Source organism: Podarcis muralis, chromosome 2, assembly GCF_964188315.1.
Source record: "Podarcis muralis chromosome 2, rPodMur119.hap1.1, whole genome shotgun sequence".
Lineage (NCBI taxonomy): Eukaryota > Metazoa > Chordata > Lepidosauria > Squamata > Lacertidae > Podarcis > Podarcis muralis.
This window is the reverse complement of record NC_135656.1, coordinates 70,086,993-70,204,193: the sequence shown is the minus strand read 5'-3', so window position 1 is coordinate 70,204,193 and position 117,201 is coordinate 70,086,993. Positions and strand designations below refer to the sequence as shown.

At 45.3% G+C, this 117,201-nt stretch overlaps 2 protein-coding genes across 4 annotated transcripts; both read left to right on the top strand.

Annotated features, from left to right (window-relative positions):
• The first annotated feature begins 5,435 nt into the window (after window positions 1-5,435).
• MON1A (MON1 vesicular trafficking associated A) lies at window positions 5,436-21,252 on the top strand. Of its 2 annotated transcripts, none has more exons than XM_028718628.2 (6): window positions 5,436-5,699; window positions 10,954-11,098; window positions 13,374-13,841; window positions 15,711-16,476; window positions 17,428-17,575; window positions 18,324-21,252. In XM_028718628.2, exons 2-6 carry the CDS (start codon window positions 10,975-10,977, stop codon window positions 18,462-18,464), a joined length of 1,647 nt encoding a protein of 548 aa, XP_028574461.2. In that variant the 5' UTR covers window positions 5,436-5,699; window positions 10,954-10,974; the 3' UTR covers window positions 18,465-21,252. The 2 variants fall into 2 exon arrangements, with proteins under 2 accessions (XP_028574461.2, XP_028574463.2); XM_028718630.2 differs by having other exon boundaries at window positions 10,928-11,098.
• Window positions 21,253-24,966: 3,714 nt separating this feature from the next.
• MST1R (macrophage stimulating 1 receptor) lies at window positions 24,967-80,576 on the top strand. 2 transcript variants are annotated; one of them, XM_028718626.2, is made up of 21 exons: window positions 24,967-26,100; window positions 29,656-30,972; window positions 51,325-51,513; window positions 52,210-52,332; window positions 54,194-54,364; window positions 57,019-57,197; window positions 61,661-61,835; window positions 62,731-62,876; window positions 64,527-64,688; window positions 65,322-65,415; window positions 67,123-67,350; window positions 67,996-68,142; window positions 70,012-70,174; window positions 70,423-70,515; window positions 70,962-71,156; window positions 71,842-71,922; window positions 73,016-73,197; window positions 76,105-76,214; window positions 76,938-77,103; window positions 78,310-78,446; window positions 79,904-80,576. In XM_028718626.2, exons 2-21 carry the CDS (start codon window positions 29,767-29,769, stop codon window positions 80,136-80,138), a joined length of 4,182 nt encoding a protein of 1,393 aa, XP_028574459.2. In that variant the 5' UTR covers window positions 24,967-26,100; window positions 29,656-29,766; the 3' UTR covers window positions 80,139-80,576. The 2 variants fall into 2 exon arrangements, with proteins under 2 accessions (XP_028574459.2, XP_028574460.2); XM_028718627.2 differs by having other exon boundaries at window positions 24,968-26,100; window positions 70,965-71,156.
• The last annotated feature ends 36,625 nt before the right edge of the window (window positions 80,577-117,201 follow it).

Below are 117,201 nucleotides of genomic sequence, written 5' to 3'. Positions count from 1 at the left end.
AGCCCTTTGTTGCAAGAAAGCTAGAGCAACGTCAGCCTGTCTTTCACTGAAAATATTAGTAGGGAGCTGCACTAAAACTGGTATAAGTTGCACGCTCTTCAATTTGGAAACAATGCACTGGCATAGGAACCGCTTTAAAGGTTTTTCTTACTGTCAGTGGTATATAAATTTCATCAACAAAAAGAAACGAACTTTTAACTGTCTTAAAACATAATAATAATAATAATAATAATAATAATAATAATAATAATAATAATTGCTCTGAGTTAGAAAAGACGTGATTTGCTGTCGGGTGCTGGAGGTGGAGAAAGTGCTGCTGCTGCTACCAAAGCACAGCTAAGCCAAAATCCTGGATTTCTTTATTCTATACTCCAGTTTCGTTATCTGCGTGCTGCTACCAGACAGCAGCCACGTACAAGAGGGAACTCGGAGTAATTCCCTGGGGGAAATAAGAAGTCAACCTAGTGAGGACTGAGTATCAGTAGCTGCAGGACGCTGATCGATTGTTACAGGGGTGGGGAAATGCAATGGAGTTTCGTGGACGAAGGCTGGGTTGAACCGCGAACAAGATCACTCTGAACTAGCATATGGTGAAGAGCAAGTAAATGTAAATCCATAAATTAATAAACATTTTGTTGCAGGTCCGGTCCCACTTGTTTTGTGTGGACAGCTCTCACTTATGCCCCATGGAATAAGAAAAAGATAGCTACAGAAGGACTCGGGGAATCAATCATCAGACAACTGAATTGTAATTCTAATATTTGTATTTTTATAATGCTCCTATACGCCCTAAATGCTCTGCTTGGAAAGAGGAAATAAAGAAAAAGAACTCACTTGCTCAATGCGGAGGAGTGTATGTCTTATAACTACATTTCCCAGGATGCTCCGCAACCCACTTCCTCCTTTTCTCTAGCGTCGCTGTGTAATGCTGGGACTTGCAGCTTTTATATTCATGGTTTGAGCCTGTAAGAACGATGACGGCAACGACAAGATTTGTGCTGTTGATGAAGTTGGTCAGTCCCGCTGTTGTATAAACATTCCAGTCGTATAGAAGAAGGGCTGAAGCAGATTTATTTTGAAGAATAGCAGAATTTTATGTGAAGCTCTCTGAGAAAGTTATCATAACATATCGAAGTTTGGGCGGGCATTCTACACATGATCTGAAACACTTTTGTTGTTATTCCACGTGTTGTTTGGACAAGGTTTCTCATTGAATACATTTGGAGGCTGACCTCAAGACTCTTCTTTCACCTTTTGTTTTTTCAATAAAATTGATAAACAAAGGCATGCTTAATGAGTTGCAGTCAGTATTTGGTTCTTTAATTGTTGCAGTGCTACCTTACATTTTATATAATTTATTTGTTTAAGTACCTTGGAAGAAGGGCGTGGAGAGTAACAAAATAACACTTGTGGAGGGTTTGTGTATTAGTCACACACTATCATGACTTGGAGATGGGTCTGGGTTGGGCAAGTAAGCATAGCAGAATGAAGTTAGGTTTGCAAACCAGAAGGGGAGGCGGCACTAAGACACAGGAAGTGGAGGAGGCCTTCAGCCTCATCAAGCATTGGGCAGGAGAAGGCCCAGTAAACCTGTCCCTGTCCTTTGGTTTCATTGTGCTGATGGAGGCTTGAATGTGTAAAGTTGTGGGGTGGAATGCACACACATCTCCCCCAGAAACCAGTAGGGCAAGCCCTGCCCTTTCATCACAGAGGTGATGGAAATGGCTATAACAGTAGAACTATGTTTCCTTTTCCCTCCACTTTAGGCTCCTCAATAAGCATTTCACACCTTACCTGTCTCTCTCGAAAGGCGTACACCTAGTCTTTCTTAAATGTGGGTTTGACACGACATTCATATTATCAATGTAATTAACTATTCTGAACTATTTTGTCAAGCAGAGGTAAGGAAGCATTGTCACCAGTTTCCAAGTTCGAGAATGAGATACTAGTGGCATGTTCATAAAATGTTACGTTCATCCTTTTAAACCACTTAATGGCAGCAGACCTCCAAATGCCAGTTTCTGGGAGAGAAACAGAGAGAGACCTATTGGCTGCTTTTGTGCTTCCCAGGGGCATGTTGGCCACTGTAGGGAAAGGGATTCTAAACTAAATGGGCCTTTGGTCTGATCCTTAAGTTCTTAAGCATTTTCACACCAGATGTTGCAATTCTGCATCTTCAATTGATAGAATCTTGCCCACCTCCACCAGTTTTTCTGTACCAGCCCTAAAGTGCCCTAAAGCAGTGTTTCCCAACCTTTTTTGGGCAAAGGCACACTTGTTTCATGAAAAAAATCTTGAGGCACACCACAGCCCCGTGACGTCAGCGCGCAGCATCACGCCGGGAGGGACGCACGAAAGTGTAAGTTTCAATCCCCCCCCCCCTTGCCTTCCTTCTGTGCCAACCGCCAAAAAGCCAAGAATCGCGGGACCGCCAGCGGAGGGGGGGAGGGCGAGCGGAGGCAGCGGCGAGCCCCGTTCCTCCCCATCCGCCCCATTCCGTGCAAGGAGCGCGAACAGGTGTGAGAAGGGGGTCAAACCTGCGGGCCGGCGCCGGGGAACCTCCAAGCTTTGGGGGTGGGGGGGGAGGAGGCAGCAAAGTGAGGCAGGAAGGAGAGCGCGGCTTGGCTGGGTGAGCTTTGGCAGGGGCAGGGAATGAGAGCCGCGAGGCGGGCGCTGCGGACGGAGGCGCTGCCCGCCAAGCTCGCAGGCAGCCAGGCAGGCAGACGGCGAGAGCCCCGCGCTGGGCGGCCTCTCCTGGGAAGTTTCAAAGCTGTAGTTAACTTTTTTTATTATTATAAAAAAAAATTGAATGCTGGAGCACGATTTCTGTTCTCATCCTGAAGCAAAGTTCTTAACCCAAGGTAATATTTCTGGGTTAGTGGAGTCTGTAACCTGAAGCCTCAGTTACCCGAGGTACCGCTGTCCCATGTAATGTAGTTTTGTGTTTTTGTGTTGTCAGCCTTGGATGTTAAAAAGCCACCACCACCGCAGGTCCTTAAAAACAAGGTACTTTCATATTCATCTTTACTTGGAGGCAAGCCTCCCTCTTCCCAAGGGGGCCACTTCCCAATTCAGAGTGCTTGGCATCCTAAGGAGGGGAGCAGCGCTGGATTTGGGACGCTGCTGGCGGCAGAGGGGCGCAAATAACAACACTGAACAGATCCGTTGGAAAAAGCAGCTGTACCAAAATGAATTATTGCGAAAATGAGGGATATTTGAGGGAGGGGCCGTCAAATGTTGTCCTCGCCCAGGATGCCACTTGAAGGAAGCAGCGGGGGCGGAGGCGGGTTGGAATCCTCTCAGCCCGGCCTCCCTCACAGGGTTGTTGTGGGGGGTAAATGGCGGGGAGTCCCGCCCGCCCCCCCCACCGGAGCTCCTGGGAGGGAGAAAAAGGAATGCGAAAGCGCTAATAATAAAAGCCAATTTATATATGTGGAGAGAGGGAGGGAACCCTGAGGCCGCGTCAGGCCCACAAAGGCGGGAAGGGGCCCCTCAGCCGCGCAGGAGGCGCCTGTCCCGCAAGAGGCCGGCAAAGGTCACCTCTGACGCCCTTGCGCCTCCCTCCCTCCATTGCGCGCGCAGCGGGGGGGGGCGTCGCTCACCATCCTCCGTGGCTGCGCGTGGCGGCTGCAGGTCGGCGGGCCCCTCTGGCGCGCGTGGACGGCGGCGCCCCTGGCGCAACTCAGGCGCTGGAGGGAGCGGAGCGAGCGGTACATGGCGGAGGCTGAGGAGCGAGGCGCCGCGGGCGGGCGAGGGGGAGGAGGACGGAGTGGGCGGAGTCGCAGCCAATGGGGTGGAAGAAACCCACGTTTCCTTTTTGAAAGAGAAACTTTTAAACGAGCGCGTGGTTGAAGAAGGCGCTTGCCCAGCTCCCCTCTGCGCCTCGGAGGGCGGGTTTGAGCACGCGCAATGCGCCGCCCTCCCGCCCTGCGCCGCCGCCGTTTCGCGCTCCTCCCTTTTGTGCGCGCTGCCCCGCCGCCGCCCCATTGGCCGGGTCCTGTCAGCTGATCCTGTGTTATTTCCTGTGTGTGTGTGTGTGTGTGAGGGGAGAATGGAGAGAGAAACCTCGGCACCATCACCGCGGAGCCGCCCCCGGCTCGACGCGGATCCTCGCCGCCGCCGCCCCGCCTCTCGCCGCCCGACTCACCCGCCTCCCTCCCACGGCACACCAGGCAATGTCTCGCGGCACACTAGTGTGCCGCGGAACACCGGTTGGGAAACACTGCCCTAAAGTGCCTAATTACTGTGATTTCCAAAATAGTGCTATAAGGACAAACACAATAGGTTTTTTGGGGGGTGGGGATCATTCAAGAGCAACATGCTGCTCCTTCAAGAGCTTTGTACCTGTGGAGGTTATTTCACAGATCATAATTTGGAACTGGTGCAAGGAAATAGCTATGACTGCCATTCCACACATACTTACTTGGGGGTAAGTCCCATTGTATTGGATGTGGTTTACCTCTGTATAAACCTGCAACAGATTGAACTGAAAAGTTGGGTGAACTGTGATTATGGAAGTTGTAAGGACTACCAAGGTTGAGTTAACTGAGCTAAATTTATTTATTTATTGCATTTATATCACACCTTTCCCCCCAAGGAGCTTAAGATGCTATACATGGTTCTTCTCATTTAATCACAACAGCCCTGTGAGGTAGGTTAGGCTGAGAGTCAGTGACTGGTCCAAGGTCGGCCAGTGAACGTCATGACTGAGTGGAGTTTTGAACCATGGTCTTCCAGGTCCTTGTCCAGAACTCAAACCACTACAGTACACTGGCTGAATGTGAACATTCTGATTTACAGATCTTAATGCATACAGCTCAAAGCCCTTCAACTTATTTTTGTAGCAGACTCGATCATACATGCTTCTCTAGGAGTAAATCTGAATGAACACAGGAGAATTCAGTTCTAAGTAATGTGGCAGCATGGCTGTAATCACAAACATATTTATTTGGGAATAAAACCCAGCGAGACTTCTGAAAAAACATGCCACATGTTTGTTACGGCTTTTTTTCCTCCTTAACATTTAAAAATGTGATGTGACTTAATAAAAACATTACAACAGAACATTTTACAGGATTTAATAGTTTGAAACAGGACTTCCTCTCCATTTCGCCATCTTCATCATGAGATTAATAGTGTCAGCTGACCTTACGAGGCTGTCATAAGGATTCAAGATAGAATGCATGTAGAGTGCTTTGAACTAAGTGATACTTAAATCACTCCTATTTTTATCATCAAACACAGACACCAAGGTTTCCTATGTTGAGAGAAAGCTTAAATCTTCACAGATTTTCACATCTAGGCAGATGTGCATGAACCAGAAGTCTCTTCCATTTTCTGTGGAGATCGTATTTTGTCCACTGAAACACCGTAACTGCAGAGTTTGGAACTACATTCCCCAAGATGCACTGGGACTTGTGGCCCAGAAAGTGACCTTTGAAAGGAAAAGTAGGTAGTGCACTGTACCTTCCTAGCTATAGCTGGCGAGGGCAGACTCAGCTGGCTAGACTGGGAAGCATGCCTGTGACTGTGCAGCATCAGAGTCTCCAGAGGAGATAGCAGCATGCAGAACCCCCTCTCCTCTTTCCCTGGAGGCTCACGCTCTTCCCTTTCTGCTTAGACATCACCGGCAAGGCAGCTGCAGAAGCAGACACTCACTGGCGCTTTCCACTCCTCCGCAGGCTGTTCCTGTCAAAGCTGTAAGTATCCTTTGTGTGCTGCTAGACCAAACAGGAAGGCACATACAGGGGCTGGGCCTGTGGATTTCTTTCTTCAGCCTTGCATATGTTCCACATTATTTGAGCAACATAAATGGCCCGCTGTGGAATCGGGGAAACTGAAATTCTTCCAAACTGGATTTTGTACAAATCCGTCTGCTGTACTACCAAAGCCAACGACGATAAGGTTCCTCAGGAAACCAGAAGCAAAGGAACCAGAGTGGTTTGGGATCACACTGTGCTCCCTAGGAGATTCTTCTCCGAAAGAGAGAGACAGCCCAGGAGGAAATGTAGCAAAAGTAAAAGTCAGGGACATTTCCTGAGAAGGGCTGGCTATGTCCCCATACTTAAATTGTGTGCTGGTGCTCTCAGTGTGGCTTAGAAGTTGTACAAAAGCATAAATAATTATTTGATTTAGAGCAATGTGCTAGGCTGAATGTCTGTCCGCAAAACAATTAACTCTACCAAGTAGCAGCAGATCAAACCTGTGGCCCTGTGTGCCTCCTCATCCTAGAGCCAAAGGCTGTAATACTGATATCAAAATGCCTATGTTACACTCTACAGCTGCAAAAGCACTTTATAACCATTATCATGCTGATACCTTTTATTGTTATAAATGGCCATTATTGTCATTGTATAGGGAAACGACTGAGCCTGAAAGAAGAGTAGCTTGTCCAAGTCCACACACTCAGTCTGTACTCTGTAGCAGTGTGAGAAACTCCAATATATATGCTCAGCACCAAATGGCTCCTTAAACCAGGGTTACAGTTGCCAAAACGGAATGCCTAGTTGCCATTTTGGGGCCAGGCGGCTCAAAAGTTGCATTTTTCAATACAATGGTACCTCAGGTTACATACACTTCAGGTTACATACGCTTCAGGTTACAGACTCCGCTAACCCAGAAATAGTGCTTCAAGTTAAGAACTTTGCTTCAGGATAAGAACAGAAATCGGGCTCCGGCGGCGCAGCAGCAGTCCCCATTAGCTAAAGTGGTGCTTCAGGTTAAGAAGTTTCAGGTTAAGAACGGACCTCTGGAACGAATTAAGTACTTAACCTGAGGTACCACTGTGTGACTTTTTGGTTCCTGTAATTCATTCTGATTGTGCAGATAAAATATCATGGATCGAATTCTACAGGATGTGTTGCCAGTGTGTGAAAACAGACCAGGTCCAAGGATCCCCAGGCATGCACCTCCAGATGGTGGAGACATCAGGTGCCATCCTGGCACCCGGGCATCTTCACTTGATCGCAAGTGACCGATAGCCAGGTGCAAAATGCACCTGGCAGATTCGAATGCTGCTCTGTAGCAATGGTAAGAACAGAACTCAGGTCTCCCAGGTCTTTGTGGGTGAATGGCAGCTCACCCAGGAGAAAGTAAAGCCAGTGTTGTGTAGTTGGAGTGTCAGACTAGAGCCAGGGAGGTCCAGTTTAAACCACAAACTCACTGGGTTTGTGAGTTTAGTCACAGTCAACCACAAACTCACTGGGTGACCTTGGGCCAGTCACTATCTCTCAGCTTATCCAACCTCCCAGGGTTGTGATGAGGATTAAAGAGGAGAGAATATCATGTGTGTTGCACTGAGAACCTTGGGAGGCAAAATGGAATAAAATTGGGTGTGTGTCTTAGCTTGCCCATGTGGATAACAAAATCTGGATGGATGGGCAGGTTCTCACCACCACCCCAAGTCTGGCCAGTTGGGGACCATTTACTTTGTGCTACATAAGACAGTGAGTTTCTTTTATGTAAAGAAAAAAAGTTTGATGCAACTGGGGATACAATTTGGGGTGATCCAAACGTCTTGGAATAGAGACAGGGATTGTTTCCTCCCATCTCTGTCCTGTTGAAATAAACATTTTGGTAATTTCTAAATAAGGAGTTAGTTGGCCTGATAAAATGTTAGGGCTTGATTAATTACAGTTTATAGAATCTCAAACTTGCAAGCTCTTCAAGGTTGTTAGGGAATAATCATAAGCTACAATTATCTTAATTAGTGGTCTCCTGAAGATACTTCAGCTCATCAGTAAATTTTATTGTTTGGTTGTATGTTTTTATATTGTTGTAAATTGCTGTAATCTTTATGTGTATCAGTGGTATATAAATATTTTTATAAATAAATAAATTAAGCTGCAGGCCGTCCAAAACCACCCTCTGAAAGGTGTGTCATGGGACCTAATTGCAGAATGTAGGTAAAACACACCTCCTCAGGAATTCCTCAGGGCGTTGGAGGACTTCCTAGCTCCTGGTATCTCTTCACTATGCTTCTCGCACATCACCCAGAGTTATTGTATGGAATAATACTTCCTCTCTAAAAAGAGGCAAACATCTGTCATATGATTCATCTGATAGACCAGAGAGGAACCTCTGACCTCTAGATGATGTTGAACTCCAGCTCCCAGCAGCCATCGCTAGCATGGTTAATAGCCAGGATTGATGGGAGTCCCTGGTTCTGCTTTTTCTTTTCTTTTTTTGTAAGAATGGAATTCTCTTGTCTAATATAGGAATAGGGAACCAGATGTTGCTAACCTATATGTTGTTCCCTATTCCTGGGTTAAACCACAAAAGCCCAATTTCTAACAAAAAATGCAGAACCTGTGACTTTCCCACCGTACTAATACATGCAGATGAAGTATGTATTCTGAACCAAACACCTATTAAATAGTTGCTCTTTTCATTTGCTGAATTTTGTGTTGCTCTGTTTTGCCAATAATTTTTTTAATGTAGCTACAGTGGTACCTCGGGTTACATACGCTTCAGGTTACATACGCTTCAGGTTACACACTCTGCTAACCCAGAAATAGTGCTTCAGGTTAAGAACTTTGCTTCAGGATAAGAACAGAAATTGGGCTCTGGCGGCGCGGCAGCAGCAGGAGGCCCCATTAGCTAAAGTGGTGCTTCAGGTTAAGAACAGTTTCAGGTTAAGAACGGACCTCCGGAACGAATTAAGTGTGTAACCAGAGGTACCACTGTATTTGTTTTTAATATATATTGTGTATATTATTTTATCTTTCTCTGCATGTCATTTAATATATTAAACCTTGATAGATTTTAGTAAAATTCATGCTTAAATTTTCATTGTATTTTACTCAAATTCTTTAATATGTTATCTTTCATTAAAGCCTATTAGTATTTAAGCTAGTTGTATTTTGGTTTTTGTTGTTTAGCAGTGTTTCCTCGGGCCAAGCATCACTTCAAAGCGTACAGCTGGCTATGCGCCATTGGTTTGCAGACCTAGAATTCTGAAACAGCATGCAGTCCAAACCTTTGCATGTTTATTCAGAAGTAAATTCTACTGAAATCGCTGGGTCTTACTTCCAAATATATGCATAGGATTGCACAAATTTGTGCTGAAAATTTACATTGCTGCACAAGGGGGAAAAGCAAACCAGTCACAAAAGCAGGTGGGGTAAAGGCTCAAGTCAGTTAACCATTGTTCCAGGAAGATGGATGAGAGAGCAGGAGAAAGGGACAAGGTGGTAAGGAAACAGATCAGCTTAACTCATACCAACAGTCAAGTACAAAGTTAGTTCTGGATTTCCATTTCTACCTGTTTTTTAATCTTGTTTAGTGGGAATTTCCCCCCTCTTTTAAAAGCAATGCAGTTGAAATTAAATTCAGTTCAGCACTGATCTATAATAACTTTATTTATTTTGTTAACCACTTGCAGACCCTGTGCACCTTGACTCAGAAATAATTTCCACTGTGTTCATTGGGATGAACACCCAGAAAAAGTGTGTCAGATGGTAGCATGAGTTCATTCAAGCTGTAATCCTATAATAATAATAATAATAATAATAATTTATTATTTATACCCCGTCCATCTGGCTGGGTTTCCCCAGCCAATCCTATACTTGCTTACCTAGGAGTAAGAACCATTGAACTCTGTATCACTTATCTCAGAGTACATAGGTTTAGGTTGCACTGTAACAAGTTAGCTCAGCACATTCCAAAGTCTTGTGGTAGATGACAGAGATTAAAAATAAGTAACTACAAAGGACGTATGTTAAAATAAAATAAACACCCTGCTGCCAACCAACTTAACATAAACACTCATCTTCATACATGGCACTTTTTTTTTACATCATCAGGAGGTGAAAATTCCCCAGTGTGTAGAATTCTTCAACATGCTATGGATAGCAAGGTATCAGGGACGGAACGAAAAAGGGTGTTCAGTGCTACCAGCTCTTACCATTTAATTTATTTCATTATGTGCCTAGATGTTTGAAGACTAAAAGCATGCAGCTTGTAACCAATTCCGCTTTAACTGAAATAATCAGAATGTCTTTCCCATCCTGTATGTTCCGTCAAAAGTTTGAAAATATGGAAGTTGTGTGCTTTAATAGCTGTGAAACCTAAAGGCAAATGAAAGAACCCACTTTCATTTGCTTTTGAGTCTTTTTGTGATTTGTCTACCTAATCTCATAAGGATTTGACTGCTCTGTTATCATTTGATTTTAACAACCACAGGCAAACACCGATGGGACATGGTTGACATTTAACCAATCAATATGAAAAAGACACATTTTTATTGAGCCGGTGTTAACATGAGGAGTCTCTTGCAGAAGCAGACTGTTCATCAGTAAGGAGAGATATATAACTGAGTACATTACCAAACCCTCCTGCGCTTCATGGTTTCAAATAAAAACATTATTCTGTACATATGATACTTTAATTGTCCTGTGAATAAAGACCACTGCCCCTGCTTCCTGTTCGATTGTTACACATTGCAGGAAAAGACTGACCATTTTACTGTGGGATCAACAGATCTAGCCATCCCTACCAAACACTTGAATCGTGTGGTTTTAGTGCCGTTGCTGTTGAAACATCTGTCCCCATTGCTTGCTGGCCAGAGCCATACTTCCAGGTCTTGAGAGCATTGTTGAGTTCAAATATCTCCTTAGCCATGGATTCAGAGGGTGGTTTTTGGGCAAGCCGCTGTATCTTAGCCTCCCTTCTCCATTTGTAAAGTGAAAATGATAGTAACTTTTCTCATGGGGAGGTGTTGAGAAGAAACAATCGCTGCACTACGCAGTTAGAAAATGCTCACTCTGTATGGGAAAACTATGGCGTAATTAAACCTGAAGTATTTCCAGGCTGACTTCCTGCTTCATATAAATCTGATGCTATGGAGGTGCTCCAATGCACTTGTTTTGTCGCTCAGGTTAGGTAACTGCATAAGATTTGCACTGCTTTGGGGAATAAAAGCTAGCAGGTCTTTTTTTGTTTGCTTGTTTGCAGGTCCCCACAAGCTTCCAAGGGATGGCTGCTGATGTTCACAAGAAGGATGGAGATGTGCCCAATGGCTCATTGGTCCCATGCGACAGAAAGCAGGCTGAGAGGTCACAGAGTCCTACCCCAGGTCTCATGCAGGGAACAGAACCAGGTAGGTGTGGGCAGAACAATTCAGAGGGGGCTGGGGAGGGCGAAGCAAAGGAAGAGGGACCACCCAATCCAAAGCTTTGCCAGGCAGGTGGGGCTGTTCTCTGTCCCACTCCCCTTTATTTGGGGCCAGTGTTTTAGCGCTTTCCCCTCCCACAACACCTGTTTTTGTCAGTTCCACAGTTGGCACGCTTACAGCGGAGTGGCAATGCAAAAGGGTGCTGTGTTTAATCTACAATTTTCTTTGTGCACCGCTTATACTGTGTTCCCCCTGCTATTTCCTATGCACTCACTGCCTTTTCAGTACTGGGTTTTTAATCTGCGTTCACATGAAATTATCCAAATGCATGTTATCCTGTACTTGGTTATAAAATACTACTCTTCAATGCATTGTTTCCCAAGCTTCACACCTCTTGCGAATACCTATTCCGCTCCCTGGTGTGAACAGAAACAAATTGACACTAAGGAAGCTGTGCTGATGTGAACAGCTAGGGAGGCAAGAGGTGTGAAATGCACCAGGGGGAAAATCAACATCACTATGCTCTAATCTAAGGGATGGGTAGGCAGACTAAGACCTGGGGGCTGGATCAGGCCCAATCGCCTTCTAAATCCGGCCTGCAGATGGTCCGGGAATCAGCATGTTTTTACATGAGTAGAATGTGTCCTTTTATTTAAAATGTACATCTGGGATATTTGTGGGGCATAGGAATTTGTTCATTTCCCCCCACCCCAGAAAAAAATAGTCTGCCCCCCCCACAAGGTCTGAGGGACAGTGGACCGGCCCACGGCTGAAAAGGTTTGCTGACCCCTGTAGTCTAAGGGGGTAATGGGAACACACCCTTAGAGACCTCTTTGATTAAGTGGTTTATAAGTCTCCTACTTTTTAAGCTGAGCCGGAATTTGGTTTAAAATTGGAAATTCGTATTCAAATCTATTTTCAATCAAGTATACATCATATACACAAAAACATTTTTTTCTGTGATTTGGGCTCTTCACTGCCTGCTGATCTCTCCACCCCACTTCCCAAAATTGTTAGGCACCATTATCTGATCAACTCTGTGGACTGGCAAAAAAAAATCTCCAGTCAACAGCGCTCATCTGAGGCTGGCATAAACACAGACTGGGTCATAATGACAAAACCAGAAGCTGTTGACCTGTTCCTTAGGCAGCATTTCCTGACCGCCCACATCTTATGCCAGCAATAATAAATGTCATATTCCCTTGATCAAAACAAGGAGAGGACACAAAACAGAGCTAACTAAATTCTGCACTGCTGGAAAGCAAGAGGTAATCCAGAACAGTTGTTGTCATTCGTCTGTCTCGAGAGAAGAGGCACCACTGGGGGTAAAGTGAAACCGTTGTTGAGTTACAGTGCCTACAGTGACTGTGGAGACCGATATGGGAGAGACATGTTTTGTTGCAGCTGGGACAGATGAAAGCATCTGGTTTTGCTGTTACAGATGCACCAAGGTGTTTCTTCTGTCTGCACAGAACAGGATATAGACCAATAGACCTGTTGCAGGTTCAACATGGCTGTATGGTGAGAATAAATCTGTCTGAGGTCAGCTTTGTAATCAACAAGTAGCCAATCCCAAACATGCTTACTTCGTAATGTAAATTCCACTTATTGATGGGACTTACTCCAAGAAAGTGCTCCTAGGAGTACATCTTTAACCTGCATGTACTGTTCAGCTGCTTGTGGAGAATTGTTTTCTCATTTCTTTCTTTGCAAAACTACTACAAAAGGCTCAGTGAAGCAGTTCCTTTGTGATAGATAGTGAATGTACCTAAAGAATGCACATGCTCTGCTTTAGTATGGAAGATAATGAATATCAGATACTTAGATGGGAGTCAAAGGGTTTCGGGTACAAGGACCTCAATTTCCTGCTATCCCGCAGTGCAGTTACCACATCAAAATGTTAAAATGAAAGGCCCTGTGTGTTCTAAAGAAAGCTATAGAATTGGAGTGCTTTCTAAGGAGGAGCATTCATTATGGATTAGGAAGCCTGCATGCTATTTAACCAAAGGATATTTCCTTACAGCATGGCACAACCATTGCAATCTGCGGTTTTCATCTTGTAACCCACTAGATAAGGAGCACAGGAACAAAAACTCTGGCATAAGGTTAAGTAAAATGTTGGGAGATTTTTGCCACCGTATGTGTCTTGTGGGCATTTATGAGTTTTCCTACTCACTCTTTGATGATGCCATTGTTGTAGCTTTTTATCTGCTCCTTCCAGGGAGTAACTCAGTATTTGTTCTGGCATGTTGTTTACAAGGGGCAGGCCAGGAGGGAGCCATGTTTGTTCATGCCAAGTCCTATGAAGACCTGACCAGCACCGAGAATCAGGATGCGACTCCCCAGAGCCCGGAGGAAAGCGAAGAGCGCCAAGGTGAGCAGGCAAAGATGGAGGAGATCAGCAAGGACTTCAGCGAACTGAGCACCCAGCTCACTGGCATAGCCCTGGATTTGGAGGAAGAGATAAGGCACAGCAAAGAAGACAAGTTGGAGCTCTCGCCGCAGGCCTTGCGCCGAGACTCTGTGCTGTCTGGGAAGGAGGAAGAAGATGTGACCATGGATGCCTGGCGCATGCACCAGAAGCATGTCTTTGTTCTGAGTGAGGCAGGCAAGCCGGTGTATTCCCGCTATGGGTCTGAAGAGGCACTGTCCAGCACCATGGGTGTGATGATGGCTCTGGTGTCCTTCCTTGAAGCACAGAAGAATTCCATCAGGTCTATTCATGCAGGTACTTAGGAGTCACACTGACAGGGTTTCTTCCCAAGAGACCGCTATCTTACCATTTTGAAAAGAACCTGAGAAACAGGAGCAAGGAGTGTGAATGATCCTTCCCCAGGATACCCCCCTGCCAGAGTGGCATGGGGACATGTTTTTATTATGCTCCTTTCTAACCCAGCAGCTTTAGGAAATATGAGATGTCATCGAATATCCGATTGCCAGTCCCAACTTGTACACAGAATAATCAGAAGAGAACAATATGCCGTTTTCACATTCCGTTTAGAAAATGCTTCAAAACTAAGCCAGAGAAGGAAGCTATAGATTTATTTGAAAGGCAAGTCTCAAGCCAAAGTGTAGTAAAAATGATTATCTAAATCAATGTTTGGTCAAGAGAGCCTTTCCATACTGCTAGCTATGGATGTTGATAACCATGTTGACAGTGCTGCAGTCTCTGGGATGGGGAATCTACATGTAGATGCCAGTCAAAGGCAATATTCTATAAGTAAAGGTAAAGGGACCCCTGACCATTAGCTCCAGTTGCGGACGACTCTGGGGTTGCGCCGCTCATCTCGCTTTACTGGCCAGCGTTTGTCCACAGACAGCTTCCGGGTCATGTGGCCAGCATGGCTAAGCCGCTTCTGGTGAACCAGAGCAGCACACAGAAACGCTGTTTACCTTCCCGCTGGAGCGCTACCTATTTATCTACTTGCATTTGACGTGCTCTCGGACTGCTAGGTTGGCAGGAACAGGTACTGAGCAACGAGAGCTCACCCTGTCGCAGGGATTCAAACCGCCGACCTTCTGATCGGCAAGTCCTAGGCTCAGTGGTTTAGACCACAGTGCCACCCGCGTCCCTATTCTATAAGTATGCGTCCTTAAATCCTGACAATCACTGCCCTAACCATTAGCAATTACCTTAGATGCTCTCCCTGCCTTCTTTTATTGTTTTCTTACCCCTAATTCTCATTGAGCAGGGAAACTCAAGCTTGGACCATATCATTTTAAATTGCTGATGGGGATCACAAAAAATCCATGCATGTTAAATACACATGCACATGTGCGCGCGCGCACACACACACACACACACACATACCAGGGAGAAGGCTAGGTTAGAACCCTTCTCCATGACGTCTAGGGTTTTTCTTTTATGTATAGGAACTTTTTTTAGTAGAGTAGCTGTCAGTCACACGAACCCTCACCTGCAATCTGAAGTAGTAGAGCTCAGATGCAAATTGACCAACCTGGTGAGAAGTAGATATTTAAGAATGGGAAGTCACTCTATGAAGTTAAAATATGATCCCCTGGTAAAGATGGTTTCCTTATGCCATAGCAAGGCAACCTTGCTAACTGCATACGCGATAGAGTTCTGTATTTCCTATTCTTTGTTAGGTTTTAAACACTGGGTTTCCAGGAGAGTGTAGGCTTTTTATCACAATGTTTCAAGGAAATTTGCTTTTTAAGGAAATTGATTTTCTTCCCTCCATCTATAATAAGGTTAGGGAACTAAGTCTGGCCAATGGGCTGGAGTCTTCCTTGCCCCACTTGACATGGGCCAACTTTGATAGGCGGGTGGGACTTCTCACCTGTCAATCATCTGACATCATTATGGCATCAGGTGACAACGTGAAAGGGGCTTGCTGCAGACTGTGGGATAGGTGGGAGTGGCTTGTGGAAAACAGACTCCAAGACCAAATTAGGACCCCTGCCAAGCCTAGTTAGGCCTGCAGGCCAGAGATTCCCCCACAAGTGATCTATGGATTCGGAGAAGTTGCCTCAAAAGAACCATAGCTGCTTTGTGTTCAGGACTTCCCACTGTGTTCTAAAGAAACTGATGTGCTTCTTCTCGCTTTCTCCCTCCCCATCCTTGCCTTCTTGGCAGATGGGTACAAGGTGGTGTTTGTGCGCAGGAGCCCCCTGGTGCTGGTTGCTGTGGCTCAGACACGGCAGTCAGAACAAGAAATTGCTCAGGAGCTTCTTTATATCTACTACCAGATCCTTAGTCTCTTGACGTGGACCCAGCTCAGCCGTATCTTCCAGCAGAAGCAGAACTATGACCTGAGGAGATTGCTGGCAGGCTCCGAGCGCATCACGGACAACTTGCTAGACCTGATGGCGAGGGACCCGAGCTTTCTGATGGGGGCTGTACGTTGCCTCCCTATGGCTGCTGGAGTCAGGGACGCCGTGAGCTCCTGCCTCCAGCAAGCCAAAGCTAAAAGCCTGGTCTTCTCCATCCTCTTATCCAAGAACCAGCTGGTATCTCTGGTGAGAAAAAAGGACCAGTTCCTGCATCCAATTGACCTTCACCTACTCTTCAACCTCATCAGTTCATCCTCCTCATTTAGAGAAGGAGAAGCCTGGACTCCCATCTGCCTGCCCAAATTCAACTCCAGCGGTTTCTTCCATGCTCACATTTCCTACTTGGAGCAGGACACGGACTTGTGTCTCCTTCTGATCTCCACTGACCGTGAGGACTTCTTCACAGCGTCTGACTGCAAGCGCAGGTTCCAGGAACGGCTGAAGAAGCGCGGTGTTCATCATGCCCTCGTGGAGGCGCTGTGCACTCCTTTCTACACTGTCTCCCAGGTGGGAATCCCAGACCTCCGACACTTCATCTACAAATCGAAGAGCTCAGGACTCTTCACCAGGTGAGAAGCTGTTCTGGGCTGCATCTTTCTTTCAGCTCATAAATATTAGCTGATGCTTTGCTAAGTGGCAAGGGTGGGTGGGATTTATCTATTTATTTAAAAGCATTTCTAAATGATTTAAGTGTTAAAAGATATCTAAATAATATATGAAATGCAACATAAAAACAATAGGACAGAATCGTAAAAACAGAGAGTTGTAGGCAATGTTAGTCGTTCACAGAGTGGACCCATTGAAATTAATGGGCAGAGTAACTCTGAGTAAAAGTTGCTTGGATGCAACCCAGAGATACAGAATTAAAAACCCCCAGTATTATAAAAACAGGAATTCAGTACAGGGCCCAATTTTATGGGTCAGGGAAAGGGCCTATTTTGTAATGTTTTAATTTTGCTTTAAATATATTTGCTGTTTGGGAGGGTTTGCTGGTTTTGTGCCTTAAAGACGATTGTGTAGAAGGCGATCAAACAATATAATAATAATAATAATAATAATAATAATAATAATAATAATAATAATAATATTCAAGGGCAGGTGGTCTTTCAGGTAACCTTGTTCTGACTGGTCTACACTTCTCTGTGGCACAATAGTCAATACGAGTCAGGATGGCCTCCATGTTTAGCTTTGGGGCGTCAAGCTACTACAGAGCTCATAGGATGCATAACATATCGCTGCGACGCTGCATGGTGCACTGGTTTTACCTCTAGAATCAAAAGTGAGTCCAGACTTTGAACTGCAAGAATTCTGTTTCGGTGACAGCTCATCTGATAACCAGGAATACATTTAGCTATTTCCTTAGCTCTGTCTTCTGCCCCAGATCTTTTTCTTTCTGAACTTGTTTCTGAATTTCTGAATAGTTTTCCTTTTGTCCTATGAAAAGAAGCTATTCTGCTGTAGTCCATTTTCATTTCCATTCATGACGAGAGGTTTAACTAAGGGGAAATTTCTTTTTCTAGCCCAGAGATTGATGCTCCTTACATCACTGAGGAGGAAAAAGAGAGACTTCTGGGATTGTATCAGTACTTACACAGCCGGGCCCATAATTCTTCCCGTCCTCTGAGCTACATCTATTACACTGGATCTAATGAAAATCTCCTGGCTTGGGTAAGTTACACCTCAGTGGCAGTTGCTAGAAAAATCACAGTAAAAGCAAAACCTGGGGCTGTAACTGGATGCACTAGCTTATTATCTGGGTTCATCAATTTAGAATTACAAGGTCAGAAATGGATGCTAGCTTGTATTGCAACAAATGCTTTGTTTTTTGTACATTTGCTCTTTGCGGGTGTGTCCTCTGGGTACATTTCCCAATGTCCATTAACTTAATCTTTAAAAATTGCATGGTAAGTGTGATGGTTAAAAGAGCATGCAAGGTTTAAAGCAGCAAATACAGTGGTGCCTCGCAAGACGAACTTAATCCGTTCCGCGAGTCTCTTCGTCTTGCGGTTTTTTCGTCTTGCGAAGCACGGCTATTAGCGGCTTAGCGGCTATTAGTGGCTTAACGGCTTTAAGAAAAAGGAAACAAACTCGCAAGAACTCTCAAGACGTTTCGTCTTGCGAAGCAAGCCCATAGGGAAATTCGTCTTGCGGAACGATTCAAAAAACGGAAAACCCTTTCGTCTAGCGAGTTTTTCGTCTTGCGAGGCATTCGTCTTGTGGGGCACCACTGTAATTCTTCATCAGATTTCTTCTCATTTCTTCTTATTAACTTCCTCTCTCACCAACAACATCTGAACCAGTGAAAAATACCAAAACCTCAATCTTGGCAACCACCATGGCAACAATTCTTCTTCTAGAGGAGTGGGCTTGCACTGTTGGCATGTTGTAATGGAGCTTTAACATTTCCTTTCTTCAGGTAACTAGTGCCTTTGAGCTCTACGTATGCTTCAGCCCCCTGGGAACCAAAGCAGCAGCTGTCAGCGCTGTCAACAAACTTATGAGGTGGATCCGCAAGGAAGAAGACCGGCTCTTTATATTAACACCCCAGACTTACTGACTGCTGCGGCTTGTGTCGTCTGCTTGGGGTTCCTCAGTGCCGGTGAATGCCCGAAGGGACGTCCTCTTGCCTCTGGGGAGACTAGACCCTCTCTCAGAGATTCCCTCCCCAACCAGAAATGGGAGGAGGAGGAGAAAAGGTGGGTCTGAGGAGAACAGAGTTTTGTGCCTACAGGGAGCATCTGGGAAGGAGACTTGCATTTCAGTTTGTACTACATTTTAAACATTAACCCTACTGCGTCTGGAACTGAAACATGGATCCTCCTGGCCTTCATCCATGTGATTGCTACCCAAGATGCTCTTCATCCCAAACACAGAATGTAATTTCTTCCACTTTTTTTTTTTTTTAGATTGTCTTAAACCAAATCTTGTCCACATCTCCAGAGTGTGTTTTCCCCTCCTCTCCTAACAAGCTTCTGTTGGGAGAAGTTCTGGCAATTGTTTTCCTGTATTGTTGCCCAAGCCAATGCATCAAGGAGTCCAGTGTACTTCATTGCCCATGGCTTCCCTAATCTTTAATGACTTCCCAAATGTCCTCTGTGTCCAACCTGTGCCAGGCTGCCTTGCACCTCAAGCAGTGGGTCATCAAAGGAGCACATACTGGGGAGCAGAGAGAGCATTTTATGAACAGTCTAGCTCCCTGCTGCACAGTTCCCTTTGGAACTGGCTTAGGTCACTGATTCCTTCTAGTTTTTATGCAAGTTCGTAGTTTGCAAAGCTCTGATGTATCTACATCTCTGCTATTATACTCCACATGCTGCCCACACAGACAGGGGTGTAGGAAGGGGGGGGCAGTGGGGGTGGACTACCCCAGGTGTCATCCCGGGGGTGTGCGACAAAATCCTCCCAGGGTGGATCGCCACCGCGCCGATCACCCCCTCGGGCAGATCGCACCACCCCCAGATCCATGGCATGTGCGCCGCTCTGGATGCCCGATAGACTTTTCTTTATTAGATTACTCATCATTTCAACCACAAAGGAAAGCTGCAGGTTCAAGGATAGGTGTGGATAATGCAAGACTCTTTTAATTGTTTAACAATTGTTTAGACTGATCACTTTCAGACTGAGGACATACCAGAAAAAATCAAAAGCTCAGATTTTATCCATCCCAAGGACAGAATGATTTACACTGTTAAGATGACAAAAAGGCAAAGGTGTTTTCCACATCAAGCTTAAACCACCTTTTTCTTACATCTGTCTGCAATTATATTTTGCATTCTATCCTTTCGTTAATAACATTCCTACAAAGTGCAAATAGGAAGAGGAAAGACATAGATGCTTTTTTGGCCTCGTGTTATAGGAATGCTCGGAGGCGATGCAGTCTACTCAGGAGGCAGACTTGCAAATTTCACGGGCGACAAAGGAGCTAAGTTCTACTCCCCATACCCAACACATCTGTGATGTAACAGGAGATTATTCCCATCCATGGTGAAGCAATCACATTCCACGTACCGTATACACATAATTAAAGAATGCCATGTGCTCCAGGAATAACAAATAGTCTAGTGAAAAACATACATATGGAAGTGGCGATTGTGCCTGCAGTCCACTCTGTAATTGCCTCATTATAAGAAATGTAGAGACAGATCTGGAGGGAGGCACATGTATAGCTGATATTCTACGCAGCGAGAAACATAGCAAACAACAAAATCAGCTCAGGTGGAAAGAAGGTGCGGACTACATTTGAGAGGTTTGGGAGAATACAAAGGACTTCCTTAGGTCTTCCAAGTTCCAAAGTAGATCAGCAAAGAGAATTCTCTCTCTCGGGTTGACCTCTGTAATATACACACAGAGAAGACCATACAGTTATTCTAAAGTCTCATTTACCTCAACCAAATACTGGGCATTATTTATCTTTGGCCATGATCTCAGACAGATAGTAAACCTTTACCTGGGTTGTACCACCTCAGATTGCAGGCGGGGGGGGGGGGCGTTGCTCATGTGACCAAACATTCATTTGTACAAAAGGAATATAACATTTTTGGGCACATGGAGAAATAGCATGTCGGGGAGAAGGCTAGGCTGGACCTCTTCTCCCTGACATCCAGTTTTCCATGTGAATTATATTTTTTGGAATGATAGGCATTCGGTTTTTGCATGCATGCTGCAGTTGTACAGCCCTTGACCCAAGTTTGCTGTCTCCTTGTGTCCCCAGGCTTAGATGTGAGACTTTGTAGGAACTCAGTACTCTAAGCTTGTTTAAGCTTGTGTGAGAGAGGGGGGAAGATGGGGGGAGAGAAGGGTAACGTGACATACCAATGGCAATGTAATTCATTAAAGCAAATGAGCAAAAGCATTGTGTCAACTCCTGTCTCTAAAAGGCTGGGAACATGACAGCCACAGGGTGGCAGCAAAGGGTCAGAAGTGTGAAAGCTTTCTTGCTGATCAGGGCAGTGACAACACAAACAAGAAATCGATCCAAATGGAATTTTAAAAATGAACAAATTTCCTGTGCTTACAGTGTGCGAGTCCAAGGTCACATCTTTTGCTACACATGTGAATTAGAAAGTCATATACTTGCTTTAGATTTCTACAGTTACAATATTCGCGATCAATTCCTTAATAACTTTTAACTTTCATTTTCAGTATATTGGAACCTCCGTTGAGAAAACCTCAATGACCCAACTAAAAAGCCTACTTAATCCACACTCATTTTTGTCCTTCACATATGTCAAATCTCTCTAAATAGTACTTTCATTAATCCAAAGTACATCATTTGAGTTTTCTGGATAACATCTCCCCTAACCTTACCTAACCTTTTGCTAATTAAACCATTTGGTTTCAGGAAATTTGCAGTAAAATTGTTACTTTCTTTGTTGGGTTGTGCAACTTGCAGTTGGTACATGTCGTATCAAGGGTGAGCCCAGATAGGGCTTGCTTTAGGATTAGGCAAAGATCTCAATTCCAAAAGAGTGTAAGAGAAGTTTTGTTGTTCATCCCTTATGAGCATCCCTGCTTGCAGTTTTTTATGATTACGATATCTTTATTGTCATTGTCCCTTGCGGAACAATGAAGGGACAATGACAATAAAGATATCGTAATCGTAAAATCGTTCTTTTGCCAAAGTTTGTGTTCCTTTTTGTTCTTCTCATTTGGACAAGACTTCCAGTTTATGAAGGAAGACTTCTGTCTCTAATAGCTCATTTGACTACTTGTTAACCCCACTGGCATCCTCTTACTCCTTTTCTGACCTGTAGTATGCATTCCAGTTGAGCTTCTAATATTGTGTTTTTCAACAACACCCTGCCATTTTGGAGTGACAAAACCTTATTGACTTTGACTTTCAGCTTCCTTTTTATTAATCCCCTCATTTTTGCGAAGTTTTCTCTTTTGACAAATGTTACCATGTTGAATTTTCTTGGCAATTTCCCATTTACAGGTGTGTTCACTTTAATAGCGCTATTGTCACTGTTCCAAATTGGTTCAGCAACACTTATAGCCTGCAGCATGTTCTGGGCACCACCAAATATTAAGCCCGGGGTGCTGCCCTCTGGGCGGCTCCATGACTATATGTACTATAAAAAGGTAAAGGGACCCCTGACCGCTAAGTCCAGTTGCGGATGACTCTGGGGTTGCGGCGCTCGTCTCGCTTTGCTGGCTGAGGGAGCCGGCATTTGTCCGCAGACAGCTTCCGGGTCATGTTGCCAGCATGTCTAAGCTGCTTCTGGCGAACCAGAGCAGCGCATGGAAATGCCGTTTACCTTCCTGCCGGAGCAGTACCTATTTATCTATTTGCACTTTGACGTGCTTTCGAACTGCTAGGTTGGCAAGAGCAGGGACTGAGCAATGGGAGCGGGGATTCGAACCACTGACCTTCTGATCGGCAAGTCCTAGGCTCTGTGGTTTAGACCACAGCACCACCTGCGTCCCATATGTACTGTACTAGAGCAATTATTAGGGTTTCAATAAATTTCACCCATTTGTCATGACTGGAACACATATGTGATGGTAGTTGAAGTCACCCTTTTCTGGATGCTTCCTTGATTTTATTCTTCATCTCAAGATCTCCCTGATCATTCTGAACGTGGATGATCACACATCCCCAGTATTAAATTACTCTTGGGGTCCTGTATTACTACCCACAACCAACTTGTGGGGGAATCTGCCCCTTTGGGGATTTCTAGCTTGCTTAACTTAATCTCCTGTTTGCATTGCTTGTTCTGTCTTTCGAGGGAGGGCACAGCAACTACTATGCTACCCCACTAAAGAGGGATTCCCAGAGAATATTTCACAAGGGCATTTAAAATGCCTGGAGAAAAGCCGGAAGGAGCCCTACAAAGAAACTGGAAATAATAGTATGAATGCCAGAGATGGATGATATAATCATGGTTTTGATTTTGCAACTTTAATTCAGTGGAAGCAATTCCTATGTAGAAAGGAGCTCTTGATGCCTTTTGTAAAATAGTTGTCAGCTTTAACAACCCTTACATTGCCTTATTTAAATATTCTCAACACAAATCACATTTTAATAAGCTTTGTTAAGAAAAATGTAGGGCAAGATTGTGAAACTCTTTGCAGATCAGTTGATAACTAAAACGTTTATACCTTTTGGGATACAGTCACTGTTATGGTAAAATGATGGGAATTAGTGTCTGCCGCGTGTGGGAGAAAGCAATCCCAGATCTGTAAGGTTTCTTTATTTATTTAGAGCATGTCTACCTTGCAGCCTCTCAGTCCTCACCACAAAAACCTTTCAATGCAGCTTATGTGGAATAAAGGAAGACAGCCCCTTCCTGTGGGCTTACAAAAATACACAACACTAAAGGAAGAGGGAAAGCAAACTCAGGCACCAATTCTTAAATAGCAGTTCTTATAAGTACTAGCTCAGGAATGGAGAATTCAGAAATGGGTTGGGGGAAGGGGAACCTAGTGGAGCTGGCCTTCCAGCAAAGCCAATGGAATGGGGCCTGCTCCCATCTTGCCCACAAAGGCAGGCAGCTGCCTATTGGAATGGCTGCTGTCACATGACATTTGTGGGAGATGCAAATAATTCATTTACAAACGCACAATAGAGATAATAAAAATATATACTGTATGTGGAAAGGCCACGGGGTAAAGAAGCCAAGAAGGAAATGGGTCAGAAATAATCAGGAAAACAGAGAAATAAAGACTGATAAGATGCAATTTGATTTATGGGTCATAAGATGCAGTCATGTTGCATTAATACTAGTTATTTAAAAATCTACTACCATATAGGAAAAGAAAATTGCTAAAAATACTGTAATGGTTTGAGATGCCTGGGTGAGAACTCTTTGATAGTTCTCTTCTTTCATAAAATGTGTTAGATTTTTAGAGCCCAGTACAGTGGTACCTCGGGTTACAGATGCCTCAGGTTACAGACTCCGCTAACCCAGACGGACATCCAGAACGAATTAAGTTCTTAACCTGAGGTAATACTGTAAATAAAAAGTGTTCCCGCAAGCCATCTTAAAGTTAGAACTGTTTCCTTCTGTTCGCTGAAAGCAACTCTGCTCCCTATGCACAAAGACAGTAGGTTGTAGACGGACACCTCTCATGATTTCAAAACACAGAATAATCCTCCCCTCGTGCTTGTACCCTCTCCCCCCATGATGCTGCTGTTGTTGAATCTAGCATTATGTAGTCCACCAGGCCATTGAGAGCATGTGTGCTTGTGAGCATACAGATGCATGTCAACCTGCCAGGTGTTTTTCTCTTGTGAACATTACGGTAATATGGTATTCACCTGGAGATATTACTTGCTGCACAGACAGAGTGCAACTCTCAGGTTCTGGCTCTGCCTTGTCTGTGGCAGATACTGCCCGGGTGGGAGGAAGTGTGCAAGGGAGGGAATAACACTGACCGACTTTAGGATCCATGTGTGGGTCTTTACCTTACCCATATTACACAGTAGCAGCCCACCTACCCGTCCATTCTGCATATTTCAAAAACAAGAACCGCTTTGCCTTCTGTTGGGCAGCATGAGACAGCTGCCCAAGGCTGCTGATTTGGGGTGTAGTAAAAGTGCAGCGAAAGGATGCGGGTGGCGCTGTGGGTAAAAGCCTCAGCGCCTAGGGCTTGCCGATCGAAAGGTCGGCGGTTCGAATCCCCGCGGCGGGGTGCGCTCCCACTGCTCGGTCCCAGCGCCTGCCAACCTAGCAGTTCGAAAGCACCCGCGGGTGCAAGTAGATAAATAGGGACCGCTTACTGGCGGGAAGGTAAACGGCGTTCCGTGTGCTGCGCTGGCTCACCAGATGCAGCTTGTCACGCTGGCCACGTGACCCGGAAGTGTCTGCGGACAGCGCTGGCCCCCGTACAACCCTAGAGTCTGGCAAGACTGGCCCGTACGGGCAGGGGTACCTTTACCTTTTACCTAAAAGTGCAGCGAATTGTTCCTTATTTATATTAATGCCTTTTGTTCCTCTCAGCGAGAGGCTGCTTGTAAAGTTTTCAGGAGCCAAATAGCAAAGTTGGCCTTGAATGGCTACTATGCTTCTTGACTGGGGATGGGGAGGGGTAAGGGGGAGACACTGCTATTTCTCCTCAGGCAGCAAAATGTTTTAGGAGTGTCCCTTTTCTCCCTCACCTGTGAGAAAACCAATGGGAGAAGGCGATTTTGAGCTGCAAGGTGGCAGGAGTGGAAGGTATTAATCAGGATGTATACACATCATACATTTAAAGCACCCCCCAAAATGAATCTTAGTTCACCCCTCAGAGCTATAATTCCCAGCACCCTTAAGTAATCGTCAGAGGGCGTGTGCTGCGTACTCTCCCGGGCAGCTTCCAGTTACGACATACTGTAGCCCTTCCCCAGGATCCTTTAAGGTGTTTTTTTTTAAGCAATAAATTTCATGCAACTCCTCGTAACCATCCACCCACATACTCCGCATGCCAGACAAGTGCCGATGCCGCTGTATTATTTCGTAATGTCTGAAATCAAAACGAGCCTACAAACAGAAGAAAGGCTACTGTGGAAAACATTAAAAGCAACAACTTTATTACAGCATAATAAAACGTTTAAAGTCTTTAAGAGTCCTCTCACTCTTTTTCTTTTTGCTACTCCAAACCCAACACAACACGAAACTAAACCCAAGGGATACACGCCGCGGAACGGAGGCAATCACGGCTTCCGGTCAGGCACCGCGGTGATTACAGACACGCGTCTTTCCCTTACAGACGTTAGAAAGGTACTCCGCGCGAGCCACAGGCGGTCAAAGTCCTCTGGCCGCAGCGGAAATCGCGGGGTGAGAGCCGGGACGGGTTGCGCCCTGTTCCGCCGAGAAGTGGCCCCGAAGAAGTAGCCACAGTCGCCAGCGCCGGCTATCAGGACACAGCCCGAGGGGACAAGCGCTTTCTCTGTCCCTGCCTCTCTCTTGCCAGACAGGGCGACTTCTGAGCGCGCCAACCCGGGCTGCGCCTCCCTCCCTAGGAAGTCATTTGTCCTACAAGGGCGTCCGCTCCGCTCCACTCCTCGACGACGGCGCTGGGACGCGACCCAAAGGCGGGAACGGGCTGCTGCGGAAGCGGCCCGGCAGAAGGAGGAGGCGGAGGCGGGCTGAGTGCCGCCCTCGGCGCGCTGTCCCCGCCCGGTCCCGTCCTGTCCTCCGCCTGGGAGCCTCCCCGGCCAGGTGTGTAGTCGGCGCCGAGTTCAGAGAGTCCGAGACGGCGGCTGCGGCGGGGTGAGTCCTTGGCCATGGGGAAGTCGCGCTGTATGGGGTCGGGAAGGAGCTCAGAGGGGCTAGGTGGGCGGTGCTGCCGGCCTTACCTTTCGCCTAGGCTTGCCCCTGCTCGGTTTCTTTTCCAGTCCACGAGCGCGTAGCGGAATCTGAGCGCATGGAAGGGGCGAAACTTCTCGCTCTCCCACCGCGCCTGCCCCGAGGGGGATTTGCGCGGGGCGCTCGCCCGCCCTCCGCGGGGAGAGGGCTTTTCCCGCCTGGGTCACCTGTTGCCCAGGGCGCTTGGGAGAAGGAGAAGTCGAGCGCGGGCAATGCCGCCAGCCTGGCTTTCGCTTCTGCTCCGGAGTTGGCCTCAGCTCGCAGCAGGGCACACTAGTAGACACCCATTGCCCACAACTATCACACGGCTTTTCTTTTCTTTTAATGCACCCTTTTATATGCGCGCCCACTAAAAATGCAGTGTGCGAAAACAACAAGGAGGTTCGTTTGGCATCCTCACTTGCTGCGCTTTAGCCAGCAAACAAGAAGCTATTAAAATAGTCGATGACTGTACCTCCTTCCTGATATTCTCTTGATAGATGGGTGTGTCAAGGGCACTTGCTTTTTTTCTGATTTAGTCCTGGTAGTGTTTTGCTGTGCTTTTGGAGCTGTACTTATTATTATTTTTAACGGTGCGTGTGTGTGTATATATATATATATAATTGATATTTATTCAAGCTGCTTTAAGGTTGAAAGGTGAGGCAAAAATGTTTCACCCCGAAACAGTGCTTGTTGGTGTGTGTTATGCAGGTAGGGTTGCCAGGGACTTTTGCCTTGCTGGGGCTTCCCAGTGAGTGTACACTCCTGGTGCCAAATGTGGTTTTGCTGTTGTGTAATGTTTGAAGTCATAACCCCCTTAAACCCCTCCATCTTTTCAGTTGTGCACTGGGGAAATAAACTTACTGGGTGATTCATGTTATTGCACTTGTTTGGGAGTAAACTCAGTTGAACTTCATGGCATTCCTGAATAAGCATGCATAGGATCAGAGTTAATGGATGGAGATACTTCTACAGGAGAGTAGGCACTTAAAATAAAGTATCTGGGTGTTCCATTATTATGTGTCAGCCACACCCAAGAGCGCACCTTTGCACTGTGTGCGCATTTCCTCCCGTATATGTAGGATTGTGTGTGTGCTGCACCCAGTGATAATGAGATTTGATTATCCAGATCACTTAATGTTTGCTTCATTTGTTAATTCAAAGAGAGAGCGCCATTTTTTTTATTCTTTGGGGATTTCAGGAATATCGAAAGCTGCATTATAGAAAATCAGACCATTGGTCTATCTAGCTCAGTGCTGCCTACACTGACTGGCAGCAGTTCAGCCAGGGATTATTACCAGGCCTACCTGGTGATGATGGAGATTGAACCAGGGATGTGAATGAAAGCAGATGCCCTACCACTGAGAAACGAAAAGATGTCACATAAATTCAGAGGCATAGCTGGGGGGGGGCTGGGGGCACTGGGCGCCACGCTGCAGGGGGTGACACTTACCATGGGGCCTGCAGCTCGCCCGAGCCATGCGTCTCTCCTGGAAGTGATGCGGTGGCTCAGGCGCCTGCAGGTTCTGCGCTGCCTGAAACGGCAGCGTGGGGCTTGCACCCGCTCTCCCTCAGCTACCCTACAACTGAGGGGGAGGCAGCAATGAGGCTCCAGGCAATGCGCCCTGCCCCAACTTGCCCCGCCCAATGTAAAACTGACTGTAAATATTAAATATTATGCTGCTGCATAAATTAAAAGTGGCAAGAGGTCACTCAAAACATACCATATTTTTCCATGTATAAGACGCCCCCATGTATTTTTGGGGACTCCAAATTAAGAAAACACCCCTCAGCACTATCCGTGTATAAGACAAGCCCCAATTTTAAACCTAATTTTTTGGTAAAAAACAAACAAGCCTAGTCTTATACACGGAAAAATACAGTGTGTATATATAAATTTATGCAATCTGGTATGATTTTATTTCCTTTTCAAACTCTGAGGCCTTTGGCAGGGGGGTTGTCCCAGCATCCAGTATAGAATGGTGGGGGTAACCATGTTTCTTGATTCCAGAAGTAGAAAGGTTTATATGGCAGACTTTATTAGAAATGAAATAAGGCTCACGAAGAAGTCAGTCCCAAATTGCCAAAAGCATCTGGCAGTTTTATCATCCAGATTATGTAAAAATCAGAAATAAAAGGAAAGGGAATTATTATATTGGTTCAATTACTGAAGAATGTAGTAAAAATAAATGTATTGTCAAACTTTAATTAATAATAGATGTACCAGTCATCTGTTGTTATGTTTTACTTTTTTATATTCTATTGTTTGTATTGTCATATTCAATTCAATTAAAATGATTAATATGAATAATTTTAATTCAATTTTTAACATTACTAAAACCTTTTTAAAATAAACCCACTGTGCAATGAACCCATTCAGTGTAAAACTGCCTGTAAATATTAACTGATGTAGACCAATTACATATATAGGAAATAATACTTACGAAGTTGTTATTATTACATACTCCACCTACCTTTAGGTATAATTTTTACTGAGAAAAGAAAGGAATTCTGGTGTTTTTTTAATCCATGAGATTTTGACACCCTAGATCCTTTACTGTCTGGTGAAAACATCAGATCAAAAGCAACAACACTTAGGACACAGATGTGATGATGGGCACCAGCTAAAAGTTGTTGAGTTTTCTTGGCAAAATCACAGTTTATTTGCCAAAAATGACACTGCCAACATGGGTTGCCATGCATCCGGATTTTCACAAACATTGTACAGTACGGCTGGATTTTCACGGACAGTATAGCTTCTGTAGAGGATTCCTTTTCACAAGGAGATCCAACTCCCTTTTATTGTGCGACCCACAAAAACTTATGCTGTAAGAAGGGAACTTCTGTTTCAACTTTTAAACACCTGCTGAAAACTTTTCTATTCCACCAGGCCTGTCCAGGCAGTTAAGAATACATCTTCCCACAATTGTTAATTGATTTCTGCTTTTAACTGGTTTTTACAATATGCTTTTATGCAGGGCTTTTTTTTGAGCCAGAACTTGCCGGAACCCAGTTCTGGCACTTCTCAGGTGAGCCATTGCCATTATAAGAGAACAAGGGAGGTGTTCATGGTGAGCTCCAGCACCTCTTTTTCTAGAAAAAGAGCATTGGTTTTATGTATTTTATTTATTTTTGTTGTAAACCTGTAGAATGCTCTTCCATCAGATCTCAAACAGATAAATAACTATACAACTCTCTGAAGGCAGGTCTGTATCGGGAAATTTTTAATTGTGTGATGTTTTGCTGTGTTTTTATTAAGTTGGAAGCTTCCCAGAATATAAATATTTTTATAAATAAAATAGAAAAATATAAGGAATCTGTTCATCTTTTAGGTGCCACAGAACTGTTGTTTTTGCTGCAGCAGACTTAACACAGCTTCCAAATATCTTCCTCTTCTATCGGATGCTCCGTAATACTTAAATGCAAGCTTGTTTTCTTTTTTCTTCAATGCCAGTCATTCATATTTTCTCTCCTTTTCAGCTGCAATGCGATGGTAGACTATTCTGGATGGATTTCAGCTCCACACAGAACTGAAAAGCTGAGGTAGTCTCTGAGGTCTCTGGGACTCTGCATTACTGTTACCTCCCAAGTATGGGTGTATCATTGTTATTTTGCCTCACATTGGGGTTATTGCCCACAATAATCATTGGGAAGGCATGGCAATGCCCACCTCGATGGTCTGACTCAACCAGAGATTTCACAGTGAAGTACAGCTTCCCTACATTCGATGCTGGGAGTTCCATTCAGAGCATTGTCACTTCTGAGTACGATGGTGCGATCTTTGTTGCAGTTCGGAACAAGATCTTCATGTTGAACTCAAAGATGGAGATTCTGTCCACGATAGTGACTGGTCCCTGGGGTAACGCCGCGTGTGAGATCTGTGCCAAGTGCCCCGTGAAAGGGCCAATGAACCCCGAAGATACAGATAACATAGTTCTGGTGTTGGATCCTCAAGAATTTTGGCTTTATAGTTGTGGGACTTCCCATCATGGAGTCTGCTTCCAGCATGAGATTGAAAAAAAGGGCAATGTGTCAGTTGACACCAAATGCCTGTTCTCTGCTAAATTTAACAGGCCTTCTGAGTGTCCAGACTGTGTGGCCAGTCCTTTAGGCACTAGAGTTGTAGTTGCTGATATGGCACACACGGCATACTTTTACGTTGCCTCTACCATTAACAGAAACATTGCGGAGACATATAGCCCCAAATCCGTGTCTATACGGAGACTCAAGAGTAACGCGGAAGGGTTTGACCATCATTTCCACTCCTTAACGGTGCTACCTGCATTTCAAGACACATACCCAATTAACTATGTGTATTCCTTTGAATACCGGAACTTTGTATATTTTCTAACAGTCCAAAAAGAAAACCCTGAGTCCAGCGTGTACCACACTAGGATCGTACGGCTCAGTACTGATGAAACGGAAGTGCAAACGTACCGTGAACTGAACTTGGACTGCCGCTTCAACACCAAGCGGAAGAGGAGTCTTGGGGCAACCCCCAGGGATGTCGTTTTTAATGTTTTGCAAGCAGCTCATGCTACTCAGCCTGGCCCGAAACTGGCTCCTGAGATCACTGTCAGTGATGCTGACAGGGAACTGGTTCTCTTTGGGGTGTTTGCTGAAAGCCTGCCAGGCAGCAAAGTGCCCCGGAATTACTCGGCAGTTTGCGCTTTCCCCGTGAACAAGATAAATGAGGCTATCGATGAAGGGATGAAGGAGTGCTGCAATGTGGATGTCCACAACCGTGTGCCTCGAGGACTGAAGTTTTATCAAGGTTTGGAGTACTGTCCACATAATGTGAGTTCCCAGCAATCATTTCCCGTCTTCTTACATGAAATTATTGTATGTGATATCAGAGGTGATTCTTAGGCCTGGTTGGAGGAAATTATCATTAGTCACTTATATACAGTATTTTTTACAGGCTTTAAAAAATATATTCAAAACAGTTATTTGAGTTATTTGCACTAAGGCCCATTTTAAAGACAGGAAATTAAGAAACTGTGAAGCAAGGTTACATGAGCATTGTATATTTACGTCAGAACAGACAGAAACAAGTGGTAGAGAGGTTGCCTGGGTGTTAGTAGGGGAGCCCAGCGCTTTGGGACTCCACCTTTTGGGGCGGTTTGGGACTCTGCAGTCTGCCAGCAAGGTACAGACTGCCCATCAAGTGTAGGGAACCAAAAAACAACAACCACCCACCTGGGTAAGGGCAAGGTTAATGAAACAAAGCACAGGCCAGAGGAGAGTTTCTGCACTGACTTTTAGACAAAAGGGAGACCTAGCTTCCTTCAGGCAACAGAAGGGTCTTAACAAGAGAGAATCTGAATAAGACTGGTGAAGACTGAATAAGACTGGTGAGACTTTATAAGGCTGCTATTTCTGCCAGAGTGGGGAAGCACTGCTTCAGATGTAGGTGGAGCCAGAAGAGTTGAAAAGACACACCACTCTTCCTCATTGGACTCAGTTCTGCTATCATCCCTGGTAGGGTGGCTTCCTGAGTTGGTGTCTGAGTGTCTTTTCTGTGCCTCTCCACCTAGCTGAAAGAACTGCTTGGAGCTTTTTTCTATTACCCTTTCCATTAGTTCCCCTTTGTTCCCATTGTCTGCCTTTTCTGCAAAGCAGGATCGTTCCTTGTATCCACAACCTGGTTTTGCTACCTTTATCAGAAATGCCTTGGCTGTCCAAGGGCGGAATCTGGTGGGGGTGGAATGGAGCTGGCCAGCTGTAAACATGGCAGATGTGGGCTTTTAACCTGAGTACAAATCCCAGCACTGTAGCCACCAGACCATATTTGTTAACTGAGGTGAACTGACATGACACAAAACCCCAAGAGACCTCTGCTGCGTCCTCTCTCTCTCTCTCTTTTGAAAAAACATTTCTTCAGACCTTGATACTAGTACTGTTTTTCATGAAACATGAGGGTTCTGTCAAACGTTTGCAAACTTTATTTCTTTCTTTATTACATTTCCAGGCAGTTAGTAAAGTGGTAAAAAATACAATACAAATACAGTCAAACATCGGTTGTCGAACGTTATCTCTTCCGGAAGCCCGTTCAGCTTCCGAAATGTTCGACAACTGAGGCGCTGCTTCTGATTGGTTGCAGGAGCTTCCTGCACACACGTGAAAGCTGTGTTGGATGTTCGGCTTCCGAGAAACATTTGAAAACTGGAGCATTTTTGGCGTTTGGGAGCTGAAACATTCCAAAACGGAGGCGTTTGGGAGCCAAGGTTTGACTGTAAAACAAAACCATAATTTAAAAATGTAAAAACATAACAGACTGCAAACATTAATCTTACATATCCTCACAGTTAATAATTTCAGGGTTGCTGGGAACAGTATCTTTCAGCCATCAAATATTTCTTCTTTATTAACATGTTGGAACACTTACCCAGTTTCATGATATCATTCTGTTGTACATTCTCCACCCAGGCTAATGACCTCCAACAATATGTTGGGTTGGAGAAAACACACAGTTTGGTGATATTATGGTACTGAAAGGGTTTCTGCACATACAGGATGGCTGGTTAACCTTTGGTCCTCCAGATGTTGCTGGACTACAGCTCCTATAATCCCTGACCACTGGTCATGGCAGCCAGGGCTGATGGAAGGTGGAGTCCAGCAACATTATCTTGAGGTCCACAGATTGGCCTACCCCTATGACCCCTACATTACAGGGATGATGGAGAGAACCAGACTCTGGGTTGCCATTTTTAGCAGCAGCTCCATGCTATGAGCAAAGCATAGTTCCTTTCTCATTCATCTTGGTGTGGAAGAACTGATCAAAATCCTGTATGCTTGGTTTGTGGATGCCAGTGCAAATCCCCTAAAGATCCAGGATAAGGTTTTTTTTACCTTTAATAATAACCTTAATTAATTTGCTGATTTTTCATTAAACTCAAAGCAAGGTACAGTAGTAGTAGTAGTATTTATTTATTTATTTATTTATACATACATACATACATACATACATACATACCCTGCCCATCTGGCTGGGTTTCTCCAGCTACTCTGGGCGGTTCCCAACAGAATATTAAAAATAAAATCAAACATTAAAAACTTCCCTAAACTTCCCTAAATAATAATAATAATAATAATAATAATAATAATAATAATAAGTGGATACTAATCCATGAAAGTGTGTGCTACAATAAATCTGTTCTTCTGTAAGATTCCACAAGGCTCTTTGTTGTTTTAGCTTCAACAGACTAGCATGGTTACGCATCTGGAAGTTGTTAGATATATTGATAACTTCTCTGTGAATTCTTCATAGGTTTGTTTCCAGACCAGCATTTTAATCTTTATAGTCCAAGATTCTCTAGAACCTACCCATTGATTAAAAGTATTGCTGATCTTCATTTATTTATCAGAATGGCTATAATACGTTCAAATACTAGGAAAAGAAGATACTTTGAATAATGGAGGGTGGGGTGCTACTAGAATAACAAGCATCATGTTTCAAGCCAATGTGGTTTCTGGAATTGCATGTTTTAAGGCTTCTGGCATGCTGGGGATTTTTTTTCAAAAAAAGTTTTAAAACAGAATCAGTCAAAGCATACTTATCTTCCATCTTTGAGTCCCCTCCCCACACCAACACACGTGCTCTCCCGAATCCTTTTCACATTCTGTGCCTCTGGCTTTCTTTGGTGTTTTTTTTTAATCTATCCATTTCATTAATATTGAAGCTGTGAAACAGTCTCCATCTCAGTCTATGTTCATCAGCTTCACTACCATCATTTAGCACATGCAGCTGTTTCATGGCTACTTGCTGCAACATGTACTTCCGCTTCTTTAAAAGGGAGTGGGGAGGCTTTTGTGTTGGTGGGTGTTTACAGAGTCTCCCATGGCGATGATGTTATTGCATCACTTTCGTTAAAGCTGGAATATAATAAGATAAAACGATTAGTCCAACGAGTTTACGCCGGATGGGGGCAAAACCAGAATTCAGTTGTGGTGGCTGGAATCCAAGTGCACACCCTTTCTGCAGCGTAGGCAGTCGGAAAATCAAGTATTTCTCCTTTGAAATCTTTTTCGTAATCTCCCTGCTGGGATGGGTTGGGAATGTGCATTTGGTTTGGGCTCTTATGATTGAACAGAGGTGGGAAAGGGTAATTTAAGAAGCACCACTGCCCTTAGGCAGACATTGGCATTTCTATGTGCCGCAGCATGCTTGCTACAGTTTGCTTTGGTACCTGATATCCCAGGCATGCTTACAAACATGGAAGAAATACGTAGCAGCTCCAGTGTGTGCGAAATTTGCTCCAAGTGTTCCTTATGGTCCCATTTCTTTACTCAAGGGAGCAATCTGCTTGTGCAGGCAGCGTAGGGTATAAGAATGTAAGAAGAGACTTGCTGGATCAGGCCAAAGTCCCACATAATGTTGCCTTTGGTTCTCACAGTGGCCAACCAGATGCCTATGGAAAGCATGCCAGCAGAAGTGCAACAGTGCTCCCCACAGGTGGAATTCCCAGCAAGTAGTACTGCCTCCTCTAGCACTGAAAACAGAGCACAGCCGTGGTAGCTGTTTTAAAGCCATTGAAGTTGGTGGCCATCGCTGCTTCCCCGGGGGACCAAATTCCATTACAGTGGTACCTCGGGTTACAGACGCTTCAAGTTACAGGTGCTTCAGGTTACAGACTCTGCTAACCCAGAAATAGTACCTCGGGTTAAGAACTTTGCTTCAGGATGAGAACAGAAATTGCGTGGCGGCAGCAGGAGGCCCCATTAGCTAAAGTGGTACCTCAGGTTAAAAACAGTTTCAGGTTAAGAACAGACCTCCAGAATGAATTAAGTTCTTAACCCAGGGTACCACTGTATTTAATTAAGTTGCAGACGAAGAAGTTACTTCTTTTGTCTGCCCTGAACCCTCCAACATTCAGTGTAACTGGACGTCCCCCAAGTTACAGTATTGTCTGAGAGGAAGAAAAACTTTTCCCTGTCCACTTTCTCCACACCATACATAGTTTTATTTATTTATTATTACATTTATATCCTGCCTTTTCTCCAATGAGTTTGTTATAAGGGAAAAACTGCTCCATGTCCATTATAGGGTACCCAAGAGCCAGTATAGAGTCCTTATGTAGGTTCTCTATCAGTAGGAGAAATTAACAGAGGCCAACCACAGAACATTGAGAAGCAAAGCAGCTAGTAAGCCTGATCTTTATTAACTGTTGCAACAGGGTGCTTCACAACTACACGCAGGAGGCAGGAGGGACCCCGAACAATGGCGCGCAAGCCCTTATATTGACATTTGAAATTGCCCACCCTGGAGCCCAAGACCACCCCCCAATACATCATGCATAAATCACAGAAGGGTTGGTCTACAACAGAATCCTGTCTGGCAGGAAACCTGTTGATGGGTTTACCTGGCTGTTGATGGGTTTACCTGGGCAGCCTGGCTATTCTTTTGTGATGATAAATACTTAATTCCTGAGTCCAGATCACAGGTGCGCCCTATTCATAGCTTAAATGTGCCCTTAGGGCAGAATTTGTGAGCAAATGGGGAGATTTTTCCCATTTCTTCCCTCCTTGTAGAGAAACATTTGAGGTCAATTTGGGAGAGACAAAATGGTTTCAGGACTTTTTTTCCTGTACCGTTTCAGACATACGGTTTATCTTAGACCTTATAATTCTCATAACACATTCAAGCTGGCATAAATGGTTCTTCCCTTTCCCATTACATTATGGGAGGTAGGTTAGGCTGAGCGGAAGTGGGCACCCAATGAGCTTCATGACTGAATGGGGACCCGAACCCTGGTCTCCCTGGTCCCAGACCAACACTAAATACTGTACTGCACTGATTTCTATTTATTTTATGTATTAAATTTGTATATCGCCCTTCAGAGCCAGTGTGGTGTAGTGGTTAAGAGCGGTAGTCTTGTAATCTGGGGAACCGGGTTCGCGTCTCCGCTCCTCCACAGGCAGCTGCTGGGTGGCCTTGGGCTAGGCACACTTCTCTGAAGTCTCTCAGCCCCACTTACCTCACAGAGTGTTTGTTGTGGGGGAGGAAGGGAAAGGAGAATGTTAGCCGCTTTGAGACTCCTTAAAGGGAGTGAAAGGCAGGATATCAAATCCAAACTCTTCTTCTTCTTCTTCTTCATTCGTAAATCTCAAGGTGGTTTCTGTATGATACAACAGGAGGGAAAATAAACTGTTCATTGCAACCAGGACTGAAGTGTAAAATTCCAGATATTTAAACCAGTTAGTTTTTTAAAGACAATAGGCCAGAGGGGCATGGCTATTAATTTTATTTATAGAAGGCAATTGGAAGGTATGCAGAAAGTCTCAGCCAGCCATTTGCAGCTGCTTGGTTTTCTCGACTTAGTTACTGGGGAATGCACTTCAAACGTTCAGCATTTCTCCCCCTTTCCGGAGCCAGATCATATTCCTCTCATGTTCCTTATCTCTGTTAGGATGTAGCTGCTAATAGTCCCATTATTACATCTTGTATTCCCAGGTGGCACTGAAATAAAGCTGATTCAAACACTGAGAAAAGGCACATCGCACAGTCCCTCCTGGGACAATGCTTCTTAAAAGTACATTATCGCTTGGTGTATTCGAGGACTGAAAATGTTGTTTTCCAGCCATTGAGCAAGGATTTTGAAGCTGAGTCTTGATTTTGTGCCCTTTAATCTGTGGCTGCGAGATGTTTAGTTACAGTGTACACCGATATTGACACAAGACAGAGGTAGAAGTAAGAATTGGAAAGAGGTGTGTGAGCAGATGAAAGAGTAAATACATTTTCAATACGAGGGCAGTGGAGAGGCAAGACAGAGCAAAACTAAGATTAAAGCAAAAATCAGGTCATATAGAAAGAGGGATGGGAAAGAGAATGCAAGCAAGCTTCTTTGTTAGCATTGGGTATAATCTAATATACAGGTTTGCCTGGGAGCAAGCCCCGTCTGCTCCCTATTCATCAAAATTGTCATAATTATTTCCCATCTTTCCCCTCCTGCTTGATGTATGGTTTACATTGTGGCTAGCCCCATTCTCAGACTGACATGCCTCGGTTCTTCCAGTAGCCACTATGATAAACATGGCCAGAAGTGGTAGCTTGGTCTGTTTATCAAATATTTCCTAACACTTTAATAAACAAAAGCAATGGACTTATGTAACATTTCTAAGTGGGATCTGGGCTAGCTGAGACCTGATGGCTGCACACCCCTTCCTATATATTTGCCCACGCAAACAAAAACATTGGCAGGATGAATAGATAAATGTCACTGGCTCCGCAATTCTGTGATTAAAGTCTATGGATTATTATGCAATAAAGCTTAGTCACCCCCTTTTCTCGATCCTCCTGCATCCTTACATAGATGTCTGACTGAAGCACAGATTTCTTCAAAAAGAGGAACAGGGAGTAGGCGATAGTGAAATCCCCATGCAATGTAACCAGAAAACAAGGCCAACGACACTTGAGGCCTGCTTCTCATGACATAGTAAGCAAAACTATGGCTTACTGGGACTGTTGTGAATGTGTGGGCTCCCAGAGAAGAGCTTAAAGCTACTTTGCTTTTCCCTGGTCCTTTTTGCTCCTGTGCCATGCTGAGCTAAGCTAAGATTTAGATTAGTGTGTTGTCCAAAGGTGGGCTCAGCTTTCTTCTCACCACCCATGAGCTGCAGCCAAGAACAAGTATTCATGTGGACTCCAGGTAAACTATAACTTGGCTTACCAAGTCATGCAGACTTAGCAGCCAACGTGTATTTTCGCAAGTTGGGTCCCCCAGCCCCCAACACACAGCAAAATGTTTCTCATATGTGACACAAGAGTCCAACACCTTCTCTTTAGGCTACACTATTGTTGTGGAGGGGACGCGGGTGGCGCTGTGGGTAAAGCCTCAGCGCCTAGGGCTTGCCAATCGAAAGGTCGGCGGTTCGAATCCCCGCGGCGGGGTGCGCTCCCGCTGCTCGGTCCCAGCGCCTGCCAACCTAGCAGTTCGAAAGCACCCCCGGGTGCAAGTAGATAAATAGGGACCGCTTACCAGCGGGAAGGTAAACGGCGTTCCGTGTGCTGCGCTGGCTCGCCAGATGCAGCTTTGTCACGCTGGCCATGTGACCCGGAAGTGTCTTCGGACAGCGCTGGCCCCCGGCCTCTTGAGTGAGATGGGCGCACAACCCCAGAGTCTGTCAAGACTGGCCCGTACGGGCAGGGGTACCTTTACCTTTACCTTTTATTGTTGTGGAGATACTGCATTTGTCCAGCATGCAAACTGTTGCTGGTGAAAATGCAGTTCGTACCTAAGGTGTGCATCTACAGCTATTAGGGCTGTTGCATGAAATAAGAGTTCCATGAATGTCATAGGCATGTGATCACAACTGCTTATTCACTTCATTAATGGTTTTGAGAGATGACAGGGACCATGCAGGAAGTGCTGTTGTTATACTCTTGTCTTATTTTACGCTCATGCCCCCCAAACCAAGCCTGGAATCTTGGGCAGCAGAAAGAAACTAGGAAGGTGGCTTTGCTTTAAGGCACTTAGGCAGCTGTTCCACCTAAGTTGCCAATCTTTGACAGGTAAGGTTTAATTTGCCTTTGAGTAGCTCTTGTACCATGAAGATGCTGTTGTTGAAGATAATGCAGAATAGAGAGCAGAAGAACTGCATTTGGAATCTGCCTATGCGTTCTGACTCTTGGTTAATAATATTCACATTACAAACAAGTTTATACAAAAATTTGTTTACGTTGCACTTGTGAAAAGCCTCCATGTCTTCTCCTTCCCCAGATTCCCAAGTTTGATTCAAGATGGGAGACCCAAATTGTGGGTGCAAATCTGCCACCCTTCCCTGAGTGCTTCTTGAGGCAACTGCTTCAGAAAGGCTTGTGGTGGCACCAGCCCTGCACTTGCCTTCAGAGCACCTTTAAATCTCTTGGCTTTGTTTTTATTATGAGTCACAGCAATGGAGGGGAGGATTTCATCTCCTTTGGCCAGGTGTAGTAAAGTCATTGGTTTAGTTGTCTATTTGGCATTTACTTTTCTTGAGTAAGTTTCTCCTTTGAGCCTTGAAGTATCAGAATGAAATTTGGCATGCACAGCCAGGAGGAGACAATTCTACATTGTAAGTCTGAAAACCAACATGAACCCCACATTTATTTGTGTGTGTTTGTGTGTGTGTACAAAATATATTATAATGCAATATCATCCTAGAAGACTGAAATATTGGAATGGATGTTGGTGGACAGCATTCTATATTTGACATTTGAACCCTAGCATAACCATTGCACATCTTAGCCTAGACTCTCCAAGTATCTCTATTTTCCAGGGACATCCCTGGTTTAGAGAAGCCGTCCAAGTTTCTGATGTGATCCCAGAATGTCCCACTTTTCCTTAGGATGTCACTATTTTCATTGGAGAAATGTTGGAGGGTATGGAGTTATCCGACCCCTGAGCTGTCTTGTCTGAAGGCAATCCAGTATAGGGAAGTTGGGGGGGGTGGAGTTTAATGTTTTTATATATGTTGGAAGGTGCCCAGAGTGGCTGGGGCAACCCAGTAAGATGTGTAGGGCATAAATAGTAAAACTATCATTATGGAATGGGATGTCTCTATTTTCACTGAATAAATGTTGGAGGGTATGTTAGCCCTCCAAGGCCCAGGGCAAGTGTACCCAACTGCCCACCCCCTTGGCATGGACCTGCATATTTGGGTCCCAGAGTTTGTGGGTGCAAAATCATCCATAACTCCTTGAGTGAGTAAGTTTCAGGAATTACTAAATAATTGGAATTACTAAATGCTGGGAGCCTTCCCCTGGGTGCCAGACAATTTAACAGTGTAAGAATACAAGTTGAGCTTGTTTTTCCGGACTAGGGCATCGCCTGGCAGATAGGCTATTAAGACAGAGTTGGGAGGGGGACGTTTTCAGGGTTACAGTGGGCGATGATGTAGGAAAAATTGTGGGTTTCTGCAAGAGGCTTGACAAGTGGGGGAGAAGCGGAGCCGGGAGAACTCCTGGCAGGCTGGTTGAGACAAGCTGGGGCACAATTTTCTCCTTATGGGCTCATCCACACTTCCACTTGTCCCGTGCCTAGAAAGCACGGATCCAAGTGGTTTTTCATTTGCCCTTCTCCTTTCCCAGGGAAAACCTACTCTTCAATGCTAAATTGGATCAGACAGCAATCCAGAGAAAACCCAAAGTGCTCTTTGTTCCGATTGAGTGCGAAAGAGCAGTTTTCCCTACAGGGGAAAGCAGTGAGACAAGAGGAAGTGTGGGTAAGCCCATGTCTGCTGTTGACTGCAAAGAGGGCCACCCACAATATTTTGATGATGTTTTTAATTTCAGTTTGTATTGATAAATTTTAGTGTTATGTATTAGCGCTGTGTTTTGTTCCTGCTTCCCTGGTGCTTGTCCTAGCAGGAGATTAGATTTGCAGTTGTGGGAACTGTACTATTCACATGTTTTGCAGTGCCCATTGTGCCACAGACAAATAAAATTGCTCACAGCCTTAAAAAAACACCCACCTGTTCCATCAATTCAGCTGCAGAACCCTAAAAAAAAAAGGGGGATTTTTTTCATGCTTAGTAACACACCATGTGGTGCTATACTTTCATTTTTAAGAGTGTGACACTTCTTTGTTGACAAAGGAGGCTTCAGGCTGTAATATCAGTCTAGGTTTTTGGACTTCCTGAAACTGAAACAATTCTGGCATTATAAGGGTACTGTGAGCTGTGACCTTTAGGCTAGAAAGTGAGTGAAGTTTACCTGAAAGCTTAGCGGTTAGAAATGTAATTTCAACCCCTTGCAGAATACAAAGGGCACGTGATTATCAAAGTCCTTTCCAGCTTAGCTGCTGTTTTCCTTGAGCTTATTACCTGGAAGTTATAGATACACAAAGGAACTCAAACAAATAAACTCACCTATGCTTCCTTTGTGTCTGGTGCATTCGGCACCTGTTTTTGCAAGCTGCTCAAATTAGCTATTGTATTCTCTGCATCTGTGTTATAACATCTGTGTTATAATATCCTGCAGTTATGCAGTGTTGTGTTTCCTCGGCTGTTGTAGCCCAACCTTTACCAACTGGGTGCCGTCCAACGGCTTTGGGTTGCAACACCCATCGGCCAAGCCAGCACAGGAGATCCCTCATCTATATACTGTAATGATACCATGAGTTGACAAGGCTAATTCCTGGCATTGGGTCTCAGTCCTACTGAGTCCTGATTCACTCCCACCCTAGGTGTAACTGGGAGGAAGAATGCCTTGTGCTGGGCAGATGAGGTATTAGAGATGCCGCAAGGAAATCAAGAATAACAGGTAGCTTTCCTGACTTTGAAAAGTGTTACTCACTTCATGATTGGGGTAAGGGTCCTCAAAGCATCAGCTGGTGCTCAAATGGCTATGTTGAATGCTTTCTTTATGTAGAATCCTTTGAAGTGGCAATTTCAGTTGACAACATGATTTAGGAACATCAATCAAACCCCAAGCTCTTCTTTGAGCCATGCTGAGAGATGCTCCAATCAGGCCCTACAGCTGTGTGTAAAGGGATCAGTGCAGTTCATTCACACAAAATGACCATGGAGATTCATATAATGCTTGGCTATCTCTGGGGCAAAAATGTTCCTGAATTATGAAGTCTCTTTCTGTAGGGATCAACACTGTGAAAATTCCTTTGGCATATCAGCTTTATCTTCACTCTATTCACTTTCAGAGGACAGAGAGCCCATCGCATAACAACATTAACAACAGCAGCATATTTTAGGGGAGGACATCTGTTTGTACCAGCTGTATAGGTGTGAATGCTCCATAAGTTCTACATGCTTCATATATATTCCTCTTAAAGATCGTCAGTAAAGAGTTGCACAGAGTTGAATCAGGCAGTGCATAGTAAAATAAATGTGGAATTTATGGAATCCTGGTTATCATGCCTGTGAAGATAACCAAAGGTGGATCTAGGGGAGCACGACCAGTTTGGTCATACTGGGCACAGAGATTCTGGGGCGCTGCAGCAGGAGTCACAACTATGAAGTCCAACGGAAGGCAAGAGGTGAAGGGGGCACCAGATTCTGGTGTCGCAGAGGGCGCCATTGAAATTTGAAACACCAAGATACCAAGTTGTGCAAGAGTTTTGTGGAAGACATTTTAGACTGCAGCATTTTCCAGTTCTTGTTTGGTGGTTTGAACCTGTTGCTAATGCTCAGGAAATAAGATGAGAATGACAAAAGAAGTCTAGATTGCTCCAAACCTATTAAGAGCATGACTCAGCCCATAATTGCTCTTCTTGCTGCTTTCCTTGTACGGAAGAACCACAAAATGGCACTTTTAGGTCAAAATAACTGTCCCACAGGCCCTCAGCTCACTTCTCTGCAGATTCATTCTGTGTTTTAGAGAGAGTGTGCGAGAGAGAGATTCATTGTCCATTTCCTCACACTCATGTGAGCTTTGCACAACTTTCTATTTCATACATTACTGTGCGTATGCTCTCTTTCGTGGCTTTGAGGTTTGTTGCTCAAGTTAAAGCAGACCAAAACTAAGACTTGTCCCAACTATCTTAGTTTGCTGCCATGCACTACATGTGTTGTCTCAGTGACAGCCCAAATCTGCCTGAATATCTCCCACAATGTAAATCCACGCTATAAGAAAAACATTAGCAAATGTCTTTAATAGCTCTGCTTTTTCTCCCTGTTCTCTTAATACGTGGCTGGAAGTGCATGTTGGCATCTGTCCTCCAAGCTAATGAAAACGGTGGCTTTCTCAGGACGCTGCTATGAGTCCCAGACCTGTGCTTGGGACATACGCCTGAGGTTTCTTCACCTACCCCACCCCTTCCCTAGCCACAGTCTTGCCAAACCAACTTTCCACAAACCATCACTGTTAGAACGGACAGACTGACTCAGGTTATGATGAAATGGTGATGAAGATTTCCTCTTCACCGCCTTCCTCTCAGAAGGTAGGAAGGAAGCACGTGGAGAAGAGTGCAAGCTCATTTTTATTACTTCATTCATCTTCCTCTTGCAGTGCTAACTTGTTAAAGAACAGCAGTGATGGGAATTTTTGTCTTCACGGCACGTGGCAGCATAGTGGTGGGTCATCTGATTCGGCAGATGCGTGGCATCTTGAGCCCCAGCAGTCTTCAAGGATGGGTGTGTCAAAGCACCATAGAACAACCGAAGCTTGACTCTGTATCAGTGGCAGCCTTGTGGTTGCTGTGCAGCACAGACAACTTACCGTATTTTTCGCTCTATAACACGCACCTGACCATAACACGCACATCGTTTTTAGAGGAGGAAAACAAGGGAAAAAATATTCTGAATGAAACAGTGGACGTATCATTTTTGTGCTTCATGCTGTGGCCACAGACATGTGATCTGATGGTGAATTTGGGGTGACCCAATGCAAAAATCCTGAGAATCCCTGTGGATCCATGCTTTGTAACCACGTTTTGCACCATTGCAGCCCCAGGCAACAGTGGGTGCGTGATTTTTGGGGGGCAGGCTGTAGCCATGGACATGCTATGTGCTCTGATGGTGAATTTTGGCTGACCCAATGCAAAGATCCTGAGGATCCGTGTGGATCCATGCTTTGTAACCACGTTTTTGCACCATTGCAGCCCCAGGCAACAGTGGGTGCGTGATTTTTGGGGGGCAGGCTGTAGCCATGGACATGCTATGTGCTCTGATGGTGAATTTTGGCTGACCCAATGCAAAGATCCTGAGGATCCATGTGGATCCATGCTTTGTAACCACATTTTAAGTGGGGAGGGAAGGAAAAACACAGAAGGCTAAGAATGCAGGAGAGGGCTATAACGTGAGGAAAGGAAGTCAAAAGTTCCCCCCCACCCACCCACACAAGCCAGCTAGCGCGCTCTCTCTCTCTCTCTCTCTCTCTCTCTCTCTCTCTCTCTCCCTCCCATCTGCATGTTTTCCGGCTGCCTGATATTTATTTTTTTTAATTGCCTTGACAGAAGAAAGCATTTTAACTGCATTAAGAACTATTTAGCAGCGAAACCTAAGCTTTGCCATCCCTTAAGAGGTACAGACACTGTAATCTTCCAGATCGCATGAATTTGCAGGCAAAACACTGTTTAAGGATTTCATCCTTTTAAATTGAAGAAAGCATATTTGAATGCTGTGTGTCCCCAAAAACAAAAAGCAGGAAGTCAAATCAGAATTTTAAGCTGAACCTGTAATCTCTCTTCCCTTCACAAACATTGTTCCCTCCGGAGCACAGAGACGACACTTTCCCCTCTGCTTGCCTGGAGGGGAGGGGCTTTCCCTGCTCTTTGTTCCGTTTCAGCAATCACAGCAACGAAACAGAGCGGGTGGGCAGTAAGACTCTGAGGCAGAATGCAGGAAAGCTGCCACTTCCTCTTTTCCCCTCTGCTTGCCTGGAGGGGAGGGGCTTTCCCTGCTCTTTGTTCCGTTTCAGCAAACACAGCAACGAAACAGAGCGGGTGGGCAGTAAGACTCTGAGGCAGAATGCAGGAAAGCTGCCTCTTCCTCTTTTCCCCTCTGCTTGCCTGGAGGGGAGGGGCTTTCCCTGCTCTTTGTTCCGTTTCAGCAATCGTGAAGCCTGATTTGATTTTTGTCTGATTTTTCGGCTCCAGGGACCACACATTCGCTCCATAACACGCACAGACATTTCCACTTCCTTTTCAGGAGAAAAAATCTGCGTGTTATAGAGCGAAAAATACGGTATATCTATGTAAAGTCAATACATGGAAGGGAAATTGGCTTCACAGTCTGCTGCCATGAACCCTTCCATACATTCACTGCAGAGAGTAGAAGTTTAAGCGGGGATTTCCGTCACGTTCCCATGACTGCTTGGCACATGCTCTTTAATGTCTTTTTATTAGAGAATGTTTTACTCCAAATCAATGCACAGCACATATAATTCCTGAGGAATTCAGGCGCATGTAGAAGAGGTTCTAGTGGGGAAACAGTAGGAAGTAGCCGAGAATAAGGCATGGAAGACCTTACTGTGATTGAGGAGTGGCAAGTCTGGTTAAAGGGAGATTTGGGGCAACGCTAATCTTGCTTTGTGTGGGACTGGTGAGGCCAGTGGTCTTACACTGATGGCAGCTTCTAGCCATGGGTCCTTGGCCACCGGAGTGCTTCTCGGAGACTCAGGTCCTCTTGGAGTGGCCTCTGCAGTGGTTGGAAGTGTATCTGCCTTTTTCTAATGTGCAAGGTGTGTGAGAATGGCACACATAACAGTTCCTGGGTGTTTAAAGTACAAATAAAACAGTACATTTTAGCTAAGTAGGGGGGAATATGCAACAGGAAGATACAGTAAATAAATATTTTCTGGGCTTTGCATTGGTGGTTCCCAGAGAGATAATTTCCTACACAAAAAGAGAGGGGGGTTGTTGTTTTTTTTAAGCATTATCAAACTGTCACTTAGAAATTTTGGCTCAGCACTAGCTTACTTGCACATCAGCTGCAAACTGTCATCAAAACTAACACCCGTGGCTAAGACCAGCTTTTAAAGAAAGCGTTCTTGGACTAGTTTTCATTTTTTGTAGCCACAAATTTTCTTTTGACTGTTTAAAATGTTATCTTATGGCTGCTTTTTGTTGTTAACATTTTAACATTGATTATTTTAATATTTTATGTTGTAAATCACCTTGAGAACATTTTGACAGAAAGGCAAGATGTAAGTGACTTAAAGAAACAAATAAACGGGGAGTTTTCACAGTGAAGGGGAGTAAACCATGGGATTCCCCCCGCCCCAAGATTTGTATTGGGATTGGTGCTGTTTAGATTGTTTATAAATAATCAGGTGCTGAGAATGAAAAATGAGACAGCCAAGTATTCCTGATCTATCAGGGTGGTGAGATCTAAAGAAGACTGCAAAAGACCTGCAACCTGAGGACTAAGGGGACTTTCTCCTGACTCATGTTTGTTGCTTTTTCCACTCAGGAGAAGCAAGCACATACCTGCATGAACACTTCTTTAATATTTTTGAACTGATTAGAGGGAGAGAGATTTCTGGGTCATACTTTGATTTGTAGGTCTCGCCCAGTCACTTCTTACTCAGTGACTGATAGCAGGAGAAAATGGAAAAGTTTGCCAGGTGGGTGTGAAATGCATCAAGGAAATTCCCGCACAAAGACAGGTGAGGCCCTGAGTCAGCAGAGCATTGAAAAACTAATTAAGAGGCTACATGACCAACTGTAATTGGTTTATGTGCTATAGCTTCCCCACAAGGGACCCTGGGAGCTGTAGTGGAGTGTGTGTTGATGTGGAATTACCCCTAGCCAAGAATGCTGATTACCTCTGAGAAACTCGTTCATCCATCCATCCATCCATTCATTTAGCAGTTTTCACAAAGCACTTCATCCTATAATTATACCCCAAGGCTGCCTTGTTTCAAATTTAGGATTATTCACACAGTGTGGTGTGATTTTAAAATAGTTGCCTCACGGTGACTTAACCCTGATACTGTGAGGAGGTCAATTGCTGGAGTAAGGAATATTTTAAGAATTTCCTCCTGAAATTACCAGTTCCATCACATGAATGTCTGTTGTGTAATTGTTTTTATGTGAACAATCCGCTGGGAGACATTTTGCCTTTTCTTTGGTTTTCCGCAAACCCGGCTGCATTTCAAGTGTAAAAATAAACAAATCCTGATGTGCAGGAAGAAAGCACCCTTTTATTTTCTCTCTCTCTCTGAACATTTATTACATATTGATATTTCCTGAAGATGAAGGATCTTTCTGTAAAATCAAGGGAAGCCAACAGGATTTTCTGGGCCTGGTACACTAGATGGGATGGGTGGGGGGCAGGTTGCGATTTCACTTTTTTCAAGGGAATTACCTTTGAGTAAAACATACAAAAGCCAGCCAGTTATGCTTTGTTCTGTGAAGGTATCATACTTGGGGCATGAATGAAATAATGTAGACATGAGGAAAATGCTTAAACAAACATACCAGAGTATCCTCCTTTATCCCTGTTTAGGGAAGTTTTAATGTTTTAGGTTTTATCACTACAGTATTATTATTATTATTATTCTGTTGGAAGCCGCCCAGAGTGGCTGGGGAAACCCAGCCAGATGGACGGAGTACTACTACTACTACTACTAATAAACTATTATTATTATCCAGCTTCCCCTCCTGCTCTGGGATGGCTCCCCGTCCTGAGTCCCAAATGGGGGTAGTCAACATCCCCTTCTCTGGTTGCTTGGCAACAGTGATTAAACATCCTTCACAATGGTGTTGCCTGCAAGTGCCAAAGCATTAGAGTAGCCTCCGTGTTTTGTAACTTTCTTTAGACATGTCATAAAATCGTGTCCAATTGACTTACTTTTTTTAAAAGAGAAAGCTAAGAGGGGGACCTAGTACATTTGCACCTCCTGTAGCCCCCTGTTGATGGCCTTGTGCCCATCTGCATATTGGGTCATTAGCCCACTTCAGACATTACAGGAAACCATGTTTCCCTGTAGTGAGCCCTGGGCTCACATTATCTCTCTTCCCAAGAAGGAGATTGGAACCTTCTGCTTCTGATTTTAAACAAACTATGGTTCCTCATGATGTCCAAACTCAGGAGTTTATTAAAACTAGGGTGACTGAGAACAAGCCAGGATCTTGATTTGATTTCTGATTTTAGCTTGTTCTGAAACTATAGTTTAAAAACAGAAATGATTTAACTTCTGCAGACAGAAGTGCACACCCACCCTTGACAAACACTGCAGGGGCTGTATCCCAGAAATGGATGTAGCCAAAACTATGTGTGGCCACCCAGCACACACACACTCACATGCACACTACGCACACCACAAGCTTAACACAAGTCACCAGTGTGATGCAGCAGCAAAAAAACCCCTCATGCTATTTTGGCTGCTTCAACAGAAGTCTTGTGTCCCAATCAAGGGAAGTAGTAGTGTCGCTCTGTTCTGCCTTGGTCAGACCACACCTGGAGTACTGTGTCCACTTCTGGGCAATAAGCGGGAATGTGTGCAGAGGAAGGCAACCAAGATGATCAAGGGTCTGGAAACCAAGCCTTATGAATAACAGTCGAGGGAATTGGGTATGTTTAGCCTGGAAAAGAGGAGACTCAGAGGAGATATGATAGCCACCTTCAAATGTCTGAAGGGTTGTCACATGGAGGATGGAGCAAGCTTGTATTCTCCTGCCCTGGAGGCCAGGACCCAAACCAGTGGGTTTAAGTTACAAGAAAGGAGATTTCGGCTAAACATCAGGAAAAACTTTATGACAGCAAGAGCTGCTTGACAGTGGAACAGACTCCCACAAGAGGTGATGGACTCTCCTACCTTGGTGGTTTTTAAGCAGATGTTGGACGACAGTTGGTCATGCATGAGCTAGTTGAAATTCCTGCATTGCAGAAGTTCGGACTCAGGGGTCAGCAAACTTTTTCAGCAGGGGGCCAGTCCACTGTCCCTCAGACCTTGTGGGGGGCCGGATTATATTTTGGAGGGGGAAATGAATGAATTCCTATGCGCCACAAATAACCCAGAGATGCATTTTAAATAAAAGGACACATTCTACTCATGTAAAAACATGCTGATTCCCGAACGGTCTGCGGGCCAGATTGAGAAGGCGATTGGGCCGGATCCAGCCCTCGGGCCTTAGTTTGCCTACCCATGGACTAGACCCTTGAGATCACGTCCAACTCTACAATTCTATGGGTCTATGACCCATGAGAAACCTTTTCAGTTGAACTATGCAGATCAGCTGATGAGGGGGGTTGAGTCTCCTCCCTTATCAGATAATTGAGTTAATGAGTGAGGAGGAGCAATTTGCACCCCCATAATGGCATTGGGTTGCCAGGGAGTTGAAACTATGAAGCCATGATGGGAATAAACATTGCCCTATTCCCAAGACATTACAATGACTTTCTGAAGTGCCCAGGAGGCACTGCATCTCTGCCCTGTCCATTGCCATGATGGGAATGAAAATCATTCTGTCACCACTGGTGCTCTGCAGACTATTTTTTCCCTGCAGTAGCATCCCTGCCAACAAATTCAGGAAATGAGCCTGGCAGGCCACCAGGGAAGACTTGATGCGCTGATTAGGCTTGCAGGACTGTGGTTTAAATAGGGCTGCCATACGTCCAGATTTTCCTGGACATTACCGGGATTTCAAAGGCGGAATTGATGTCTGGGGTCAATTTCCAAAAGGCGGCACTTTGTCCTGGATCTTAGGCAAGTCAGTCCTAGGTTTGAAAGAAGCCATAATTCTCTGAGATTGGTTGTTATCAGGATCTGTGGTTTGCTCAAAACCATAAGCAGATGGCTTATTCATGTAGCAGGAAACTATGGCTTCCTCTTAAATCTGAACTGGGTTTTGGTGGGGTGTTATTGCAAGTTTTATTTTCCCTCTTTTCTTTTTTTTAAAAAATGCCTATGTGTGTGCTCCATTATTGTGAATTCAGTTAAGCCTAATCTCTTGTCTTTTTCTCTGAAGAATGACGGACGCTTTCCTCTTTCCTGTAGTTGTCATTTGGCTGCTTATATTGCCCTTTGCTTTGTGTCTCATTAATCTGATCTTGAAGAAACTCCAGATGTCTCTTCCATTTCATAAGAGTGCCTTGCATAATTTTGTGTGTCCTTAAGGCTTGCTTTGTTTACAGTAATTGGTCAATCTCTCCTGCAGCATCTGCTCTTGCTCCTTATAGCTCTGCAGGCTTTGACTGTGACTAAAGTGTACTGTCTACTCTGAAAACATTTGGTTGCTTGTGTGCTAGGAATGGCTGGTGTTAATCCAGGGCCAAGTGAGAAGACTCTCATTTCCTTGTGAGCTCAGCTTCATATACTGGAGGAGAATGTCTCTAGGGCATAATAAGTAGCAGGATAGCATGTGCTGCTGCAATCAAGCAGGGAGAAGCAATACACCAGGAATGTATTGTGTACGGCTGAATGTTGTGTCCTTAACTTGGGACTATTTGGTTAAAAATGCAGACTCTGATTGCTTCAGTTATATAGTGACATCTAACAGACACATGGCTTATGTTGCAGGACTATGGGTGAAAGTATGGTAAGAGTATGGGCCGTTGGAACATTGGAGGACTGAGGAGAAGCTTCTAACACCTTTTCTCCCTTAGCACTTCCTGCCTCTGCCACCAGAGCCAGAAGCTGTGAGAGGCCCAGTGAGAAAGACCTGGCTGGCAGGGACCTCACATCCAGCTCATTTGGCTGCCATTTATGGGCTGGGATTGGGGGGGAAACATACAAATACTGTACATTTTGTGATTATGCACATAACAACTCAATTTTTAATATATTAGAAGATGCCTCAAAAAAAAAACAACCTCAGTTAGTAGGTGTGTTAATCAATAACAACAACAACAATTTATTATTTATATGCTGCCCATCTGACTGGGTTGCCCCAGCCACTCTGGGCGGCTCCCAACAAGAAATAGTAAAAACACAATACAACATCACACACTAAAAAAAAATCCCTTCATATGTCTTTTAAAAATCACGTAGCTGTTTATCTGTTTGACATTCCTAAATAAATAAACAAAATAGAAGTGGGTACAATAGGGGAAGAAAGCAGAATATATTTATTGCCAGGGTATTAAATAAAGAGGCAGCTGGACTAGCATGTAAACAAACCAGGATTTCTAGTCTCATAAGGCTCCATCAGAGGGCAAGGGTGAACCTGGAGAAGCTGTTGTCTTACGATTCTTCGCTTTGGCAGGCTGATAGAGAGGGACTAGACTAGATAATTGGTATTTAACCTTCCTGTTCCGTGTCAGAGCCCAGCAAAGTCAGAAGCAAACAGCGTGATCCAGACCTTCCATTGGTCAGGTTACAGAGCAGGCAGGCAATGATCCAAAGGCCCAGAGACAGATGATGTGGTCTAAGGTGGGCTGTATGCCTGGTGTGTTTGTGTGTTTGTTTGAGGGTTTATGCCCTGCTCATCAGTAAAACCCCCAAATTTCAGAGCTGGATGATGAGGCAAGTAGAGGCAAGGCAGGGGTCTACTTAGTACCTTCTGTCATTAAAAAGTTGTTCAGCCTTGAACAATTGTATAGGTTCAGCCAAGCTTTTATTGAAACTTCAAGTCACTTGTTATGGTTGGCGCAACAAATCATTAGCGTCCCCTCTGGCCATTATGGGGGTTGCACTGCTGTACAACAGAGGCCAGACTTGGAAGCTCCCTCTGGTGACCTGGTGGTGTGGGAATGCCAAAGTCCCCAGTGTGAGACTCCTGGCATGTTTCACTTAGCATCTGAAACAGCACCTGTTCTCTGTCATGCCAGGTAAATTTCTCAGCCCCACTGGTGGACACCAGCTGCTGGAAGAAGCCCACCTTCATCTCTACAAATTACTACAGGGTGGACCTCTTCAATGGACGTATGGTGGGAGTGCTGCTGACCTCCATCTTTGTAACTGTAATAGATGAGGTGACTGTGGCTCATCTAGGCACATCAGAAGGACGTGTTCTGCAGGTCAGTTAAGAGCTGCAGCTCTGCTTTTTATATCTATTAATATGTGTTTATAATATGGTGAACCTCTGTGCTATCATCTGCCGCCAGGGTTTAAATATCTCTTTAAATACCATCATGTATTTAAATGGCTTCTTGTGGTACTTTTAAAGCTGTAAAGCTGAAAGCCAATCCATTAACATTTAGGAAATATTACCATGTTTCCACTGTCAACTTAAGCTAATTTTATTTTATTCTCTTCTTATTCTTTCTACAAGAAACCCTTTCCCTAGTTCTAGCTCTTTGAGGGAACTAGGGATAACAAACAAGGGGTTTCTCAACATGCTCACAAAATTATAATTCCCAATGTTTCCTGTAGGAAGTGTCAACAGCTAAACTTCTCAAGGATTTATCATAATTGAAATTGCTATTAGGAATTACTCTTGGGGTTGTTGGAGAGTCGACCTGCAGAGTATCAGGAATTCTGAACATGAATCCCGGGTGCCCAAATCTATTCATACGTCTATTTCAGCATCTCATAGCACTTAGCAGTGTGCAGAGATGTTCATAAAAACATGGAGTTACTCTCCTGCTTGTAATTTGCAGCCCCAGCAGACAGATGTGGTTGCCAAATTAATGAAGAAGTTCCCTACAACTGTCCCTGCTCCACTAAAAACAGCTGCTGAGGGTGTGTAAGCTTTTGTGTGTGTATGTTCCTAGGTGGTTCTTCCATCCAATCTCTACACAAACGTATTGGCCAACTTCTCCTTGGGGGAGACATTGCCAGTGCTGCGAGAAGTCAGCAAGCTGGATGACTCTTTGCTGTTTGTCACAGGAAAAAAGGTAAGAGATGTGAGGTTCTGAAGCTCGACTGTGCATGAGATTTCAAAGGATGCATTACTTATTTGCTTGTTTCTGGGTGGGGGGAAGGTTATTCTACAGGTGCTTTGATTTTACAAATGGAGATAATGCTGAGGTTGCTCTGATCTCATCATCCATCATCTCAGACCCAAAGTACATATTCAGGAAAACTGAGTGGCAGAGGCATTCTGCACCAGTTTAGAGTGCACATAGAGTGTACATGTTTTGATAGCACCCCACATAAAAAACCTGCCTGCCTGCCTGCCGAAAATGCATACACAAGGGATAAGAGTTCTAGCCTAGTCATAGAATAATAGAATTGTAGAGTTGGAAGGGACCCCAAGGGTCATCTCCTCCCTTTCCACAGGCAGAAAATTTGTGAGGTGGAAGACCATTCAATTTACCTCTGGCATTCTGAGGAGATACAGTCCTCCAGGACTGATTGACCCTTAGTATGATCCTTTTTGGAAAGAACTATCTTCTTAAGCTATGTCAGAGTAGCAGATGTCTCCCCCTTCAAGATCACAAAGGCTTATTTGAGCTACTTTTTCACCTTATTCTTCCATTAGCATTTCCTTGACTCTTCCAGCCCTTTAAATTTTCATTTCTTTCTACAGAAATCCTTTGAACTTGCTGTCTCTAGCCAGTCATTTATCTCTCCTAGGATGTTGGAACTTTAATTGAAAAATTGGTGCTTCTAAGTCACCATTTCATTGGGCTTCACTTTCTTCTTCTGATAGCTCTAGGGCTGCCTACCTAACCTTTTTTGGTCTCAGTGGCTTCATCAAATGGAAAATCCCACTGGATTTCAGCAAGGTTTTTGGCATTTTCTGCTGCCAACTCATTCTAGCTTTACTGGGGGAGAAAAAAATATTCTGGTCGGGCAGCTGTAAAACAGAGCTCAGAACTTGATGACAGCTCCTTGCTGAGACCAGGAGTATTAGGAGCCCACCTGCTTCGTCTCTCTGATGTCTTGATGCCTTGATACAAGCTACAAGCACCGAGTGTGGTAGATGCACAAGGGGGGCTGTTCTGAGGGTAGATTGCATTCATTGGGTTTTTCCTGTTGTGGACCACCCTGGGAATATGGTTAAAGGACGGTATAAAAATACTTATAAATAAATTGATTTTCTTGGTGAGCAAAGTACATGCTGTTGGAAAGATGTGCTGTTGGAAAGACCATCAGTCCCCTTGACATAGGAACATAGAAAGCTACCTTACAGTAAGTCAGGTCATTGGTTCATCCTGCTCAGGCTTGTCAACGCCAAGCACGGGGGAGTTAAGTGCCACCCCCCTGTCAATCACCTGACATCAACATGATGCCAAAGGACCCATTTTTACTTGGCAGTGTAGCTTGAGTTCAAGCTGTGCTGCACAGGAAGATCCCAGTGGATCCAAGCCAGCCTTGAAGTCACTGCCATTTAGCTGTTTGGTGGTGACGTCAATCCCTGCTTGGATTGGCTGCACCCAGGAGTTGACAGTACTTTATAGCGAAGCTGATCCAAGTGGGGCTTGGATTCTTTGATACAAACCCATTTTCCAGTGAACACTTGGGTGTGCATTTTAAGGCTCCTTTGGATACATATATTCTCCTGCCCCACACCTGACTGTCATACATGATACCAGGTGTGGGGCAGTGGGTGGTCAGCCTGCTGGGGGAAATGGTCTCACAGGGCGTTGGAGGGTCAATGCTGCTGACCTGCACTGCTTGGCAGTGGCTATCCAGGGTTTCAGGCAGGGATCTTTCCCAGTCCCACCTGGAGACATTGAGGATTGAAACAAGGACCTTCTGCATGCAAAGTTGAGCTCCACCCATCCTCTTTTGCAACTGTCCATCTTGCAGGTGTTCCAGGTGAAAATAACTGGTCCAGGCTGTCGCCATTTCCTGACATGCTTCCGCTGCCTGAAGGCAGAGCGTTTCATGCAGTGTGGCTGGTGTGGAAATGCATGCACCCGTCAGGAAGACTGCAAGGCAGAGTGGAACCAGAAGAGCTGCTCTCCTGTCCTCACTGATGTACGCAAGTATCTTCTTATGTATGACATTGCCTAATGGTACATTGACATGGTGGTTTATGCACACTGCAGCTATGCTCACTGAGCTATTTGGTGCTTTGGGACTGCCTTAGTTCTTCCCTCCACCCTTTGTTAAATGTCTGGCTTTTTTTATATTTCTGTTTGTCAGATGTGTTTGTCATAAAACTAAAGTACTCTGGGCATCTTGGGACCCATAATGCCTGCATTTCCTGAGACGTGCACCACCTGCATTTTGCATTAGTTATTATGTTTTCCACGGGGTGTATTTTTTCTTTTTGTCTTAACCTCTTGCTTTGCGTGTTCTTCCAAATAGAGCACTTAAGACATCTCCCTCACCACTGGCTCAACTTCTCGAGTGAGCCATGGGGGTGGGGGACAAAAAACAACAACCCACACCCTCCCTCTCTCTTTTACTCTGTGTGACCCTTTCCTCCTTTCCTGAAAGGGTGACTTTAGCATGGCATCATTGAGCACTGTGTTCTCCTGTGTTTTGCCTATAGCGAGGGCAGTGTCGTTGTTTCCCAAACAGAAAATTAGAAAACCCACAAACCTAGCGAAATGAAAGCCTATATCGATATTACACATTCACATCCTTCGTATCTTTTGGAACAACTCACTGCATTTGACATACACAAGGAACAGTCATGTGGGGACAAAGGTGGACTGATGAGTTTTCTGCTATAGCGCGAAAACTCAAGCAGGTTGGGGCTGGTGCACATGAAACAGCCAGTATGTGGAGACCACATACACTTGCTCCTTTTACAGCAGGGGTGGGGGAAAGCTTTTTCAGGCCAAAGGCCACATTTCCACCTGGGCAACCTTCTGTGGGTGTCATGCCCGTAGTAGGTGACGCCTGAGGCAAAAGTAGACAAAGCAAGAAATGTAAACACAGCTTCTGTATGGCTGTTATCAGAGCTCAATTCCACATTCCAGACAAGCAGAAATGCTCACGGAGGATATGACTAGGACTAGTGAGAGGTGTGGATGGGAGAAGGAGGTGTGGCTGAGGACTAGATAAAGAGAGTTGCCCTTGGCCCCTGGGCCTGAGGTTTCCTAGTTCTGTCAGAGAGGCTGCCTAGACACACACTCCAGGTGTACAGTGGCTCCTCTGGAATGGGGTCATCTTCACACCACTGCGGGCATCTAAAAAGTCTCCTTGATACTAATAAAGAGTCTATGCATAATCATGGTTTGCTGCTAGGGCTGATTAAGACTGTCTTTTTGTGGCTTTTGATGTGTCCGCACTGTGATTCCTATATTCCGTTAAGGTGAGTTAATATTTAGCAGAGCAAACCATTCTGAGGTAAACTCTTAACCATTAACATTAGTCACTTGTCGTCACAGGGAGTCATTAGGTCAAATTACTTTGGCTTCAAAAAGAGGCAGAGTAATAGCTTGATAAAGGAATAAATTTAAACTTCTACTTCACTCTTTCTTTATTCATTTTTTAACCAGATAAATAACATATAAAACTATTATTAAAGAAGCACACTTAGAGTTGTTTAAATGTTTCACCATTTGCATATTTTGCTCCCTGTATTAAATTTTAGGCAAATGCTGTGTTTATACCGTGTTTATACTGATTTTGAATATGGGCAGCAGATTCAGATCTAAGCTCACCCTTGAAGCAAACTGGGTGGCCTTCATCAAGTCACTTTCACTTGGCCTCAACAGTTAAGAAAAATAAGTTTGTTGTGAGCATAAAGCAAGGGCGTATTAAATGTTCCTGCTCAAATGTTTTCAGTACCAAAGTAGCACTTTCAAGAAGTGGGAATATCCCAGCTTGCTGCTATTCACCCTTGTTCAAGGTTTGGTTGGTGACTTCATCGCACCATTAGTTTAGCCTGACCATGCCAGCCTTGATCCTAGACAGTTTTTGAAACCACATGTTAACTAAAGGTAAAGGTAAAGGTACTCCTGCCCATACGGGCCAGTCTTGACAGACTCTAGGGTTGTGCGCTCATCTCACTCTAGAGGCCGGGAGCCAGCACTGTCCGCAGACACTTCCGGGTCACGTGGCCAGCGTGACGAAGCTGCTCCGGCGAACCAGCACCAGAGCAGCACACGGAAACGCCGTTTACCTTCCTGCTATAAAGCGGTACCTATTTATCTACTTGCACTTAAGTGTGCTTTCGAACTGCTAGGTGGGCAGGAGCTGGGACCGAACGACGGGAGCTCACCCCGCCGCGGGGATTCGAACCGCCGACCATGCGATCGGCAAGTCCTAGGCGCTGAGGTTTTACCCACAGCGCCACCCAATTGCAGGTAATTGGGATATATGCCAATTTGTGTTCCCCATATGGACTGTATGCACCTTTTACTGCATGCAGGTGAACTTTCCTGCACTTGGTCTAAGCAACAGCTTATCCTAATAATTCATTCAACATCTTTCCTCCAAATGGAAGTGAATCATAACCTAAGGCTTTCTGCAGCAGTTAGAGAAGGGCCTGGAGAAAAAAATGCCATTCCCATGTAAGTTCTCTTTGTGTCAGAGTATGTCTGCAGCATTGCCTGGTGCCAATAACTGGGTCTTATTGGTGTTTGGCACTTGAGCAGAAGACAGGTGTATCTAAGGTGTATCAAATCTTGCTGGTGACTGCGTAAGGAAAGCTTTTGTATCATCTGCTTTCACAGTTCTACCCCAGAAATGCACCACTACAAGGCAGCACTAAGGTGACACTCTGTGGCTCAGGCTTTCGTTCAGGTTCATATTTCAGTGGCATGGATGCCTCACCTTCAACCCTTGGTGACTACAAGGTTACAGTGGGACGGAAGAATTGCACCGTACTGTTTGAAGAAAGCTTAGAAAACAGGTAACGTTTGAAAGTTAAAAAACACGCAGCCTGCAAACATTATTCCCCCTTCCTTCTTTCCTGTTCACTTTCTCAGCCCTGCATCTACACAGACTAGCATTCTGTAAATGTTCCTTATGCATGTGAGAAAGGTGTGCAGAGAGGAATTCTTGGTGGCTGTTTTTCTTTGGAGATTCACCACAATCTCAGCCTGAGCACCTTCTGGAAGACTTGTTAGGCCTGTGTGTCTGGGCTACCTTTGCAGGGTGAAGGCAGGTTGGATAGGTCAGTAGAAGCATGGAGACTTCCCATGGTGTTATAATTATATATAAATTTGGAGAAGTTAAGGGCTATGTTCAACCATCTGGTCCCGCTAGTGGAAGTCTGCACAAGGGGGAGGAGAGGAGAGTAGAGAGCATGCCATCAGACAAGCAGAAATGCTTCAGCTGGTGGAGCAGTCTGCTTAGCACTATGTTGAATTATACCCTGTATTTTCAGGTTGAAAGCTGCCCTGAACCTTCAAAATAGGATGGACTATAAGCAGGCAGCCTGTAATGTGCAAAGTTAAGCAATATTCCCTCTCGTCCAGGAGTTTTACCTTCCAGGTTGGAGTTCAAGATCGAAGGGAATTCCTTTGTGCATGCTTGCCCCATGGTCCCTATGAAGAACTATCTCCCTTTGGTGTTGTTCTTCAGTGCTTCACACCAGGAGCCTACTGAATGATGCGTAGATTAAGGGCTGGTCCACATTTCCACTTGTCCTGTGCCTAGAAAGCACGGGTCTGAGGGGTTTCACCCTTGTCCTGTGCTTTCTAGGCACAGGTCTGAGCAGTTTTCCATTTACCCCACTGCTTTCCCTGGGAAAACCCAGCACTGAATGGGAGCAAACGCCAATCTGCAGAAAACCCGATTGACATTTGTTCCGATTCAGCGCTAAAGAGCAGGTTTTCCTAGCAGAAAGTGGAAGGACAAGTGGAAGTCTGGATGAGCCCTTAATCTCAGAAGCCTTGGCTGACAATGGCCCAGTGCTCTGTTCAGACTCCACGTGGTATGTGTGAGGCCAGATGGGGAGAGGGAGGCCACAGCTGATAAGCTGTCTGGGGAAAACTTGTGGAAAAGTGCTCTCTTCTCTTGGTTTGGACTCTGTGTTTCCACTGCTAAGGGACATTAAGCCAGCAGTGGTCTAATGTTCTCTTCAGCTTCTGGTATCTTCCTGAAGGAAAATGGGGCCAGCCAAGGGACAAGTTTAGGAAGACATGGGGCTATGTTGGGGTACGGTGTAGGTTGTGTGAGAGCCTTAGTGAACAGACTCTCTTTCTCCTTTTCACCTCAGAGTGTTTGTACCACTCAGCTTAAATGAATTTTTGTGTGGTTTGTTGTTCTTTCCTCACAGCTCCCTGAGCACCATTAGAAGGGAATTATAATATGAATAAAACATTGGTGCTGGTTTAGAATGTTCTTTTCCAGAGCTCTCAAGATGAAAGTATGAAAGTACTGTGGAGTGTAGAATATATGTGGCATCCAACAATCTCTGTAGAATCCTGAGATTCTAAGCACTTTTTTACGGGGGGAGAATTTTCTAGTCTTCAGGGTTGCAGAGGTCCTGCCAGTTCTGTGAGGGTAGCAGTTCAGTCATTGGGTAATTGGCCCCTTTTACTTAGCACAGTGCTGTCCATGTGGCTAAATCCATCTATCGCTCCTTCTCATTTAATCAATGTATTCATAGACTAGATGCAAAATGCAGGGCTTATGGTTAGAATATGACTTTTTCTAGAGTTCCTTCTGGTACTTCTTTCTGCCTGTGTGAGGCCCTCAGATGATGTCATAGCAGCCTTACACTTACATGTTGAAATCAGGAGAGGAGACATTTCTGTGTGTCACAGTTTAGACATTGGCAGCTTTCCCGGAGCGGAAATGAAACAGCAGTTTCTACTGTTCCCTATTAGTACAAATAGAGTTTCACCTCCATGGCCCATGCTGGAGTCAGTCATTCTAGTGAGCTTTGATCTGCATTACGCAAAAAACTAAAGCCAACAACTGAGCGTTGTCTGGCAGCATTTTATTCGAGAGGGCAGGTCATATTTGGGTAAGGAAATGCCTCTTAAAAACTGTTTAGAGGGAAAAACAGAGGTATATAGGAAGACATAACAGGAGTCACAGTTGTTACGTCTTGCTGTCGCCCAATCCATTTTTCACATCTAACTCTGGACTCGCAAATGGAATAGGTGAATTCTTCCATTCCAGAAATGATCAAGTATTTCTAAGCTGGAGCCCTTGCTTGACCCAAACTGATCCATCACCACAATCCCTACTGAGGATGATGATAAACCCTCTGTGAAAGAAGCAGTTGATGGAGTTATAACAGCATGCTGGAGCCCAGGCATTGTGTATTTACAGAAGCTGGCTCCCTGAGTTCACCCTGCAATATGCAGGTGTGCATTCAAAGAAAATTGCCACAATAATATATATGTATGGACCGTATTCAACTGACTTTTACTCAGAGTGAACCTCTTGAAATGGATGGGCCAAAGTTAGCACACCATTTTTTGCCTAATTAACATCACGAAAATTAGGGTGTGCATTAGATTTGATGGCTCATTTATATTCGCCAGCAAATCCTTTTTTGGTTTCAAGGTTTTGAAAATTGAGGCACACATTAGATTCGATGGCACATTAGATTCGCGTAAATACGGTAGATTCCAAAAACCATGGGGTAATCAAACATAAAACCTAAATTTCTATATTTTTCTGAAGGTGCTCATCTATTAACAAGAATAAAAAGGACTTCTCCTATCCTACCCCATTAAAAGAGAGGCATTAAAACAGACCATAGAACATAGCACATTTCAGTTTAAATTGAGATCCCAAAGTCTGGGGGAAGAGGAATGCCTTTGCCTGGCTCCTCAAAACTGGCAATTTTGGCATCGATAAGCGTTCCTGGGGACAGCATTCCATAGATGGGCAACTACAATGGGAAAGACCCATCCTCTTGTTGCCACTTTCTGCAAACACACCCTTCAGAGATGAATTGCTGTAAGGGAGAGATGCGGTACATTATCTTTTTTAAAAATAATAATAATAATTTTTATTTATTTTCTTTCTTACAACAAATATCCATCATCATTACTAAACATTCATTTTCCAGTTTCCCCCCTCCCTGTTGACTTCCCTCAGCTTCCATTTCTGGTTTGTTACATCAAATGATACAATCTGCTGTTTGTATTTAATACTATGTTGTCCCATTGTTATACTTCTTGTTCTCTTTAAATAAAGTTGTAAATGTTTATTTAAACCCTGCCAATGAGTTCATTTTTGTTGTTGTTGTTTCTGCAAATATGTCATAAAAGGTTCCCATTCTTTTTCAAAGTCACTATTGTCCTTTTCACACAACTTGTCCGTTAGTTTTGCTAATTCTGCATAGTTCATCAACTTTTCTTGCCATTGTTCTTTTGATGGTATTTCTCCAGTCTTCCAATTTTGTGATATTAAGATTCTTGCTGCTGTTGTAGCATACATGAATAATGTCCAATTTTTTTTTGGCAGCTCTTGTCCTAAAATACCCAACAAAAATGCTTCTGGTTTTTTAACAAATGTTATTTTAAACATTTTTTTCAATTCATTGTATATCATTTCCCATTTTAAAAAATAATAATCTTGCAGTCCCACCACATATGGTAAAATGTACCTTCCCCTTCTTTACATCTCCAACAGTAAGGTCACATCCTTCTGTCAAATTTGGCTTGCAGGTGTAGGGAGATAAGGAACTGGCTTGCAGGTCAGATAATGTACCACATCTTTTTTTTTGCAGTACATTGTGTCACCTGCAGGCCAGTTCCTTATCGCCCTACCCCTGCAAGGCAAATTTGACAGACGGATGTGATCTTACCCACCTCTCAGTCACCTGCCATCACTATCAGGTGATGCTGCACTTTGAAGCCCTGATTGCTGAGACTTCAAAGCATAGTGCGGGCTGTTTGAAAGCCCTTTTGCAGATAGCCCTCTCTGCTCATTAAACCTCTAAAAACCAAAGCTACTCTTTGAACCTCCAGCTTTCAGAGGTTCAAAAAAGAATGGAATTGGTTTCCATTCAGTGGAACTGCTTCCTTCTGCTGGAGCAAGGGAAGCAGGCAATGTTCATAAACTGATGGGAGCGCACCTTGCTCCAACAAAGCAATAACCCTGATCTCATGTTAAATTCATTAATGTTCCTTTGAAGCCACACCCTCATGTATGACATCAGGTGTAGGGCAGATAGGTGTGGCTTGCCTGAAACAGCTCTGCAAGTCAAATGTGGAGGTCCAGCTTTCCAGGTCTGGTTCACAGGCGGAAGGTTCCCCATATCTACCCTAAGATTAGTAGTGTACAAGTGAACTATTTTGAATAATTTTCCATTTCATGGTGCTAAAGAGCCACTAGACTTTATTAGGCAGATCATAACCACATTAGTTTCTTATGCATTCTTTCAGCACCCTTTTTGCTTTTCAGGTACAGTGAAGTGCCGCGCTGGAAAGATTATGTTGAAGTTATTGTCTGCACTTTGACACCAAAAGAGGAAGTGAACATGGTGGGGCCACAGAAGGTTGAGGTCACTGTTGTAGAGAAGGAGCACACCCCATTTTACATCAGTGGCTCCTCAGTCCTCAGTGGCTTTGAGTTTAAGGTGAGCCTTGGTTTCTTTCCACTACCTTTGCTCCTGCATGCTTCTTTATGGCTGTTGTTCATTGATGTAATGAGAATTTAATAGACCCGCTAAGAGCCAGTGATAGGCGTTCTGGTGCTCTGCAGCTGGTGTTCCATGGGAGCTAGTGGTGCAGAGGCATAATGCAAGATTGCTGATCTCAGCTACTGGGTTTGGGTGCTTTGGTGGGAAACCTGCTTTGTATTTTTAAACTCCCAGGTCCAGCCCTGGCTTTTCTGCTTAAGAAATCTCTAACATCAAGTTTTATTACTTGAGAACAAGTAATCAGCCACTCTAGGCAAACACTTCTCCAGAAGAAGGTCTACTTTTATTCTGTTTTCTGGTCCTGATGGTCAGGATTTCTTTTAATATTTTACACCAAACTACCTTGCCTAAACCACAGAGCCTAGGACTTGCCGATCAGAAGGTCGGCGGTTTGAATCCCCGCGACGGGGTGAGCTCCCGTTGCTCATTCCATGCTCCTGCCAACCTAGCAGTTCGAAAGCACGTCAAAGTGCAAGTAGCTAAATAGGTACTGCTCTGGTGGGAAGGTAAACAGCGTTTCCATGCGCTGCTCTGGTTCGCCAGAAGTGGCTTAGTCATGCTGGTCACATGACTTGGAAGCTGTAAGCTGGCTCCCTCAGCCAGTAAAGCGAGATGAGCGCCGCAACCCCAGAGTCGGTCATGACTGGACCTAATGGTCAGGGGTCCCTTTACCTTTACCTTTACCTTGCCACAGCTTAAATTCTTTACTTCTTGTCCTTACCTCAATGTCTGTGAAAAACAGTGGCCTTCCCTTTTCTTTCTCAAAGTTGGTTACAGGGCTCAGAGAGTTTGATACAGTGAGTTTAGCATTTCTTCTCTTCACTATCAACAGCTGCCTAAAATATCTTCTATCCATCCACCGTACGGCCCACAGGCTGGAGGAACAGAGATCTTTATCCAAGGACAAAACGTTCTGGTGGGAGGCACAAGGAAGGTGATGGTTAATGGTCGGGATTGTCCCTTGGTCTCAAGGGAAAGGTATGGCAAATAGTGACACTTAATTGTAACATTGGCTTGTCGGACTGGGAACTGCATTCATGGCCTTTGATAAAGGATAGAGCTATGGTTTTCAAAATACATTTAGAAAGTTGATTAACACATTTTTGACCACCTTCCAGATATGTTGGATTTTCTCATTTTCTAGCACTGTAGCATTAATGTGAAGCTAGTGGACTGACCACAGACATTAGCTAGGCTGGTTTGAGGCAACCTTATAAGATGTTACCAGCTTCCTTATCTCTCCAGTTCTTTTGGTATTATCTCCAGGAAAATGATACAGAGTATCTAAATTTAAATGGTCAGTGTTTGAGGTGTCAAAAATATCCTTCCCACATCTTGGTGATGCAACAGACAGCTCTTTTCCTGTGTTCTTTTGTGTGTGAATCTGTGGTTGCCTGCCCCTACACCAGTCATCTTCTTCTTCTTCTTCTTTGGCGATCACTCGTAGTCATACTTTCCTAATGAGTCACAGTCTCTATTGCTTGTGTGAAAGCAAATGAACCGAGTAGAGCTTTGCAGGGCATGTGAGTTCATAGCCATCTGCCCTCTCCCTTTGTTATGAATGGTTATGAATACTCCCATAATCATGCTTACTCTAGGCAGAGGTATGTGAGGGAGAGGACAGCCACCACTCCTCTTATCAACCATCTTCTCCCTATACTGTATGGAAGGAAAGTTGTAGCTTGAACCTACTATTTTTTAAGGTTCCTCAAAATGAATGAGGATGACTTAGGATCTAGTTACAACTTCAATGGAAGATAGAAACATGGTTTCGCATTTCTTCTCTATCCCAAAGTGCTTGGTAGTTTTGGTCAGGGCTGGTGCCAGGCCATGGCACAGTGCTAGCAATCCACTCCTCAGCACCCACCCCAACCAGGACAGGATCTTGCCTTACTTGCCATGGCTGTGCAGGCTGCCACATGCTTTCTCAGCCTTCATCTATCCCCTTGCTTCAGATGGATGAGGAACAGCACTTCAGAATGGCAACTAAGCTTGGTTCCCATCTACAGTGACTATCCACCATCTTAAGTTACACACAATGCAAAGCTCAGACCCATATAGCCCTAACCAGACTATGAACCTATGAAAGCAACACATTTGCTAGATCTATGTAGCGGGGCATGGCATTTTGGATCCCTTAGAATTGTGGGATGGGGAGCCAAGCTGTTAAGCAGCAGCAGCAGCACCCCCACTCACCACATGAAAAGCATCCAAGGTGAATGGCAGCACAGCCAGGGCAGAGCAGTGAGGGGAGCCCCCCCCCCAAGTCCTTGAACCCCTCAGCCAGTGCCTGACCTAGCTGGACCACGGACACTGGGTCTGGTTATGCTGCATCTCCTTAACTAAATTAGTCACGCTGTCATCAGGCTGTGCCACATGAGTCTTGTAAGGACCTGCATCCCTGGTGAAGCATTCTCACATTTTCCAGAGTAAGCAGGCACAGAAAATTGTGTGGGGGTCCACCTCTTTACATGGTGGCAGTTTGCAGGCATGGCCCAGCACCGTGACATAACATACAATGATGCAATTATGCAAAGGACTGCCTCCACCCTGACCTTGTGGAGGATGGGACTAAATGGGAGGTGGCTGAGCAGGGCCTTACCATGCTGTTTGTCTTCTTTTCCCCAGCCAGAAAGAGGAAGCCATAATTTGTACCACCCCTCCTGTGAACAACCTGGGCAACGCTTCTGTGACTGTAGTAATAGATGAACAGCCGTTTCTTTCTCCGAAGCCCTTCTGGTATCGAGAAGATCCTCAGATACACCATATCGCTCCCAACTGCAGCTATGAGTGAGTGGACACCCTTATTCAGCCTTCATGAACCTGGTGCCCTCCAGATGTTTTTGGAATATGAAACACACACACACACACACACACAGAGAGAGAGAGAGAGAGAGAGAGAGAGAGAGCGCGCTAGCACTGCCTGGAGCAGCTGGAGATTGTATTCCAAAACATCTGGAGGGCCCTTGGTTGTCAAAGGCTGCCCTCATTCTTGGAAGAATGTCTTCTTTCCGTCCTGTGACATTGCATTCCCTATTCTAGGCTTTCTGTGATGCACATCATGTTATTTGTGAAGCAAAGTTCCTGGTCCCAAGCCACCAAATATCTCATTTAACCACATTAAATGGAAGCTCCATAGCAACAGTGCTATTCAATGCAGATACCTGGAGGTAAATTGCACTGAGGTCAGTGGGACTTAATCCCAGCTAAGTGTATGTAGCATTGCGGCCTAAATCTCATCCCAAATAGGCCTTAGATGGCCTACACAGACCAGGATGTTTATACCACCAGGAACTGAGAACTGGATGTACCATTACCGATTTCGTATGTTTACTGCCCAGGTCTGCCTACACAACCAGGATATACCTGTAGGATCTCTTGATAAGGAAACTTTTTCACAGCCTTCTGATTTTTCTTCTTCAGGGGTTCAAATATCTCCATCAGTGGCACCAATTTGGATTCAGTGTATTATGCAAAGGTGCAGTTTGAATCTGCCGGAGTGCTTACTGAAGCTAAGGTGAGTATTCTAGGTGGAGGGAGAGAAATGAAGGCTGCAACCCTAAGCACACTTTCTAGAGAGTAAGTCCCATTGGCCTGAGTAAACATGCTGCATATATAAGATACTCACCATATCAAAGTGATCCTTCTCCATATGAAGAAACAAAAAGGACTTACAGTACTTCAGAGGAATTATATGTTTAAGCATTAGAAATTCTTAGTTTCAGCATTTTAGATGTTTTCTGTGAAACAGATTCCCGCAAGTGTGGGACACCCAGTAAGAATACCTCCCTGTATGTCCTTGTAGGGACTTGTCTCAGAGATGGACTAATGGAGAGGATGTTCTCTGTCAACCCAATAAATCATTACAATTTGAAGGGGGGAAGACAGTCTGTAGTGACGTTTTAGCTCACCAACAGGTAATGCAAAAGCAAAGTTTGTGCGGGAAGGTGCCTCCCTGCTGCTAAATGAGTAAGAATATCCTTGAATAGTTCTTCCAGGACTACCTAAAGGCATTTTCTTTCGTTTGTGTGAAAAGATGAACTGAGGGGCACCTAGCTATGCATAGATTGTGGTTGTTTTATCCTCAAACATTAACATTTCCTTTATGGAATGTACACTTTTACAACCTTTTTAGTCGTCCCCACCCCCCTTATATTTCAAGTACTCAGTTGCTGTTGTTTTTGACTTTATTTTCATTCTTCTTAACGATTTCTCCTTATGCTTTGCCTTAAATAAACCTGGTTTTGATTCCGCTCATTGTAAAAGCTTTCCCCATCAAATCACATGAAAACTGCTGGAATTGTGAGTTGTTCAGCAATTAACATCCTTCAGAATTTTTATCCTGGATGATCGTATCATGTTTTGCTGTGGCAGATTAAAAAATCATTTTTGTCAAGGATTGGAAAAAGAGACCAAAAACTGCAGGAAAGGGATAGAATACTGTGCAGGGTATAGAGGAGGAGGAGTTGTTGTTGTCATCTGTATTTATAGGCCACCTTTCAGGGTGGTACCAACACATTTAATAAAATGCCAGCATAAAGAGTAGATAAAAATTGGATTAAAAAAAAATGTAAAATGTGCTTTAAAAAAATATTCAGAACTCTTTAAAGTAGATCATTAAACAATGAAAATGCTAAGTTTCTCTTAAAGAATAAGTTGGTGAATATTACCAAATGATATAAATATATTAGCCCTAATCTCTGAACTGAATCAATGTCTTCTGTTGAGTTAAAGGAATATTTTCTATGAAAATGAAGAACTTGTTCAATTATTTCTCAAATATGAATTCTTAAACTCTGCCTGATTTGCAGATTTTAGATGTTTACCATTGTTTAGGAAATATATGATGAAGTATCACCGAGAGACTTGATTATTATTATTATTATTTAAATGTGCCCTTTCCCTCTCACTGATTTAATCATGATTTAAATCCCATCGATTCAGCATGGTAAAATAACAGCGTCAAGGAAGCAACAAAATTGATCATTAATAGGTACAGAGCAGGCAAATTAAATACAGCTGCACAGAATGCATAATTAAGCTATGGAATTTGTGTAGTTTGTCTTTCATGGTAAGGCATATTCTTCAGCCCCTGAATTTCACACTGCCCTTCCTATTTAGTTTACAGCAAGGTGTGCCCTTGAACGGAATCCAGTGTTCCAGCAGTGATCAGATAGATATAACTATGTCAAATGAAGTTAAACTGTTCTCTTGGTGTCTTCAGGATTGTAAGGGGGAAAGGTCTGCTACGAGCCTCGTGTGCCAGAGTCCTCGCTACCCATTGGAAAACAAGGCAGCGAGCATTCATGGGAACCTGAAGATCTTGATGGATGGAGCTCTGAGGCACCAGACGTTTCGCATCCGCTACTACCCCAAGCCAGTGATTTACCCCTTTGAGCAGCAAGACCAATTGTACACAATCAATCCAGGAGAGGATGAGATCGAGATCCATGTATGTAATTGTCAGTCGGGCAACAATATGTGTGAACAATATTTCTGTGCTCACCTGAGCAGTGTGGCATCAGAGAAACCTAGGCTGCAACCCTAGGCAACACCCTCCCAACACCTGGGAATAGGCCCCATTGAACACAGTGGGTTGTACTTCTGAGTAAACATGAATAGGATCACAGCCACGGAGGACATAGCAGCAGTGTCTGCAAGTGGGGTTTTCTGGGAATATGTCATTCTCTGCACAAAGAAGCTGCTCCATTGTTGGCTGTTTTGAAGTTTTTGTGAAGTTGCAGTGCTCATATGTGTACACTCCTTCCATAGGTTGAAATTAACTCACAGAGCCATTTAGCAGCATATGAATTGGCACCAAGAAATCAAGCTGTATATAGTGAAGGGGGGTAAATAAAACGGCAAGGGTGGTGCTGCTGTTTATAGTTCCCCCTGTACTAGATGTGAGCGGGAGGGGATTGGGATGAGGGTAGGGATGCTATAGCGTCATCAGAACAGTTTCTTCTGGATAGGCAAAAGTGCTTGTGGATTCAGAGCAGGGTTACATGGGAGTCTGGGAAACATGGGGAAACGAAGCCAATGAGGAAGATCTTTTCCCGAAATGGGTTAACGTGTGTGTCTTTATTTGTTTGTATAGCATAGAGGACTGGACGCTCTGGCAGGCTGCATGGCGATCTCTATGACCGTGGCTGGCAAAGAATGCCACCCCACTGTGCTGAAAAACGAGGTGACCTGCCGAATCCCCGGGGACCTGAACTCCCCTCTGCATCGTTTGCCAGCACAGGTGAAGCTTGCAACAGTTCTCTGCAACCAGCACTGATGCCATGACATGCTTCTCTCTCTGCCTCCTCTGGCCCATTCTCCTTTTTGCGGCTTGGCCTCCTCCCATCTTGTCCATTCTGGCTCCTTATCCCTCTGATACCTTTCAGTCACTCATTTGGTTTTTCCACTACTGGCTGCAGAGGAAATGGAGCTGAACAAACGTGGGGCAGTAGCTCCATGCATTCTCATTCTGACAAGCTTTTGCCCCCTTACTTCTGCTTCTCTCTCCTTTTCAAACATATAGGCTATTTAATAACGCATGTTTGAGAAGTAGCGAAGGCAGCAGCTAAGCATGACATGGCTCCCAGGAAAACTGATCTGGGCCGCATCCTGTGGATGTGTCATCCCACGTCATCTATAACATCTGGCCTTTGTAGCAACTTGTGAGCTCAGAGCAGACTTAATTCTGACCTTTAAAGAAAGTCTTTAAAGAAATACCTGGCATATCCAAACCAAACAAGCCGCAGATACATTTTTACAGCAGAACATTGGGAAATTTCTGGCTCCCTTTGGCACTACTCCTTAGACTCATTTTTCATTAGGAAAGGGTTTTTCCGTGTCTGGAATTCACCAGGGACTCCTAATAGTTTAAATAAATTTTAAAAATCCATCTGTGTACCCACAAGACTCTCAGGAGTGGGGGTGAGAAAGAGGTGGATAATCAGTTCTGCTGCCTTGGAGTTCCTGCACTGAACAGCACATGGTGAAAAAATTGGTTCTGGTGCCCCTGCTTGCATCACTGCCCACATTCTAGATGGCACTGATTTTCAAGGGCACACCCAGTATGACTCTAAATACTTTCCCTGGGTCATTCTCTGCTGGTGTGTGGGCACTCTCTGTTCTCAGAGGCATTGCTACAGGCCAACTATGGAATGCATGTGCGTTCTCTCTCTCTCTTTTTTGTCTGGCCATTCCAGAGTTTAGAATTTCTTGTGTGTGTGTTTTCAAGTTTATTTGTGTACAGAGCATGCCAAATCCTGCCTAAAGAAGGAGTTGGCTACTTGTCTTAACTACTGAAGAGGGGGCGGGTGTGTGTGTCTGTCACTTCTATAGATTCTGTGAGAGAAATTACACTGTATATGTGACTCTCTGATTGCTTCCTGCCCCTCTTGGGTTCCTTCAGGTTGAGAGAAGGACAAAGGGGAGGAGATGTTTATCCTTTTCCTTTCTAGCTGTTTTTCATCCTCAATGTATCACTCCCTGACACACAGCCTTGTTGCTTTTCTCCTCAAGGGAATAAAAGACACAGCTCTGTACCATGTGTCCTCCTGCCATCCTGCTACCCTCCCTCCAGGACATTTCATGGTTCTCCTCCTCCTCCTACAAGAGCATCACAACCTTAGCAGAGATGCCTTCTTTGCACTTGAGTCTAGACTTAAGGAATCCTGTGCAAAGATGAAGCCTTGCACTGCCCTCTTCCCATTATCTCTTTTCTTCCTGCCCTGTGATTCCTTCTACCGCTGTCATCATCCCCCTTCCGGGCAGGAAACAGACCAAACAGACGGACTCCAACAGCCCCCACCCAAAATGTCACCACAGCACACATGGAGTCTCACCAACTATGCCCTTCCATGGAATCCAAATCTTGACTGACCACAAGCTTTGGGACTAATAGTGCAATGTACACAACAGCCCTCCAGGCTTCTAAACAACCTTGGATATTTGAATTGCTCCCTTTCTGTCCAGCTGGCAATCTGTTATACAAGTTTACTAATGTGTGATAGTTCAGTACACTAAAGCTTTCTACCTCCTGGCTCCTTCCTGCCCATTGAACGCCATTGCTCTGGCATGGCTGATAATCTGCTTCCATCATGTCCTTTCCTCCTTTTAGATTTGTGTGAATGGAAACTGCACAGACCTTGGCTTTGTGGTTGTGAAATCCTCCTTATCTCCTGTTGCTGCTACATTGGGGGCCGTTGTAGCCATCCTATTCCTCTGCTTCTTGGTATTTTTTGTGATGAAATTCATGCAGCGGAAAAAGAAGAAGAAGTCAGGTAAACTGCAAGCTACTCACAAAGCTTTCTGATCAGAGCAGAGCTTTCAATAAAGGTATTCATTCAACTGCATTTCTCCAATATTTTAATGATTGTGATGGTTTGTGAGGTCTCCAGTCAGAGCATTGGCATATATCAAATCTGGTTTAGTAACTGGGCTGGCAAGACGGGCAGGGTTAGGCATGGCAGGGAGAGGCTGGGCGTACAAACTAGGAAAGAGAACTGAGTGTTCCTTTTTGTTTCTGCAGGAACTGAAAACTTGGAAAGACTCTCAAGCCTCAACAGGGGCATGACGAGCATCCCTCTCCTTCCCTCCAACCCTAATTACACAGATACTGCTGGTAAGGATGCATAAAGAGACGCTTAACAACTCCTAGTGCTTTGGAGCAGCTGGGATAGGGTCATATAAGCTAGTGATTTCCTATCGTGGGATTGCCTTGGCTTGGGCAGCAGGCTTAGTCGTATGGTATATTTGGCTTTGCACTAGCAATCATGTCCCAAGTTGATACCAGGATTCCCATCACCATCTCCACAGTTCACTCTAAATGGTCCTATAAACAAAAAGCGCTGTGCTCAAACACCTATCCCTTTCCATGCCCCAGTTCCTTTGGTGTTTTGTTTGGGAGGAACATGTGGCATTCCATTGACATGTGGGGACACCGTCTTGCCAGGAATCCAGAAGTGACCCCGTGGCAGGAGATGCAAAATGAACAATTATTACCATTTTGCTAGCACCTATCTAATGCCAGTCTCCTCTCCTCCGTTCTCTTGATGGCACTGCTCTAAGCAGAGCCCCGTACTTCTAGAGTGAGTCTTGGAAGCGCCTCTTACACAGGAAGCAGTGACGGTTCTGCCATGCCCTTCATGCGGGTTCCTTCTTACTCCATTAAAAATTTTCGGCCGCAACTCTTAGAAGAAGTGAAGGACGTTCTAATCCCCGAAGAGCAGCTGGTTATGCAACAGGACCAGATCATTGGCAAAGGTAAGTGCTCTTGAGGTTGCCTGTATCAATCACCCATGATGTGCAAAGCTTTGTTACAATTTCTACAAATTGTGTTTGAAGAGTACCCTTACCCACCCACCCACACCGCCATGCTAGATGCGTTTTTAGGTGCTTTTCTCTGTTAGGCATTTCTAGTTACCATCTTGAAAGCACAGACTTCAGGGTTACTTAGGGTAGCACCCCATGAAGTTGTCCTACTAGCAGAATGATTTCTGCCTTTGCAACGGGACTTCATCTCCCTCTGCTTTCTCCACAACCCTTATCTGTTCTCCTAACCCTCTGGAGAATATATGGGGGGGGGGGTTTACTGGCAGAGGAAGTCCCATTGCACAGTCCTTGCACTAATTGGACAACTTTGTTGGATGCAACCCACTGAATTCTTGTTCAGGCTTAAGTGTTTCAAACTAAAAGCCATAACACGCACCCACACCCATGTTATCCTGGTAAACGTGGCAAGTCGTCACAGTGTTTTCTGTTCTATTCTGTGCCTCCAGCACAGAAACAGCCTATGCAGCACTCTCATGTTATGCTGCACTCAGGTGTGCAGCCTTCTAACTGCAAGAGGCTGATGCAAAAACTCAAGGGAATGGATTGGGCTGAGAGTACCTGGTTTGCATGCTGGGCCGTGTGTCTAGTAGGTCTTTTTGTTCTTTTTCCTGTCCAGGTCACTTTGGGAGTGTTTATCATGGAACGTACATAGATTCGGACCATAGACATATACACTGTGCTGTTAAATCTCTGAACCGTGAGTAATCCCTCCTTCCTCTCACAGCAGTGGCAACTGCACTTAACTGTCCTGCAAAAGCAAGCCAAGGGATGAGGGGCCTGTTCCCTCTCCCTCCTCACCAGCTGCTCACCCGGTCATGCCCCATTGTTGCTGTTATTTAAACTTGAAGGACATGCTCTGTGTCCCTCTTCCAGCATTGGAGTGGACAGTTCCTAAGAGTGTTCTGCTTGCTTAACAAATAAAAGTGAATGGGCTCTTCCACCCCCTCCCCTCCCCTGAGAAAAGGCGCATCATGCTACTTCGACTGGACTATAACTAGCATAGATTCAGTTCTGTAGGGGAAGACTTGGCAATTCAATCATCGAAGGAAGGCCCTTGGATAATTCCTTCCTTAAATGGCACCGTAATCTGGATTCTAGGGAGACTTGCCCTACTTTGCACTCTCCTTCAGCTTTGCTCAGTGACATGGTACAAGGAGACACCATTAGCTTAAGTGCCATTTTCTGCGGCAAAGTCTTGATGTCCCTTTGCAATGTCATTCCACTCAAGAGTAGGTGGATATAACTGTGAAGAGAGGTTGGGGATGGGAGGACATGCTGTTAAAGCTTCCCCAAGGAAGCTCTTTAACACACTTCAGGAAACAGTCCTGGGCTGGGTTGCGGGGAGAGGGAGGGATGCTTTTGTAACCAACTTCTGCTGTTTGTTCATCATCTCCAATGAGACATACCAAAGGCTTCCAGTTCAGCCAATCACCTTCAATGCCTTGTCGGCCTCCTGAGTGTAGTCTCAGAAGAATCCTCCTTATCAACAGCATCCCTTGGGGCCTTGGGAAGCAGAGGGACCCACGTGCCACATTGACCTAGCCCTGCGCAGTTCTAACTCCAGCTAGGCATCCCTCCCTTATCACCTGTAGTGTTGACATTCAAGCGTAGGTTTAACCTGCTGCCATGCCCTGTCCCAAGTCCAAACGAGCTACTTGTGCCATCCATAACGGATCTTGTGTTGCTTTCGTGCACACCTCCTGCACTCCAGTTCCCATGAGTTTTGCGGTTCCTTGTGTGGATGTTCTGCTCCGATGCCTTTTCACAGCCTGCTTCCTTTTCTCCCCCAGGAATCACGGACTTGGAGGAGGTGGAAGAGTTCTTGAAAGAGGGGATTCTGATGAAGAGCTTTCACCACCCCCACGTCCTCTCTCTCATTGGTATTGCCCTCCCTCGGGAGGGGCTTCCCCGGGTGGTACTGCCATACATGAAGCATGGAGACCTGCGGCACTTTGTCCGTTCGGAGGAGAGGGTGTGTACTGCTTCCCACTTTGGGTTTACGCCAGCAAGTCAGCCCTTGGAGGGCTTGCTCTGGGAGATGAGCATCTCAATGCCAATATGCTGACTTCCTGATCCTGAAGCTACCGTTGCGTTGAGGGTGGTTCACACCCACCTAGTGAAGTGGAACATTTAAGGAAAGGGGGTACTGAGACAGTGCTGTATCAGACCCTTCCTTCCTCTCCCTTTCAACTCTGGTCAGCTTTTGCTTTGGCCTTGTGAACCCCCTGCATCCCTGTTGCAGGATGTCTTCCTGTTCAATCACTGCAGTCTTTGCCCATTCCCCCAGTTAGGTGTTCACCACCAAGGAATGAACAATGAGTCAAATGAGGGTTTGGTCCCCCCTCCGCCAAGTGCAGCAGGGAGAGAAATCCATCCTGCAGCGCAGCAGAATTTGTTAGCTCAAGCATTCTCGTCAGGTTTCTGCCGGAGCCTTCTATGTGTACGAACCACCTTATTTTTGCAGTAGCTTCTGCTCTTGCAGCCGGGACCTCAGCATCCAAGGAGCAGAGGTTGCGTGTTTCTTTGCTTTTTGCTGACTCGGTGCCTTCTTGAGCAGTAGGAACGTGAGCTGGTGGCTGATGTACCTGCTGCTGCTACTGCCAGAGACGCAGAGCACAATCGTGTCTCCCTCCCACCCTGGCCAGTGCAGAACTAGCTACTCTCTGCTGAGAGCTGCAGCAACACCATCTTCCCTTTCACTTTGGGGAGAAAAACAGAGCCCGGGGTAGAAAGCAAGCTTCAGTTTCCCCGCCACCGCTGTAGCCACTGTCATCTTCATCATTACTGCTTGCAACGATCAAATAAGTGGTACAGTTACCATTATTGTGTGTGGCCACCTAAGGGTGTAGCATTTCTACATAGGAAATAGCATTAAAACTTTGTGTACACTGTCAGGTGTGTGACAGCTCAGCACGTGTATTTTTGCTATGTGTATACATGGGATCGGGACGCGGGTGGTGCTGTGAGTTAAACCATAGAGCCTAGGACTTGCCGATCAGAAGGTCAGCGATTCGAATCCCCGCAACGGGGTGAGCTCCCCTTGCTCGGTCCCTGCTCCTGCCAACCTAGCAGTTCGAAAGCACATCAAAGTGCAAGTAGATAAATAGGTACTGCTCCAGCGGGAAGGTAAAAGGCGTTTCCGTGCGCTGCTCTGGTTCGCCAGAAGCGGCTTAGTCATGCTGGCCACATGACCCAGAAGCTGTACGCCGGCTCCCTCAGCCAGTAAAGCGAGATGAGCGCTGCAACCCCAGAGTCGGTCACGACTGGACCTAATGGTCAGGGATCCCTTTACCTTTACTATACATGGGATCATTTCCCCACAGGTTTCGTATTGTTTCTACATAGAAACATTTTATCTACGTACACAATATGTGCCATGTAGCCTCATTTACAAAGCAAGATTTGACATGCATTGCACATTCCCATGACAGATTTAAGACAGGGAAGCAGAAGCCCTTCAGACCATTGTCATCTTGCCTAAGTCTGGAGTTTGAGCAGTGACCTCTGGCAGCACCTGCTGTGTCTGTCTTAAAGTGTTTGAAAACAGGCCCCACAGCAATGTCATCTTGTATCCAATGATTACATACAGAGAATTGAATCTTTATGGGGATCTAAGCCAAGCCTTCGCTTCCTTCCAGCGACTTGTCAGTAGCAAGGCCTTGGGGGATGGTGGGGAGTAAAGCTTTTCTCGCAAAAGCGCTTTTCAAACGATTGCAGCGCATCGTCCACAGACCTCACCTCAAACAGACTGCCGTTTGAGGTGCAGCGCACTTTTAGAGCAGTTGTACGTTCGAAAAAGGGACGCTTGCTGAGGCTGCTCATTTGCTGCCATTGTAAACACAGCACGGAATGTTGTTGCATGTGTACCTTGTGTGCTTATTGGACGCAGGGGGAAATGTCATTAGCAGTGAGCAACAAAACTTATTGGGAAGGGCGGTGACTCAGTGGTGCAGTGCATACTTTACATGCAAAAGGTCCCAGGTCCACTCCAACTTGGCACCTCCCAGTAGGGGTAGGAATGTCCCCTTCCTGAAATCCTACAGAGGTGCAGCAAGTCAGTGTTGACAATACTGAGTGAAATGAACCAATAGTCTGAGTCGGCTTCCTATGTTCCTTTCCCTTTATCAGCCCTGTTTAATGAAACTAGCTGACCAAATACAATCATGGCCAGTTTTAAACCTTTTACAGCGGTATGATTTTTTTGCAATATTTAATTTCTTCTCCTCCAACCCTAAAATAACATGTGGCTTTAAAAAGAGAGAGAGGAGGAGTACCATCACCTTTACTTTACCTCTTATGTTCAGATACTCTATCCCACTATTTTTGCTGAAATGTTGCTCATGGGACAAGGGCAATTTAAAAAAAAAGTGGTTGGGACACACTTTGAATGAGATAGGGGAGAGGCAATGAGAGCCTCTGCCCACTAGGGGGCCACAAAGGCATGCTAATACATAACACATTATTATAAAGTCTTAAGCAGGGAAGCTGCACATAAGACTGTATTCGTGCGTCAACATCAATTCCACATATGGCTTGCACCCTGCGCAGGCCTTGTCAAGTAATGTGCAAATGTCTGTGCCACGTGCGCTCCCAAAAGAGAATAACTTTCTACCGGCAGAAGATTCCTACAGCCGAGTGTCTGTCGGCTCATGCGCTCATCCCATAGGACAGTGCGCATGCAGGACGCACTCCATTTCCCACCCAGAAGTGATATCCAAGTAGCAAATTTCCCCCATGTGAAGTAGCCCTGAAATTAGCTTCAGCTGTGCTGGCTTGAGGGAGTTACAAGCAAGCAGTTCAGACCTCGAGAGGGGCATAAACTCTAGAGCCAGATGGAAAACTCATTTTAACTTTCCTCTCCCTCCCCGCTCTTCCCCAGAACCCGACTGTGAAGGATTTAATAGGCTTTGGGCTGCAAGTGGCTCAAGGGATGGAATATTTGGCCCAGAAGAAGTTTGTGCACAGAGACCTTGCTGCTAGGAACTGTATGTAAGTATTGAAATGAGTGGGTAGAACATTGTGGTTGGAGTGCTGGACTGGGGCCTGGGAGGCCAGGATCCAATCCTCACTTGGCCATGAAACTGACTGGTGGTCCTGGGCCAGTCACTCTCTCTCCCTCATCCCTAAGCTACCTCTCAGGGTTGTTGGGAGGTTAAAATGGAACGGAGGAGAACTCCGTGTGCCACCTTGAGCTTGAAGGAATATAAATGTAATAAATAAGAAATACCTGGCTGGGCCTTCAGGCTTCCTGGGTGTGTCTGTCAGACATCTTCCCCTGTCAGCTGATTTATTCCCTGTGTTTTGACAGAAATAGGCCCTCCCTGGTGTCAGTATAGATATTCCCTACCTACAGCTGCTTTACCTTTGCACCTACTATTTTTGTGGAAGCCTTGTATTAGCAGGCAGAACAAGCCCCACAAGCTTCTCTCACTGTGCGACAGCTTCGCCTTGGTTGGGAGGAGCACCTATTCAGTATGGTGGTTGCTCATTACATGCAGGGCTAAGCTGTTCTCTCTTGCCCTTCTAAAAGCTGTTTGGGAAACCGCTTGAAAAGGGCTGCAAACGCTGATTTCTCAGGCCTGGGCTGAAATGTCAAAAAGTCCAGAAGTGGGACTTGAGTCGCTTAATGGTGCCTCCGTGACCGAGGGACCGTAATTCATTTGGCTGCAGTGTGTGCTCTAAACCCTCCCCTCTCCTCTCTGTGCTTTGCAGGCTAGATGAGACCTTCACAGTAAAAGTGGCAGACTTTGGGCTGGCCAGAGACGTCTTTGACAAGGAATATTACAGCATCCGGCGACACCGCAGAGCAAAGCTGCCGGTTAAGTGGATGGCCCTTGAGAGCCTGCAGACCCAAAAATTTACCACCAAGTCTGATGTAGTAAGTGCAAGCAAAGGCAGTGGGTGCTGTTTAGACACGGGAACCAGGGTTGTCTTCTTTGGCAATCACTCGTAGCCTAGTAAGATTGTCTTCCATGGACAGGGTCTTAACAGTGAGTCCGTAAGTGACTGTGGAGGACAATTCTGGATCCACACGTCCTTTCACAGTGGGGACATAGGTTTTCGGGTGGAAGTTGATCATGATAAGGGTTTGCCAAGCGTGCCTTCCTCTTAGCATGTTTCACCCTTTCGTCCTGAGTTTGAGCATCTTCAAAGCCCATGACACCTTTGGTAAAGGCTGTTCTCCAATTGGAGCGATCGCAGGCCAGTGTTTCCCAGTTGTCAGTGTTTATACTACATTTTTAAAGATTTGCCTCGAGAGAGTCTTTAAACCTCTTTTGTTGACCTCTTTTGTTGACCACCAGCATTACACTTTCCATTTTTAAGTTTGGAACAGAGTAGTTGCTTTGGAAGATGATAATCAGGCATCCAAACAGCATGACCAGTCCAACGAAAGTTGATGTTGAAGAATCACGTTCACAGTGTTTCCTGTCCTAGCTGTATAATTGCTGCAACGGGAGTGGGGAAGAGTTTTTTCATCCCAAGGGCCACCATCCCTCATGGTAAACTTACCGAGGGCTGCATGGCAGCAGTGGGTGGGGCCAATACAAAAAGTAGGCTGGCCATCCACATAAACGGCCACTCATAGAATCAGAATTATAGCGTTGGATGGGACCGCAAGGGTCATCTAGTCCAACCCCCTCCAATGCACTCATATACATCCACACACCTGCACATTCATACCTAGCCATATACAAGCACACACATTCATTCACACTTACTGTCTCTCTGACACAGAGATACTTCCAGACTCTCGCTAATCACTGAGTGACATAACCCATAAGACTCTCTGGATTACGTGTGCATATTGTTAGCTCATGTCAGAAAACAGACCCCTTGGCTGTCCAAGCTACTCAGGGCAGGCCTCTCTTCAATGTCTTTGTGCCCCTGTGCATGAAAGGCTGCATCTCAACACTGTGGAAACACGTGATGCTTGGTAGATGGGGGATGCTGAGGAGCCAGGTGAACCTCTCCTGGGTGCCCTCCTAGGCTGTTTGCGCCCCTTCTGGGGGTCACAGATCTGCACTACCGCCTGTGCATTCTGCTATATGTGTTCTCCATCTGTGCATTCTGCTCTTCTGCCCAGTGGTCCTTTGGGGTCCTCATGTGGGAGCTGATGACGCGAGGGGCTTCTCCGTACCCTGAAGTGGACCCATATGATATGACCCGCTATTTGTTGCGAGGAAGACGGTTGCCGCAGCCAGAATACTGCCCAGATTCTCTGTGAGTATATATGAACTTGGGGCAGGGCTGTTGAAAACCTCTGCCTTAGGGAAGGACGGGTTAACAAGACCCTTGAAGCATGTGGAGGGATAGGAAGGCTGAGATGGCATCCAGTTGGTCTCCATCGGGCTACATGAAAATATGTGAGGAGAGGCACAGGCAGTCATACTTGGGGGAAGTGTTCTAGAATTCTATGCAGAACTATGCAGATTAAAAAAATGTGTACCCCAATGTCAGGGAACTGCCATCGGAGCCAGAGGGAGAGGGAGGGCTCCAGAGGGATTCCGGAGAGCGTCCCGGGAGGGAGAGAAGCAGCACATCTTCTGGGGAAGGAAATCAGCATAACACCAGTGGAGAAGGGGGGCAGATGGGGGAATCGGCGAAGTGGCTCCAAGACTCCTCGCCGGGAACCAGTGGGGAGAGCACGGGTCCTCCGATGCCCACACCCTCCCTGCACAGAAGGCTTCCGCGCAGAGAAAGTAGGCGGAGACTAGGCGTCAAAGATCTTCTTTGCTGGAAGAAGTTCAAGAAACGCCCACTAACGGATTCTGCCAGCGATTGAGACAGCCACGGGCGCATGGCTGTCCAGACAGAAAGGGTTCATTCAGGCAACCAGCCAAGGGTGGCGTTGATTTACACACAAACAACCCCTAGAACCATTACACCCAATAAACTGGGGTGTGTGCTATACCTAGAGTATATTCCCCTGGCAGAGGGGAAGGTAAAAAGAAGCTATAAATGAGATGGTGTGGGGGCAAAGGTTGGGCTTACTGGAAGAGATATTACTCCTTTCTTTTGATTGGCACCAGCCTTTTAAAATTCATTTTTTCTGTACAACCCTTACTGCTAGCCTTTCATGGTATTCTCAGTGAACAATGAGGTTCAGAGACCTGACACTGTTCAGATGACCCAGATTCCCAATGTGATGAGATTTGCTAGAGACAAACATTCGGCGAACTTTTTGGAAGTTCCTCTTAAAACAGGCCATGTGGTGACTGCAACACAATATAGCACTGCGATGAAACTTACCAAGTCCATTGGACTTTGGGATGCTTGTGAAGCCCAGAAAGCCTGTTCTATCAAGTCAGATTCAATACTGCCTAGAGCTGCCATGAATATCCAGATTGATAGACCCTCTGAGGGCCTCCATCCCTTCCTTGCAGTCCCCTCCCAGCCATGCATATCATAAGTACACAGCCTATTTGCCAGATGTTCCAGAGCCCCAATTTTCTATACAAATCCCAGTGAACATGAGCCAACAAGCAGGATCATTGCCTGTGGGCCAGGGGTTGCTGGAGAATGAGGAATGGGAATGCATGGCAGTTTGTTATCTTGGAACATGCCCAGGAGATGGTGTACAGCTATGCAGTACCACAAGTCTACACTGTCCTCAGGCTTTGAAGCTAGAGGTCTTGGCCTTACATTCCCCCTGCTGTAATGTGTGTTTAATCTGACAGGTACACCGTAATGCTGAATTGCTGGGCCCCAAGTCCTGAGGAGCGACCAACTTTCTCTGCAGTAATCCAGGAAGTGCAGCATATTTTAGCCTGTCTAAAGGGGGAGCATTATATCAACCTGAATGTCACTTATGTCAACCTTGATCAAGACCAGCCTTTCCCCCCTTTGACCAGCTGTGAGGATGATCTGGACTCCAGTGGGCTGAGTGAGGAAGAGGCTGCTACTGTGCACTGACTGATGCGAGGCAATTCTCAGGTAGCACACCTGAGTTGAGCCTAACACTATGCAAGCACTGCCAGCCTTTCACTTCTCTGACTGAGGAAGCTTCCTGACTCGTCCTCCGTTTGAGCCTTGGCTTCCCGCAGCTTGGATTCTCCAGTTGTCCTGCAGCTTCCCTTCAGGCATCTCCCACCTATGTGGGTTCAAGAAAACCATGGCTGGAGACCTTCTGCGACATGATTCCCCCTGCTAAAGGGCTCAGGAAAAGGCAGAAATAAGCTCACCCCTTCCATAAGAGGTGGGGGCAGGTCCCCTTACCCCTCTTAGAATAGTGAAACATCCAGAATATGTGGGACCTTGGATGCTGGCCTGTTTTAGAAAGGGCTATGAAGTAATTTAATGTCTCAGCCTGTGGCTGAATCTGTATATAAAGGAATAAATTGAGTTGTTTACTGTTTGTTTCAAGGACTGTTTTTCAAAGCGGGCCTTTCTGTCTCATGTGATGCATATACACATGTGCTGTCAGAGGGTATGTATTGCTAAGATGGCATCCATTATGCAGTGGAGCTGCAGGCAGAATTGGGAAGCAGGCCCAGTGACCCAAAATGCCCTCTTTTCAACATTGATCAAGGCTGGCCCCCTGGCCCTCCCAGCTTGCTTAGCATCACATTGTATTGCTCCAACAGCGAGTCCTTTGTCTTTGACAGCTCTAAGTGGCTGCACTTCCCATGAGTTCTTCACTCCAAGGTCCTTTACTGAGTCAGCCCACAGAGCTACCTGTTGTCTGACTTGCGAAGCTAGGAGTGGGGGAGTAATCTGATTCCGATTCCAAAGCGGACTCCCCTGATTCAATCTGGGCAGACCATGACTGATCCACTGAACGCCTGGACACAGTCCTCTTACCCTTCCTCTCTGGGTAATCCATCTTCTTTTCCATTCAGAGGTGCTCAAGTGAAAGATACACAAAGAATCACACTCATCAGGTAATTGTGTGTGATCTGTGTCTTGTGAATGTGCATATCTCTTGTGGTATGGCAGGGGGTGTCACCACACCCAATTCTGGTCATGCAGGCCCCGGAGTGTTAACCAAGGGATGGAGTCTGCAACTTTACTCTAAAGTAAGATCCGCTGTATTCAAGGAGCCTGGGCTTATGCACATTTAGCTCAGGACATCTTATTCAGCTTTCCTTCTGAACTGGGTTCTCTAAAAGAACTGGGTTCAAGTCCCATCTCTGCCACAGATCCATTAGGTTGGCCTCGAGCATGTCTCTTGGCCTCAGGCCCTCTATTTATAAAAATGGGAATAACAGCACGCTATTTCCCAGGATTGTTGTGATGGCACACACAATAAAGGTTGCTTATGAAACCAGTTATTGTGGTGCTAGCAAAGGCATATCATTTAAAAAGGAAGTATAAAGCAAATTTTATGGTTAAGCTAGGGCTGTGGAAAGAGATCTGGGTTCAAATTCCTATTCAGCCCCAAAATTTCACTGGGTAATCCTTGCTCTCAGCCTAACCTACCTCACAGGGTTGTTGTGAGGGTAGGCTACAGAGCAGGAACCATGGAAAATGCCTTAAACTCGGAAGAAAGACTGGATATAAATGTGTTAAATTGTAGAGATGGCTATTGCTAGGGATGGAGGAGGAGTCCATTCAAAATGAATTCATTCAGGGAATTTGGAAGGTGTGGCCCAGTTGAGCTTTCCCACTTTGCAACACCTCTTGCACCGAGTGTCTGTTTATATAGGAGTGCATTGATTCTTTTAAAAATCTAATCATATGCAAAATTATCCACAAAATACACCTCATGTAGTCCTATATATCTGCAGCATTATAGGGTGAGCAAGGATTACTCACCTCCGTCACTGATGCTGTGCAATGCCAGGTCTATAGGCAATAAAACCGCCACCCTGCGAGATTTCTTTATCTCGCAGGGGGTCGACCTGGCTTGTGTGACGGAGACCTGGGTGTGCGAAGGGGCAACAGTTACCTTACGAGAGATGGTGCCCCCGGGTTTCTCTGTCCTCCACCAGTCGCGGACTGTGGGCCGGGGGGGAGGGGTGGCATTATTAATCCGGGAAAATTGTCCTTTCAGGGCTCTACCACCGCCATCGATTCCCGGCATTGAATGTGTTGGCCTAGTGTGGGGCTCCGAGGAGAGCTTGGCTGTCTGGCTAGTGTACCGGCCACCTAGCGCACCAGCAGCCACCCTGTCAGGCCTATTGGAGGCGGTGGCCGGCTGGGCCTTGGAGTTCCCTAACCTATTGGTATTGGGGGACTTTAACATCCATGCTGATGCCACTCCCTCCTCACAGGCTCTGGACCTGGTGTCTTCCATGGCGACACTAGGGCTCTCCCAGTTTGTTTCGGGCCCCACACATCAAGCAGGCCACACGCTGGATTTGATCTTTGGCGTAGGTATAGATGTGATCATGTCTCCTTCAATGAAGGTGCCATGGTCTGATCACTACGCTCTGAAAGCCAGGATTGACTTTCCACCCCCACCCTGCTTAGGTGGCGAGCCGATTTGGGCTCGACCGCAGAGGCTGATGGACCCTGATAGATTCCGCCAAGCCTTGCGGGACCTTGCTCCCCCTGGCGACTCATTGACTGAGCTTGTTGAGGGCTGGAATACCCAGCTCCTGGCAGCCATCGATGAGATCGCACCTAAGCGCCCTCTGCGACCCCGCAGAAACCGGGCTCCATGGTTTACCGAGGAGCTCCGGAAAATGAAGCGGGACCTCAGACGGCTAGAGCGAGTATGGCGGGGTGCCCGTGACGGAGCCTCAAGAACATCTTATAGGGCTTTTATGAAAACCTACGAGATGGCGGTGAAGGCTGCTAAGAAGTCATACTTCTCGGCCTCCATTGCATCCGCTAGCTCTCGCCCAGCGCAATTATTTAGTATAATCAGGTCTTTAACGTCCCTTGAGGGACAGCCAAATTTAAATAACAATTTGACACATAGCTGTGAGGCATTTGCGAGCTTCTTTGCGGAGAAGGTCTTGTTGCTCCGCCATGACCTCCCTGCCAATTTGGATACAATAAAGGAACTGGAGGCCCCTCGACTGTCCTCGGGTCCAGTATTGGACCACTTCGACCGGATATCCCCAGCCGATGTGGACAGACTCCTCCGAGCTGGAAAGCCCACCACTTGTCCTCTTGACCCGTGCCCGTCTTGGCTGATTAGAGCGTGTCCAGACGAGGTGCGGGCCCTCCTGGGGGATATCATCAATTTGTCCCTTGGCACGGGGACATTCCCAGGGGAACTGAAGGAGGCAGTGGTGCGCCCGCTCTTAAAGAAAACATCATTAGATCCTTTAGATCTATCCAATTACCGCCCGGTTTTGAATCTTCCATTCCTGGGTAAGGTGATTGAGAGAGCGGTTGCTGAACAGCTTGGTGGGTTTCTGGATGAAACATTGGCTCTGGATCCATTCCAGTCCGGCTTCCGCGCTGGTCATGGGACCGAGACTGCTCTGGTTGCCCTAACAGATGATCTTCGTAGACAGCTGGATCAAGGCGGGTCGGGGCTGCTGATTCTTCTAGATCTGTCAGCAGCTTTCGACATGGTCGATCATGAACTTCTGGACCACCGCCTTGCCGACGTGGGGATCCAGGGCACAGTCCTTCAATGGCTGCGCTCGTTTCTCTCTGGTCGGGGACAGAGGGTGGCGCTTGGGGGGGAATTGTCATCGCGCCACTCCTTGGTATGTGGAGTACCTCAGGGTGCGATACTCTCCCCGATGCTTTTCAACATCTTTATGCGCCCCCTCGCCCAGCTTGTTCGGAGTTTTGGGCTGGGTTGCCATCAGTATGCTGATGACACCCAACTCTATCTGTTGATGGATGGCCATCCTGACTCGGCCCCAGACACACTGACCAGATGTTTGGAAGCTGTGGCTGGATGGTTACGTGGGAGCCGGTTGAAGCTAAATCCTTCGAAGACAGAGGTCCTGTGGCTGGGACGGGGCGATATGGGATTGGGGGGGCAACTCCCATCTCTTGCGGGGGCGCAATTAGTGCCAGCACCGTCCGTTAAGAGTTTGGGTGTAATCTTCGACACCTCCCTTTCCATGGAGGCGCAGATTGCAGCTATAACAAAGGCGGCATTTTTCCATCTCCGCCAAGCTAAGCAGTTGGCTCCTTACCTCTCTCGCCCTGACCTAGCCACTGTGATGCACGCGACGGTCACCTCCAGACTGGATTATTGTAACTCGCTCTACGTGGGGCTGCCCTTGAGACTGACCCAGAAACTCCAGCGGGTGCAGAATGCTGCAGCGAGACTCCTTACAAGGTCTTCGCTGCGAGATCACATTCACCCGGTGCTATACCAGCTGCACTGGCTCCCGGTGGAGTACAGGTTCAGATTTAAGGTGCTGGTTTTAACCTTTAAAGCCCTATACGGCTTAGGACCCTCGTACCTACGGGACCGCCTCTCCTGGTATGCCCCACAGAGAAACTTACGGTCTTCAAATAAAAACATCTTGAAGGTCCCAGGCCACAGAGAAGTTAGGCTGGCCTCAACGAGAGCCAGGGCCTTTTCGGCTGTGGCTCCGATCTGGTGGAACACTCTGTCACAAGAGACCAGGGCCCTGCGGGACTTGACATCTTTCCGCAGGGCCTGCAAGACAGAGCTGTTCCACCAGGCCTTTGGCAAGGGCACAGCCTGACTCCCTCCTTCGGCAATCTTCGCGGAGCTCTGGCCCAATGGCTGCCAGTGGCTTGAATTAATTAATTTTAGAATGAATGATTTTAGAGTGTTGTTTATGTTGTACTTTTGTACTGTTTTATTGTTGTTAGCCGCCCTGAGCCCGGCTAAGGCTGGGGAGGGCGGGATATAAATAAAATTTATTATTATTATTATTATTATTATTATTATTATTATTATTATTATTTGTATGTATTTTTATACAGCTATGCATTATTATATGTGTCAGTTTATGCGCTGGCTACGTTAGGAGACCTGGCATATATATGCATATAATGTGCATTTAATATTAATGTGAGAATAGTTTGTATTTTTAGCTGAGCAGGTTAAAAAATAGTAACTCTAATTAGAAAAAAACCTCCATGTGGATAAGTTTGACATTTTCAGAAAATTCAATCCCTAGCTCTCATAGTTCTGACTGTTCTGGCATTTTTCAACAACTCAGGAGTAGAGAACTGTTTTCAGCTTGAGGGCCACATTCCAGAGACCATAAGCCAGAAGTGGGCGGGGCCAGAAGCAATAATAGGTGGAGCAACAAAGGTACATTTTACCTTTGCACAGTGGGCTAGTTTCTTGCAGACACACACATCCTTCTCTATCCTCCATCCAGGCAAGGAAAAGGCATTGTGGGTTCAAGAACACCTTCTAGCTAGGCAAAACCAACTAAAAATGGGTGCAAAACAGGGTTGGTGAGGGCCATGGCCTAGGGCAGAGCTTCCCAAACTATTCATGTTGGTGACACACTTTTTAGACACACATCATTTCGTGACACAGTCATTCAGTTTTACAGTACAATGGTACCTCAGGTTAAGAACTTAATTTGTTCTGGAGGTCCGTTCTTAACCTGAAACTGTTCTTAACCTGAGGTACCACTTTAGCTAATGGGAGCTCCCACTGCTGCTGCGCCGCCACCGCGCGATTTCTGTTCTCATCCTGAAGCAAAGTTCTTAACCCGAGGTACTATTTCTGGGTTAGTGGAGTCTGTAACCTGAAGCATCTGTAACCTGAAGCATCTGTAACCCGAAGTACCACTGTATTAGCAAATCGGCGGTTAAGCTAACCCCTTATAAGAGTGTTCTTGTGACACGCCTAAACACTGCAGCCGACACACTTAACGCGTCGCAACACACAGTTTGGAAAGCTCTGACCTATGGAGGTGTGGTCTGGGGTCAAGCCCAAGGGCCGGATAGGCTTGGAGAGCTACATTTGCCCTCCACCCCCAGGCCTGAAGTCCCTCCTGTTATAACTTATCAGTGGGCACAGCCAACACAGTGAGATGGAACCGCCATGTACAAGAGCAGAATGTTGCCAAATGTCGAGTGTAGATGAGAACAGATGAGCAGCAGGGGAAGAGCATTGATTCTCTGCTTGTAGGTCTCCCACTTCTGCATCTGGCTGACCGCTGGTGGAACAGATGGAAGCTTGCTCCGCTTCCGGCAAAGTAATTCTTATGTTCTTAACTGCAGTTTCTTCTTAGACACTGTGAAACCATCTCGTCTGTCACTGTTTTTAACATTTTATTAAATGTTTTAATAAACGAGTCTAAAAATATAGCAAACACTTCTCATTTCCTGTTACATCCCATGTCAACCAAGCATCTTTCTTTCTGACAAGCAGGAAGGGCATCCATCCAAGTGTTGCAATCCGGAGTGTCGATGTGGAGGATGCCAGCCCACCACTAAGACCTTTTCCAGGACACTCCATTCCATTTTTCTGCACCCCTGGTTTCACCCCAACAGATACCCTGCATTCTGCAGCCAGTGAGCATGCTCAGTATTAATTGGACTGTTTTGCCCACTTTCTGCTTCCCCCCACTATCTTTTAAGGATTCCCCTCTAAAAATCTGCTTGGAAACAGATTTAGTCCTGTCCCTTCTGAGAGCTGGCATGGACCAAACTTCAATGGGTCCATCAATCCCTTTGTGAGATGAAGGCTCAGCTGTGAGAACATGCATTTAAGACCTCCCTCCGACCACCTAACGGAGATGTATTGTGATTATTAAGAGAATTAACCAGAGGTGTCCAGAAGGGCAAAACCACTTGAAGGTACATCAAGGACTGCCTGGACCAAAAATAGCTTCATTCATTCTCAAGGCCTTGATCGGACCAGGTTAGCCTTGGATTCCCGCAGCTGCACAGGAGCATACAGACTCATTGTTCTTTGTCATTTAGCAGAGCACAAAAGCTTTTTACCTCGTTTCTGAAAGAGAAATGAGACCCTTGGCTCAGGTACAAAAGTAAGTGGTGCATTTTTCAGAAGAGGCAACAGAGGAATTCAAAGCAGTGCCCCAGAGAGAACAGATAAATGAGACCCCACAGCAAGAGAAACTGTGCCCACTCTACAGCATAGTCTTAACTCATTGGAAGGATATTTTATTGTAGGGGTTGCCAGAGCTCACCTTTACTCTGCCCCAGAACTTTGTGCATTGGGGGGGGGGGGCGTAGTGCTAGGGAAATTACTTAGCCCTGGAATTCTCCCCCCCCCCCTTCAGAAGAGTGCCTCTCCTATTTATCTGCAAAGGGATAAAGGGATAAAGGGAGTGAAAGGCGGGATATCAAATCCAAATCCAAATCCAAAGTGCCTTCTCATCTCATTCTCCTTCCCTTTTAAGGGAAAGGATTTACAGGCTGTGAACTCAGTAAGATGTGGCTTCTGGGGAGGGGGGGGGAGGAAAAAGGAGGAGCAAGGGAGAGAAGAAAAGATCCAAACAGAATAGGGAGAATCAAGTGATGGCCACCTACTTACCGTCCTCTACTGCCACCCACACAGCAAATCAATGTTTGGTGGATAGAATGGTCTCCACACTGATAACTCCTCCAGTCCCTCCGGAGGAAACTTCAAGTTACTGTAAGAGAAAAAGTGTCCTACAGTATAAAGAAAGGTGGCAGCTTCCTGAAGTGCTCATCAGGGAGAAAAGTGGAATTGGCTAAAATAATTATAATCTGCACATAGGAGCTGAATCCTCCATCTCTTTCCTAAGCTAGCAACAAGTTCCTTCCTGCCATCTCTCTTCCCTCGAGGGTCTGTTCTGTCATTCTCTAGGCTTCCAGACTTTTCTATTTTGATGCCATGAGGTATAATCCTATGCATTTAAGTCTCAGTGTACTCAACAGGGGCTTCCTATTTATTTTATTTTTACTAAATTTATATACCAAGACATCAATTGAATTTATATTCCACCCTATAACCGGAGGTCTCAGGGCGGTTCACAGATTAAAATCAAAATATAAAACAACAAAATACATAATATAAAAACAACAAGCCAATAAGTCTCTATAATTAGGATTGTGACCTAAATAAAGTTTTGAAGAAGTCATGTTTATTTGAATTAAGTTTTCAAGGGTATTGTGTAATGTGTTCTGACATTGGTATTGTAATGCATTTGATGTGGGAAGTTTTTTGTCTGGTCCAGCAAAAGTTAGTTTAACTGTCACACGGTGCTAGCCAATCTGTCAAGAAGAGAACTTGTCTTTGGATCCTTCCTGAACAATCTGGAGCCTTATTTATTTATATTTATTTATTGCATTTCTACTCCACATTTTTCTCCAAAGTGTAACATAATGGCAGGGCTGTTTCCAGCTACCCCCCCCCCCGCCACCCCTGGAAGCCTTATAAGAAGCTGCCTTAGAAGAGGGACTGTGAGCAACATCGTGGCAGAGGACCAAGGTGAAACTGTCAAGCTCCCATGTTATTCTTGCTATTGCCAGGAGGTGTAATGTTGTTAATGTAATCTTGTTGTATTTATAGCGCTGAAACGCTGATTCTTTGGTACGCAGTTATATTTGCTATTGTGTTGTTGTCTTCTGTTATTATTATGAAATTCTTTTTGCATTGTTCGATTTTGAAATGCTTTCCTGATTTCTTTGTTGTAAGCTGCTTTTTTACATGATTCCACCCCCCACCCCCCGGAAAAGCGACGTACGTATAAAATGAAGAACTTGCATGTTTCTCTTTCAGCTATGAAACAACAATTGACTCTTTCCCCTCCTCCTCTTGAGGCTGTGTTTAAACTGAGTGACGTTTTCTGCTTGTCTCGTACCCTCCAACATGTTGAGTCCCAAAACCGGGATTCTCCATTCCTTTAATGGGGGGGGGGGGTCTTTTGTCTCTCAATACTTTACATACAGTGTCCTTGTTGCCACAATAATATAAACCAGTAATTTCTCTTTGGTCTTATCAAGATGAATGCCTTTAAAAAAAAGACTGTCTGAAAAACAAAGGAAATTTTTATCTTGTCCCAAATTACACTACATAAGGATGAAGATAGGTCATATTCGCAAATGGGAAGTAATGATCAGTGAGGCAATCCCAGATGGTGAACTATTAAGAGAAATATATCACCAACTTGAACCAATAACTCATTAAAACTGTGGACAAGGTGCTATTTATTCAGCTCCTCTAAGAATATCCAGAATTTAAAATAATAATAATGTTAGCTGCTAGAAATGTAGAAGGACCCCCCACATCCTTGGCTCACCTGAGGAAAAGCAGTACTGACAAGAAATTGCACAGAATATTCAACTGATCTTGGAACAGTTTGTGCATTTTACATCCTAAAATATTCTTACTAACCTATTTGAAAGATGTTATCTCAAATGAAAAAGGGGGGGGGGTGTCCCTCACAGTAATCTGTTTTGCAGTCCTGATAATTTCTGGGGAAAGGGGGTGGGTAGGCAGCTAGGAGTTTCGAAAGCTCTCTGTCCCGTTGGTTTTTATAGTAGCAATGTTCCAGTCTAGTGCTGTTTCCTGTAATAGCCCCATAGGAAGCGGAGGGACCAGTTTTATGATTACATGTGCAGGAACATCTCACCACTGATCCATGCCCACACTAGAACCTTTCAAGTCAGCAGTAAGTCAGAGAAATTTAGTGTTCCTGCTTTCGGGGGATTTTCTAGTTTCAGGAAATTATAGTACCTTCCTTCTTTGAAAGCGTTGTTGCAAGCTATGTCTTTTGAAAAAGCAGAGAGCTTTTATATTGGACTGAATAGCTCTCTGGACCCAGGGTCTGATGAGTCTCACAGTAAAGTTCAGACTGGAAAGGATGACATTGCAAAGTTGACAGCACTTAGGCCAACAGCAAGAATATATCTATCTCTATCTTCCTATATAATAAAAATGTTAGGCTGTCGTTGCACAGTTCCCATTGGAGGATTTGTAGTGCCTCATTGCAGTCCTGGATTTTCAGGAAGTTAGGATGGGCTAGGGGATCAAAAATGAGGGCAGGTTGAGTAACACAAGTGACCACAGCATGGGAGTGAGAAGGGAAGGACACGGAAAGAGGGAAAGTAAGGCAGGGATGGCGTGACACCGAAAGGAAAATGGCAATTTTAAACAACAGCAGAGGTTTGAATAAAGCAGAGATGGAAAGAAACTGAGAGGAGGAAAGTGGCAATTTTAAACACTGAGAATAGTAAGGGCCGTCACATGGAAGATGGAGCAATTGTTTTCTCTTGCTCTGGAGGGTAGGACTCAAACCAATGGCTTCAAGTTACAAGAACGAAGATTCCAACTAAACATCAGGAAGAACTTTCTGACAATAAGAGTTGTTTGACAATGGAATGAATTCCATTGGGAGGTTGTGGACTCTCCTTCCTTGGAGGCTTTAAGGCAGAGTTTGGATGGCCATCTGTCTTGGATGCTTTAGTTGAGATTCCTGCATTGCAGGGGGTTGGACTAGATGACCCTCTGGGTCCCTTCCAACTCTACAATTCTATGATAGAGAGTAGCATTGAGCAGGGAGTGGCACTTTAAAATAAGGTTGGAGTACAGCGAGAAGGGAGTTTGGAAAGGCTCAGCAGTATGAACTTTTTTGGTCCTAGCTTCTGTGTTGTACCCATCTCTACTATTTTTCCCTATTATTGTTGTTGTTGGTTTAAATAAATAAATAAAAAGCACAATCCCTCGGTGTCTCCATCTTAGCTTTCAGTTTTATATTGAATTCTGTTCTTTTTTGAAATTTGGATCCCAGTTCGGCTCTGGCATTGTTCAATTCAGCTTGGTTTCCATATGCGTAATGCTCCTGCACTTGAGCCTTCTGTTATTCTAGCTGAGGGAGGATTTTGGGAAGCTTAGGAAACATGCACAAAGGTAATTTTGAGCCTCTTGAGCCGCAGGCTGTGCCTGGTTTATGTTCTTTGGCTGCAATTCCTTGAAACTCACCGGAATCTCTCAGAAAGTTCCGGCCCCAAACATCACTCAGATCTTGCTGACCGTAGCTACTCTCTGCTTATTACAACATGTGGCACATACTGGGGTCAACAGGAACAAGAATTCAGCGGACTTCAGAAGAGTTATTTTCCAAGTTGCCCAGAGTAGTGGATAGCAATTGCTTGCTTATCAGTCAGAAGCTCTCTTAAAGTCATAGGGATCGGAGGAGGAAGTTTTGTGATTGAAAGAATCAAGCCTGCCCAGAAATATTGCTCATCTACAGCCCAGTTTTGCCACTCCTAGCAGTGCAGCTGTCAGGAGCAGCGGTGTTGCATCTGGCCTCAGTACAGAAGTGAGGCAAAAGGGCCAATGCAGCTCGGCCAATAGGGGAGCAGTGCAGGCAAAGATCTTCCAGCACCTCAAGTGTCAAGTCAGTGTCCTGAACCTCAGCATACTTGGAGGTAAGTCCTGCTAGTGCACACAGTCCCAAGGGCAGTGCTAGAGAATTGTTACACAGTCCAAAAGCTCAAAACCCAGTCCAAGCCCAATACAGCAAGTAAAGCCCAAAATCAAACAGGAAGGCTAGGTTCCCACCTTTGCAGAAGATTGAGGGTCAGAAAACCTGGGGTCAGTCCCAAAGTCACAGCCCAGTGGCATTCCCGAAGCAGCCAAGCTATGGTCCATTGTCATAGAACGTTGAGCAGACACAGACTCTCTGCCTTGCATCCCTTCTACCTTTCCAAATTTGGCACATCCGGGTTTGCTCCAGCTGAGCAGCTGTGCCTCTCTACTTGACAAGACACATGGACCTCACCTGCTCTGAGCCTCATGCAGCTGAGTGACCACAAACCTCCTCCCAGACCTAAAAAGCCCCATGATCTCAACTCGGTCAACTAGTGAGCTGGGCTGTGTTCCCTTGCCTGTCTCCATCTCCTAGAGTGCACCTCCTGCTGTCAGTGTCTGTCTCAGTGCCTGCCATGTCTGTGGAGATAGGTGTGCCTCTGGTTCCGGTGATGTGTTCCCCCTCCCCTGGCTCCTGTGAACTGTCAGCTGCCCCGTCACCATCCTCTGATGTCCCATGATTACCTCCTAAATCCCCAACCTCCCCTTCCCCATCTTCAGCTTGCCCCGGTGTGTACCAGTCTACACCCCTTGCCAGGATCCTCTTCCCCTTCCTCGGTGTCCTGCTAGTTCATGACAGTCAGAAGTTGTTCAGTCAGCAGTCAGCATTCTGCTACCCAATTTGGTTTGCAGTACAAAATGAGCTGGTCACTACAAAGCTGAGTAAGATCCTCCACACCTTGCGTACTGTGGAAGATTGGGAAGCTGGATTGTAGTCATGGGTGGCCCTGGTTAAATAGGGCCTAGTTTAGACCAACCACAACTAGCAGGAAAGTTGAGGAATGGCCTGAAGCACAAGAAGGAGCTTCTCTGGAGAAACCCCTCAACACTTAGGGGTCTGGAGGATGTAGGGTTAGAACCCTTCCTGGGGCAGGTAGGCCTGCCAGGTGGGCCAATTCTAGAAGGCTGAGTTTTTCCCAGCATCCTCAAGTGAGGCCAGCCTCCTCAATGTTGAGGGGGCCCAGGGCCTGTTGCATGTCACAGTTTCATTGCCCAGCTTTGCCAGAGCGCTCGACCTCCTGCAGAGGATTTGACGTCACATGTGTGCCCTGGGTAGGGTTGCCATATTTAGACTGCCCCCTTAACTCAACTAGTATGTGGGGCAGAGAGGACCTGCAAGCCATTAAGACAAGCTCACCAGGAGTTCAGCTGAGTCACATGGTCTTCTGGCTTCTGTTGCCTCAACACAGGTAGGAGGAATGGAGGAATTCAAACTGCTGCTCACCACAGAGTTAATAAAGTTGTGTCCCTTGTTTAAATCCAACCTTTGTGTCTCACCTTGTTCTTCCTGGGCATGGTCGTAACCAGCTCCTCCTTGCTTCCTTGTCCTGTTTACTGACTCCACCTTGTAGCAATGTTCATTCCAGCAATGTTCTGAGCGATGAGGCAAGATTTGCTCTGCAGTACCCTGCCTTCAGAAGTCAAAGCTGTGGTGAAGCAGCCCTTGGGGCCAAGGCTCGTATTTGCTGGATATTATGGCAAAGGACAGGTCTTTCTGCCAGGGGCAGAGCAATTTAGAGGGTGAGCAATTTGGGTTGGCAGCCAGGAAGCAGAAAAACACAATTTTCCAACTTCATAAATGCTTACCAGGATCTGAGTTTCAAAGGACAACCAATGTTAGCGCAAACACATGACAACAAGCCTACAGCGCTCAAATCCCGAAGTGAAGATGGCCCTTAGCTACCAGTGCTTCAGTGCTGGGAAGAAATCATGGTTACAGGGTCTTAGTCACCAAGGTAACGATGGGTAGGTACCAACAGAGCTGAAAAGACTAGGCAAAATTTTTAAAATGCACTGAATTATCTACAGTCAAACATTTGGATTAAAAACACATTTGTAGTTTGTCAAGGTTTCAAAAATATGAATCTTTGGAGTTGAATGGTCATTTCATTATTCATACATTCAGAGAGCTGCTTCTGCATCTTTTGAGATTCGCCAGCCTTGAGGAGAAGTTGCCAGGTTACCTGTGAGTCATCACTTGGTTAATCTGAGCACATGGTATGAAAGGACGTTATTTAAAAGGACCTTTCAAAGCAACAGGGGAGCAAAGTACCGTAAATGAAAGGAGACATGTCAGACAAGCATTTTGATGAACTTCACAGCATTATAATGCAAACTTTGGATATGTACTGAAGCCTTCGAATACCCACACTGTGTTTGAGAATGCAGTATTTTAATCTTCTCTAGTGGCGGTGACTAGAAACACAGTGAGCTCTCAGAATCGAAAACTGGAGGTGCTTAGGAACAGAATAGGAAGCATCTGAAAATGTGCATGAATGGATTTCTCCTCTTAAAGTCTGTAGCCTACATCCATGTGATCAGGGCTTTGAGAAGCCACATTTTAAAATTTTCAGCAAAGGAACTTAAATTCTCTTATAGCTCCCACCATATGCTACAGCGGATTTCAAATATCCCTGCTCATAGTAAAAGACAAAAGTTGTGATGAATGCAAAGGAGATTTAAGGTGCAATCCTACATTGGTGATTCCCTAAAGGGGAAAGACACCCCTCCCCCTTGTGCATGTGTGAGGTTGCCAACTGATCACCACAGCATGGCTCCTGTGCCTTGGACAGTAACTTGACAAGACTGCAGGATAGCTTTATGTTACCATGTTAGGAAAACCTTCACCTGCTGCATAACTGTCTGTAAAAGAGCTTACAAGGGCCCAGGAGCATGTTAAGAGCTAAGACCCTCATGGGAAGATACCCAAGGAGCAAACTGGTCTCTGTGCTGGCTATGGGATGGCCTGTGTGTGCTCTCTCAGACTGCAGAGCACCCAGCATGGGCTTCTTTGACCATGTGAAAGGGCCTAGATAGCTCTTCGGAGCCTGGTCTTCTGTCTTCACCTGGCTAACATACCAGATCTCACCCACCACTGCCAGACCCACCCACCCAACCCTGTTGCCACTGCTCTAGCACCAGCTCTGCTCTTTACTGCAGAGTCAGAGGGGTGTGTGGATTTCAGCAGCTCCTCCCTGGCTGCAGCTCTTCTGCAGGCTGTGCTGCTTCCACTTCTCCTCATTTGTTTTCCTGAGCATCAGCTTCTTGCACACTCCGTCGCAATAGTTCTGAGCATTTTTTGACCGCTCTAAGGATGTGCTCTGCATTTGGACAAAGAGGCAGCAGATGTTAAGTGGTAGGTTTTTCACCTGGTTCGCAGTGGCAGCCAGGGCAAATTGCTTGGAAAGGGGAAGATGTTGGCCAGGCGCTACCCTTTGGCACTTTGTCATAACTAGCGTACAAAATCATTGGTGCACTCTTCAGGGCATGTAATTGGCTTTCTATAGGATACACTTCCATGTGACTTTGCTGAGAGGCAGACATTGAACAGCAGTTGGTGTTTAGTACTGTTACACATGTATGATATTCCCAAAAAAAGCTCAGAGAAGGGATTGGCTGCCAAACATCCAGTCCGGTACATTGGCAATCACACAGCTCAGCTCTACTATCAAGGAAATGGGTGCAGGATTATTTGGAGCCTTAGGCACTCAGAGCTCTGGGCTACAGAATTGAAATGGACAACACCCAAAGTGCAGTTTCCACAAGGGAAAACACACATGCACACACACACACACACACACACACACACACACACACACATTTGTTTATGGGAGCAAATGTAAATGCCGTATTCACATATGCAGCAGCCCCTCTTCTCTTCCCTATGGGATCAGAGAAAGGGAAGGAGGTAGGCGGGGATCTCACTGGGACAGTACCACTATACCTGGGACATATTTGCATGTCTGGCTGGTTGGATGGGTGGCTTGATTACATAGAAAATATACAATAGGTATTAAATATTGTGAATATGCATCTTGAATGGCTCTGTTTGACATTTCAAAGCCTCTTAAATCTACCAAATGGAGCAGACAATAATAAAGAGGTGCACAGCTCAGATGGAAACAGTTTGGCTAATTAAATGCAAGTGTATTTCCACCAGAAAGCACGCTCTCTCTCTCTCTCTCTCTCTCTCTCTCTCTCTCTCTCTCTCTCCCCTCCCCCGCCCCCATGCATGTGCACAGCTTCAGCCTCAGGCTCATAGAATCATAGAATTCCTCCTGGAAGGGGCCATGAGGGTCATCAATAGATGAACTGAGAGAGGGGCTTTGTAAAACCCATTCTTTCTTAGTCACCTGACTCTACAGCATTGAGCATTCTCCCCCAGATGCTTTTCTGCCCAGAGGGTCAAAGATATGGGGACACAACGCTAAGAAAACTCTTTGTTCCTTTAGGAGAAAATCATCTTGTGGGCTCAAGTCCTACGCAACCAGCCCTCTCATTCTGGGTCATTATATTCCCTGTTCCCTGCTGAGTGTGCGCCTAGGGCAATGGACATACACGAAACAACGGATGATCTTTCCAAGGCTGAAGAAAGACAATGTTGGTGTGATAGATAAGGTTGGAGCAAGAAATTCATTCAGTCTGCATTTTAAAGCTACCGTATTTTTCCGCCTATAAGACGCCACCGTGTATAACACGCCCTCTATTTTTGGGGATTCAGATTTAAGAAAATGGGGGGAGATAGCACAGAGTATAAGACGCTCCCTAATCTTTGATATTATTTTTTAGGGGGGAAACCTAGTCTTATACATGGAAAAATACAGCAATTTGCCCATTGTGGACTTATTTGCAGAACACAGCTATCACTTGGATTGCAAACTTCTCCAGATTTTATCATGCAGCTTTGGTTTAAAAGTATGTGCACAAAAATGTGTATCTTATGGGGGGGGATGTGCAAGAATGTGTATAAAATACGTACATTTTAAATATGTATTTTTTTAAGACTGCAAAAAGTGGGACAGAATGAGCTCGTGGCTGAGCGCATGCAAAACTGGTGTTGAACTGAAAGAGACTGATCTCCCTGTGTCAAGTGAAACAGGGTGGGTGTATACATGCTTCTTTTGCCTCCGTGGTCAAGCATGTTTTGAAGGCTTTGAAACATAGGCCAGACAAATCAGCCCTCTAGCTCCATACCGACTACTCTGCACTGACCGGCAGCAGCTGTCCGGAGTCACTGACCCAGGGCTTTTCCCATCCCCTGATCCTGAAGACTGAAAGTGGGGCCATCTGCATTCTAAGCTGGGGCTCTGCCACTGAGCTGCTATTCTTCCCTTGCGGTTCGAAAACATGGACCACGTTTTCACTGCAGGTGACCATGGAATGGGTGCACACACAAACATATCCAGCAACCATGACTCTCTCACAGCACCTTCAACACTCTGAAAAATGAGCTTTCTTTGGCTCCAACCTAAGAACTGCTTGAAAGCTCCATTTCCCCTAGTTGCTACCTCTGCCCAAGGGGTAGGTGTTGATAAGTATAGTAATGTAATTCACTGAAATTGTAAATGCTTGTATGCATTACTAAGTCTTTAAATTCAATTGGCTGGTAACTGAATCCTAGAGAGTTCTCTAGTAGTTGTCATGTGATTGGCTAATGCTGGTCACATGGGAGGTATCTAGTGAAGAAGAGACTCCATTTTATGTGAAGCAAAATGACTGTGTTTTAGAATCCACTGTGAACGTTGCTAAGTTGAAAAGAGTGTTGGAGTGCTTGAAATAGAGGTAGCAAAGCTGCAGGAGAAGGGAAAAGTGGAAATCTCTCATAGGAACTGCAAGGCATGGCCTAATTGAGAAACCACAGGCTGAAGCTCTGGAAAGAGAGGAAAATACAGTTGTTTGGAATTTAGGAGAAGAGACTGTAAGCCCATGCGCGGAGACTAAATATTATGTTTTAATTCATCTATAAATTTCTGCAAGTAAAGTTTTTGAATGTTAAATTCTGGACATTGGTTTAATTTCCAAAGAAGGGTGTCCGTCATATATATGATCTTGAAGGAGGTGAGGACAGGTGACCCCACCTAGGCCTGAAGTCCCCCCCCCCCCAACCAGGCCTCAAAACTGTCCAAAATTAATTTCTTGTCTTCTAAAAAATCCACAGCTAAAGTTTTCCTCTGCTTTTCTCACAAGATGCTGTGCATAGGCAAACCGTTACTTTTATCAGTACGAGAAGGCTTCAAAAGGCTAGTGAATAGGCTCTGTCATTGCCAAGAATACTCAAGCCTGAGAACTGACTTATCTCATTCAGATGCAACATCTTGGACATGCTGAACCACAAGGCTCCTCGACCCACCCCCTTGGCTTCTCACGCCCTTTCCTGGGAAGGGTGCCAAGAGTCCCAAGAGTCCCAAAGATAGGAGCTTTCTGTTCATGCTCAGAGGAACTCATGGGGCAGGACTCCTGAAGAGGAGGAGAAAGGGGAGGGAACTGGAATATATACTCTGTGCAAATGACTGTGAACCCGTGCTTGTTTTGTGAACTATCACACTTGCTCCTTCTACCAGTTCATGGATGGTAGAAATAAAGCTTTTTCTCCAAAACTATTCCTTGAGTGTCTGTTGACTCCCATCTCCCTTTCCTGGGCGCAATACTTTTTCCCACCCGAGGGCAAAGCCTCATATGGCTACAATCTGAGCTTCTTAGCTGTGATTTTGCTACTCTGACTTCAACAGTGGTAAGGAACTTGACTGTTGTTAATGGGCATGTGTTAAATCATTTAAATGTGTGTACAGTGAAATGTACTCAATGCCAAGGACCCAGACTCAAGCAAAAAATAAGGTCACTACCCACCCCCAAAAAACAGGGGGGTAATGGAAAATGGTTAGCCAGGGAGCTTATCATCTAATGGTTCTGTAAAGCCCTTGAACACCACCCAAGATGGTAAATTCCTGGAGAAACTTCTTCTTCTTCTTCTTCTTCTTCTTCTTCTTCTTCTTCTTCTTCTTCTTCTTCTTCTTCTTCTTCTATGAGCAAGGAATAGAAGAGGGAAGGTTGGCAAGACTTCTTGGAAAAGGAGCTGGATTTTGGACTGGAACTTTATGATAAAAAGCTTTTTCAATTGCACTGACGGCTGTGAATGCTTGTTTGTGCTAAAGGGAAGCCGATGCCATTCCTGGCAACGAGCTGCTCTTGCTTTAATAATCTCGTTAAGAAAAGAGAGAGAGAGAGAAGTTGCTGATTATGCATTTGGAGGATGGTTGCGAAGCTCGTAGCAAGGGAGCGCCGAGCAAAAGCAAGAAAAGCCTCCAGACAACGTTAACTGTGTTATATTGTGCTAACTGGATTCCTCTACAAAGCTGCTATCGCTACCGAGGAAATTGGAACAAACAAAACAACACAACCTTGGAACTGTTCATCCCGAAGCTAATGCAAAAGAAAAGCTGGCAATGCAGGCGTACGAAAGGGAAGTGGAGCTGCAATTATCCGCTGCTCTTTCCTGCTGCTAAGTAGAGGTTATTACAGCAAACTTAGTCATCGGAGATGGCTGCAAAGAAGCCTTTGCTTCAGGGAGGGAGCTCAAAGGTTTAATCTGGGCTGCACTGCAATAGCTTTCTAGCTTCTGGGTGCCAGGGATTGAGGCCTATTGGGTGGGGTTTCAAGGCTGACACCTGTCCCAAGCGTGTGGTGTGCCATGCATATTTCGGAAGTGTTGTCAAACATAAAATGGATTGCAAGGGGAGTTTGTCCACATCATCTCACCCAGGGCTTCTTTTAAGGGTACGTGGCACCTCTTTTTTATTGTTAAAAAATGTGACACTTACTGTAACACCATCATGGTAAGTACTGGCACCTATTTTTTATTTTTAGGGGGGAAAGCACTCATCGGAAAACAACTCCACTCCTCCCATGCACAATAAGGAATTTCACATGAAGGGCCAATTAGAGACATTGGGTGCAATTGCCACTTGTGGCAGAATTGCAGCAGACTGCCTCTCCCAGTGCAGGGAATAGTGAGCGAGGGTGGGGACTGGGGGAGCAAGAGCAATTTCTTGGGGGAAAGGGTGCTTATCTTTCTCCTCAGACTCTCCTATTTTCCAGGGACAGTCCTGGATTTGCAGAAGCCATCCCGGTTTCCAATTTTATCCAGGAATGTCTTGCTTTTCCTTTGTTGTTGTTTAGTCGTTTAGTCGTGTCCGACTCTTCGTGACCCCATGGACCAGAGCACGCCAGGCACCTCTGTCCTCCACTACCTCCCACAGTTTGGTCAAACTCATGCTGGTAACCTCGAAAACACTGTCCAACCATCTCGTCCTCTGTCGTCCCCTTCTCCTTGTGCCCTCCATCTTTCCCAACAACAGGGTCTTTTCCAGGGAGTCTTCTCTTCTCATGAGGTGGCCAAAGTACTGGAGCCTCAGCTTCACGATCTGTCCTTCCAGTGAGCACTCTGGGCTGATTTCCTTAAGAATGGATGCGTTTGATCTTCTTGCAGTCCATGGGACTCTCAAGAGTCTTCTCCAGCACCATAATTCAAAAGCATCAATTCTTTGGCGATCAGCCTTCTTTATGGTCCAGCTCTCACTTCCATACATCACTACTGGGAAAACCATGGCTTTAACTATATGGACCTTTGTTGGCAAGGTGACGTCTCTACTTCTCAAGATGCTATCTAGGCCTGTCATTGCCCTTCTCCCAAGAAGCAGGCGTCTTTTAATTTCGTGGCTGCTGTCACCATCTGCAGTGATCCTTAGGACGTCCCTATTTTCATCAGAGAAATGTTGGAGGGCATTTATTTACTTATTTAATTGACATACCACCCTTCCTCACAAGTTCAGAGAATAAAACACAAGGTAAAAGGACAAGTAAAAACAAAAACAACAAAGCAATAACCTTCCCTTCCCACATAGGCCGTAGAATATCAGTCAGCCAAAGGGTATAGAATAGGGTGTCCCTATTTTCGTCAGAGAAATGTTGGAGTGTATGCAGGTGTGTGTGTTCAGTAGGGGCGTAACCGGAACATGACTGGAAATACTTAAAAAGGCCAGCAAATGCACAGAAGCATTGGTGGACGTACTGCAAGAGCAAAGACTGTAGGAACTTGGCATTTTTAACCTAAGGGTGGCAAGTGGCGGAGGAGGAGACAGTGATGCCCAAAACCTCTCCTCAGAAGCAGTGGGCTTGAATAGATGCCTGGCGTAAAGGCTAGGCTGCTGAAATGTAGAAAACAGCTGATGCAGGGGATCTAAAGAATGGTAGGAATTGTTTACAGCTGCCACTGTGGAATTAGTTGGCCTCCAGGTCATCCATCAATGATGGGAAATAGTGTCTCCAGCTGTTTGTGTCCCTTAAAGCTTTCTCTTCTGCTTGTTGGGATGAGTGTGGCTCAGGTGTGTGGCTTGCCATTGGCTCATGTCATCGTGGTTGTTCATTGCACCAATAATAATAATAATAAATAAATAAATAAATAATAAACATAATAAACCTTTATTGTCACTACAGCACCTGTGTGCAGTGAAATTAAATGAGCCCCCCCCCATACACTCAGTCTTGTTTGCACTCTGTGTGCTTGTTGGAAGTCAATTGCACCACTATTTTTTTCCATTCAGCTGCCCAACAGCCCACGGATAAAAACTGTTCTTTAACCTCTTGGTGCGGCTGACTATACTCCTGTATCTCCTGCCCGAAGGTAGGAGATTAAAGAAGTGCTGGCCAGGGTGTGAGTCGTCCCTAAGAATTTTCCTCGCTCTCCTAAGGCAACGATCCCTTGCGATGTCATCTAGCGGGCTCAGGGGGACAGCCCATGATATCATGTGCTGTATTCACCACCCTCTGTAGGGACTTCCTGTCCGTGGCTGTCAAACCAGCGTACCACACTGTAATACAGTATGAAAGGATACTTTCTATTGTGGCCCGGTAGAAGGAGATCATCAATTTTTGTTTGACAATAAAATACCAGCTCTGTGTGCACCATAAATTATGCATATACTTATGCAATCGGCATGCTTCATTTGAAAGCTGGTAATGGGAGCCTTGCAGAAAGTGGAGTCGTTTTTACAAGGGGTGGAGGAGAGGCAGAACATCACTTGTAGGTATATGATGGGGAAAAGAGAGGGGACAGCAGGACCAGCACTCATGAGGCAACCTGAGGCAATTATCTCCAGCAGTGGACATGGGGGTGGGAAGTTGGTGGTCCCCTACTCACTTGACTCTGCTGCTGCCTCCATGAGCCAACCACCCAAGCTCTCCACCTCCCTTGCTCTGAGGAAGGAGAGAGGGGTCACTTCCTCAGTGTGAGGCATTCTACACAAGGTGATGGCACTGCCACAGCTGTCAGAAACACCACTTAAAATTATTAAAAGGTTTAAATGATGAACAACATGTTTAGCCACCACAGGAGTGGCAGAACAGGCCCTCTACCAGCCACCACCCCAGAATGCCTTGATCTGACGTAGGATCCCCTTGGCCTTTCCTCAGAATGAAGCAAGGAGGGGGTTGGAGAAGCCCAAGGAACAAGGAAAAAAATAATGGGTTGTATCCCGTGTTAGTTGTACTCAGAAAAGACCAACTGAAATAAATAGACACGGCTATCTTAGGCCTATTCGTTTCAGCTGATCTCCGTAGAACTTAGCTGGATGCAACTCTTACATGCATAAAATCCATAGCATGCTACTTTTAGAATTGGGGAAATCATTTTAGGAGAGGAAATTGAGGAGAATCCTGTGCTAATCAAGAGAGGCTGCCTGGAGAAGAGGAGGGATACTGAAACAAGTGAGAGAGTGTGTAGGCTGGGCTGTTTGCTTCTCCTGACAGAGCTGAGCAAGCCAATAAGCTTAGCATCATCACCACCACCCCAGCATGCAGGAAGAAACTCTAACACACACACACACACACACACACACAGACACACACACACTCCACTCCCAGAATGATAATTTTGCTTTGTAAACAAAATGCCTGACCCACACTCACCTAAATGTTCACGTGAACACTTATTTGTGCATATATACATATATACCAAGATTTAAAGGTAAAATGATTGCCCCCAAGACTCTGTTAGTGAGCAGGGTTAATATTATCAAGCTATTTCTGCATAACAGTTACACACTTGTGACAATGAAGTAGCATCCTTCTTCACACAGTCTGCATTCTTATGCTCGCTCCACTGCTTCAAATGGGGAGGAGCTCCGGGGCGCAGAGCTTATGTGGATCTGGGTTCCTTTGGAAGCTTCTTGGTGCTGTGTAGTATTTACACATAAACGGGGTTGAGCATAGTTGGAGGCACAGCCGAGAGGCAGCCAAATCCCCCTGCCCCAACTTCGCATTGTGGGGGGACAGCCAGCAATCTGAGGTACAGTGGTACCTCAAGTTACAAACACCTCAGGTTACAAACACTTCAGGTTACAAACTCCGCTAATCTGGAAGAGTTACCTCGAGTTGAGAACTTTGCCCCAGGATGAGAACTGAAATCGTGTGCTGGCGGCACAGCGGCAGCGAGAGGCCCCATTAGTGAAAGCACGTCTCTAGTTAAGAACAGTTTCAGGTTAAGAACGGACCTCCGGAACTAATTAAGTTCGTAACTGGAGGTACCACTGTACTCCAAAACACCCACCTCTGCCTCAGTTTCTTCTTAGAATCCTAGAATTGTAGTGTTGGAAGGGACCCAGAGGGTCATCTCGTTCAACCCCCTGCAATGTAGGAATCTCAGCTAAAACATCCATGACAGATGGCCATCACACCTCTGCTTAAAAGCCTCCAAGAAAGGAGGGTCCACAACCTCCCTCCCACTTACTGCACACCCAATGCCTATCTTCTCTTTCATCAATCCCTACCCCTGCCAATCACCACCTTCTAAATGCATTTGAGCTGCAACTACTCTATAATAAGGGAAAGCAGATCCCACTGGGATTAAACACTCCTCAGTGATTTAAAACTAAACTGCTTTGGTCAGCTTACTAAGCCTTCAGAAAGCCATTGCAGGTTGTGTTATTGCTGACAAAAATCACATCACACACCCAGAGCAAGCTGGGAACAGCAATTACAGCTTTTGACACTTTCATATATTTTTAGGACCCACCTTATTTTTGTGATTGTAAGTTGCTTTGAACTGTATTTAATATTACATTTTAATGTTGCAACCCACCTTGGGACTCCTCTTATCACACACAGAAACTTTGGCCTTGGCTGGGCCTGAGGGTGGTAGACTCTGGATGAGCCGTCTTTTCTGATGATCACCTGACCCTCTCAGCTTCCATGGAGACACTTCCCTGGAACATCATCCCATATCATATCCCTTTGTCCTTTGACACTAGTTAGGTATTGCTTCAGGGCGACCCACACCAATAGCCCACCTCACAAAAATCTGGTAGGAAACTGTAACAGTATTTCTGCAAGTCGTTCCATAAGTGACATTTAAGTCTAACAGAAATTTCCCACTGAATGAAAACGTCATATTGATCAAAACAAGGATCAGCTTGAAAAATCACCAGCTTTCTATGTCAGGAGAACACATGACATTAAGAAGTGATTCATTGCAGACAATGTGGGTTTGTGTGTGTGTGTGTGTGTGTGTGTGTGTGTGTGTGCGCGCGCGCGCGCACGCACGCACGCATGAGAGAGGGAGAGATACACAAAGCCATTATTAAGTTCATATGCAGGATCCACATGATGTCCTCACACAGTACTCTGCTTCCATTGCAGGTGACTCGGATTCCCAGCACTCAGAGTGGTAACTCGAGTTGCCGGGGGAATTTCAGTTTCTTCCTTTCGCAGCAAACATGCCCACTGCAATCCAAATAGTAAGGTGGGGGTAGGAATGGGATTGTGCAATTGCCATAGCCACCTTTTTCAGTGCCTGTGACAATATGAAAAATGTCAACACAACTCCACATCTGCAATGTAAATTGTGTGTGTGTGTGTGTGTGTGTGTGTGTGTGTGTGTGTGTGTGTATCCATAGGATGTTGCACTGCCCTTTCATATCCTTTCCTTTCTGAGTTTCATTTTGTGCTGGGGAAGGTTATTATCAGGTTCATGGCTAGCAGGGGGTAGGGAATGTAACCCTTTCCTCCCCTACTGTGGCCCTGAGGGAAAGCCCTCTTCTGAACCTGGTATTAGCTTTGCAGGGTAGGTTGGGGAAAATCCCCCACTGGTGCCACATGCCTGCAGGCGGTGATCCCAATAATCATCAATTGCCATCCCCAGCTGATGCCATTTCCCTGTTTGTTTTTTAAAGTGCATATTAAATGCTAAGACACATCAGATGCATCACGTTTAATTCAACACTTAGGCAGCAAGTGTGCTCAGGTGTCCTCCGAGCTCTGTATCAGTGTTACGTGTGTGCGTGTTTGTGTGCACACGTGAGTCCTGTCCTCAACATCTCCACTTGGTTTGGGAATGATGGAGACAAACAAGTTACCAGAGATATGTTCCAGGCTCCTAGCTGAGCGATTTCCTCCTCTCCACTCCATGTGGAACAGGGCCCTTTGATGACCCAACCACCTCCCAGCTGCAGGGGAGATGTAAAAGTTGGGAGAAGATGGAGAACATCTACAGATCTGCCCCCCTTTCATTCCTGACAAGGTCCTATTTCCAACTAATCTTCTCCTGGTGGAAGAAAGGAACCGTCCTTTGCAGCGCCAGCATTTCTGGTTCAAGTGGCTGACTCAGATTTTCACAGAGAGACCCACTGCTGGCAATACTGCAGAAGAAGGGAAAGATCAGTGATTTTTTTCTTTAAAAATGTTTAGGGGTACTCTCCTTTTCCTACTCATATTGAAACACTGCCCCTCAGTGAGGCCCAACTTAGATTCACAAAATGTTTATGGCTATGCGTACCCCTGTGTCCCCCCCAGAAAAAAAAGCACCGGGAAAGATGAAAATGGTGCACCTCAGCTTTCCATTTCTGGCAGAGTGGCTGTTTAGACCAATGTTTCCTACTATGGCATTTATTCCTTTGAGTACCTTCTGCAGCGGACCAGTGCAAGGCTCTAACTGAATAAATATACCTCCACAGACAGAGGCAGTGATGCTTTGAACGCCAGTTTCTGGAAACTGCAGGAAGGGTCCTGCTGGTGGGTTTTCCCCAGGCATCTGGCTGGCCAGTGATGCTGTACTAGCTGGGCCATTGGGCCTGATCCAGCAGGCACTTTTTATGCTCTTGAATCAGAGAGTTGGACCAGATATCACAGGAGTTGGGCAACTGGCACCTGCACAGCCATGCTTGCTGAGAAGATATAGGGGCAACTTTTTGCAGCCATTCCGGGCATGATTCAGTGCTGGGCAAAGAGGATAGGGAACCCCTGCCCCTTTTATAGTGTGTTGGAAGTACAAATTTCAGTACTTATAGCATGCATGGCAAGCTACACCTGTTGAAATCTCCTCTGTTGCACAACTGTTAAAGGTGCACAAACCCTTTCTCTCCTTTTGCACCTGGACACCCTAGTTGGGAGCCAGAGTGTTATGGTTCCAGTGTTTGACGTAAAGCAGAGAGACCTGGGTTCGAATTCCTGCTCAACAGTTAAGCTGAGTGGGTGACAGTGGACTAGCCAGCCCCTCTCTTTCAGCCCAACCTTCCTCATAGGGTTGTTGTGAAGATCAAATGAGATTACCTCTTCCTGAACTGAGATGGTGAAACAGAGTATGGATATGAGAGAGCTCCTCAGTTTCCCCCCTCCCCACACTATTGGGGGCAGATTGCAAAGTGGACAGGAGAGGGTTAATGGATACAAGGATAACTGCTGGAGACTGCCAGTGGTTACATCAGCAGCATACATTTAAAGCACATTTAAAGTGAATGACTTCCCCCAAAGAATCCTGGAACTGAAGTTGGTTAATGGTGCTGGGAACTGTAACTCTGAGAGGTAAGCAACATCTCCTTGAATTTCCTTCGTCTTTGAGAAGCATGGAGTCATATGAAACACCATATTTCTATAAATCCAGAATAATCCACACACAAATACATGGCACATAAAAGCAATCTGTTGGGATTTCAGAGTACTAAATGGTTTGTTCTTTCAAGAAGTGTTGAGCAAATCTGCCTGTTCTGTACTTCCTTGCATCCAGGAGAAATCAATACACCGCCATTTGTCTTATATATTATTTTCTGATGCCCATCATTTCTCCATCCTTTCTGACCTGATTGTAGGTGGAGCTTCTCTTTCATGGAATTTGGAATGGCTTGAAAATCATGCTGCAGAACCAGTTATTGACTTCTTTTTTTGTTAGTTCCCTTGAGGTTGCTCAAAACCAACTCCACCAGCTTCGTTAAGTTAATTGGCTGGTCCAGATATCATCTCTCCCCCCCCCCCATTTCTGCTGCCCAGGGAAACAAACCTCACACTATGAATGATCAACTGCACATTTAAAAATAGCACCTCCTTGTGATTATGCCCAAGCTGGGCTACGTGATGTGCTCTAGCGGGGCTCTGAAACGCAAGCAGCTGCTTTCAGATCAGATCCAAGGGTGATGGCCATCTCCCAGCACAATGGAGCAGCTGGAGCACCCACCGCTCCAAATAGCAACATGCCGTCCCAACAAGGCCTTTAAGCAACGGGCGAGGCAGAGATGTTATACTGAAGATGCAGCTGATGGTGCATGTCAGCTTCAAATGAGAGATGGGTTTTAATTTTGAGTCCTTAGAGAAATCATCTCCGAGCCGTAATTACAGAGCGCAACCGCCACGCCGTCTTCCAACTTCCCCCGCCCGCCATGCACACACCCCAAATTGAAAGCAGAAGCCTCCTAGCTTTTAATTACAGAAATCAGTCTTTGAAGTCAATGTTCAAAATTGGTTATCCCACTGTCTGATCCAGTGATCTGATGCTTTAGCAGATGTTGCCCTTCTAGGTTGCACGTCCGTGCATGCAACAGTTGCTTCTTCCCATTGCAGACACATCTTAAGAAAAGCAGTTACTTTTGTTGGGCCAGCTTCCGTTGATGGCGGCAAAACTGGTGGGCTCACAGCTTCTGCCCTTGACTATTTTGGAATGCCAACAAACTGAGGATGCGCCCTTCATCTTCTGCATGGTTTCCCCCTGAGAGAAAGGAAGAAGACCACTTTGGTTAGGACAGGATCCAGCAGTCTGAGGCAGAATGGTCCCACAACATGAGGGATGATAAGAAATATTGCACTGTTGTGGTCAGCATCCAATCACACTGACACATGGGAGGAGACACACACACACACACCTCTTCCCTGTTGTTAAAGAAGAGGCAAAAGTACTCCCACCTTTGCAAGGTAGGACAGTCAAGAGGTGCCCTTTGTGTTATTAAAACATGGCTAGACCTACCTGATGTGGTGATGGATATTTTTGAAAGCTAACCACTGGCTCCTTGACCCATCAAAACTGGTGGGGGAGTTGGTGAGCAAGCCTGGGATTCGCTTTAATTAGCTATGCATCCTTTTCTTCTAACACTTTTCCAACAGTTCCATGGTACCTCAAAGGCATATTGGCAAGGCCACTGTGAAGTTAAGATATGCTGAAATAAGAGAAGGATGCTGTAGTTGAAGGAAGGAGTCAAGGGAACAGAGAGAAGCTTTGCCTCCAAGATATAGATTAGTGCTCTTCCTCTATATGTGAAGTGTCACCACTCATTTGTGAAACAAGACACACCATTCCTCTCCTATCCCTCCAAAATAAATGTTACTTGACTCCATCAACGTGCATTCTTTTCTGCATGCGCTTCTCTAAACCCTGGTACAGTCATAAAGGTAAAGGTAAAGGTACCCCTGCCCGTACGGGCCAGTCTTGACAGACTCTAGGGTTGTGCGCCCATCTCACTTAAGAGGCCGGGGGCCAGCGCTGTCCGGAGACACTTCCGGGTCACGTGGCCAGCGTGACAAAGCTGCATCTGGCGAGCCAGCGCAGCACACGGAAACGCCGTTTACCTTCCCACCAGTAAGTGGTCCCTATTTATCTACTTGCACCCGGGGGTGCTTTCAAACTGCTAGGTTGGCAGGCGCTGGGACCGAGCAACGGGAGCGCACCCCTCCGCGGGGATTCGAACAGCCGACCTTTCAATCGGCAAGCCCTAGGCGCTGAGGCTTTTACCCACAGCGCCACCCGCGTCCCTTCGGTACAGTCATAGCTCAGGTTAAAGTTGCTTCTGGTTGAGCTTTTTTGGGTTGCACTCTGCGGCAATCCAGAAGTAACGGAACACATTACTTCTGGGTTTCGCCGCTCGCGCATGCACAGACACTCAAAATGATGTCACACACATGTGCAGAAGCGGCGAATTGTAACCTGCACAGACACGGGGTGCGTTTGCTCCAGGATGCGAACGGGGCTCCAGAACGGATCTCGTTCGCATCCAGAGGTATCACTGTAATCAGAATGGCCATGAACATTTTGATCAGCTAACTAGGGATAAGAAGCCTTGCAGGAAACTAAGGTATGCATGCATTTCAAGGGCTCAAAGGACACGTGACTTGGGGAGGGACCAGGAAGACTTACATTTGACCCAGAGAAATCCTTGTGCCAAAAGCCTTTGAGCTTGGATTCTTTGGCCACCTGCTCCTAAGCATTTGGCTTCTGGGCTAGAGACCCTGCACTAGTAACTCTCATCATCTGCCTGCCTGCCTGCCTGCCTGCCTGCCACTACTCTGGGTACTGCCAAAACCTTGTACAGTAAGCTCTTTTCCTGAGCCCACAACAGGAATCAGTCTGAAGACTGATGTCCTGATACAAGGCTAACTTTTCCTGCACTGACCCTGTGTGAATGCCAGGGCAAAAGATGCCTCTTCAGCCATTTCCCCCAATAATGTGGTTTTGTATGTCGTCTTCACTAATATATGCATTTATATGCATACTTCGCCCTAGTATATGCATTGTTATGCACGTTGCTTGGCTGGAGAACTGCATTGCAAAATTCAGAGAAATACAAATTTTGAAGGATAGATGTTTCAGTTCATGGATTGTTTTGAAAGGTACTGATTTTGTAAATTTGCCTTTAAATGTGAACTGAATTGAATTTCTCCCCTATTGGTAACTGATTCTTTATTATTATTATTTTAAAGAACTTCCCTGATTGGGCAGGACTTGGTTGGCCCTCCAACGGATTGCTTTATATTCAGTCCAGAAATATGAGAGTTTAAAATCTTAAGGTCTCTGGCAGAGGAGGGCAATTTGAGGCCGGTCCAATTAAAGTCTTACTGAATTCCAACACTCACCACAAAGGTGACGGTATGTGGAGAGCATTCAGATGTGGCTGGTGGGGGAGGATCAGAGGCGCAGGGATGAAACCAGCACATAGCAGCCGAAAGCGGTGAGAAGAGAACAGCCCTGCTGACTTCTTGTTGGATGCTGTGATGATCAAAGCATCATTCCTCGGGAGAAAAGGTGGCAAGCAGTGAATGCGAGTGGAGCCTTTGAGACTGGAAGTGTGGAAAAGGCCTGAGTACAGAGAAGGAAACCAGGATGGGGATCTAGGTGAAGACTAGAGGGATCCTATAAGCAGTGCATAGCAGTGTCACAGTGCAAGTGGGCAGCAATCGAAAACAAATGTGGTATGAGTAATTGGAAGGAAAAGCAATCACATATTTTTTATTTATTAAATTCCTAAACCACCCTTCACCTGAGGATCACAGGGCTGTTTACAAAATAAACCCCCACCCACAAAAATACATACTACAGCGGCGAACAAAAACAGTAACTTCCACACACACACACCGTAGATTGTTTAATTAGCCAAAGGCCTGGGAGAAGTTTTTGACAGGTACCGAAAGGTATGTAACGAAGGTGTTGGGTGAGCCTCCCTGGGGAGAGCATTCCACAAGCAGTGAGTCACTGCAGAAAATGCCCATGCTTGTGTCACCACCCTCCAGACTTCTCACGGAGGAAGCACACAAAGAAAGACCTCGCATGATGATCGCAGGTCTGGGTTGGTTCATATGGGCAGAGTCAGTCCTGGAGGTATTGTGGTCCTGAGCAATTGTAATGGATGAGGCATTGTAATGTAAGCAGCGCACTGGGGAAGCCGCAAGGGTGAACTACAGAAGAATGCCCCTAGGACTCCTATCAGGTTAGGCAAAAGGCAGCACTGGTATGTAATGGTTGGCTTTGGTGCAGGCAGGAAGAAGCAGGAAGGTATTAGTGTTATTTCCACTACAGCCAGGTTGTTAAAATCTTCTGGGTATTAGCCAGATACTTAATTGTTGCTGCTGCCGCCATTTTATTTATTACCTACCCTTCATCATAAGGTCCCATGGCAGGTTACAACATTAAAACAATGTTCAAAACATTTTAAAACAGCTTGCAATCATAAAGCTAACGTAGGTCTTGAAAAATATAGTTCTGTATACCTGACCCAGCTACATCCTCAAATTTTGTGTAGGCCCACTGAAATTCTTTGTGTCAAGGAGTCTCATGAAGGTGACTCAGTCCCAGCGTTCTTCAAAATGGGCAATATCCTTGAAGTATCATAGATTAGCCATCTCACCTGAAGCAGGGGAAGGATTATCATGAATTTAGAAGTATCAGAAATCGGGGGGGGGGGGGGATAAGGTTCAAATTGCATGCTCAAAGATCATACTTACTAACTTTTTTTTTTTAATGACAGCCTCCAATCAAGTGGGCTGGTGTTTAAATGTTTAATGTTTCTTAATTAGGCCATGCAGAATGGTTATAAATGAGAAGCTTGTGCTCATTGTTTTCCTGATTGTTCATCCATGATACCTATAAATATTTCCAGCAGCACATTGGCAAGGGAAATGAACAAGGGCTTTTTCCAGTTCATAAACTAAATATTTCACTCTAAAGTTCTGAAGGCTTTTTGAGAACTTTACCATTTCCCTTCCAGAACCAAACACAGTCCGCTCTCCAGACTGTCCCAATTATTTTTACTCGACTATTCCTGGAAGTTATTAATCGACCTACCCTGTGGATAGGAAACAAGGACTTGAGCTGGACTACAAGCTTTCCCCAGCATTGAGCAACGTTTATAATTAAGATTTACAGGTCCAAATGCTGTAGACCCTGGGCTGATTCACACATTCTTAAGGTGTCCAGATAAACAGGAACTCCTGTGTCTATTAATAATGGTGCGAAAGAAGCAGTTTGAGCCTACGCTGTTTTTCTCATCACTGTAGGGTAATCTGCATCTGCTGAAATCTCCTTTCCCCCATCCACATAGGCTGGCACATGAAAGGACCCTGGCAGAATTCATGCAGGAGATCCTTGGCTCAGTCTCTGTCATCTCCAATGAGCAGGCCCAGAGGGCAGGTGACTAGAAAGAGCTCTGCTGGAAAGCTGCTACTAATTAGACCAGGGGGAGCAAACATGTGCCTTCCAGATGTTGTTGGATGCCAGTTCCCATCAGCCCCAGGCAGCAGAGCCAATGGTCAAGGAAGATGGGAGCTGTAGTCCAGCAACATCTGGAAGGCACTACATTGCCTACCCCTGAGTTAAACAATACAGACCAGAGGACTCTGGCCACTGCAGTCCAGCCATGAGATGGACATATAATCCATGGTCTCTTTTGCATTGGATCTCCCAAAAAAATATATGTACATGTCTTATCAGTCAGTGACTGACAACTGAACATGCCTGTAAAAAAACAGTTGGGTCTAAGGTGATGACAGCTGATATGAAAGCTCTCTATTATGCGTTTGATACATAATAGCTCTTTTTACATGTCCAAGTCATCCCATGATCTTGCGTCCGGGCAAAGGGGGAGAAACTTCCCTCTTTGAGCTTCTAGATCTTCAGCAGAACAACGTGCATTCCCCCTTCGCCTTTGTTCTATGCTGTTGCATCACTTTATGCACCCCTAGGCAAGTTCGCAGGCTAATTTCCCATCCAGAATACAGTCAAGGTTGCGTCAAGGTATTTTATTTTATTTTTAAGTCTAGAAGCAGCAGCAAGAGCTGTACTCTGAACTCCTGAAACTGCACTTTCTGCCAAAAGGGCAGAGTGGGGCTTTGATTTCTCACTGCTCTTTGCCATAGACCTCCAGGAGTTGTTATGCAATCAGTAAATACCAGCATATGGTGTTAAGGCAAGTATTTTGATTTTGATTTCTTGAGTTCTAATTTTTCTGTCTTTGGCATATGGCAAACCATAAACCCAACATATTGGTGCAATAAACCTGCATGTTTTGATCTGGGTTTGACTGCATTTTAAAAAACAGGCTTCTTGTTGTTTAGTCGTTTAGTTGTGTCCGACTCTTCGTGACCCCATGGACCAGAGCACGCAAGGCACTCCTGTCTTCCACTGCCTCCCGCAGTTTGGTCAAACTCATGCTGGTAGCTTTGAGAAAACTGTCCAACCATCTCGTCCTCTGTCGTCCCCTTCTCCTTGTGCCCTCCATCTTTCCCAGCATCAGGGTCTTTTCCAGGGAGTCTTCTCTTCTCATGAGGTGGCCAAAATATTGGCGTTTCAGCTTCATGATCTGTCCTTCCAGTGAGCACTCAGGGCTGATTTCCTTAAGAATGGAGATGTTTGATCTTCTTGCAGTCCGTGGGACTCTCAAGAGTCTCCTCCAGCACGATAATTAAAAAAAAAGAAAAAGTGAAGAGTTTTGACCAAACATGATCCACCTGGAGCTGGAACCAGCAAGCCACTCCAGTATCCCTGCCAAGAAAACTCCATGGACAAAGACAACAGGCATATAAAAACAGGCTTACCTGATCCCATATCGATGTCTAGGGGCCAGATTCAACTAGCCAGTCCAATCCAGCAGTTGCACCATAGAGGGGCTGATATTTTTCCATGTTTGTCTTCAAATATTATACCTTGTGATGGTACACGAGGGAGCTAGATGAAGTCTTCCTCATTAGACTTTGCTGTTTTACAGGTGATGGCATCACCCAGGAATTCTCCTAACAGCAGGAGTGCAGGTGCCAATATATAGGATATTTATTAACCAGCCTCTAAAAATTCCCTCCTCAAGAATTGCAGGTTGTGCATGTCAAATGTAGTATGCAAATGACGAGGGAGGAGGAAGCTAGTGTGAACATCTTCCCTCACCTGAGTCGAGAGATTCAGGGCAGAAGTTGGCAGAGATTGCAATGTGGGAAGCCTTGGCAATGTTGGGGTGCTGAGCAGGTGGGCGGGACTGATTACTGGGAGAGCAGAGGAAGTGACTCATAAGATGCTGGTGCCAGCCCACTCTCAGCTAGGAGAGGCAGCCCGAACTGGTAGTGTCTGTCAAATCCTCATTCTGTTACCTTTTATTTTATTTTATTGGGGGGAGAATGCCGGCAATAAATGCCAAAGAAGAGCAGAGGAAGTAGATGATGATGGTCTCAGTGCAGGTTTTTAGTGTGGGTCCCACTCTTAAAAAAAATTAATGAATACAACACGTATGCAGATTTAGCAGATCAATTTAGCTGTTCAGCACTTTGCGTAACATTTATCAAAAATGTTACCATCTGTGAGCCGTGATACACTATCATAACAAAGCTTTTTAACATATAGATAGATGGGTGGGAAGATAGATAGACAGACAGTCACCTACTCAATATGATTTTGCTTGTTTTCAGTGGAACAGACTTTATTAATATCTCTCTCTCTCTCTGCACATTTGTGTATGTTTTGGAGATCTTTTTCTATTCTTGATTCTTCTTCTTCCCCATAACTTACCTCAGGCAGTTCTTTCAAAGTTTGTATTTTGAAAACGAAAACCCAGAACTTGCTAGTGTTCATGGCAAGCTATAGGAATATGTGCTAGGTGTTATTGGATTAGAACATGTTGAGATTTAAAATGATAAGGGTATCCTTATTAAAAGGCCTCATTGCATCACTGGCGGAGGAAGAGGCGTGCGGGGGGAAGCACACCGCCCCCAGCAGCGTGATCCTGGCGGGGTGCCATCGCGGCTGCCCCTGCCCACGCTGGGTGCCACGCCCCTACAGGCGATGTGCGACACCCCCAGGATGCGCGCCAGCCCCACCCCCACCTGCTCTCCGCCCCCCCCCCCCCCCCGGTGCTGGAGCATGAAGCTCCGCCACTGCATTGCATGACTTAACACCACACTCAAGCACACTAACATCCCAGTCCCAAAACATCCTTGGTAATCAATTCACCTGTATAACTGGCTTCCTCCTCCTATACGAGGTGATTATTGGGGTTGGGGGTGCAGAGGGGGAGATATTACACAACTGACTGTAGCCACAAACTTCCAATACCCACATGCAAGCCGCCCTAGTGTGTGATCTTCCATTCCCCTTGATGCATGTCAGAATGGGGCCCACAACACTGGCAGAAGAGCATGGTTAGGTTGTCATGCTTGTGACATTCTCCATGCTCATCCAAAGGATGTGGTGGGCTAGGGTTGGGAGAGAGAAATTAAAAGTATAACTGCAACACAGTAAGTTTACTCAGATCAAAAGTAAGTTTATTTGTGTTCTGTGGGTCTTGAATGACATTTAGGACTGCAGCTACAAATATGGTGGGTTTGGGGGTTTGGGGCATTAAACTGGGCATTGTCGTTCTACACACACACCAAATATGGACATTGTTGAAACCCTCTGTCTCCTTGTGCACCAGTGGAACTTTAGAAGAAGAAGAAGAAGAAGAAGAGTTTGGATTTGATATCCTGCTTTATCACTACCCGAAGGAGTCTCAAAGCGGCTAACATTCTCCTTTCCCTTCCTCCCTCACAACAAACACTCTGTGAGGTGAGTGGGGCTGAGAGACTTCAAAGAAGTGTGACTGGCCCAAGGTCACCCAGCAGCTGCATGTGGAGGAGTGGAGATGCGAACCCGGTTCCCCAGATTACGAGTCTATTGCTCTTAACCACTACACCACACTGGCTCTCAACTGACTTTCTGCCTACTCTTGTCTTGCTGGGTGCAATCCACTTTTTCATTCACCATTCTCCATTCCATCTTGCCTGCTTTGCTTGAGCGCAGGTTTGCAAGGGCATCTAGCAGCAGCATCTTTTCATTCCCATTCCCAAATAGCCACACTCTTAGATCCTTACGTTTCTTCGGCTCTGTAGGCACAGAGGCACCATCGATTCCAAGAGAGAGAGCAGGGTGAGGGGATCAAACTGGGATAGCTACACACTGTGGAATCTCTGTCATTGGGGTCCAAACGTTGTGAGCTGGCCCTGGCGCAGCGTAGAACATCTGCTGTATATAGTTTGGGCTTTTTGCTTACTCATCACAGAGAAGTGCTGATGAATGCTTTCTTGCAGTACTTCCCTGCTGACAGGTGTGATGGAAGAATGTAGCAGCCATCCCAGGAGTCATAAATAGGAGCATTTTGTGAAACATGTCCTTAGCACAGATTGTGTAATAGGGCTGGAATATTGATGGAGATGACCACTCCTGTCCATTTCTAAGCTTTTAAATACTTATGGATTTTTAATTGTAATGTTCTGAGCATGCATTTTGCATAAGGGGCTTGGTGCATTATTCATTGCAGCAATGACAAGAGAAAGTTAATGAGTTTAGTAGGATAATTATTTTACAGGCTCCTGCACTTCTTAAAGTCAGGCAGTCAGAGCTTAATAAGACTAGCAGTGGTGAGATGCAAGCCTGTCTAAGAGAATGTACACACCATCCATTTAAAATACCTCATGCCTCAAAGAATCCTGGGAACTGTAGTTTGTAAAGGGTGTTGGGAATTGTAGCTCTGCAAGGATTTTCCTGTAATGTCCTACACACACACACACACACACACACACACACACACACATTACTTTTTTTCTTTAAAAATGTTTAGGGGTACTCTCATTTTGACTCAAGAAAACCACCATTTTATAGTTCAAATCGGGGGAAATAAATATAGTAAATGGACAAAAGTACGAAGATTCACAAAAAGTTTAGGGTTATGCATCTCCCCAGGAAAAAAGCAGTTTGTGTGTGTGTGTGTGTGTGTGTGTGGGTGGGTGGGTGTAGCTTTTGATCGTTCCAGAAGACCTTTCAATTTCCGAAATGTTCAAAAACCAAGGCACAAAGGGCTGGCTGCAAGTTCAGTTGGAAAAGTTGAAAAACACTTCTGAGGCGCATTCGAAAACGGAAGCAATTACTTCCCGGTTTTCAGCATTCAGGTTCTGAAACGTTTGGCTTCCAAGACACTCAAAAATCGAGGTACCACTGTATTTTTGTCAACAGATATGGGATTAGATTCCGAATATATCATGTTCTTTCTTTCTTTCTTTCTTTCTTTCTTTCTTTCTTTGCCATTTCTATTTAAATAAATTTCTTTTATCAACTAAATCAAGTATTGATTACACACACACACTTCTTCCTTTGTGATTAACTTTTCATTTCAGCTCTAATTCTGCTTTTTCATTAGTATTTTTAATCAGAAAGCTTCTTAGCTGGAATATTGGCTCTTTTTTTGTTATACCACATATTGTGGTAATATTATACTGAGGCCTCAATTCTATGTTGCCAGGGAGCTGAAAATTAACATTATTTAGAAATGATTGACGATGCTACACACCAGGTGAGAAGGTTTTCTTATATTTGTTCCATTGTCTCATATTTGTCATGCCAATTAAATAAACTGGGTTTTATTAAATGATTTATCTCTTAATGTGTTTCATCGTATGCCCAAGGTAGATTTTAAAGAGGCATTTTGTCATGATTTTGAATAAATATTTGAACAGGTGTCATTTCTCCTTTATTTAGCCATTGTACAATATTTGTTAAACATGTAGCAACGTAATATAATCCTATATAATACTCCAACTTGAGTGTGTGGTTGATGTTTCCGTCTGCTACCAGTTCTGGTTGTTCCTTCATCATGTGTTGAGGTTGTGCAATACAATGCATGTTATGATTCTGTAGCTAAGAGTGGATGGAAATAGATCTATACCTTCCGGCGTGAGCGCCTGCTCGGTTATAGATCTGAGCCCCTCTCAGGTAAGGGATGGGAG

Bases quoted from the DNA above. Each gene is read 5' to 3' on its own strand.
- MON1A (XM_028718628.2), top strand. From the start codon at position 10,975: ATGGCTGCTGATGTTCACAAGAAGGATGGAGATGTGCCCAATGGCTCA. The intron at 11,099-13,373 runs GTAGGTGTGGGC...GTTGTTTACAAG, and splicing joins CATGCAGGGAACAGAACCAG to GGGCAGGCCAGGAGGGAGCC. The intron at 13,842-15,710 runs GTACTTAGGAGT...CCTTCTTGGCAG, and splicing joins CATCAGGTCTATTCATGCAG to ATGGGTACAAGGTGGTGTTT.
- MST1R (XM_028718626.2), top strand. From the start codon at position 29,767: ATGGGTGTATCATTGTTATTTTGCCTCACATTGGGGTTATTGCCCACA. The intron at 62,877-64,526 runs GTATGGCAAATA...TCTTTTCCCCAG, and splicing joins CCCTTGGTCTCAAGGGAAAG to CCAGAAAGAGGAAGCCATAA. The intron at 78,447-79,903 runs GTGAGTATATAT...TTAATCTGACAG, and splicing joins GAATACTGCCCAGATTCTCT to GTACACCGTAATGCTGAATT.